The following is a 116719-nucleotide window of genomic DNA, read 5'->3' as shown; positions in this document are numbered from 1 at the left end:
TCCGGTGAATGTTTGCACGGTGCTGTTTTTGCTACGGCTTCCAGTGACCTAATAAAAGAGTAAGTATCACATGTTCACCCTCATCTTCAGAATCACTTTAGCTCATTTTACTTTGGAGAAATGGCTGCATTATAGCAAGTAATCTCTTGAATGTGTATCAGCATCACTGGTAAGTCTCTTGCTATTAGACTTGGCCTGTTAAAAAACCAAAAACCAACCATCTAGTGGCTTAAGCTTGACAATACTTCTGCAAAGGGTGGAGGTAAGGCTTGAATATTTAAAAAATCAAAAAGCCATTTACACATGGTGTCTAAGAGTCAACAACTTTGACATTTCAGAAATACTGCAAGCTGTTTTGGAGGGCTGAGAAAGCACTGTAAGCTATGGTGACAGCCATGTGCTGTGTCACTGAGCTTCCTGGACTGGCAGTGAGAGCAATAAAAAATGACAGAACAATGTCCAAATCAATGGTCTTGCCATCTTGCTAGTTCGATTGAATCCAAGCCTGTTGGAAATTTCATGAAATTGCTTTTGCAAACTATCCTGTTTGATTTTCAGTGTAATTTGATGGCTTCTGTTGATGGACAGAGATACCTAAATTCTTGAGTATTGTTCTTCCTTTATACTAAAACTAGGGAAGTGTTATTGTAATTAATGATTGGATGCAAAATGGCAGAAGGCAGTATTGGCATGGCACAGATAAATGAGTAGTTAGGAAAGTAAATTCTGAAGGCAAAAAAAACGTACACTTGAGACTTGTTTTGATACTTTTGGAAGATGGGACACTAAAATGACTGTGTTCTCTTTACTGTACTATAGTGGTTTGGGCTATTGTGTGCTGTGGAAAAGAGAGTATAATATATGTGTGAAAATGTTCTTGCGTTAAACATAGTGATTTAAGTACTTTTTTTTTCCATCTGTTTGTTTTTACAGTAGGAGACTGATGTGATCAGTATGGCAATGTAAGGGACATACTAATGGAGTGGATTAACTGGACTCCCTCCCACTGAGTGAAATATTATTTATTGTATAATGTTGTATCTTTGTGAAAAATTATAAAAGCTGAGAAACTAAAGCACAGTTGTTGTTCAATACTTAGTCCTTTTCTGCAACAGAGCATGAAATAATAGTTTAGATGTTAGAAATGAACATCAATGACATTGTATGCAAACTGTATCCATTTAAAGGGATTTCTTGCAAGGACTCTTCATGAGACTATCCACATAATCATCACAGCCGCTCTGTGTGCAAATAATACCTGTGTATTTCTAGGCAGCAAAACTGAATGGGGGCTGTAGGGTATGGAGAAGGGCTTGATTTATTTTATTTTTTTATTTATATATTTTTACATCCTCTTGAGAAGAGAAAGATGGGGAGGCTCAGTGAAACCTTCTTGTATGGGGAAATGTTTTATTTCGGTGCTTTTATTTTGGAATCAAGCCCTGGTTCTTCTCTTCCTCAATAATTTTCTCCATTTTTATTTCTCAGATAGAACTTGCCACAATGTTGTAAACGGACAGATGTGTTTTGAAATGTTGATTTATTTTTTAATTTTCTTTTTTCTCCCCCCTTTATTTGCCTTTCTTGGTGTTCTGTAATGAACTGGCTGTATAGCAAAGATAGACTTGCCTCTGACTTTTCTGAACAGACCTATAGAGTGGTGCATGTGGACTCCTCCAGCTTCTCTCTCCATAGCACAGCTCTCTTCACCTCTGCATATGGGGGCTGGCATCACTGCCAGGATCCCCATGCCTCTTAGCTGCACAGGGATTCTATGCTCGTAAGGTTCAGTGGCTTCTGGGCAAGGCCCTTTCCATACTGGAAAGCCCAGATGCAGCAGTAGAGCACTTTGTGAGCAGCAAACTGATTAATGAAGTTCATTTTCTGCTTTAGCTCTCAGACATCAGATACTGGGCAGAGCACAGGAGACATCTGCAGTTGCTATGCTAATGGTGTTCTTTTTTTACACGTAATCTCTAAGAAAGCTGTGACCAAAGAAATATCATACCCAAGGCTGTGTACAGTTGTTTCTCTGGTTTCTTTCAGCCATGAAGCAGGCAGAGAGGCCTTTTTTAAGATGATAATGCTGTTTCTAGCAATAGTGATCAGCAGGGCATCCTAAAAGCCTTCATGCTGATCAAGATTGTTGAATATACCAAGCAGGACTGTTCCATAGTGTGCCTGACCTCTGCAGTTGAGGCATGAAAGTGTCTTGGTTCGCTTCCAGGTACAGGCATGCCTTTCTGCTGTGGTCAGACCTCTGAACTGGTGACCCACAGGTAAACATTCAGGGTTTTTTGCTTTTAATTTTCTTTTTCATCTTCCCTTTTACCTTTCTGTCTCCTAATTTTCATAAGGTTGCTGTTCATCATACATTACAGGAAAGCAATTCAATGAGAGTAAAGCTGTGGGTCAATGGTCTGTAACACTCTATGAAAAAACTTCCAAGTGAAGGAGTAATATCTGGTGGCCAGTGGTTCTGAGATATCCAGTCATAACAAGTTAGCAGCTATACCAGTAAATGATCTTTTAACTGCTGATGTAATGTAACTTTCCTGACATGAAAAGATCATGGAACTTGTAATGATAAAATCCAGTTTTTAATCTGGTGCATATTTGTGAGGAATTGGGTCAAAAAAAAGAAGACAATAACTTCTTTTAAACGCAACAACAAGTTGAATAATGATACCAGGGAAAAGGAGAATGTTCAGATTAATGTACAGCAAACGTGGGAAGGTAAAGGATAAAATTATCAATTTCTCTATTTTCAGTCCCTGTAACAGAAGCCTGAGACTTCTGTCAGATTTTGCCAGCTATAAAGCAGAAAATGATGAAATCAGAAGCCGTGCGTTGAGAATAGTCCACTTCCACTCAATTTGATTCATATAATCATTATTTTGAGCTCTGTTTAACTCATTTTAGTGTTGATTTTGGTCTCTTACAGTTTACCCACTTATAATTCCAAATTCCACACTCATGTGCTTTTTACAGTGTGACTACTGCATGTTACCACTTTTGCTAAGCTTTTCATTCAAAACCACAGAAAATACCGACATGTCACCAGGAAGCTCTCAGATGAGTGAATTGATCTAGTAGCTTATTCAATAAATGTTGTGTAACATTTATTCATGTACATGCTTGCAAGCAAGGAATGAATTGCAGGTGCAAATACCATTGCAAAATATTCAGCTAAATATTTTTGCAATGTGCTATCTCAAGCAGATATTATAATGTCAGATCAGTAATATGTTTGGCCTACTGAACTGGTCAATGCTTGAAAATTGGCATTTTATATTTATAAAATCATTATGAAAAGATCTGATGTTTGGGTACAGTTGACATATAATGCTTGCTATTGGGCACTTGGTGTGCATGTTTGTGTTAGACTGCAAACTAAATTTGGAGTAGAGTGTTTTATCAAATTTCTCCTGCCTCTGAATTGAGTCACTGCAAGGAACAAAAGAAATTAATTCAGATAGCATGAGGTGGTAAAATGTTGATAGCTGTGCATCCCAGTGCAAAACGCATGGCTAAAGAAAATGGCTACTTTCTGTGGCCAACCATTGTTTGTAATCTGAACTTGGACATAAGGGTGAGGGTGTAATGGGGATTTACAATAGGTGATCACATAATGAGGCTGATGAGTGAACTGCTTAGCAAAGTAACTGCAAGTTGTAATACATAAAAGCATCTCTAAATAGGCCTTTTCTTTCCTTTTAAGATGAGTATAGGCATATTACCAGTAGAGGAAAGATAGGACAGACGGGAGAGAGAAAAATCCATTTTGTTGCTGCTTGATTCAAAGGTCAGCTGAAGAGAGAAAGAGACAATGTCACTGACCTAGGTAGCTCAGAGACCACTGATGTTAGAGAGCTGTTGTGAGGTTGCTGAAAAAGTGACCAAATGCATGTGGATGGTTGTTATCATGTCTAGTTATGCCTATAACTTGTGATATCTAAAGTAAAACTAATTGATTTTCAGCAATCTCATGTGACCTGTATATTTGCTTGCTTTCCCTAAAGACTGCAGTTGAAGAAGCAAACTCTTGACCCAAAACGTGCACTTAGCTGGAAAACTTTGACCTATTTCAAAACACTGAAAGTAATGGGGCTGTGAGATCCCACCTCTGCAAAGTGTGTTCCCAAGGGTAGGAGAGCCCTGGCCACCTGTTCCTGTCAAGAGCATGTGGCACCGCTGTGGCAAAGTCCAAATCCACCAGAGTTTGCAAAATGTCCAACTGAGGGGGTGCTACCCAGGGCTGTGGCAGAAATACAGAGTGCTTAAGTGGGTGCCCTATGTTTAGAAGTTTATCAGCACAGATTTCAACTTTACTGACCTTTGTGCAGTGAATTTTCCTTTTATTCCCATCTTTAGACTGCGTTCATATCGAGGTCACTATACCAGCTACATAGTCTATCCATCATCCGCACAGCCTTCTGTGTAAGCTGTGCAAGTCAGCTCACTGAGTTTCCTGTAAAATAAGTAAATCTGTCTCTCATTGATTCGTTAAAGCAGAATGAAGCACCCAAGTCTGAGTTCCCCTCCCCTGGAAACCATTACATGAGTGCAGCTGGGGGCTGAATGTGCCATGGGATAGTGACTGTTGAAAGGGTTCAGTCAGCTTTAATGGTCTGCAAGTGGGTCACTGTACTGGGTCTGCCTGAAATTGGGTCAGTTTACTTCACAGCAGCTGTATAGTGCTATGCTTTGGATTTGTGAACAAAACAGTGTTGATACCACACGGACATTTTCATTATTGCTGAACAGTGCTTACACAGCATCAAGGCTTTCTCTATTTCTCACTTTGCCTCTGCAGTGTATGGGCTGGGGTTGGGCAAGAGCCTGGGATGGGCTCAGCCAGGACAGCTGATCCCAACTGACCGAAAAGATATTCCATACTGTACAATATCATGTTCAACAATAAGTCTGGGGGGAATTTTCCAGGGGTTTCTGTTGCTTGGGGACTGGCTGGGTGTTGGTGTAGCTGGTGGTGAGTGACTGCTTTCACGTTACTTGTTTTTCTTTGTTTTTCTCCCTCCCTATTAAACTGTTTTTATCTCAAGCCACACATTTTCTCACTTTTGCACTTCCAGTTCTCTCCCCCATCCCACTGTAGGGGAAGTGAAGGAGTGTCTGTGTGGGGCTTAGTTGCCTACTGGTGTTAACCACAACCAGTCTCTTTTCCTTATCCTGTCTCCACTGGGCAGTATCCTGGTGCTCTATTTTGGCTGTTCCAACCCAGGGCTTTTGGTAACTCCTGCTCTGCTGTGGATTTCTTGGCAGCAATGGGAGATTTGCCTCACTTTATGAGATTTGTTGTTTTTTTTTCTCTGGCACCACTATCAGTTCTTATGTAGCCAAGAACTTTTATTGCCACTTCTGCAAAGGAGATTAATCCAGCAGATAACCCTGCTCCCTGAAACAGGGCCTGAGAAGCTAAGCCAAGCTTGCTTTCTCATCTGTGAATGTACGCAGCTCCACTGCCTTATATTACTGTGAAGTCCATGATTCATTGTCTCCTATGCATTTAACACATGTACTCTCTTAAATGCGGTGTTTGTATAATTCCTTATGAATGTAAGTCATTTATGAAGCTGTGTTCTGCTTTTCTTTTCTTCTTGTTTATTGCCCATCTTTGCACTATATCCAGATTATCAGTACAAGACCTGCATCTGGTCCATGTGTCCTGCTCCACAGCCACTGTGCTGGCATCGCTCACTTTCATGACAGTGTTATGACTTCTCTTCATCTTTACAATAACCCTGATATCTGCACACTGAAGCCTGACTACCAGCCCTACAGATGTCTAAAACTCAGATTATTCTGACTGAGATAGGATGAGTTACCCCATAGCAGTTCACAGATGCCCAAACTTAATCCATGTTGGAAGCTAATATAAACTAGAAAAAGGTACTCTGAAGCCCAGCCAAGCAACACTCTAGGATGAGAACTGTGATACCTTTGTGTATTGGTAGAAAATCTGATCCTTGCATTTTCAGAAATGTCCAGCCACAGGGCACTCGGCACAAGTTTTGCTGACACCTGAAAAGTAAGCACTTTTTAATGGCATAGTTTATTTCATTAAATGGATTCAGTGCTGGACATTTTGTTATGTGTCATATGCAGAGAGACTTCAGAAAGTTGTCTTGTTTTTCAGGGATACTAGGTGACAATGGCATCATTTAATGTGACAGAATTCTCTCTTACCCTGAGTCTGTTCCTGATGCAGAAGATAGATCATATCTCTAAAGCATAGGACAGTGGCAGAAATGTGTCTTCAAAACTACCAAGATGTTACCCCTTGCCTCCCCAGTTTGTGCCCAGCCTCAGCTCTTACTGTAGCCACTGCTGTGTACCTTGGTTCACCGTGTTTAAATCTCCCACAGTTGCTCCGTAGTCGCTGCTGTGCTTGTTGCTCACCACTGACTCAAATGATTCTACAATGCCAGGATTTTACTACCAAAGCATAAGAGGTGGCAAATGAATAACATGTATTAATTTCCATCCCTATGTAATTCCCAACTGCTTTAGAAGCTCTCACTGCAGAAGCCAGCAGGGAAGGGGGCAGGGCAACTGAGAAATGCCATGAAAAATGAAAGCTATCTTGATACCGAACATTAATGTATAATTGAAAGCAGCCACGCTTTTTAATTTAATGCCTATCCTAGGTACAAAATGAAAATAGTAGCTACATTTCCAATAAAATAAAGCCTTAAACCAGTCCTATCTAAGAGTGTGACGTCGGCTATCATTACAGACTTGGTCTTCTGCTGCCTTCTGAAGAAAGGTACCATGGCCACTCAGCAAGTGCCCAGCTAAGTCATATCCCGACATTTCTAAGTCTGGTACTATAAAGCTTAACACTAAAATAGCCACGAAAAGCTGCCTGAAAATGTTGTTATGAATGACTCAAAAGCTAGAGACCTCAGGACAGTCTCAGTGACACGGATGTGTAGACAAAATAAGTACCTTAAAAAATGAAGTTAAATTAAATAAAATTCAAAATCAGATAAGAGATTGCAGTAAAACACACACTCCCCTCCACTGTCCCAGCCAGCTCTGCTGCCAAAAATGTCAGAAACCCATTCACTGAAAAAAAACCCTCTGTCCTCTAAGGCAAGGCGACAAGCTAAACATGGAAGAGTATGTCAATGAAGACAGTGCATCCATAATTTAAGTGTTTTCATGACTGAAGATGAAAGTCCTTTCCTGGCTCTGAGCGCTATCTGGGCGGGCCCCAGAGTCTGAGTCCATTCCAGAGGCTGGTTTTTGGGGGTTGGTTGGTTGTAGAGCTAGAGTGGTATTGGTGCAGTTGTTTTTAGAGCAGGTATGAATTCTGGAGCTGTTTGTTTTGGTGGGAGTGGGTGTGTGTCTAGATAAGGTTCTAGCTCACTTGAGGTTTACAGAGTGTGTTCTAGTTTGGGTTCTGGAACGCTTGAAGGTTCTAGAGCATGTTCTTGGTCACTTGAGGGTTCTAGATGGTGTTCTAACTCACTTGAAGGTTCTAAACTGGATTCCAGAGTCAACATACAGTTCTGGAGAGGGATTGTGTTCTGAGAGGGAGAGGTCCTAGCATCTCGTTCAGGAGGTACTCGTGTTTTGTTATCTTGTGAGGATTTGTGGTACTTCCTGATGAAAGAAGTCTTTCTAGGGGGTTTTGTTTCCTATTTTTGTTTTTATGTTTTATTTTGTTTTCACATGTGCTTTTTTTTTTCTTATTTGTGCCTTTTTTTGAGTTGAAGGCCCACAGGATGGAGATCCTAGCATCCCATAAAATACAGGTCTCCCAAGTTTTAGAACACTGACTCATACTCTTCCTGAGTTCCCAGTTATCAAGCAATGTTAAAAGATAAATAAGAAGCCTTTTTACACCAGCATTATAGTCCTGATCTCTCAGGACAGCCAAAACCTCAGTTTTCTTTCTGACTTTCTTTTTTCAACCTGTTTGTAGAATATATTTTGTTCTACAATATCCTGATGTAGCAACGGCTAATCTGAAAGACACTTATTCATCAGGCATTGCCTTTCGCTGGTAAGTATGTCTTATTAGAGCTGTAGTGTTTCTATCTGGTTGTTGATTGCCTGTCTGTGAAAGCTAGTAGCTGGTCCACTCAGCCTGAACAAGGAGAAAGCTGACAGGAGAGACCCTTCGAGACCCTGTTCTTCTGCTGGCTTGCAATCTAGCTCTGAGCTAGTAATTCTCCCACAAATAATGACTTTTATTTTGTTTCATCACTACAGTGGTTCAAGAAGGAAAAGAATCCAGAGGGCATCTAGCTGTGTCAGTGAAGAAATATCTCTGTGATTAGCAAGTAATTTGTTTATTAATTCCCAGTACAAACCTATGTTTTCATTACCCTGTTTTGGTTCTGCAGCCACAACTAGCTTGAGAAAGATTGAGCTGTTTATTTACAACTTAAAATGGATGTCCAAGACACTGCTTTTTAAAATTATTGTTTTGTATTTCTGACTGATTTTTTACTAAACAAGCACAGTTACTTAAACGATGCTGTGACATTCACATTTTGTCTTCTATTCAGTTCCAGGAAATTTGTCTCACGGGGATTAGACATACTGCCATTTGCAATACAGACAATTCTATCAGCAGATATGACCAGGAAAACCTACTATTTGTGAGTAGTTTCTTCTAAAAATAAGCATCTTCTAGTTAGTAGCAGAAAATAACCCAAATATGTGACTATTTTGTAAGGCAAATACTGTGGGCATGGAGCAGGATGCTAATCCCCTCCCAGCCCAAATGCAGCTTTTGAACATCTGTCCCCCAACAGTGCTGGGGCCTCTGGCTAGAACCATCGATTTGGATCATCCTTCAGATTTGAGGGTTTCCAGCCAATGGTCCCAGCTCCATTCACATCTGAGGGAGGGTGAACCTCTCTTTTGTTCAAACGGTGGAGAGGAGCTGCAGTAGCAAGGGGCAGGAGAATGGCATGGACACCTAAGCTGCTGAGATAGGGAAGGGAAAGCTAGCATGGGTCAGATTAAGGGGCAGGATCAGACCTTATCCCCTAGGACCAACCTGGACACGTACCAAAGCCTCCGTACATCCTCTGAATGGCACAGCAGACCTTCTTTTGCAAATTGCTAAACAAAGGAGTAAATCAGAGCTTATCATCAGCAAAGTAACATATGGCAGCTTTTATTGTCTTTCTCTTAGCACTGGGTCTTTTGTGCCACCAAGAGACAACGAAATTGACACCAACTTCTTAATATACTTCTATAATGACAGGACTTTCATGACTTCTAACTGCACCCTGCTTTAGCTTCAGAGAATGCTGTTACCTTTGTAAATGCCACTTGGGCAGTAATGCATTAGGCACAAACAGTAACTGCCAGTTATCATCCTTTCCCACCAACCCACAAGGGAAGGAGACTTTTGTTAGAGACAGGCCATAAAAAGATTGCTGATTCAGTTTCTGGCAAAAATGAGAGGGCAGACACCTGTGGCCAGGAGGCAGGGGGCAGAAGCGGGGCAAGAACCTCTTAGAAAGGCAATAAAAAGGTCAACTAGCTGTAGTTTGTGAAAATGATAACCAGTAAAGAGTTCAGCATTTAATCTCCTATTTCTATTGTTGTACTTGGTCATTAAGTCTCAGAATGATGAATTAAACCCTTCATTTGCAGAAGTACCAAGTTTCTGGTCTGCCTGATGCGAATGAGAGGTTTGTGGGTTTTTAAAGGCTCCTGTTTGGTTTTAAGGCAGGACCAACTTTGTCTCTAAAAGCAACCCTCATCTTGCACGTCAGAGCATTTTTATTTGCAACATGGAACATGCTAGTTAACAGTGTGATGCTTTATTGCTCAAATTCTGAGACACATTCCATAGTCTTTGTCTGTAGTTGTGCCACTTACTACAGTGCATTACATCTCTTGAAATATACATGAACAGTATGTGTGCAGAATACAATGGGCACTTTGTATATTGGAGCTAATCCTTTGGGTTATGAGCAGTGAGCTCCAAAGTTAGGAAAAGGCCCTCTTAGAACCTTGTATCCCTGCCCCATGGTTCACACCAAGCCTCTAAGACACATTAAAAATGCTTGTTGCATTTTTAATTGTGTCATATGCTATTGGCAGAAAGTCCTTCTAGTAACCTCCATAAAAGATGGAGCAAAGTCCATAACATATATAATGTATCCCCTGAAGACAGCTTTGGGAAATTCAGAGAGCTAGGATAGAAGAGGATTCTCCAAACTCAAGACAGTGCTTGGGCTATCTTAAAATGACTCTTTGCTGCTGTTGTTATTTTTTACATACTTAGCCTTCTCTGTCCCCTTTGTTTCCTTGTATTTTCTCCCTATTTGAATTTACTTGTTTCAGTTACTCTTATTAAATATTTTTGTTCTCCGGATGCTCTCTGTGCATATGTGGTACTTGCTATTTGAGCTGTACCTGGGCAGTGCAAAGTCATGCCACTGGCTCTACTCCCTGCCTGGGTGAGAAACTTCAAGGTCCTAGTTCAGAAAAACACTGCTGATTTTGGTGGACCTTTAGGAAGCAATTAGCGAGCCCTTACTGAATACAGCTGTGTTTCCAAACAGGAACACTGCTAGGAAGACAGCTTCAAGGAATAAAGCCAGATGTGAGAAGTAAAAAGGCCTCACTGGTGGCAGGCAGAAAAGGTGGAAAGCAGGGCCCCATTTAAGACAAGCATCTGGTAGAAAAGAATAGACTGGAATGAAGAGTAGAAACCTGGCGTTTTTTCCTTGTTATAAACAGACACAGGTGGTCTCTGCTTCCCAGAGATGCAGCTCAGCTCCTTCCTTACTCCGAAGGCAGTTGTTTGATTAGAACCTGTCAGATGCTGAACCTCGATTCCTTCCTGCACAAAGAAAACCACAGCTCACCTGCCCTTTCACTAAGGGTCAGTTGCTGTTAACTGCCTCTGCATCAGCATGCTTGTTGCTTCCTGATCTGCAGGGCTTCTCAGCTGTGAAATCCCTTAGCCCAAAGAAAACCTGCTGTTCAAAGATGAGTTAGGGAGTCAGCCCTTTCTATGCAGCTACTTTCAAATACAAAGGCATCTTCTCCACTTCTGTGAGCTGGAGCTAGAGTGTGTGTACTCTGACTCATAATACACATATTAACGCTTTTCATCCAAACAATGGCATTAAGTGTCTTATTTAACATTTTTTAAACATTTTTGTCATATAATCACTAAGGCATTTCCATGTGCTGTTAAGCACCACCACATTCTAACCTGAACTACCCATATGGGATTATTTCTGAAAGGTATTGCAGGTTACAACATTCAAAACATACAGAATGAAAATAAAATCTAACTTAGTTTTTAAATACAGGTTTCTAATTTACAAACAAGTGCTGTCATGGCAGTGTACTAATTAGTGCAATGAGTAATTAAGCCTGTATCCTTATTTTGCCAGTGTAACATTTCTGTCACAAGCATCAGCCTTCACAGTGCAACTGAAAAAATAGGCAGTTACCGAAGAAGGATACAAACACATCATAAGTAACTGAACAGGATTATATCATGAGTTTATTGCTCTTATTCTTAGACACAGCATGGCAGTTCTGCACTATGGAATAAGTACATTATTATCAGAAAGGCAGCACCCTTGCTGCTGGAGGCTGCAGAGTACAGCCCACTTAGTTCCCCAAAAAGCACTTACTGAAGAGATTTATTATTATTTTCTTTTATCTAAGTTTCTTGGAAACTGCATTACATCATGTCACTCATTCACTGTGCTTTGTTCAGCACTTGTGCTATGCAAAATCATCAAGAATTGATAAACAGCCAACACTGCCCCGTGGCGTTTTTCTGTCACCACAGTGGCACAAGCAGTCCCTTGTTCTGGGCTGTTGTTGACCACAGTCATGGTTCAGATGAACCCTGATGTGCTCAGCTGGACAGAAGAAAACTGGCAGCTGTGAGATGAACACATGCAATTAGCCAGCACCTGCCATGCAGAGCACTCGCAACCCTCATTCCTAACATCAAGCTATCTGATAGATAAGAAAGATACTGAAGACAGAATAACCACAATGGAGATAACATTATAAATTAGACAAGCAACTGTTGCAGTGTCTAGGTATTATTAGTTAAGCACACTAAAACCCAGAAAATAAATGTAAATCTGTGCTCACCAGGGGAGGAGTGAGTGGGTGGCTGTGTGGTGCATAGTTGCTGGCTGGGGTTAAACTGTGACAGAATGTTACTAAGGGAAAATCTATCTTTCCTCACAGGTAAAGAGATAATTAATTGCAGAGATGCTGTGGGTTTCCATTGCAGGTATTTGGCAGGAGAAGACAGAGGGGGTTTGGAGAAGTAGTAAGTGGCACAACTACAGACAAAGACTATGGAATGTGTCTCAGAATTTGAGCAATAAAGCATCACACTGTTAACTAGCATGTTCCATGTTGTAAATAAAAATGCTTTGACACTCAAGATGAGGGAGGGCTGTGAAAGCTTGACTGTAAATTTTGCTTAAGCAAATACTGCAGTTTACCTTGTATGAATATTTCCTGTGCATAGCTTATGCAGTATTGAGAATAGGGAAGTCCTACAGTTTTGCATTCAGTGGGCAAACTGTTATGAGTCTCCTTTCTGTCATTTCCTGCCATCTGGAATGGGCTCACTATGTCACCTTTCCTTAATTCTCCGATTTATTTTTTAACACCCTCCTTGCCTTTCTGCCATAATTCTGTTTAACTTTGGTCTGATAAATATTTGCAGAAGTGCACTTTTTCAGCAAGCTGCTGCAAAACCCAGAACTGTGAGTCAGAGACAGAAGAAGAACACTTAGTACAGTGGAGTTTTATCCTGCTGTTGTATCCGTTATGTAGGATATCCACAAATAAACTAAGACTGCCCATTTAATTATCTGATAAAGATGTTGAGAAAACATTTCCATAACATACGTCAATGACCCATTTAACAATTCTTAGTATCTCCTTTCTCTACTATGCCATGCAATTTGGAGTCTCTAGGTCTTTGCAACTATCATGAGTTAACGCTTCCCCTGCATTTAGGTCTGGAATCAGTGCAGTGCTGGTAGTCTTCATGGTCTGGGGGAAAGTCCCATCTATTCCAGATCTTCCTATTAAAATGAGCAGGAGACACAGGCAATTCCTAGTTCAGCAGGTGCTGAGGCAGAGCCTGAGAGACAGACAGGAGAGAAGGTAATGGAAAACAATTGCCTTGTAAAGAGCTCGGTGTGACTCTGGTGGGTTTGGAGGAAGAGAAGGAGCAGGAAGGCAGCATCTGGCTTTCTGTTGAGGCAAATGTAGTAGTTTGGCTATGTGAGTGCTGGCATGGAAGAAGGCTTGTTGCTCTTAGAGCAGGGCTCTTGGCAAAGAGAGGAGGGAGAGCATCTGGTGCTTTGCTTATCTGCAGTGAGAGGTCGAATGAGTCAAGGGCTCAGGAAGGCTGAACAAATGTCTTTGATTTTTATTAACCTCATGGAAATTGCCCATTACCTAATTAGCTGGTAGCTCTGTCAGGGAGAGGAAAATGGACGTTTATCAGGGTAGCGGAAGTGGAAATCACTTTGTTGTGGGTGCTTGTTGCCATGACATCTTCCCCCAATGCTGCTGCTGTTGTTGTTTCCGCGCCCCCCCCTTTCCTGCCCATGCCAGCTCCCAGCCATAGGTAACAGAAGGGTCAGGTTTGTATTTTACAGCAGGGTTAAAACGTAAAAGCTGTGGTTATTCTGTCAGATTTTAGGGCCCTGGAGGAAGATAAGGAGCTACTTTGCAGACTGCATCTGGCAAATGAACATGTGGGTCTCTGTAACTTCAGTACAGATATAGAAAAATGTTTAGGAGGGGGAAAGAAACCTGTCATCTTAGGACAGGATTTGTGCTTGGACATCCCTCTTGTGGCCCCTCCTTAAAACCTGGTGACTCCATTTCTACCCAGGTGTGTGGGTAGTGCCTAGGCAGCGCACAGGCAGGGAATGCTTGCAGCTAGCCATTTGTCTGATAAAAGGAAAACATTCTTTTTAGGATTCATAGACCTCAGAGGAACAAAAAAAACAAGAACAGTTATCTCTGAGTAACTTCCTGTGTATAGGTTGCGATGCATTTTGTTTCCCTTGCTACAAGTGAAGATAAGTAATCTTTATCTAACAAGCAGCATATGCAGTAAGATGAAAAAGAAGGATGAGACATTCTAAGAGGGGCTGGCAGTCAGAATAGTGCAGCAGCTTTGTGCGATGCATTTCGGGCCATCTGATCCTGAAGGGCTGTACTTTCATCATTTGTGACATGCTTCACCAGGAGTAAGTTTGGCTCTTCTAGTCAGTATGATTGCAGAGAGGCCATTATGAATGCTTGCTAGGTTACTGTTCACTGAAGGGCCTTCTAAGTGGAGGATGTTAAAGGAATAAAATAAAAGGTGAATGAAGAACTGAGAGTACATGTAGCAGAGCAAAGGTAAGACATAAGGAGCAGGAAATGGCATGTAAAGAGAAGGATTTTGGAGATTATTGCTTGAGTTTTTCAGTATTCACAGAATATATGGCCCTTTCTTTCTCTCTCTTTCCCCCAAGTGGATAGCAGTAGGTGGCAAATACATCTAGTGACAAATATCTAATAGGGGTGTAAAATAAGCAAAATAAGTTTCAAATCCTTGTTTTCAAGTTTGTAATTGAATCAGATGTTGAGATGCATGTGACTGTGTGTCACACTGAATTAATTCTATCAACTATTGCATTCTTCTCTCCCCATCTTCTACTTCCACTCACAGCACAGTCTAATTTAGGAAATTGTGAAATCTTGCATGAAATCCTCTTGTGTAACACTGCTCAGCAATAGCATCTCAAGTAAGCTCTGGATTATACATGACTATTTGTATCTAGTTTTAAGAACACTTAGCCAGTGGAAAGAAATAGTAGGCTGACCTTAGTAACTAGGAAGTAGATTAGATAATGCAGTTGGATATCCACTATTGCTGGTTGTCTGCTGGTAGAAAGCAGCTTTGAACCAGAACTTGTTCTTCCAAGAGATGCTGACATAAGGACGTAGATGGTACCTACACAAGGCTTTTCCCATTAAATGCATTGAAGCACAGCTAGAAACTGGAGAATGAAAGATTAACTCACAGGTACTGCAAACCCCAGCTTTAAGGAACATTATCTTCTATAGCATGTGCTACTGCAGGTATGAGACCTGGAGCTCAGAGTTTGTTTAAGGAGCAACTGAAAACTTTGGCCAAAGTTGCAGAATTTTGATAAAACAAGAGTGCTCAGCTGGCAGTGCTGTGACAGGCCGGGCAGCAAGCCCATTCATGGCCCAGGCAGTGTGCTGTTGCAGAGGCCCAGAATGGCTGCTGGAGGCACATGAGGGGAATTGCTGGAAAGCACAGTGTGCTTGAAAAGCATTAGCAGTACCTGGAGAAAGGCCAGTGTCTACAGAAATAGGTGAATAAAGTAGCCAGTCATGATTGCAGTAAGGCCTGGCTGAAGACTGTGCTTGCCAAAGGCTTTAAAGTATGGAAATCCTGCCCCTCCAGTCAAAGGGCTTTGTAATGTGTTTTCCCTGTGTTTAATACACTATGCAGTTTAGTCTAATGCTGGCATTGCAGAACTGTAGCAGGCATTCTGAGCTCTCTGAATGCTTTGGAAGCGGTACCCATGGCATGGGGAAGGGGTGCTTTTCAATCTCTGCCAGGTTTCTTTCTTTCTCATGGATCAGAAGAGATGGGTGGTGCAGCTCATCCCCATGCGAGTATCAGTTCTCCAAGAGTATTAGTCTATACATCTCCACCACTTCTGACTCAGTGCAATGAAATTGTACACCAAACCCATTGTCTAATTGTTTATCCACTCCTTGTTTCTAAAGCTGAGACACTGAATAGAGGCAGTTCTTTTAGCTCTGGCTTCATGCCTCATAGCAAGCATATAATTCCTGCCATTTGCTTCAGTTTTACTCTTGGCTAAAAGTGGAACATACAGCACAGCTTTTCTTTTTCACATTTCTTTTTCTCCCATGGGCCAGTCTCATTATGTAGGATCATATTCACCACTGGATTAACATCTGGTAATCTTTTGTTGTGCTGAATTTTGGAAGTGTGCTAGTCAGTTGCACTTATGATGCTTACATCTCATGTATGTATGAGCTATAAACAATGGAAATCGTTACCTGTTAATAAAGGCTGAATTGTCAGCTTGGGGCTGCTTCTGTTACATGAGACTTTGGATGAGTGGAGGAGCATACTACTGTATTGTACTTCACAAACTTTATTTCCCACTGCAGAAATTTGTTTCTTCTGTTCCAGCCACTACAATACAATAGTGATTTTAGGGAAGCTGACCCCTGAAAACATGGTGGGGAGGGAGAATGTTCATGAACATTTTCTCATCCAGAAGGGATCTGGGATTTAAATTGTGGGTAGTATTTGGGACATGATTCTTCTCCCCAATCTGCAATGTAGAGCCACAACTGAAAGAAGACATGCTCAACCCATGACGTGTTTTCTTCCTTTTTTATTGCCAAAAGCTAGATCTGCTGGTGAATCTCATTCTTACCATCTCATTCTATAGCTTGAGGGAAAGACAATATTAACCTCTGAAATGCTTGCGTAATACTCATGTGGAAGTAAGTTCCTGGGATGCTCTTTTGTTATATTTGCTGTTTATTTCCAGTTCCGAATTTCAAACAGAAATGTTCTGAGGCACTGTCACACATTTGCTGTAAGTCCAGTGTTTCTGCAAATTGTCACATATGGTTCATGGATCATTCATCTACATGTGGCAGATGAGATCCTTTCATGATGTTTCAGGTGATTCTTTCAAGATTATTCACCAAGTTCAAACTGAAAAGATAAACTGAACCCAACCCTTGAAAAATAATCAGGGCAAAGAGAGATTCTGTTGATTTCTGGCCATCTCCACTCCCCTTGAGCCAACACCATGTATCCTCCAGCATAACATTCTAATAGTAATAGATATTAACTGGTAGAAGACTTCGTGGTTTTCTCTGAGAAAACATTTCAAAATTCTTCATCAGAGTTTTCTAAATTGATTCCAGCTGCATTCCATTTTGGGCCACACACTTGTATCTACCAGGCTCATGAACCCAAATATTAGAATAAGCAGTTATTTCAGCTTGACTCTGATGAGATCATACACATATTTTAAGACTCATTGGGTTAGACTAACTTTCTCATCCAACTGACTAAATATCAGAGTGTAAAATGGGCAGTGATCACTTGGTGACTGTAAATATAGTCTGCACAAGAAGCTCTTTAGTTAGTGCGGAGGTAGCAACTGTAATGGAGAGCAGGCTGAATTAACCTGCTTCTTGAAAAGTAAACTAGCCTGCAAAGTCAGATGCAGCTTCATTCATGAAGGGGACTAGGCACCAGTAGCACAGTAATTCAACCTTTGCATGTGCATGTCCTAGTACATGACACAAACAGGGGCATGTGGAGGAAGACCATCTCTCGTAATAGATTTCCTCCTCTCCTTCCTTGTCCAAAATGTGCAAGAAGTGATTCCTTTGCTTGAGGACAAGTAACTTATGCTGTACCTCATGTCTTCATCAGCCAGGATCATGGCTAAACTTGCAGTTTAGTAGAAAAGTAGAAAAGGTTTTGAGAGAAAACATCTTGTTTTGCCAGTAGCCGAACTTTTTGGAGGGGTGAGGATTATGGGGTGAAAGTGAGTCTTGAACTGCAAGCTTTATATAGTTACAAGAAAGTTACTTAAATATCAGGTAGACCCTCAGGTGACTTTTAATCCTTTTATTTCAGTAGTCAGAGACTAGTGCTGTGGAAGGAAGACACCGGCTTCAGTAACACTTGTTTTTCTGTTTTTGTGGTTACTCTTCAGGGTTAGGCAATGTTCATTTCCCAGCACAACTACTCAACAGCCTTCCTTTCAGCAGTGTCAACACGTGCAACTATGTGTTTGAGGAATTACTGCTACAGTAACTAATGGTTACAGTTTGTGGGGTTTTTTTTAAGTTCAGTCACTTGTAGGTAAAAGAGCCTGAAGAATTTAACTGCAAAATGTATGCAAATTCAGCTGAAGTATTTAGTCTTGTTGTTCTTTGTGTCTAAGCATGCATTGTACTTACTACCTTAGCCCTTAAGCAGTCAGCTGCAGTGTTGCATTAAGACTAAAGATATGTAAAGTAATAGCTTTCATGGTTTCAAACCTAGTGAGACTTCCTCCAGCCTTGCTTTTCCTTAAAAACACAAGGGGGAGAGAATCATACCCATGCAGAATGAAAGTATATCTTGTTCTAATATTTTTATTTTAAAGCTGTCAGACTTGCTCGCATAAAGGCAGACTTGAAGACAAACTGTGTCTTTCAAGGGCCACTGCATTCTGCACTCCACATAAACAGTGAAATGTTTGTGATTGTGACTGTCACTGTCTCCTACTACACTGGCTTTTAATTCACTTGATAATCAAATCCAAGGTTGATCTCTCTAGATGAAGTACTGCCTCAGTAAAAGGGCAATGGCAAAACCCATACTGACTTAAATGAGGTAAAGAATCTCAAGTTTTGTTTTTTTCAAAGCCCTCCATGGTCTTGTTGCAGCCTGTCTCAGAGACCTCTTCCTGTATCTTTGCCTCCTGGATTGCTCATCTATTTTTAAGTCTCGTGCTCTTTCCTGTGCCTATTTTAACTCTGTTACTTTACCATTTAACCCCTGTGGGATATGGAGTTTGTGGGAAAGAAGCGGCATATTACAAAAAATATGTTGGTTGATCTACATACTCCTCCAAGGGTTTCATAGCACAGGACACGCAGAAACCCTAATTAGGATCACATCTTGGTAATATGCATTGCTGTAATATGAACTGATTAAGGAATCTTTAGTAAGAGTGTCATATGTGTCTGTCTGATCTCTCTACCTATACTATGCCTAGGCAAAATACATAACTTGAGTTAATGCTGATGATTCAGGATTTGCCCACAACTCCAAAGCATTTTCCTCACAGGACAGGTATGGGTTTGGGCTTGTTATGGGAATTCTTTCCCTCAGTAGTATCAGTCTGTGCAATGTCCCTGTACAGTGCAAAAGTAAACAATTTTCAGGCCTTGGATTGCTTGAATATGTTTGGTGCTACAGATCCCCTGGGGATTCCTATGAACCAAACTACTTGAACTCGTCATATTACTGTGTAGTTCACCTTGGTTCACTTTGTCCCAAATTCCAAAGAATGCTGGAGAGGTATTTAATAAGACTTAAATCAGACATTTGAGGTACAAGACTGGAAACAAAAAGTTGCAAGTAAAACAATCCAATTCTATTTAAATTTAGCAACTATATAGCTCTCTAGTGGCTCAACCTCTGCTATGCAGAATCCTAACAGCGTATCTCATCTGTGGGAGCTGGGAATTAGCATTCATGGCAAAAATGTCTTCTAAGTGTTTTCAATAGCTCCAAGTGACATTTTACTTTTCTTTGGGATTCAGTTTTGGGGCGCAAGTATGAATTTGGTTGATGCGTTGCTTCCTGTGTTGCAAACAGTGATTTCTTCCTAGCCCACACCTATCTAGCCAGGCAGCGTGTTAATACAGTGAGAGGTTTGTTTATAAGTTGTTCTGCTCAGATATTTCCATGAGGATAAGTGTTCCGATTCCAGGTGGTAGTTGCTGGAGGCTTGATTGTGCATATCCTCACTGCAGGCTTTGTCAGCAGCCTGTCTGCAGGATCACTTCCTTGTTGCTTTGGTGTAGTTCAGGAAGAAGTGGCCAACCCTCCTGCCTGGCATGAAAGCTGTGACAGCACTGTCGGAACAGTAAGGAAATTGCAAGTTTGGTTTTGGATGTTCAATTTCTATTTTAAATGACCTTAACACTGGAAGATCAACAGACTGCTTTGGTATGAAACTGGAGAAGTTGAAAGCTGTGAAACTCTTGCATTCAGCAGCATGCCCTTATGGTGCCTCACGGATGTTTTTAGGATTGTAAAAACTATTTCCTTCTTAAGAAACATTCTTAAAAGCATGTAAGCTTAAAAGATTATTTCCATTCATCTTTTTGCTTATAGACATATCTTGTCCATTATGTTATTTGAATCTAGGAAATGCACCACTGAAACAGTTAAGTCCCACTGAAGATTACGCCTGCTGTATGTGCTTTTCCCAGTAAGGTGGTAGTAAAACCAGTAGATGCCAAATCTCCTGTTTGGCCTTTGCCAAGTCATTAATCTCAACCATTTCAAAACTTTTAATTCATTTTTGACTTTTAACTTTGGGTGGCCAGTTGGAGACTGCTAAATGAAGTACAAAACTTTAATAGCTTCCACCTGGGCTTGAGGTGGTCTGTATATCCTATGTTTAGCATTCCCAAAATTGTGAAATCTAGAACTAAAGAGCACTCTGGTAAATGTTGGGCTTTTCATCCCAACTGCCACAGCCTCACCTACAACAAGATGGTAATGTCACCATTTCTAACCATGCTGCCACATAATGCCATGCTGTATTGAGTACTAGTCCTTATTAGATGGAGAGGTATTTGAATTTGGTGTTACTGCAGTTCAAGCTACTATTTATATATATCAAAACCAAGAAGAACAAAGAATGTTGTGTACATTCTTTAATACTTTATGGAGTTAAGTTCTCTTGCTGGATTTCCATTCAGTGTCAGCCATTTCTTATCAGTTTGACAGACTCCAAAAAGCTCACGCGTTTGCCAGAGTTGTCTAGATCCTAAAGCAAAATGTGTGTATATTACCTCCCAGAGTATCCCGGACCAAAGCTGAGGTGTGGTCTGCCTTCCTGAGTCTTGGCTAGAATGATGAATGTGGTGCTGCCAGGCACAACCTTCTGTTTCTGAATGGGACAACACTGAGTGAAGTATGTTTAAACCCCCATGTAAAGAATGTTCAGTGTGTAGACTGACTCAGCTTGCTTGTCTGCAGCCCTGTAACGGTCCAGGTAGCACTGTAATCTGGACAGCTCTTGCCAGACCCGGACATCTGGGAAGTCTAGCAGTACGTGGTGGCAAGTGGCCATCAGCAGCCATGTGAAAGGACAGGCCTTGGTATCACCTGTCTCTGTACTGTCCCAATCCTCCTCTGGTCACATTCTGTCTCACGATCTCATAGAATTTAGCCCATTTTGCTTCCCATTTAAGGACTCTTCCCCTCTTTTTCTGTTACCTACCCATTCATACACACATGGCTAAATAAGTTTACTAATCAAAAAATCATGTTATCCCAAAGTAGGGGCTTAGTTTACCTCTGAATTTGTTTGGGCTCCAGCCAAGTGGAAATTTCCACTGATGTATATACCTCACTACAAGTGGTACTCAGGCCTAACTCTAGGCAAGTTTTTGCAGAAGTACTGGTATAGAAAAGATCAAACCACAGAAACTTTTGCTTCTTGGTCTTCAGATACATTCCTTTTTACATTTGTCACTGCTAGAAATGAGGGAGTATGTGAATTGTGGGTGCTTTTGATATCCATTTCCAGTATAACCTTGTTTACTAGGCTCAGTCTTACCAGATTGCCTGGAATATATTTAACGTTAAAGCAATTAAAACACGAGGACTCAAGGGGGAAGCAATGTGGGAGTCTAGCAGAAGCAGCCCAGCCTCAGCGGCAGGGGAGGGGAGGACGTGCGGGAGAACACCCCAAAACCCCCCGCCAGCAGCAGCGCCGGGGAGGCTCCCAAAGCGCCGGAGCTCGCGGCGGCGAGGCGGCCTCCCCGGCCAGAGGGGAGCGCGGTGCCCACACCGCCGCAGCCAGAGGGGCCCGCAGTGGGCGTGCGTCTCGGCTGAGGGCCGGAGCGGGTGCGGCCGGCGGGCAGGCGCGAGGAGGTGGCCCGGGGCGGCGAGGCGCCGTTGCCCGTTTAAGCGGGCGCCGCCGCTGTCCTCGGGTGCCCCGCGCGCCCCGCCCGCCGCCGCCAGGGCGCTATTAATAGAGGGGCGGGGGCGGAGCGTGCTCTGACACGCGATGGGCGCTCCTGGCGCGGGCGCGCCTGCAGCCGCCGGGACACGCGTGGCCGTGTCCGGCCTCAGCGCTGCGCCCGGCTCCGCGCGGCCTTTCTCGGCTGGGACTGTGGGCGGAGGGGCGAGGGAGGAGCCCGTATGTCGGGCCAGAGCCAGGGCTCAGTCCTGCGAGCGTTTCGGTCACCTGCGTGCGTTTGGCGGGTGTGGGATCAGCCCTTGCCCAGACGGTGAGGGAGAAATGGGCCGTTCTTCCACTCGTGAAGTTCCCGCTGGTGGTGGGGGGGAGGAAACAGTACTGCTCTGCCCTGTCCCTTCTCCCCTGAAGGGAAAACATTGTCTTCCTCCCTTTCCCCGTGTTTCTCCTCCCACGGGTTTAGGGATAGACACCAAAATCTCCACCTGCTCTAACTGCAAAGGCAAGATTTTTCCCTTCGTTCTGGTAAATGGGAAACGTGCAAGAAAAACGCCGACGTGTGTTCTCTCAGCAGTCCACCCACGCCCTGATCTGGGGAGAAAGGAATGGAACGCTTTCCTTCCATAGAGGGCTATCATTTACTACACATAAGCTGTACTTTGTAAAAGGAGTGAAGAGCCTTTGTCTCGCTGTAAAGGCTGTATAACAGTGTAGTGTATTTGTATATCCTCTGTAATCAGAGAGAAAAAAGAGTCTGTGCTGCTTGCAAAACGGGAATTGCCACACTGGATTGGAGCCATCTGCTTCAGTATGCTGTATGAACCTAGCCAGAAAAAGACCTTGCAGAGAAAGGGAATGTGTATATTTTCTTTTCCTTTGCTTCCTTCAAAAATACTGCTGTATGTTACTGCATATTGTAAGTGTTCCTTCAATAGTTAGCCTACACCTTGGAACGTTAATGTCTATATGCTTTTTATTTCAATACAGTGAGAAATATTCCTGTTAGTCAGAAAAAAGTGACATTCTTTATTTCAGTCCAAGTCCACTGGAGTGTGGCAACAGTTCCTCTTCCCCCAAGTTATTTACATATCGTGAGTCTTTTTTGACATAGTATGAATCTAGTAAGCAATGCCCCATCTCTGACATAAGTAGAAGCGATGGGGAGAGCAGTTATTCACATCTGATGCTTTAAATTTTTCAACTCTCCTACAGTCTTCATGCAAAAAGTAGCAGGTTGTTTCTACTATGCAGGACAGCTTCTCTCCTCCTTTATCCTGGAGCACAATTGTACTCTGCCACCCAACTGCTTTTGGCACTAGTGATATCTCTGATCAGCAACTGCCTGAGTGTGACGTACATTGCAAATAAGGCCAGTTGCTTTAATGCCTCTGCCAGCAAAGCTGTGTTACAGCAAATGAGCATGAGTCACTGAGTGTGAGTGAGTTGGGAGTGTCTTTGAGACATTCATTTTATAGCTTTCTTGGGTATTAGGGGGTTTGCTCGCCTTTCAGGATCAACACTGTGTTCATCCCCATATGCTTTGTTGCCAGGCTCTGTAATATATAACAAATCAGCCAGTGGCAGAGGGAGTTTACCTTGGGGGTGTCTGGGGTGAAGAGAGCAAAAGTAATCTCTTAAGTGCAGGAACGCCCTCAGCACTTAAACCACAGCATTAGAACAGGAGTCTCAAGTGTGCATTAGTAATGCTTTTGCCCTTTGCTCTTTGGAGGGGTGATTTGCTCTACAAATACTTTATGAGCCTCTTGAGACTCTGGCACCATGTTTTTCTTCAAAAGTGTCTGCTAGTAAATTCCCACTGCATTACAACATGGGCTTCTGTCACAACATGTGAAATAATAATAGACAAATGGTGTCTCGTGACAGGATTTCTTCCAATAAATACATGTCCCTAGAATCATACAAACAAAAAAAGTTACATGGTTCTTAGACCAGATAAAAAGATCAACATTATTTGAAAATGGTGAGAGGGCTGAGTGCCCCATACTTTCTTAAATGAATAGACAAAATGAGGAAGTCATTCAAGGGTAGCCTTTTTTGTATGCGTGTATCCTAGAGTGTCATTTTTTCTTAGAGTAGTTGGCAAATTGAATGCAGCTGAGCCAGATAAATTGAGGGCTACATATCCACAAACCTTTATTTTGCTATGCGATATCAGTCGCTCTTCTGAGATTTGCCATTTCAGCGTGTTGCCAGAGGGGATTTATCTGCTGAATTTGTTTTGAAGCATGGGCAATTTTGGTCTGAATTTTATGGTCTGTCTGTTGTAAGGTGAGATACGAAACTGTATTTCTGACTGTAAAACGAATTTAACTGCTTAGTTCAGCTTCATGTGGTAATATGATTACCTGTGTTGCAGGTCTGATTGATCTGCCAGAATTCATCTCTTTGCATACCCACATTCTGACTTTGATTTCAGCATAATAGTTACTTTATCTTTCACTCAGCCTCCCCAAAAATCATACAGTTGGAGGCTACTAAAGCCAACAGATCTTCTCTTTCCCCTTGACTTTTGCTTACTGTTTGCAGCATATTATTTTGGGTTTATCCTAGCTGTCTGTTGGTGCTACGCTGTAAGGGAGGTTGGTAGTACTTTTTGCTCGGTCACAACATTTTGGCTGATAGACAGAAACATATTTACTCTTCATAATGTGTTGTGTTTCAAGTTTACAATCTAGAAGCTTTAGGGACTCAGAGTCATGGATGAAAATATTTAATGGAAAACAACATAAAGAGAAGATTATAGTTAGGAGAAAACAATGAAAGGTCAGAATTTCACAGCTGATGGTAAAATGGGCCACATGTCCTTTCACTTTAAATTCCACTCTGGAGAAAGCTGAAGATTGGTCCTGGACTCCTTTTCAAACATGTTTAGTACCACAGGAAGAAGGGATACATTTTAACAGTATCTGTCAGAATATGCCTGTTTTACGTAGACAAGAGGGATATGACAAAGAACGCATTTTTCTCATATTTTTTTATTTAAAAGCTAGTTATACAAGTTTGGAAAGGTTGGCTTCATACTGTGGGTTGTTTTTGTTTTTAGTATAGCTGAAACAGTCATTAGTTTTAGACGGTTTTGTGAAGGTGGTTTTGCACCCATATAACTGTACCGTGACTAGAAGTGTGATCTTTCATTTGTGGGTTCTCTATGATGATATAATTAAATGAAAGGGATATTGCATTCATTTAAGTATTAGTGACAGAGTAATAGAATGTGTGAGGTTATCAATGATGTTGGCTTTAAAAAGCCTAAGTCATGTCCCTGGCATTCATCAGTGTATTGAACAATGCAGCTGTAAGACATGGTGATAATAAGTATAGCTAAGTGTAGTTAAAGCTCCTTTTTGAGCTTGGCAAAATTTCTGTTCTTAATTTAGCTCTGATTGTAGTCTGTAACTCTTCCTTCACTTTTGCTAATGTAAATCAGGGAATCAGGACTATTTTTTTTAAACTGAGGTCTTATATTGTTGCAAGGGTCTGATGTAAAGTAACTGAAAAGGCTTCTGCTGTTTTCAGTGGGTAATGAACGAGTAGTTATGTAATGAGGAAGTGAAAGATCAAGCTTGCAAGTTGTGACAAACAGGATTTTCCAAGTATGAGCTTTAATAATGTAAGGTTCCCATGAAGCCATTAAATAAGTGGCTTTTTATGTACCAGATTTGTTCAAGAAAAACGTAAGCAGTTTTATTGAGACCCTCAAAAAAAAAACCAAACACCTGATGAAAGTGAATATGTGGGCTAGAAAATATGTGCCCACATGTGCTTCAAATTACCTGTCAAATATGCTCAGTTTTCTGCTCTTGAAGATGTAATAATAATAATAATGTTTAGTTCACTCTGGCCACTTCCATGTTCAAAATTCTGTAGATAACAAATAATTTTTGAAAAATAAAAATACATTGCAGGAAATGATGGTACATACTATTGCCTCATTTAACAAGGAAATTATGACAAAGAAGTGAAATGATTTTACCCAGGTCTAAAATAATTTAGTAGCAGTCCTAGCTTTGTAAGTGGGCATGTCTTAGACAATTGACTGTTTGTTCTTTTCTGTTCTTATCCTCTCCCTGACTTTTTTTTTTTTTTTTAAAGGTGTGGATGGAAACAGCCAAAAGGAAGATGGGTGAATTTTGTGAATGCGAAAATTTCATCACTCTACTGTGTCTTCCAATGAAGCAAGTTGCTTTTGTTCGTGCTATGTTGAGGAAACACAGGCTGCCCCAGTAACTGAGGTCAGAACTGTTAAATATTAACTTTCCAAATAAATGGGTAGGCCTGTTTGTGCTTGGGAATTCAGGCTTTGGGACCGTTCTCTGGAAGTGACTCAGGCAATGTTCTGTTGGCACTAGGCAGTATTAGATCCAGCAAAACCTATATTTTCCTAGGCTGACTGCAGTTTGGCCTGCAGAAAAGAATTTAGTCTGATTTCTGTATACAGAGAGTAAAAACAGACACACTCAGAATTTCAAGAATTTAATCTTCCTGATCTTTCCTAACAGTAGAGTAGTTTAACAATAGCTGTTCAGATATATTATTTTTAGCCTAGATTCCTAAAGCAGGGAAACCTAATGCAACCTTACTGTTTGTCTGTCTACTGCAGATTCCCCTGGCTAATTTTGGCTGGGTTTAACGGGGAAGCAGTGTCTAAAACTAGGTTAAGCAGGTTAATAGGATGAAAGAGACCAAATACTTGTATGAGAGGGAGACTGTATCATGAGCTCGTGTATTATCATGCAGCAATGAGACCATAAGATACAAATCCATAGAAAACTGAATTCATTAGTGTCTGTGCTCATGGAATTTATTGATTTCTTTAGTTGCTAATTGGTGGCAGTCATCTGGAGCACAGTGCTTTCTTGGATATGCTGAGTGCTGCAGGAACTAAGAAGCTCTTCCTCCATAAAAAAGAGAGATCTTCTTGTGTAATTTGAAGTGTACTTGAACTACTCTTAGAAAAGCAACATTTTGTGTCTATGAGTTAAAATTTAAACTTGACTGTTGGCCTAATTGCCCTCAGTGAGCCCAACAAACTGCACTCAGTGACTAACAACTCATTCCAATTAGTGATAAGGCACATGGGCAGGACTCTGTGTTGCCAGCCCTTGCGAACCATACAGTCCTTGTAGTCTCTGGAAAGCTTGCATATGAGGGGAATCTCCTTTGGCATTGTGGGGCTTCCAGGAACATAATTTTGGCCGGAGTCTGCGAGGAGTTGCTGTTTGCTGTACACAGCCTCTCTCTGTACTGTGATCTGTTGTATTAGTCTTGCCTATTGGAGTTACATTCTAGCATCTGAGTTTTGACACTAATTGATAACATGGCGTGTGCAGCTCTAAAGAGTATGATCAGGATGAGATTTCCTGCTCATTACATCACAAGGCCTCAGGATACCTCAGCTCCCAACAGAGTGGTAAAATCCTCTTCTGGTCCCAACACAGGGTGGATTTCATGCATGAATGCATTTCTTCAAAGATATTTATGCTCCTAGAAATTCAGACAATTTTTAGTGGGATTTTCAGGAGCTGCAGATATCACTCATCTTCAGCAAAACAAATGGGATTAAGGTATACAGTGACATTTTTTAAAGTATTGTCTGTGTTGTAAGGCATCTATTGAAAAAATGCATGAATCAATCCAGCTCCAAGTCTCCATTTACACTTCTCTTGGAAGTTTGCCTTTGATTTTAGTGAGAAAGGACTGTAAAAAGAGTCAATAATTTGCATCTGACTCGATTATCACACAATGTTATTTTGTGATTTATTGAACAGTTGTCTACAATAAGTGGCCTGTATAGTTTGTTTATTTGGTATTAAGAAAAACATTTATATAATTCTGTTGTGAACTGTGGAATATTCCTGTGGTGAAGGGATGTGTTTGTCCCCCCCTGCAGGCCTTCCTTGTCTGGGGTGTTCAGACTACACTTTCTGAGAAACTATCATGGGAAGAAAAATCTCATCTCCCTTCTCCTCCTCCTCTCCTATCCCTGGCAAGAATGTTCTATTGTTTATGAAAGGTAAGTGCTTTGTGTAACAACTGCAATCAACAGCATCATAGATGCTGAATATTAACAGTGGTATTTTAGAGCACAAGCCAAATTCTAACCATTTGAAAGTGAAATTAGAGCTCTGTCAGGCCTCACACTGTCCCAGTGCTGACCAATGAGGATTTGCTAAGCCATCTTTGGTAGCATGTCCGATAAGCTTTTGGTGGAGGCAGCAGAGTAAACCTCAGAATGATCCCATGTAGTAGTTTCCTCCTAGTCCCAGCATGGACTTTCAGATGTATCTCAGTCCTGAGTGAAATGGCTTCTATTTCAGGCAAGGCACTAGGGCTGAGGAGTGCAGCTTTGGGTGTCACTGTGTTTATGTACCCAGATTACTGAGAAACCAAGTAAGAATGCAGCTGTGAGCCTTTAAGCAGCATGCTATGGAAAAATAAAACACAAGTTGTGTATGTGCATGAGGGTAATGTACCCAGTGTTTTGCACATTCCAGCAGAGGCCTCAGTAAAGACTGGAATTTTAATTCTCATCTGACAACATTCCACAAAGACAACTTAGATTCCTTTCCTGCTTCCCTCTCCCAAGAGATTAATTTAAAAAAATAATTTTGGCTTATTATTTATTCTGCCTTGGCAATCAAATAACTGTTGGAGTGCCAGCACTCAGAAGAGATTAGCTGGGGTACTTTAGTTTAGTTCCTAATTTGGATTCTCTGAGATTCATTGGTATTATCTGTTTTCCTTCTTATCGTTGTTATTAGCAATGCAACTTGTTATGTATTGTCATTCTAAATCAAGATCAGAAATATCACCAGCTGCATTGATATCTCTGTGGGGACTCTTCGAGTTTCTTTTTACTACACTGCAGTCCCCTCACACACACTGCCTGCTGGTTTAGTACAAGGCCGTTAGAAAGGCAGGAAAGAGGAGAGGCTGTGACTCATGTTAACTTCTTAACAGCACAATTAAAGTACAAAACCCCACCTATTCCAGTAGGAGCAAAGATCTTGATCTGCACAAGACCTGCTGTATGGTATTTCTATGTTTATTCCAGTGTCTTAGTTCTGAATACAAATATGAAAAGTAGGCCAGTGTTTAAGGAATTCAAATGAAGGAAATGTTGGGTTTGGAGCTGACATCAGTGTGAGATCAGGAGACCCAGACTTCGCACACAGTCGCCTGTTCATTGGATTACAAGCTATATACAAAAAGGTGCAAAAGTCTGTTTCCTCTAAGTGGGCCTGCCAGCGTTGGTAATACCCCATTTAAGCCACAGCTGATGGCCAAAATCATCAGTTAGCTAGCTGTGTAGCTGAAATCATAAAACAATGAAACTAACCACTTCAAATGAGGATGCTTTTTTTCCTCTTGTTCTAATTTTAGTAATTCCAGTAATAGCCACAGTAAAACTTTTTATTGCAATAACTTCTGTTTAGCCCTGTTGAACAAATGTGCCAGCTTGGGAATCCAACTGGCAGTATTTTCTTTCTTTCACTTTTTTATTAAGAGTCAGCTTGCCTTTTAATTCAGAGTCATGTTTTTTTAGAACGTCAGTTTTGGCCCATACTGTGACATTGCCGTAAGAAGCAGAGCACAAGACCCACAGCCTAGCAAGGGGGAAGGCGACTTAAATTACTTTTCCACTTTTATGATTCTAGACAGCTTCAGCAGCTGGGAAGATTTACAGCATGTAGACAGTATCTCACATCTGACATAGGTCAGCAACATTGTGCCCTGTGGTCCTGTCCCTGGCAGACCTCTTATACCTGAACTGCCACTGGGGTCTTCAGAAGCTGCCAGCATATTGTGCTGTACCTGACTTCAGGCTTCTCAGGCCCCTTTACCTTGGGTAAATGTGCTAAAGTATGGGTGAGAATCTTTCCTCATAACTTTAGTTCCTAACATAGATTAATGGGCCAGGGTGGGAACTAGAATGTTCTGAATTGCTTTACTGGGAAATGGCAAATGCTCTGGGAGAAGTCTGAGGGTCTGGGCATCTTAACCTACTTAATTACCTTTCTGTCCAGCATGCTGAGCAGTGGCTGGGCATTCTCTGAATCTGAGAATCTTTGAACACTAAGCAAAATCAAAAATGAACATTCATATCTTTCTCTTCTTTTTTTTTTTTTAATTGAGTGGTTAAAAGCAGAACCTCAGTCAAAATCTTGAGTTTCTTAGGTTAGTTCTAGTTCAACATTCTTTAATGCCCAGGTTTCATACTGCTTACATCTTTTATTTTAGCTATAAATCTCCTTATATGTTTTCCAGAAGTTAATGTAATAATAGTTTTAAGAGTCTTTATTACGAACTGTAAGTCTAATTTTCTAACAAGATACTGCTGGTGAAATTATTCTGGTTTCAGTAATTTTCTTTGTCTCAGTCACTTAGAGGGACAGTGGTTTCTTAGCCAGAATTCTTGTTTTGGTCCTGTAAAATGTAGTCGTCTTGTAACAGTAGCTTGTTCTTATTAATATTTATCTGCCTTCTTAATTTATTATTGTCTAGATTTTGCTATTACTGTTTCTTTGTGACTTATGGCACTGTTAGCCAGCATCCTAAGGAAATGGTTACTGTGGCTGAGGATGCACCCAAGGAACAAGAGCTGTCAGAGAACATATTACTTCCTCTTCAGTACTGGAAACTTTGTCTCATTCTGGAATAGAAAGGTCAGGATCCCCCAGCAAACTGAGTTTATTAATATTCTCTCTCGAATCATCTTCCTCTCCTTCATAAGTCTTGTTCTAGGGTGCCAGCAAGACACCTATGTGTTCTGACCTATTTCTTTTGCTTGAGCTGCTGCCAGAGTCGTCTAAATGAACCATGTTGCTTCATCTTCCTTTTAGGTGAAGATAGATCCATGTTTTTGCAGCTTAGTAACATCTGGGACTGGTAATTGCTTGAGTAGGGAATTCATATCCCTGGTAAACTGTGACTTTGACCATGAAAAGAAAAGTGCAGAGCCACCTTGCCTTCTCCACGTCTGCCTTTATCTTTCATACTTCTGTGAGAAGGGATGAGCAAAGTGCTGATATGAGATCAATTGTTTGAAGTAGGAGAGTAGAGAAGAAGCTGCTCATCATTTTGCTGCAGGAGAAACAAATCACAGAGGAATATTTGATTTGCACGAGAGAAGTTCTTATGAGCTAGTGCTGTCAATAGCGGTATAGTCTAATGACTAGATGCTTATTTTTCCCTTGTATTAATATCTAAGCCAAAGAAATGACTGGCTAGCTCCATCTGCTGGAGCCTGATGGTGTGAATGACATAGGGACACAGGGAAGCTGTTCAAAAAAAGAAATGCACTTAAACCAGGACTCGGTGTGTGTCATCGAGACTGTGAGAAACCAGATGGGGAACAGCCATCTCCAGAAAACATAAAATGTAAAGAATAATTAAAGGTTTGGTTGCATTAGTTATGACTTCTGTCGTTGCTTTAGGACACACAAAACAACTGAAACCAATTATGTTTAGAACAGTGTAACACTGTCTTTTACTTCGCGTGTGCTGCTGTGCAGAAAATGGGACTCTGAAGGTTGGTTATTCAAGGCTGATAATTACAAAGTAGATTAATTTAAATGGCTTCCCAGTTACGGAAACCAAAGCATTGTTTCAAAAGTAGCAGACCACAGAGTAATTTCAGTTATAGGAAGTGTGCTATTCTGTGCATTTCAGACAAGAAGTCAATGGCAACTGACAGAGTAACAGCTGGTAGACTTTGAGAACTTTTCCTACAACTGTATTGACATCTCTGTGGAAACTCATTTGCCCATTAAATTCCTCTCTCTTTTTTTTTACCCCTCACAAAAAAAGCAAAACGAAAGGTTTATTCACAAGGAAGCTTCTTATCTGGCAAGTCTGTCCTGCAAAGATTGCTTTGTTTAAGCCACATACCTGCAGCTAAGAATGTGATTTTACTGGTGCAGGTGCTCAATATGTTTAAGGAAGTTCCTGTTTTGTACTAAACTCTCCTGAGCCATCCTTTGGGGGAAAAGAAGCAAAAAAAGGGGAATGTGGCTCATGGGCATGGTGGCACTTCCCACCAAAAAAGAGCCTTGGCTGCTGTTATAACACAGATGTCTCTATATCTGAGAGCTCGTTGGTGTTCTGAAACCAGAAAGGAGGAAGTGAGAAGCCATGGAAAGAGTGGCTGAGAACAGATTTTCTTTCCTTTCTCTCTCTTTTGTTATGGTTGCACAGATTCCTGCTTGGAGTAGCTGCAGGAAAACTTCTGAATGATTTATTAATGATTCCAAGTTTCTCCATGGTGCACATCGTATGCTGTAATGGAAGCATAAGGAATTAGAATGTCAGGGGAGTGCCTAAAGATTAACATCAGTACATATAATTGCTGCACAATGTAATAGTTTTAACTTTGTAAAGTTGAATGCTAAAGACTGACTGAGGATGGTTAATTGCAAGTTACAGGTTTTACTGTGTGGGGTTTCATGATCTTTTAATTTTCTGCAATATGTTGATACACTGAACTTACTGAAGTTAAGGAGAAATTTAAGGTGGATCAAAATGGCATTACTAGTTAATGTATGTGTTTTCTAAAATAGAATTATTTGTCTGCAGTCTGTGATGTGATTATGTCCAGTTGCAATATTTTAATTATTACTTCTCATTTGTAATGAGATATTAGCCAAAAGCATCAGGCAGGTCTAGTATCATGGGTAACTCCTGTCACTTTGTGTTCTTATGGCTTCCAGAAGGTATCCTATCAATTCAGCCAAATGACATACTATATTATATTATACTATATTGTATTATATTCTGTAGATTTTTGCCAAAATTTACATAAAATACAATATTTTACTTATAGAAATACAAACAAGTTGTGACACACAATTCTTGTTAAATTCCATGTCTGTACTCACGTATGCCTTGGAGAACGCCATACTGAATAATGACAATTTCAGCTGTTTCATGAGAGTTTCATTTTGATTGCAGCTAGGTTGCTCTGTATTTGTTTCTTTTCAAAGTAGCAAGGAACATCGAACAACATGTCTCCAATCAATACCATTATCCTTGTTCCTGCTGTAGGTGGCACTTAGGGTGTTAAACCCTCCTAGGATTCGTTCTATTATTTGGTAATCAGCCTGATTCTAAGTTACACAATTAGAAAAGATAAATGGGCCTACACCCAAAATTGAAAAATGAACACAAACGTTCCTTGTTCTGACATGGCTTGACCTTCCTCTGTTTTATAATTGCTGTCATCTGAGTAGTATCAGCCTCCCCCAAGCTGCTGTCATTGATTCTTCGAGTGACAGTTTGGCTTGTGAATGGAAAGGGTATGTGACTGTATTGCATATAAGCTAATATTAGAAAAGTAAAACGTAACCACCTGCTTGTTTTTTAGGCTTAAAAGGCTACAGACTTTGTACTTTGATCTTTTTACTCACAGCTAAATTTTTAGAAACCCTTTACCATATCACTTTCACGATTACCTGTGACACAGCACTGTCACCTTGGGCAACCAATAAGTCTCTAATAGGAATAAAGCCTGTAGTAGTCCATAGCAGCCGGCAGGCTTAGTCGAGGGAATTAGGAATTAGCCTTTTCTAATACTCTGAGTAGACATTTGCACATCTTTTAGCACAGCTAAAAGAACCTCTGCATGCTAAAGGCTATGTGGAATACTTTGATTTTAAACTAAACATTGTCTTACTATGTCTAACTAATATACATCCCAAGGATATGATGTTTTCTTCAAGTCTGACAAGGTATGTGATTCTCATTTTTCTATTTTAAGGAAAACAGTAGGGTAAATTAACAGATTGGGTGCAACTGAGAAATGTGGTCTTCTTTTCTACCATTGTTTAAGTGGCCATTTACTTGGGTCAAAGGTCTTTTGGAAAGCAGGATGCTAAAAAGGCTCATTCTACCTTTAGTGAGATGAGAGCTGCCTCCCAAGTGGTAGTTATCTCTTCTGGTGTGCCTTCTGACATTTGAACTTGAATTCATTTTAAGTAGTTTAAATCTGAGCTGTTCTTTTAATACAATAACATTTTTATATGCCTGGGATATGTTATCTAATTAAAGACATTAATTTTCTTGTATTTAAAAGAAGACAGGAATTCTTTTTTGTATCTTCAAAATGAATAATGAAACATGCTTGAGGAAAAAGTATAGAGTATATATATAGTATATATAGTATAGTATATATAGTATATAGTATATATAGAGAGAGTATATATATAGAGTATAGAGTTACATAAATATCTTTTGATATGTACTTATTAAATGCTTTGTCAAAGTTCAGATTTCTTTAATACTCGTTGAAGAAAACATTGCTGATACACAGAACAGTAAAAGAAATAGATGACGAGTGAAAAGTGGCTGATGCTGTAAGATGCAAGGCAAAGGTTTTACATTAACTAATTTTATGTAATTGGTGTTATTTTTGTTGCACTGTCATGATTATCTTTTCAGTCCTGCTTGACCTGAAGCAAAGGAATAGATTTCTGAACTTTTGCAGTTCATCTAATTTTACCAGCCACACTGGAGTCTAATAGGGTCACACTTCTTTTGAGATGAACACATAACAGAAAATCAAATTAGATTGATACAGTAGCTTTTCTTGTGTCTATGTTGCTTGTGTGGCTGCAAAAATGGCTTGGCAGTGGGTGTAGTCACCAGCTGGGCCTTGAGTGGCTTGAATGAGAAACTGCACCGCGTTGTTCCTGAGATGAGAGCTTGAGGGTTTGGCAGAGCTGAATCAGTGCCCAGCAGCCAGGAAGCACTAGTGAATGTGGATGGAGCAGCTCCCTATTTGTCAGCCAAACCAAAGAGATCTCAATGGCAGCAATAAAACCTCAGTCTGTCATGCTTATGTCTGTTTTAGTTTGTGAGGACTCACTCTTTTTTCTAGGTATTTATGCAACCATGTATGTCATAAGTCTAAACACACAGCTCAGGCATTCTCTTTGGAGCCCTACCTACCAGTTCCAGAGGTGTCAATGGGAAATTCTTAAAGTGCTTTTCTACTTGAAACTTCCTCTTAATTTTGCTGCAGGAATCTTGCTTGATATAGCGTTTTCTGCTACTAATACCCATTTGAATGACATTGACATGTGCCTTCACCCTTTCCTCAGACCACACAATTTGGAAATGAAAAGCTCAAAAGTAAGTTGTGAGTAAACGTGGTTCTTTCAATAATCCATCTTGCAGCGACATCTCAGATAAAATGTGGGTTAAGCTAAGGAAGCAAGAGTCATGCATCGTCAGGATAAGTGTCTGAAAATGAAGTCAGTCAGGACTTTAGTCATCAGGTGTAGTTGCTTATGGATGTGTTCAGAACTACAAATGGTTGCTTTAAGTCTTGTTTCCATTTCAAGCCTTCCATCACAACTAATTTAAAACCTTTTGCATCAAGTCGAGGCCAGGCTTTCATCTTAAAAATACTAATGGTTCAAGTTGCCGTATCACTATGTATTTCCTTGTTCAGTTTGGGATTTTTTTTTCATTCACAGTTACAACTAGATGTCCCCTGACAAAACAGGCCTTTGGTGTTCTGTTTCCTGAATCTTATTAGGGAATAATAATCCTGTTAATGAATGCAAAAATATTACTGCCTTGAGTGTGCTTTTTCCTTGTAATACTAGTATTTTTAGCAGAATCTCGTAGGAGTAATGGAGAGTGAGAAGGTAATGTACACTTACTTTTCTAATGGATTTGATTAACAACAAAAACCTTAAGCATGTGGTGGTACTGATTTAATTATTTTTCGTACAATCCCAGAAAGCTAAGGCGTGGACCCCACTGAGCTATTCCCTACTAAAGCATCTATCAAAATTCTGATTAAAATGTGTATATGCTGAGAATGACTTGGCTGCAGTGAAACAATGTAACAAGTTTTCTCCTTTAACAGTAGGCCCAGTCCTGCAGATCCTGGAAAATGCTAATTTGTACTGACTTCATTAAAGGTGGAATTCAGCCTACTGCTGAGGGCCGGCATAAAGCCAGTCCATGCTTAAATCTCTCCTAAGTCTTCAAATATGCACTGCTTTTGTTTCTGAAGTTTGGTACATTTTATGTGGGGAATTAAACACGTGTAAGATATGTAGGACTGGGCCCAGAAAGCTATAGTAATTGATAAGGAAAAAATTTTAAAAAGCAACATGTTCTGTTGTAAAGCATGAAACACAGTAGTACTTCTTGCTGAACTAAAATTTCTTGTGCTAGTCAATAAGTTGTTTTCATCTTCTCTTAAACTTTTGCACTTCTGTCTCTGTTGAGCCAGGAGCTCTTTAAAAAATGTCAAAGTAGATTGGCTTGGTAAGTTAAACAAGCAGTAGGAAAATGATGGTGACACCGAGGCCGTTACTCTCCCATGCGAGGACCTCACTGTTCTGGTGCTTCTGCAGTGGTAATTATCCTGAGTTTTTCACAGCCTGATTTTGGTTCCATGTCATCTGGAGATGTTGGTCTGTGATTGTTGCCATGAGTAGAAAACCAAAGGCCTGTGAGGAAATACTACCAAAACAAGTTTTATTTCCGTGTTAATTCCCCCAACTCCCCCCTTTCAGTCAGATATTGATATTTTAATGAAAATTCAAAACAGAGATCTTGGAATACATTTTAATTAATAGAGGTGAAGCTGAGAAGGAAATGTACAAAAGGATTATGAGCAGTCTGGACTGAGATGGCAGAATGCACAGCTTCTGAAGGTCTGCAGACTGGTAAATACATTTTCTAGAGAAAAAGTTTGATGTATGCACTAGAAAGGAACTTTCTATGAGGAAGAAAATGCCCCAGATGTACCTTATTGCCCAGATGCAGATGGACAAATGCCACTACTGATGGGGCAAGTAGCAGTTTGATGGTACTCAGCAGGGAACACGCTTGTTGTAGTGTGGTGCTCTGGTGGTCACTGTGCAAAGGGATTGATGGCAGGACAGGAGTGGGTTTGCAGTTAAGCAGAGTCACCAGCTGCTGTGTTCATGGGCAGAGGAGCACAGTGGTTGTGCTGCTCCTTCTCATAGTTGCCACAGCTCAGAGCTCCCTGCAGACTGCTCTGCCAGCCGAGGGAAGGCAGTCTCACTGCTTGCAAGGCATCTTGGTGCCGACGTGCAGAATTTCGCTCTTCTGGAAGCTGTCTGTGGTGCTTTGCTCAGGCAAAAAGTTGGCTGCCAAAATGTGAATTAGTACAGCCTCTAAGAGCTCTACTGACTTGAATATATATATTTTTTTTCCATCAATCACACTGTATAGTTTAAACACCTTTTAAAGAACTTTTCCTTTCTGAAGTCACCTTAAGGTCAGTGGTGCAGCAATAAGTACACTAAACATTCACTTAGCTTCAGTCTATATGGTCTGTTCCAGCAGGTATGCATTTTATACTCCCAAGTTTTCCCAGCTTAAAGAGTAAACATATAGTCTTAGCTGACTGCAGAAAGATTAGTTTACTTCAGTGGGCTTAATCTCTGACATAGACTAATCTTGATGTGATCCTATTACTGCAAGGTCAGGTGGGATTGTGGGTTTTGATTGTCTTGCTTTGCTCATTTGACTCTTGCATGTGTGTTTTGGACCAGTTTTTGTCTTTATTGGTGTCTCTGAGACTTTGTAGTCAGGAGATAAAAATGGCTAAGTCATATGATGCTAACAATGAAACTGCTAGGAGATAGATTATGAAAGAGGAAAAAAGATAAGTCCTCGCCCCATTGTATATCCCTTTATCAGTGTCACATTGTAATTTAGGAAGTAGCAAAGAAAATCTACCATCTTCTCTCAGATCTCTGCAGATCAGTGTGACATGAGTTAGTCAGCTGGAGTATATTACTGTGGTAAATGTTTCTAGCAGAAACAGAGAATCTGTAACTGAAGGAGCTGATAAAGGTGGAAATTCTCGGTACAGTTGCTTCTGGGCAGAGACCTGGGTAACAGGCCTGACACAGCCAGCTCTTGTTTGCCCATCACCAAAAGAGGGCATGGCAGGCTGGTGACTGCCGTGTCTAGATGGTGCTGGTAGTGATCTGTAGCTGCCCAGAAGCTTTTTTGTTTCTAATGATTAACTTGGCACATCTCACCACTGGGCATGAACTCGAGCTAAGTTCATAATCAAGAGATAAAATGGATGAGGTGCTCCTGACGGTCTGTGAGTGAGCGTGTGTGGACAAAGAGCCCGGCTTTCTCTAGCATGAGCATTACAGTAACTCTTGCTGGCAGTACCCAATGCATCAATAAAAACCTTATGGGTTTTGCCCTATTCTTCTACATAGATTGTCAGCAAAAAGCACACTTGCATTTTTATCTAGTGCTTGGGAGATGACAGCAATGAATTTTTCTCCTTATTTGCTTCTTAAAATCTCCCTCAATTTAATTAAGTTTCACTACTTTCATGCACGTTTCTTAAAAAATATCTGTCAACAGAGGGTAAAACACTGCAATCAGAAAACATCCAGTATAATGTTATAACTCACTGGAGTGTCACAGGACTCAGTGAGTTAAGCAGTGAGAATATATAGGACCAACAATACACTGAGAGGTGATAAGCTGTGCCAGACAAGGCCATCTAGGAGATGCTGATTCATTGCTTGCTGATGTGTGATAGATTACAGAGCTGTCTTTCCTGACTGCATATGATAGGTAAATGTAGCTGAAATAAAGAGACTTTTAAGTGCTAGAGTTAAAATGCAGAAAAGGGGGATCAATGCTATTATATTTGTGTTTATTCTCTTTTGGTTTTGTTACTTCTGGTGATATGTGAACTCTGAAATGAGATGTTCAGTTTGTGTAGCTAACCCTTTTAAATGAATACCCTCGGAGGTTCAGCTGATATTTTCCTTTCTTTCTCTTTTGGTAAGTTTCTGTAATGTTGGTAAAGTACTTTGAACATCTTGCAAAATTTTTGGACTTACTACTGTGAAGAACTGTGGGTTTGTCAATAAGTTGAGAATGTTCTTGTAACAATGTAGGGATTATTTGCTCAAGCACTTGGCAAAGAATAATCATACTTGCATCTACCCAAGGACACGGAATGATTTTACAAATATCAGGAAATTAAGAGTCTTTGCACAGCTATATATGATTGCTACATTTTTTTTTTTTTTAATAGAGAAACCAAGGTATTAAATATATGGAGTAACTTGTGCCTGGTCCCTTAGAAGATCAGGGCCAAAGCCAGGGAGATATCTGATTCTGAGTTCCTTATTTTACTTCTAAACCTATTCTACACCTTATGTTTACTTTTATTTTGCAGCTAATTCATACTTCATTATTGTCTTGCTCTACTTGCATCAAAATGTATTGCATATGCACATTTCCAGGTCTTCTCTAGATTACAGTTGCCATTATTCCTAACTGTTCCAAATTTACCTATGTATTTTATTTATTTTTCTCATTTGCAAAGCAATTTTACCAATTAGAGCAAACCTGATTGTGTACAATATCAGTATGTTATGGTTTAGGAAAGATCATTGGCCAATTAAATTAATTTTCTTACAGAGAGGTTTTCATACCTCTCCTGGACAATTAATTGCTAATGAAGATTAACATTTCAGCATATTTGACCTTTCCCACATGGTAATATAATGTAAAAAATATTAGACATTTTAATGCTTATGTTTCTAAGGGGAGGATAAACAAAACTTAGGAAATGCTATCAGTTCCCTTTAAGAAAATACATTCTGCAGAATATCCACCAGGTGGGGCTGGTGATACTAAAAAAAAAAAAGTGTTATTTGTAAGTGAGAATCAAGTTGTCAAATCATGGAGGTATTTACCATTCAGGATACCAAATGGATGTTGTGCTAGGAATGATGTATTTGGAATTTCACAATGTAACTCAATGCTATGAATAAGCAAACTGATACATTAACAAAGCATCTAGTGGAAGTCTGTTCTTCCCCCTTTATAGAACTGATAGCAATTCAATTATCTCCCAACAAGAAGCAGTTGCTTTCTCTGTCTTGGGAATGATGGACCGCAGTAGGAAGCCTTACTTCATTATTTAGTGTGTTGAATATGAGCAGAGTTCCAGCACACCTGCCACTCACATGGTCCGTGTTTGCCCAAGCAGGCAGTGGGCTTCTGGCACTAGTTGTAGGTGTTGTCTGTGGTGGGGAGCAGAAATAAAGCTACTTCCTTCCAGAGTTACAGGCTCATTCTTTCCATTCTGATATCAGTGGAGTTTTGTGGGCTAATATCTAGAGGTGGCGACTCAAGGCTTCAAGGCTTACTTGTATTTCAATTATTCATTTTGCTTATGATTTAATTCATCAGCTCTCTCTTTTTCTTCACGTCCCTTTCCAGTTCTCTGTTATTAGCTAATAGACATTCTTTCTTTCAGCCTTTATTTTAGTTGCTAGTAGTAAGGAAATGTTCTGGATTTATTTAACTAGCTTTGTTTGAGACCACAGTATTGCATTGAAAACACTGGTGCACTGAATACTGAAATGATGACAATTTTTTGCTCAGCTGAAATGAAAACTTGTTACTGTCATGAGATCCTATCCTCATTGAAACTTACGTCAAAACCCCCTTTGCTTTTAAGATGATGAGACTGAAGCTGATTGCTCCTTATGTTTGCACAATATACATTAAATTCACCTGGCATGAACCTCATTTTCAGTAGATGACCACCACCAGTGGCAAAGGTTCTGCTTCTGAAATAAGTTTTTATGCATTTTGAATCTAGGGGCACCCTGTTGACATGCACAAGGGCCCCAGCATTTTTCCAGTCTGCCCAGCACAACAGACTCTTGGTGTTCAAGTTTGTTGTTGCACAGACAGAGCTGGCATTCTGTTTTTTTTCACAGGGCAAAAGTAACTGTATTAATGTACAGACAGTTTCATCCATGTTTTAGGCATAGGCGAAAACCATTTCAAACTGTATTTAATAGGAAATATTTAAAGGCATTTTATTTACTACATCTAATTGTTTGGGTATAAATAGAGTACTTGGAAAATAATGAAAATATGGGGAAAATGAAGACAAATCTTGACCTGATTATTCCGGCAAACTGATGGTAATGGTCATCCAGGGGTAAATACTTTGTTAGTACTGTTTATCATTTGTCAGTCTAGGCTGATAACTACACAGAAGTGCTTTGTCACATACGCAAATCTGGGCCCAGTGAGAAGTCGTCCTCAGGGCTTATGATGCACAGAAAATTGAGAAAGTTGGTCTGTAAAATAATCACATAAAGTGCAGTGTAATCCTTTCTGTCATCTAATTTATTGTATTACTATGACTGTGAGACCTGGGAAGAGTTCTGTTCTTCTGTCTATCTAAAAGGAAAGTTATTTATGAGTATGGTGAGACTGAATTAACGTAATTGTAATTAATTTGTTGTCATTATCCGTAAAGTAGATGTGAAATGCTAGAATGTTTTTAAAGACTCAGCTTTTTATCTGGAGTAACACAGGACAATATGACTGAGCTGCTGGCACACTTCTATTGTTCATACCAGTTACTGAGGATCTCCAGCTCTGCATGGCCTGTATTCTCTGAACTGCTGAACTGAATTCAGGTTTTTCTAATTCTCTTACAAGCTTCTTCTCTTTAATTCTTTGCATACCACTAAAGGCAATGAGGCTAGAAGTTCATCTGGTCCAAGGATGACAGGTGCTACCTGTGCTTATTTCAAAGTAACCAGGCAGATACAGGTTCTAAATTCATCAATTCCAGAGGTTAATTCTACACATAAGGAGGGGGAAGAGGTTTTTACTCCTGTTATAGCGATTCAGTAATTTCCAATTGTAATTCATGCTGTATGATTTAACACATTAGGATGCTGTCCAAGACGTGGTGACGTTTCTCACCTGTTTCCATCAGTATCTGCTACAGACAACTTAATATTGTGTCGAATTGGGCTTTGAAGACAAATAAATAGCAAATGGCTTTGCTGCTTATAATGAATGAGAGCCCTAGTTGTTGTTCACCTAGATGAGTTTTTAACCCACTAGTTATGTCATTGGCTAAAGAAATATTGTTCAAAAGTACAAGTTTTTTTCTCCACAGAAGTAGCTTCCATATTTTTTGAAACCTTTTTTTAGCAACATTCTCATTTTTCTCACAAAACTAAAACTCAATAGTTTTACTGAAAATGTTGCTTTTATGGAAACTCAAATTTTGTGTTATTTTTTTTTCTGCACAGTAATACCAGTGCTCCTGCATTCTCAAGTTCATGAGAAGCTAAGAAACTAACTGTGCCTGGGTTTATTTCTACTAATACTTGCATTAAGCTCCCCCAAGTTAAGTCCATCCAACCACAGGCTGCTCTGCTGTTTGTACTACTGATCCTATAGGCACATGGAAAACAGCTGAACACTAGCCCTGTCTATGGCAGAAGTCTTCAACTGGCTCAGCCTGCAGTTAAATGGATTTCTACCTGTTGTAAAACTGTCCTTTTGATGTCTCTAAGGATGCTCTATTAAGGCAGCAAGATTTAAGACACCTCCCCACCAGCCTCCAAGTTATCCTGCTGTGCTTCAGTTCAGCACAATAATTCTAAACTGCTGAGATGAACACATTTTTTTAATTTTTAATTTTCAGATTGAATATATCTCTTTAGTTATAATATTGTGATACAGAAGGGACTAATACAGTCTAACACCTTGAAAGTCCTGGAAAAGGACATAGAGTGTGCCCATAGGAAATTTATGGCAATACCAAGGCGGATGGCGGGGGGGAGTTTCCTCCAACAAGCTAGAGGAGTCTACTGAAACAAAGTTAAAAAATTCAACTGAGGCATATTCAAAGCCCATGGATTAGTTGGACCTGGAATCCCAATGAAAAGCAAGTTGCAGATGAGTCATCAGTGTGCCCTTGTAGCAATGAGGGCTGTGTGTTGTGCTGTGTTAGGAAGAGGGATATATTTATTCCCTCTGTTTGGCACTCATGAGATGGCATCTGGAGTATGGTCTTCATCTTGGGAGCCCCTTAGTACAGGAGAGAGATTGCAAAATGTCTCGGGCGGGACCATGAGGAAGATTAGAGTATGGAAGCACCTGATGTAAAGATAGGCTGGAAGAGCTGGACTTGTTCAGCCTGGAGAGGAGAAGGCTGAAGAGGAATTTAGTTGCAGTCTTCCAATACATAAAGGGACATTTCATAAGAGATGGAGCCAGATTCTTTTCAGAGATGCAGAAGGAAGAAACAGTGGCTGTAAGTTGCAGGAAGGGAAATTCCAAAGGGACATACAGAAAAAATTCCTTGCAGTGGGAGATGATTGAGCACTGGAGCAGGTTGCCCAGAGTGACTGGAAACACCATCCTTGAAGGTTTTCACCATTCAGGTTATGGAATTAAGACTACAGGAGTGCATTTCGTTGTTTATATGATCAGTACATGCTGTTTCTAATATGTGAGGATGGTAACACAGGTACTGATTTACAGGCCCAGTGGCACAAACAGAGGTTCTTTATCTTTTCTGACCATGTCTCATAATCTGCCTAATTTCACTTGAAACCTGCTTTTCTTCTTGCAAGAGAAGGAGAGAGGGAGCAGGCAGTTGCTAAATAACTAAATAACTCTTGGAATGGCTAAACAGACAATGCTGAAGTAAAAGTACCATAAATTGGCCTACAGTCTTCCTTTGAGTTTTTAAAGTGTGGAATTGACTAAATTGAACTTATTTTCTATAGATGTCACCTGCCAGTTACATGCTGTCTGAGTTTTGTAGTGTAAACTGTGACATTTTTAATCCAAATATGCTTTTGCCTAGGTTACTGCAGGATTGCTTTGAGGATATGTGGTTTACAGAAAAAGAAGTCAACTTTCTTTGCCCAGCAGACAGCAGTCCCCAGTGACCTCCAGTGTGCTCATTCTCATGGTAGGTAACCAGCACTGAACAATATTCTGTCTACACTTCATTTCAGGCATAGAAACTAAAGAATCAAGAGCTGTTGAAGTACCTAATGGCTAATACCTGTAACTGAGAAAAAACCAATAATCTACTGCAGTGTATAACTGAAGTGCCAAAGGGAATTGAAGACATGGTGCTGTCACTATCAGTTTTGCTGTGCACAAGATCTTTTAAATAGAGTTCTGTAAAAATGGTGTAAAATTTTCTAGATGCTTTTTGTTATTTGAGTTGCAGCTATTCAGACCTAAGAAAGATGCCAAGTTCTGTATTGAAAAATTAGAAACTATTTTTTTCAAATAAGAAATGCACTTTGCCTGGAAAATTATCATACTGCCAAGGAAAAACATTGTGATTTCATGAAGTGGGTTCAAGCTTCTTCAGAATTTGAAAATGTAAAACTTTTTCATTTTTCCCTTGTCTTTAGTGAGACAGAGATTTAGAATGGCTGAAATGTATCTCTAGTTTCTCTCTGCTCTCATCCGTCTTCTTTTCCAAACCAGGCTCTCTAACAGATTCTTGGCTCATGTCTGAGAAGGCAAGTCTTCTGGAGCCAACTAGCTATTTCCTAGTCAATAATAATTGCATTGTTCTTTTAAAGCACCTTGTCTCTTCCTCATTTCTTGTTTATTCTCTCCTAACTGCCCCTCCTTTTGTTTTCATTCTGCATATTTAGGCAGAATAGTAAAAAACAGATGAATTGAGATGTTGACAAGAATTCAGGAGGATAATACACAGCAGACCTTATTTGCCACAACCCATATTCCCTAATTAATTAGAATCTAACTTGTGATCTCATGGACTGTTTGCTTTTAAAACCTCGTCTTTCTCATCTCAAGACCTGCTGTAGCCACACTTGCCATCAGCATTTATGCTTCAGAATTCCACCAAGCCTCTAACCTGTAGTCTGCTGAGGACCATCTGCTCTTTTCATGTGCCTTTCTACTGATACCGAAATAATTTCCATCTGACTGCCCAGTGCTTTGCACAAATAAAAACCTTTCAGGCTGCTGCTTCTAAAGTAGATTTACCTTCAATCACCATTTATTAAATCTCTGTCCATTAAAAACCGTAGCTTGCAAAAGATGTGTGCATTAAGCCTGATTATAGAGTCAGTAGAGAAGAGGGAGGAGGACAGCAGTTTGTATCAGTGTATTGCCTTGTTTTTCCAGCTGGCTGGTAACACTTGTGACAGGGTGCATATCAGAACAGGAGTCTCATTATTTGGATTTCATTTTGTTCTATGCATCTGTCTTTTTATTTAATCTGTAACCTAATGATTGTTGGCTTTGGGAAAAAACTGCTCAGACTACATGACTGAAATCAGAGGTTTTTTTGGTGCTGGAGTAGTAGGTCACTTATGGAGGGTAAGGGCCAAGGGACTAAGAAAGGAAAAGGAGGAAAGTTCACAGGTTCCTTACGGAGGATGAGTGGCTCCTTCAAACGCACTTCATTTAAGGGCTCAGCATCTGGATCACAAAAGGTAAGTCTGCAATTACCCAAGTAGTACAGTCTGAGGGAAACACACCCAGATACACTGCCTTTTTTTTTTTTAATAGCTAGTACCATTATAAATGAGAACAATTATCTTCCCTTCTGTGTTCTTTTAAGTCTCAGAGGTATCAGTCATGTTCATTGCAATGGTTCTGGCAATGAATCTTATTCCTCTTAAGTGAGTTCTTCCACGAGTGCACTGTCTTAAGTATCTTTGGGTTAAATATCACTGAACAGAGCTAGCCTCTAATTATTCCTATGCATAGTCAAAATCCTGTTTTGATGACTATTGATACTTAGTGTTCATGCCAAATTTAGATACAATCAGTGAGAATACTGCTAGGGTGTATAAAGGCTTTTGATGTGATTCACTGAACATCTATGTCAGATTCTATGAGAAATGGGGTTTGTGGTTAGATCATGTGCTGTGCAGTACATGAATGAGAAGGACGAGGGGGGAGAAAGAAGACATGAGGTGATTGCTTTGTAATGTATATGCTCACTGTTGTCATAAGCTTGCATGTGTGGATGACTATTAAGAATTTGTTTCTTAATTTAGTTTTCAGCTTTGAAGGGAATTTAACTACATCTTTTGTCCATGGATTGATAGATTCATTTGAAACAAATGTAGACTGACTTCAGCTGAGGATTACTTAGATTCCAGCTCTGCTGACCTTTTACAAACTGACTCAATTCAAATAATGAGCAATAGTTTTTGTCTTTTCTTCCAACCCCTCCAACACTCTTACCTCTAATTTCTTCTGATCATCACAGTGTTAGAGTCAGATTCTAATGCAGGGGGTGAATGGAAGTCTGAAGGAACGTAAATGAGAGAAAAATGTCTGGCAGCATCTTAGAGGAAATTAGTCACTGACACACAAGCAACTAAGTGTTATATGTATTAGAATGGTTCCCTCTTAAAAAAAGTTGTTCTCTATGTTGTGAAATACTGGCTATGGTCATCTGTGAAGACAAGGAACAATATGTCTAGGTTTGGGGGACTTCTTCAGCAGAGATGGATGGTCATGGGCCATCACCAGGTGAATTGCAAGCACTATCTATGGATAAAGTCATTTACAGCAATGTTTCTTATGTACTAGCTGGGGGCCTTCCCCCTTTTCTCTGCTAAAGAGTCTGTCAAGTTGCATGTAATCCCCATATTACAGGCTGTATTACAGTCATTGAGTGCTAGGGGAAAAAACAAAAAAAAGAATACTTCAGCTATGATGTCCTCTTGTCACCAGAGCCAAGCCTAAACAGAAGAAAAACTGAAGGCTCTAAAGCAGTGGTAGTGGGTTCATTTTTGTTCTCCTCTGATAGATATAAAGCAAAGTGGTGTATTGAAATGTCAGCTAATACTTCACAACAGTGTCACTTCCTTTAAATTTGCCCATTACTTGCACAGTTGCTTCTCAGGTGCCTGATGGCTGTGCACAAATAGTGTGAGAAAACAGGTTGTCCTGCAAGACGCTTCCATTTCATGAACAACTGTATATTGCTTGCTTTATCGACCAAATGACTTTACAAAGATAAGCAGTGGTTTCATAGTCTGTTGTATTAACTTTATTTATTGAATAATACAGAGAAACAAAGATAAATGAAGTTAAAGAGAATGATTTCCCCTTTGAAATGTTGGTTTATATGTCTAGGCTCACTTAAACGTGACAAATCCAAGTAGAAAATACATAATGTGGGCCTAGTGCCCCAGGTGCAGTCAGTTGGTTTTTTTTAATGTCTCCAAGCCTATTTTGATACTGCAAAGCATACAGAATTTTACTTCCTTAATGGAATAAAGTCAGAGTAAAATACCCAGATAAAAATGATTTAATCTTGCCAGACTAATCAATTGTAAGGTAGAAGGAGCACAGTACAGATTTTGGTTTTTTTAACAAGTTTTGTCTTCTGATTATAAAAAATCTGTCTTTTAAAAGCTGTAAGTTCCCTTCATGGCTTGCTTGTTTTAGTCTTCCTCATTCTTTCGGTGTTATTTGCTTTAATGTTAATTTTGGGAACAAAAATATTTAACGAGAAAAACTCTTTCTAGAGTTGATTAAAAAAATAGATGTTTAGGCTTATGTGGTAGACTGGGAATGTTACTTCTGCTGAGAAATTCTGTTAGTTGGCTCTTTGTGGTGAATAGCACACTGTCAGCATACGGGCAAGTGGAAGTGATTATCCCTGGGAGTCAGGACATCTCGGGGCAGGAAATCTGGGTACTATTGCGCTTGAGAATGTTTTGTAGGAAACATAAACTTAGGCTAATGATAGAGCTGAAGACAAGGATTGAAACTGGTCTTGAATGTGTGTGTTTTGTAGGCGTGTAGTGCTTTGGGATACATCTGGAAAACCTGGGCAGGGAATGGCTAAAGCCATGTGAGGTAGCTAAGTGTAGAGATTTATAATGAACCTGCCACTCTAAGCATTTTCCGTTTTACCACTGTCACAGCCCAGTTCTCGAGCAATATGTAACAATGTGTGGTCCTGGTCCATGATTTTAACTCCCAATTTTTACTGCAGTAGTGCTGAGTAGCAAGAGTAATTCAAATGGCCAGGTATCTCTGCTCGGTTCTGTACTCTGCTTACCTTTCCCATATGTTCCTCTGCTTTTGACAGCAGTGCTCTAGAGGACGATGACATTTTACTTCTCGAGCAGTTTTACAAAAGTGCCTGTTGTTACCTGCTCTGCAATTAGAGGCATAACTCTGCCTCAACAGAGAATGCTGTAAATGAAATGTGAAACTGGTAGCGTTTAAGAAAAGGAGTATGCTTGTGTGCGTGCATGCTTACATCTCTGTCTTTGTAAACATCTCAGTTTATTAAAAAGGATGCAGCTTATCTAGGTGTACATCACTTGTCTGTCATTCTCACTAATGGGAGTTACTTTTGTAGTACTAAATAATGCTTTCATCTCTGCTTACTATCTCCATTGACTCGATCTAAATATCTTTTAAGATGTGCCTACTATGACTCATTTTCTGTCCCTCTGAAGAGAAAACCGTTTTATTGAAACAATTTCTCTCTTCATGTTATTTCTGTTTGCCAATAATTCTTCCATGTTTGCAAATTCTCTGTGTCTGTATAAGGATATACTCAGTAAAAGCCATCCAGATGCTCAGATTTCAGCTTTTGTAGAGACACTAATAGGTTTAATTGCATTATTTCTCACATCACTGTGTTCTTCCTGGCTATCAAATGTAGTATAAGAAATAACAGTGATGTCTAGAAGAATATTTTTATAATATTAAAACCATTTCTATTTTATCTAAATACATTAGACAACTTTGAAAATCTCAACAGCACTACTATATTAAACTTCAAATAGGAAATAAAGTATTAACAGGATTAATTTACTTTCTGCTCCTAAACTATTTGTCAAGAAGCTGTGATTTCCTTCAAATTACCGTACCTTTTGATGGTTTATAAAAGATGAGCTCATGGGTTAATATGGAACACTTATCTGCAAGTGGTTAATATTACAGTTGTGATTAGATAAATCACTAGGTAACAATGAAATTATTTTCATATACATTCCTTTTGAGAGTTTCAAATATATTTTTTCCTACAATTTCTGCTGTAAGAAATTCTCCTTGTGCAAACATTTTGGCCATTTTCTCAGTGGCTCAAGAGATCACACTGCCATGTTTTTTCCAGTTTAGAGAGTCAGTTGAGTGATGAAAGTGAGAAAATAGCTTAGGTATAATAATTTATTTCTCCCTAGGTAGAGCAGAGCTTTACTGAATCAGTTTAATGTGGATTTGGTATCTTAACATCCTTCAACAAACTAGATAAGAGCGTTGTGAAAAACAGCCCATAACAGAATATGTGTTAGTACCAGCTGATCAGAATAGGAATGGGAAATGAATCCTTTAACGCTCTAAGCAGGATGCACAATTGGCCAAGTGAATTTTAAGTTTTTGTCTTGCTGTGACACACCAAAAGAAACAGTGTAGTGGAGGATTTATCCAATTTGAAATGTAGAACTCGGTGGTTCTCCTTGGCATGTCCATAACATTCTTCTTGACAATCCTGCAAGTTTCTTCCCAAGACAAACATTTTAAGGTATGGCTTTTAGGAATCTCTTTGTTGTCAGGAATGGTTCATAAGGACTTGAGTCTATATTCTGCAGATGTGAGTCACCTAGCATAGCTGGGCATGCAGCATTGCACTGAGCTCCTTCTCTACAAGTTGATACACTGCAGACATCCAGCAGGAGCAGATGATATGTGCATACAGCAAAACCTCACACAAAACCCACAACAAAACCCCGTTAATTTAAATAAAAAGTAAGCAATGAGATAAACTGCTTGAAGGCTTACATTTGGACCCCAGTTTTACCTCCTAATATGTACATTATCTTTTGTGTTGGGAGTACCTTTGTCTGCCCTGTACTTTTTCCCAGTTTGTAGCAGGCAAATTATTGACACTAGGAAGCAGAAGTGTCACTGTAGGGCTGGCCACCAATCCAGTCTGGAAATGGGAGAAGTCCTGTAGACCAGCATTAGCAGGGAGGAATGGGAAAGGCAGTTTATCCCAGGCAGTGGAATGAAGAGGAGAGTGAAATAGCAGAATTTTAATGTTCTTCTTTGAGAAGAGAAGAAAAGGCATCAGAACCAATGTTATATATAATAAATAACAGCTGGTTCATCAGCAGATGAAGATGAGGGTGGAAAGGATTAAAGCCAGGTATCAAAGACTGTGAAAGGCAGTTGTACGTGCCAGGTTGTCAATGCCAGAGGCAGGTTCAGGCAGCGCTGTGGAGGGGGCAGCTGACCAGCTGAAGCAGATCAGGCTGTGCAGACAGAATATGGGCAGACTGAGAAAAGGGAGCCACTAAAGGGATTCTGCAAACTGGGAAGAGTCAAAGGGTGGTGGCTGGTGAGGAGATACTGTCTGAATTGCAAGGAAGAGTGGGAGAACAGTGAATGGTTCGACTCAAGACTAAAGAACTTCATCCTCACCATTTAGGCCATGCTATAAAACTAATATGCATGTAATCTATAAAATCAATCTGAAGTCCAAATGAGTAAAAACCAAAGGTACTCTGGTGAATAATTGCAACATAATTAGAGAAGAATTTTGCATTTAACAAAATGAGGAGACTGCAGGTATAGAGTGTGTAGATTTTCTGTAACTATGACAACTGATTTTCCTCATGTAGCTTGTACAGTCTCATCCAAAACTCAAGAAACGGATTAGAAGCTTATTTTTAATGGTAATCTCATAATCTTTAATGGATAACACTGGCCTTTTCTGCCAGTAGTTTTACTTTTTCGAACAGTGTGATACTTTTTGTGATTTTAATAGCATTCCACCAAGATGCAATCCAATAGGAGTTTGTCTAGAGTCTGCAGATGCAGTCATCTGTGAACTGTATCCAACAGTGTGATACTTTTTGTGATTTTAATAGCATTCCACCAAGATGCGATCCAATAGGAGTTTGTCTAGAGTCTGCAGATGCAGTCATCTGTGAACTGTATCCAACAGTAAAAGCACTTGTTCCTCTAAAACCTTCTCTTACCTAACAGGGGTTTTATATTTCTTTAGGAAATGTTATGCTCACAGTGTTGATTCTATTTTGTTAAAATTGTGTTACAATCTGAAGTATCCCTCATTAAGGCTCTATCAACTAGGTCATATTAGGTGTTTTTGAGCATGTTCATTCCCTGCCACTGAAGATGGGCAGTTACATGGCCTTGAACTTTCTATAAGGGAACATTCCGTATCACTAAGAGAACATCCCTTTTCTTTTTTCTTTTGATGTAAATAGAATTACCGTAAAAGCAATTTTTACAGTCACAATAAAATTAACTAATCAACTGATCACAATGACAGTGTCTCTTCCAAAAGTAACTGCCTTAGATTTGAAGGATGAAGTTGAATGTCATTTCACCATGTAGTCATTATCTCCTACTTTCTTCATCCCCTTTATGAAGATGTGTTGTAAAACAGTATCAGCTTGTATGATGTCCTCTTGGAAATGACATGAAAAGGCAGCCTTGTTCTATAAAGATTAATCTCTAATAATAGCACAGTAAAAGATGTAACAGCTGGTATGGATTAATATTCCTTAATATCTGCTTTCATGTGATTAATAGCTGAATGGCTTAAGCCTCTACCAGCGGGAAGCAAGCAGTGGTTACTAAGCTCTACTAAGTGTACTGTTTGGGATTTTTTTTAACAGAATAGACATTTAAATGTTTTTCCTTTTTTTATTTCCAGAGTTCCTAGCTGATTTTTATTTATCTCCTTCCCAATTTTTCTGTTGCAGGTCATGTATTACAAATGTTATTTTCACAAAAAACAGGAGAAATAAGTTTTTCAGGGGTTCATCCTCTCTTGTTTCTGATACACAGTACCCAAGACTATTCCTAATACAATTCAGCAGTAAATCATTAACTTCTATGTTGGTTTATTAATGTACTTTACAGAGATTGATAAGCGAAGAGAAATGCATTTGGTTTTTGTCTTGACATTCACATTAATTAAATGTCTTTGTCCAGTTCTGTGTTGTTGGTCGTGATTTTTATAGTTTGGAACTGAAGAGCAAAGGGTAAATTCCAAAGATTTTTAAAAGATTTAATCACCATGTGATTAGCTGGATGGGTGCTCATAGCCCAGGGTGTGCTGTTTTGAAATTACATCTTAATCACTTAATATTTTACCTAGGTTTTATTGAAGCCCCCAAATATTTTTCAGTTATAGAGATGAATTTGCTCATAAAGCAGAAGACTGAAAATACAGGTAGGAATTGGGCTAACTGCATATGAGCTGACGAGATTTTTCTGTTTGATGTCCTATTAAACTCAGAGGTAAGGCATGAGAATATATATGAGAGTAGCTGTGCTGGGTCAGACCAGAAATCTACGTTGCCCGGCACTGTAGGAACAGGGGGCACATGTAGTTATTCTCCTGCAGAGTTTACACCTGTCCAGCAATACTTAAGGTAGGGATTGACTGGACAGGAGGTAATGTTGGAGGGGTTTGATGTGAAGTCAGGTTGTTGCCTTTTAGTCTCCACAGCATCCTTCACCAAGGAGTTCTATAGCTTAGCTGCAAGTTGTATGGAAAGCCTTCAAGCCAGCTTGAGCTTATTAGTTTTGGAAAACAGTCTTTTATGTTTGGGTAAGATTTATTTAACCTGATACTTAGTAGCCAAATTTGAGAACCTTTTAATTTTGCTGCTGAATTTTGTACCAGTGTTGGTATTTGGTTCTAATTTCACTTCACAATTTGTTGAGCTTTCCTGACAAAATCCTTATTCTTCACTTTCTCTGAAGTGTATCAGGCATGGTTTTGTCTGTCTGTGTCAGGCCTAGGTTTGAACAGAGGGCTTAAAAAGTGTGTTTTCCTAAGTTACAAGCTCTGAGTGTTGAAACACCGGCTGTTGAGCAGTGTCTTTCATCCTAGAGAATCCCGAACTCTTGTATCAGCCATCTTCCTTTGGAATAGTTAATTTACCAGAGAAATGCCTCCACCTTCTCAGAAGTCATTTGGCATAAAGTGTCACTACTTTTCAGTCTGTTTTAATGGTAGCTCTGCTGTTAACTGGTTGATGCATGTTGACCTCCTGGTAAACCAAAAGGCTGGGAGAAGAGGGATCTGTGTAGGACCAGGGGCAGCCAGGCTCTGTATCACACTAATCTCATCTGAAGAATTTTTTGGTTTTGGTTTCTGCTCCTCCCCACCTCCCCCCGCCCCATCCCAGTGGCTCAGAATGCCTTATCTCTATGTCTTGGCACTTTGTCTTGCCTCTTGTTGTCTGCTTGACTGCTGAGAGATGTGAGCAGCCAAGGCAGGGTCTGAATGGAGATTTAGCTGTAAGTGTATATGCATCCTGATCTGTTTGGGCCTGTGGACACATGAAGCCATGCTGAGAGCCAGTCTGAGGAGCAGAGCCGGGGGAATGGCTGTCTTCCAGAAGCTCTGCGTTAGTGTTGCTGTTGTGTACCATGTTCAGGAAATCATAGGAAGGGAAATAAAAATTAAAAATGGGTAGTCCAATACATTCTTGATTAGTGTCCAATCTGTGGCCTAGTTAATTTTAAGCATTACTTGCCTCTCCCATTAAAAAATCATATGACATTAAGATGTTCCTGTTGATAAAGTTTTAGTAGTTGGAATAAATAAAAACACTAATGCAATCTCTGACATTTCTGACATTCACCTATCTGTGTCAGTAGGATTTGTAAATATTTTTTAATTTAAGTTACGGTGTTCTGAAATTATTTTTGCTAGCACTGAGGGAGAGACACATTATCTTTATTTTCTGTAACGGAGCATTATTAGGAGGAATGCACAAGGACACAACTGAGATACCTGCACTTAAGCAGTTAGTGGCACTTCCCATCCCCTCAGGCCTGTAGCTGCAGAGAGGTCTTCATGAGAGCCTGCGGAATGCCGGTTCTGGGAGGATGTCTTTGATACACCATGCATCTGGATTGGTGCGGGGTACTTGTGTTCAGGCACCTGACTGAGCATTTAGGAAACATTTTACTACTACTTCATTCGGTAGAAAATAATGTGAAGCGGTCCACACTAACCTCTGTTAATCTTATGGCCCTAGTTCATTAGCAAACTGCTTGAATCAAGAACAAGAGCAAGTCAGTAAATCTGGCTGTCAACTTGATTTTGTTTGCTCTGCAAGGAGAACAGAAGCTATAAAATTTTAATGGAATGAATACTGGGGGATATATTTAGCTTGGTCAAATCACTTTGCATTGATTGTCAAATAATTGTCATGTTGATAAGGTAAAATATTCTACTAATATTACATTTTCATGAGTTTACATGTGTCAGTTTGAAACTTCTCATTACTGCTCTTCAAAGTGTTGAAATGGATAAGTGGTTTTGTTTTCTATGGACAGGCACACAAAACATCAAATCTATTTTACTGTTTTGCTAGAATACAAGTTAATTTAGAGCAGATTTGAATTATTTACAATGAAAACATAGCTAGTGAAACTTCTGTTTCACCTGTGTCATCTCATTGCAGAAATGCTAGATAAAACATGAGTTGGAAAGGACATGAAAACTGGGCTGTACACTTATTTAATTCCTGTGCACAAAATAATGAAGCTATGTTCAAGTTGCTTTCTGGAACAATATGTGGAGAAACAGATGCAGCTTGAATGAGGATTGGACCCCTTGTTTTTTTCCCTGCAAATTGTATTGGAAAAAGTGTTCATTACAAGGAGAACTCTCCATTAAATTACATCCATCAATGTATATAAAGATAGGATTTAGCTAGTAGTACAACCTTTACTGGTGTATTTCCAGACTTAGGCAAGGTGGATGACAGTAGATCAGAGTAAGGAAGTGTCACCTTCCTATGACCTTCCTGGCCTTCATCAAATCCATGATTGTCTTCTTTAAACAGTCAGATGCACTTGGATGTATCAACCACTAGATAGAGCTATGCTATTTAGAAAGGACCTCACTATGAAGTCTTACACCAAAATTCACGTTTTCTCTAGTAGTGAAACAAAATAAGGACCAATTGTTGCACAAGACAGATATGACAGGAAGAGTTCCTTCTCCAAGATACAGTGAAATCCCTCTCCCTGCCTTTAATAATACAATGAAGATCATGGATCTTTTTCTGAGTATACCTTATAATAAGACTTCAGTGAGTAGTCTGATATTAATCTCCATACATTAATTATTAAATAAGGCATATATTTAAATTACTACAGCAATTAATTTTTAATCAAGCAGTCATCATATAGCTATTTTATCACGACTGTGGACAGAAACTGAAAGCAAAGGTTGTATTGCCTTTTCTTTTTTCATTCCCTGCGCTCTTTCCCTCTCTCCCTTTACCCTCCCAGAGCTGAGAAATGCTCACATATTGATCGAAGGGTCATAAGCATGAGAAAAAAGGAATTGCCTATACTATTATCTAATATAACCTGAACCAGCTCAAGATGGCACTATTTTATGGCTTCTGTAATTTTTTTCCAGTTTATATCATTTCTAGTACTAAAGTTACTTTTGACTTTTGAGATGTGTTTATTGTAAAAGGTCATTAGCAAAACAAGTGATGCATTTAGTCTATTTTCATGTTTTCATTTTCTGTGGCTGAATTAAGCAATGAGTCCTTAATACGTACTTTATCAGACCCAGGCCGAATTCTTAATAGCCAGTATTTTGAGTATGTATTTGATTCTATTTTGTTCTTGATTCTTGCCAATAAAATGGCACTCAGCCTGCTGGTTGAGTGGATTTGTGATTCCTTCCAAGGATCAGCCGTGGATTAGTGAAGTACAGCTGGTATGTTTCTCATGCCAAGTGGTTTTGGCACATTTTTTTATTTTTAATATCCTTCGCTGAATAAATCCTGCCTCTCTTTTTCCCCCTTTTTCTGGGGATTTGTTCTCATTCAGTAGAAAACTTCATCCTTCACCAAACTGTATGTTAATGAGACTGAGCAAACAGGCTTTGCTCAGATAACTCTACCAAAAAGGACATTTAAAGAAATGTTCTTAGTTTAGTTTGACAAGTAAAAATCTGTTCCTTGTTTAAGAAGTCTAACTCAGTAGTGAGCGAAGCAAGGTTTTTAAACTCCTGGTCTAAAATGCCAATGATCTCTGCATGAAGGTGGTATACACCAGTGGGTTCTTGAAATGTGGAATTCATGAGACTTCTGGCTAATAAAGCTGTCTTCAGTTACAGTGCCACTCCGGTAGCAACTACAGCTCTAGTACTTTTAGTCCTATTTAGCACCTGTGTTCCATATCCACCTTTCATTTAAAATTGCAGACTAGAAAGTTTAATATTTCTATCATCATGTAGAAAGCTACGAGAGTTTCTGAGCATCTTGTAATATAACTTTTAAGTATTTAAGGTTTTGATGTGGTTTTGTTGTTATGATTTTTTTTTAGTACCTCCCATAGTTAGAAGCTGATCCACCTTTCCCTTTGTCAATGATTGTACCAACCAGAGAAAATTCCAAGACTTGCCCTCTGGCCTGGCCATTAAAGCTTAACCCAACAAGCCCTGTGATGTTTGGCACATGCCAAATCCCTTTTCACCCAGCAGTACAAAGTGTTCAAGGTAGAAGATTTAAATAGAGGTGTATATTCATGGCTTTATTTTTCCTTGGAACTTTAGAAATCCTATTCAGTTCACTCGCTTTTGTATCTGTGGTAGATACAAATTCATCCTGAGACATGAAGCAATGCTTCTAATATTTTCTGTTACAATATTTCTTCTTATCCCTGTTGACTGTAACTACACAACTAGGTTGTGCTTTTAGTGATTTATAGCTTCTAACACCAACATTTTTCACAATGAGTGTTTGCCACTAGGCTTTTAAGTCCATGTAGAGGAACCTGTTAAAAAAATCTTGGTTTTGGAAGCTGTGAATACGTTGTATCTCCCACTGAGTAGTGAGTAGTAGTTTTAAAAGCTTTGTGGTTCTGATTTAGATACTTACAACTTTTTCTATTAAAACCCATGTCCCACATCTTCTTAGAATTGGTTTGATTTTCTGTTATTTCAAGGTTCATTTTTCCATGTATCAGGAATTTGTAATAATGAATTTAGCAAAGGATTTGATTTCATAGCACATCCTTAAATACAGTAACTTCTATTTCAGCCTTTTATGTCTGTTAGTTTTGCCTAGTTTCATCACAGCAGCTGTCAATGGTTGATGCATCAAATGTTAATTATCTTGCTCCCCGTGTAAAAAATATGACTGAAGAATAAAGGCAACCCCAACTTGTCAGCAAAGAATTGCACTTCAGCCATCAAAGCATGCAAATTCATCATCTTTATTTGCAGAATTTTCAGTTATGGTGCTGTTGTTACAGGTAATCCTAGAAACTTTTGGAAACAAGCTGGACAGACAGAACCATTTTAGAATTCCCCAGTCATGGATTTGTTCTGTTCAGTCAGTGCTGGTGCTGGCAGGATGATAGGCTTCATGGCTACGTTCCTCCACCAGCTGTGATCTCTGCGAGTGACACCAAAGGAATCCGAACGTCAGTTTTAATACAGAATTGAGATGATGATTGCTCCATGTGTGTAAAAGCAGCCCACAGCTGCAGCAATGAGCACATTAGCAAATTTCTGCGGCAGCAATTGTCATCAGCATTCTCTGTTCTCTGAAGGACGAGTATTTGTAGGAATGACCATTTTGGCACTTAAAAGTAATAAACAGATTGGATGGATGATGAAAAATTCTGGTAACTGCTAGCAAGTAACTGCTGGAATGTCTAGTAAGTATATTAGAAGGTAATCTAAACCTGGTTCTCTGTGTAGATAAGTGTGCTCCATGAGAATCTCAATACAATGCTTAAGTGACTTGTTTAAATCTTGGCTCCCATCTGGATTCATTTACAATGAAAAGAATATGCATTTACTTTCAAGAAGTTCTCAAGTGACATTTTTACAGCTATTGCTATTTCTGCTAAACAGCTATTGCTGTTTCTGATACAAACCAGCTCGTTCTTGGAGAATCACGTAATAGTTTAGATATTTAAAGATATTCACAAGTAAACACTGAAGAGAAATGTTACAAGTCCCTCCTTTCTGTGTTGGAAACGTGAAGGAGATGTTTGGTCTCTGTAATTCAGCTGTGTGGCGGAGCATGTTGAATGACAATGCATTTTCATCAGCTCCTGCTTGTGGCTTTGCATTCTGCTTCTGTTTTGTTTGGTCTTGTATTTCAGTGCTTGAATGCATTGATCATAATCCTTTCCTTTTTGAAGGACTCATTTAACCTGCAGCCTGTAGCTGTAAATCAAGCATATTGCTTTCTTGGAGTATTTTGTTTTGTTTTGTTTTAAAAATAAAAGTCTTGAATGTTTCATTGGTCCTTTCCCTGACAAAACAGACCCATGCCATTGTGCACAGGTTTGTTCACTGATAAGCCTGAAATAGCACTATGATAAAATAAAGTGAAGATTGTTTGCATTATTTTAAATAATGTGTGTCTATTTGCTATATGACACTTGTTTTAGAATGCCATTTTTCCCTCAGTACACTTACTGAATGACTACTGAGGGGAAAAAAGGTAAAATCTCATGCTAATGCTTTATGGCAGCAAGCTGTAATTCTGTAGTAATCGGAGTTTCATGGAACTGCACATTCAGCAAAGTCAAACAGTGCTGACAGCACATCCTGAGAGCATCCAGCTTCGCTTGAGCTTTGCAGCTAAAAGGCAAAAATCATCTTGCCTAATCTTCCATGGGAACTTCCAGCCTGCAAAGCCAGTAAAATAGGCACACTGATGCTTGCTACCACTGCCTGGAAAGGCATTTTTTTTCGTCTCTTGGCATAATTTAAACATACCTATACAATTTATATAGATGACTCTATGAGATGTGTGAACAAAGTAATAAATGTGTTGTGTATACCTCTCTTTACTACAAGGAAGAATCTGAATTAGTCTTCCAATAAAAAGCATCTTCCATTGAGAATAATTGAATTTACTGCAAACTATACGTTCGTTCAGTATCAGTTTAAGTTAGTAAATGGCCATTAAAAAATTACAGCTATAATTAATTGCTTAATCCTAAGCAATTCAAGATGTAGGTTTTAGGGCAATAAGAGAAAAACTTTTAACAGGGGGTTCTCTGAGTGTGTTTTCATGCAAAGTGAATATATTACCTGAAGAACTACCTGAGTAGAACCCCATGACTGGGTAACAGTCTTCTCTTTGAAAAAGTTGTTCTGATTTGACTAAAACCAGCTCAGAAACAAAACAAACACTCCTTAGTGTGAATAGTTCTATTCTATTACAGGTGTGTTTATCAATTCAGTTTTACAGCATGAAGTTCAAGCTTCATGGCGGCAATATTAATTTGCTTTTACTGCTATCCATGTTATTTAAATGACAAGTATGTAAGAAAACGTGTGTAAGAAAACTAAGTAAAATAAGTAAATTTTCTTTCATTCTAAAAAAAGAGAATTGTGGTGTTCCCCACCCCCCTTTTTTTCTTCTTCTTAAACCATGGGAGCAATTTGGGTAGCTGAGCACAAACATCACACTTGTTTTAGTGCAGAGCAAGAGGATGTCTGTGAACCAAATCCCCCACACATTGCTGCTTCCCTTGCTTTGGCTCACAGCGTGGAATGGTCTAACAGGCATGAACCGACTCCTTGTAGGTGAAATGAAACCAGAAGGTTCAGCCTGCAGCACACCAGTGCACACTGGTTGTGCTGCTGGGTATTCAGTGCATAGGGACTAGAGTTAATCCAAGAAAAATCCTCTGAAATATGTTCAGATAGCCTGAGAGTAATGAGGAGTGCTGAGGCTCATATAACTAAAAGCACCTCTTTCTTGTTCGAAGGGTATTATTCGTGAGGGTAATTCCCCATAGAGCAACCTCTGCAGTGCTGGTCTTGCCTAAGCTTGGCTCTAGGTAACTCCTATTCATCCAGCTATATGTTTTGTCCCGGCAGGATGTTCAATCTGAGAGACAAATGGGCCTGGTTTGGTTTTTGGTTTTGTTTTGGTTTGGTTGGTTGTTTGTTTTTCCTTCTGGCAGTCTCCTTTTGGCTTTCCCAATGGCTTAATTAAACATTCTCCATAATTATGAGTAAAGACTGGTTTTTACTTTGACCTTAATTTTCAGTTGTTCGTCCTGTGGCTTACTGGACCATCACAGACGTTTCTGCTTCTCAGATGTATTAAGAACTGCAGAGATATTTAGAAATATAAGTATGGAGTAATATGACTGCTGATCTCAATATGGCTTTTTAATGAGTCATATGAAAAAGTAAGCATTCACAGTTGCCTTTCAATGTTGAGTCAAAAGGATGAGACTTAAAATGGAGCTGGGCTGCAGCCCTGTAGTCAGAGAGGTGTGATGCTTATGAGAGTCCTGCTGCTGCAGAAATCACTGTGCAGGAAGAGTCATTATTGGTGATGATGGTGAGGGAATAAAGAGGTACTGAGAAGCCATATCTGAAGGATGCAACTTCATTGGCTTCCTTCTTCTATGTGTTGGCTCTTGATCATCACAAAACAAACACTTAGGTACTACGTGTTTTTCATTAAGCTGGACGTACTAGCAAGCAATTGGGTTTTTCAGTTCCTGTGAAGAAATAGATGTTGCCCTTCTCCATCTGCCAATCCATGGCAATTTTTCTTTCTGTAGAGGTGTCCTTTATCATTTCTGAAGGCTAAAATATTCTGTTGTGTTTCGTACTTAAAGACACTGTACAGGTTCCTAGCGCTACTTTTTCTAACCACAGAAACATGCCTAGTAAGCTGCAGCCAGTGAAAATGTCAGAAATTTGAAAGTTACTGTATTTGTACTGAAACTGAGCTGGGAGGGTGGAGCAGGGGAGTACACTTACTGCTTCTGGTATTAAAAGATCATCTCTGATGTTAGAGAGAGAGATGCTTTACAAGATGAGAGCTCTTCCTCTGCTGGAAAGCAGTTCAGTTGCCATATCACTCTCAGTTGCTGTTCCAGTTCCAATACTTTTAGATTTGCACGTTTCAAGAAAATTACTGTTGTACTGTGCCTGTACAGCAGGTAAATCTATTAGTAGGTTCTGTGATGTTACGTAACTGCCAAATCGGAAATGAAAAAGTAATCCACAGTTCCTATCCTAGAGCGTTAGTGAGGCACAGGTTATCTTCCAGCAAACCTCAGTTGATTGGACTCTATCCTTTGTAAATATTTTGCAGTTAGAGCTGTGTGCTGAAGCACCTTGGAGCTTACGCTGCTGCTCTGTTTGCCACCAGCTACAGCTCCTCTCTAGCCACCTCTGTGCACAGGGGCTGTATATTTCTCCTGCACAGCTCTCCAGCAGACTGGTCGTAAAGCTCAGCATATTAACATGTTCTTAGAATGGCAGTAAGGGTTAAGCTTAGGTTGTTACTCTGTGCTCAGGTACCTGTTGATGGTGTACTGAATCACCAGGTACATTAAGTTACCACAGTGTTTATCGAAGGAGATAGTAAAGCTTGGGGCTGTCATATTTGCAACATGCTTTCCTCTGTCAAAGAGAACTTGGTAAGAATATATTGAATAGAAAGACAGAAGATTGTTTATATATATTTTCACACTGACTTGCAAACTCTATAACTTCTTCCTCAGCCCCAGGAATTCTTAGAAGAATTACTAACTTCAAAATCTCTCTAACAAGTGTATTTGCTGCTTGCTGGCATTTCTGTTTTCATTACTAGGGGGAACATAATGCACTTGACGAAGCTGAAAGCTGCAGTGCCTCATACTGTTTCAGCAACTTACTGTGGTTTTAATTTATCTTAACCCATGTATTGATCAGCAGGACCTGCATTTATTATAGCAGATTTCTATTCAAGTGTTCCATGATTTCGGAACACCTACAAGCTCTTCGTCTTGGGAGTAACACTAACTTCACAAAATTTTATGAGCAGGTAAATAGTTGTTTACTGTGTAAGGCTAAAGAAGACAATCCGTGTTTGTGCATTAAACTGTTCAGATGAATGCTGGTAGTGAAGCACAAAGTATCTTTATTTTAGAAGACACTGTTTTATGCCATTGTAAAACTCTTGATCCTGTGCATACTTAGACGCAGCCTTAGCTTTGAGCTCCTGAATTGTCCCATCGACTCTGTTTGAACATCTTTCTATGTATGGTGTAGTTTCATGGAAATCAGGGGAGCTATTCATGGCTGCAAAATCAAGCATGTGTGTAAGCGTTTACAGAATCCAGAGTCAAGCCAGATGCTTTGGTGTTAAAACCTGGATGTGAGCAGTCCAGCTAGGAGAGGAACTGAAGCGCTCAGTCCCCTGTGTAGGGGACGGTGTGGGTGCTGTTGGCATGTTGCTGCCCTGAGTGATCAGCAGTTTTTGCTGCTTTGCTACAGCTCATCTTTGATGTCAGTTGTGCTTAAGCAGAACATGCAGTTCCTTGCTGTTTTTTCTGTGTAAAGCCCCGTCAAACACAAAGAAAATGGGGAGGGAGGGAAAATTGTGGAACATCTACAATTGCCACTGTTGCTATGTGAAGCTTAAAAGCATATCCAGGAGGGAGGAGTAGTACTTATGGCACTTGGCTGAATTACAAAAACATTTATCAGTGGGTGAAGTCTTGCCAAAAAGAACTAATTTCCCTCGTACTTCTAACAGGATGGGGCAGCCCTTCTGGTGTTAGTACCAGATTTAAAAAGCTGCGTCAATTTTCCTCTATTCTGCTTTAAAAGTACTCTTTCAAATTTTAACCACTGGAGGAATGAGACGAGTTCAGAGATGAACCTGGGCAGTAAAGATGGCAATTATTTTACTTAGTTACTTACACATGTATGTCATCCAGAGAAGAATTGCAGTGATAATATATCAAAGTTGAAAGAAACCATCAAATTTATTTTACAATCCTGTCCCCCTAAAGGCATTCATTCCCTGCATAATAGGCAATATATGTTTTTACAGGAATTCGGTGTTTTCAGTGGATTGCAGTTTGGGAACTTACACAAAGGAGGGAGTGAGCAGAACATATTTTTTACTGCTGCTGCACTGCATGATTTCATCAGATCCCGCTTAAGGTCATAATAAATTTGCTGGGGATAACAGACTGTACTTCAAACTAGGCAGATAATTCCATTGCACATCCAAACCCATTTTAGGCAGAGATTATCACATTTCAATAGATGCAGCTTGCTTTATAGGAATCAGATTGGGAACTAAGCTATTTCTCACCACTTCTGCTTGTGAGTAATACTGCTATATATTGAGATATATATATACTGTTTTATATATATGTAATTTATTGTACTTTAAGGCTTCTGAGTTGTTGTTTGTATTAGCTGTTTAACACCCAGAATGCCCAGGTAGTTTGTCTCTGGCATTAAGAGGATTTATGATCATTTTGTTATCAAACTATTTCTTCTTTGGGGTTGCTTTTTGGGTTTTATGAACTCAGGTTTTCTAGGAGCTCTAGTGGCTATGGTCAGTGCTTTGTTTTAGCCCACGATTCAGCAAGGTAGGTGACTGCCATGGCTTCTCTGTACCACAGCCACTTCACCGGCATGTTCTGTGTTGCAGTGAGACCTTGGGCTCCAAAGGAGAAAAGACTCTTTAGCAAAAATTATTGTCTCTTTCGGCAAGAATGTTGTTCTGCCTTGGGTGTTCTGTCACTGACTTCACTGTTGCTTTGAGCTTACTAGATCATTTCATGTAAGCCTTTCATTTGTGCTCAAGTAGCGTATATCTGGACGAAATACTGTTGCCTCCAAGCGAAAAAGCGAATAAAGGGAACCAGAGGCACTTTGGATAAAGTTCACCCATTCAGTCTTGCACAGTGATCATAGCCCAAGACACTAAGATACTCTTCTCTTCCAATGTTTCATCTTTGAGTTTTTCAGAAAGTCCATTTAGTTGCAGATTTGATAGTAGCATCAGGTCATATGTGTTGTTCCAGAATCTTCTAATTGAATAATTAAGAGACCTGTAGTTCAAGGATTGCTTTTGTTTTTTAATTCGTGCAGCTGCTTCATAATATGAGTTCTTTGTGGCCAATCAAAGCATTGCAGTGAGTGGTCATGAATTTTGTTGCTGCAAAAGTCTTACTAGGATGGTTATGACTAAATAAACCGTACTCCTTTTTCACGTGAACCAACTTGTCATGAGCAATCCAGCCTTTCATTTTGTCCGTTCCTGACTGAGTCTCAGCTCGCTTATTTTTCCACACAGGCAGATTGCTATCGTGTCATTTCTCAGATATTCTGACATCCAAATCTGTGACATTTTTATTAATGCTCATCACAAGTTTCAATAGTTCGGTAGTGTTGCATTCTGTGAAATTCTAGTCATTGGTTCAAGATTTAATTCAGCCATGAAAAAATATGGGATTCCTTGAGCTGCAGTTTGTCTTGGTTATGATAACGGGCCTGGCTTGTAAGTAGCATTTGGTTCCTCTCAAATGTTGAAACTCAAATCCCAAGGGGATTTTGGTACTGTTTTTTTGGTTTTTTGTTTTTTCAAATTTGGATTGGGTCTGATAATGACTACGAGGAAGATTACAGTATGTTTTTAGGTGTTTTGCATGTAGTCTAGCTCAGTTCATACTCATACAATTTTGTATTTAGTTTTGCAGAAAAAATCTAAAACATTGTATCTTTTTACACTGGGTTTTGTTATTTTGAAGTTTAGCTCCTACATTTGCTATCCATAAATGCACTACTCCCTACATGACATGGCTTGTTAGATCTCAGGGAATGCTACATAAACAGCACAGAAGAAGAAAATGAGGGGAAAAATATTTCCTTTGTACTATGTGAATTAATTTGCTTTTATTAGAGGAATAGTTTCAAGAACATTAAGTATCTGAAAGGAAATTACATGTTGTCTGTCTTTGTTTTGATGCGATTGGTGTAGACACATTTGAGAGAGACCAGCAAATGCATCAGATCAGGGAAGAGTGTATTTTATCTTTTTGTAAAGAAAATGCTATTAGATGTATTCAGTGAGTGAGCTATCAGACATGCCAGCTGAAACTTATCACTTGGAAAAAGTCACATTTACTAAGCTTTCAATTATCCATACATAAATATAACTCATTACCCAGGCATTAGATTTGCAGCAGTGGTAAGTAAACCATAACAACTTTTTAATTTTGAAGAGAAGTTGTTTGCTATCAGTGAAGCAAGCATTTTTATTTTGGTGGCGGGGGTAATAAGGGCATGTGTTCACAGGGAGGGAAGTGAATAAAGTTTTTTTTTGGCATGGACTAATGCCTCTGTATTGTATGTGAAGGCATTGTTTAAATGGATAAAACCAAATTCATCAGTCTTTCATTCCTGCTTACTCCCTGCAAGCATGTGGGTACTGAGTATCATCCAAAAGGAAGGGTATGGGTTTTTTTTGAGACAGTCACAGTGAGGGCAGCAGAGATGCATATCTTTATCCCTTTCCTTCACAGTGCATTTATATTAAGCCATGTCACAAAACAAACTCTAAGTGCTGTGAGCCTTCTCATAGTATGAGTGCAGGCATCCATGAAACCTGTCTTTTGTGTAGTGGCATTTTCTCTGAGAATGTAATTTTTTTCACTCATGTGTGTTATTCCTTTGAACTTTGAATGAGCACTTTGGCTGAACTTGACAGAATCATATATTTGGAATTAAATGCTAGTGATTTCTTCCTCTTACCATGCAGAATTTTATCATAGGCATTTCAGATGGTAAGCACAGCAGACAGAATGCTGTTTGCCCTTGACAACAGAAGCGCACATTTGTTTGGTTTTTAGCCAGCTTGGTTAAGGTTTATTTTACACACACTGTGTCTGAGTCCCTTTGCTTTTCATTGCTGCTCCCTGCCCCATCCCACCCTTGAAACATGCGAGTTAATTCCTATTATATTATATAATTATTATATATATTATTGATATATTTTAATACGTATAGAATTATACCTTGAGTTATTCGAACTACTATTTAGAAAATTCTCATTAGAGTGTAGGCATGCTGAAAAGATTTGGCTTTCCTTAAAACAGCCAGTGGGAAATTTGTGTTTTTCAAAATATTCAAAACTTGTTCTTTATTTGCAATAGCAAGTGAGGAAAATGCTCTTATTGCTTGTAGAAGGGGTGCTTTGGTCTCATTCACCTTAAACTAAACACTTCAACAGCTACAATATTTGTCCTTTTTGGTAGCAGACATGGCTTGGTTATCTTTCATCAGTCTCATTATTAAACTGAGGTGCCAGAGCAGTTACAGGAGGGATACACAGGCAGGGCTTGCATGCCTCTCCAAGTTCTGTTAGGGGAAGGGTCAGCAAAACCTGCATTTGATTTTTAAAAAGACACTACTTTCTCAGGTGTACATTTCTGTTGTTGCAGCTTGAGCTAACAAATGGAAGAACACAGCTCACAAGTGTGATGTTTCCAGTATTGATTCTTAAAATGTGTCCTGTGTTCCAAATGCAGGTACTGTAGACACAACCTGCATTCTCACATAATGGCTGGCCAAGGAAAACTCCTTCATGGGCAAAAAGGAATTGACTTTTTTAAACTTCTGTTACTATGGAGAATCTAGCCAAAGAAACATACCACGCTGCTTGTCTCAGTTGCATTTTCAGAAGGGAGTTAGGTGCCCAGATCACCTTTTTGGTGTAGATTTTCTGCCTTATCTTGATAATCTTATCTTTGATAATATTTGTTGCAGTTTATGCAGGAGGTCAGCTTTCCTTAGCTCACAGAGTACACCGCATTCCAGATAGAAGAGACATACATAAAGGCCATTATGTATGAAATCTGGATTTCACTGGAAAAATAAACATCTGTTGACTTTATTGTATGTCCTCCATTTCTATGCTCAGCATTCAAGAATGGTGGGTAGTGGCTTTGAGACAATCCCTTTGTTCGAACAGGATATCAGGCAGCTTCAGTAACAGCCAGAACTTATGCTTGATGTGATTTCAGAGGTCAGAACTAGAAACATTTTAAAAGCACAGAAAAAGAAATTCATACAATTGTGGAGTATACCTGTGCTACGCCACGTTTCAGTGTCTGTTGACTACATTGATAGAAAGTCTCTCATTAAATTTACTTGAAGCCTTCATCTAAAGTTCACTAAAAATGCCCTAAATGAAGGAATGCTCTGTGTTTCTGTTACTAATGGAGCACTGTGCCCCACAATGAACGTAGTTGCTTACTTTCTTAGACTATGTGTTCTCTTACTAGTGTCTTGCTTTCTTGAAAGTCTACCACTTCCTCTAACAGAACTGAAATCCTAAATTTTTTTGCATTGTAGTTTTCCAGAGGCATGTCTAATTCTTCCATATCCCATAACTGTTTCTCATGAAGGCAGCAGGAACTTTGTCTCATTAGGAAGATCTGGGTCTGGTTCTAAACCAAAGCTCTTTCAGCTGCATGCTTTGGCATTTAGGGCAGGACAGAAGTTGAAACTATGTCTGTAAAATATTTATTTGCCAGTCACAAATGGGTATGTGTTCAGTACATTGGTGATTCAGCTACAGGACCAATGAAACAGGATTAGAGTCTAGCAGGAGTTGGGCTGCCTTTAGCTCTAGATAGTGTGATCCTTAGATGTGATTCTAGATGTCATCCTTATTTATTGCGTTATGTTGGCACCCAGCACAGCAAGGTAGATATTAGAAAGTTAGAGCAGAAAAAAGAACTACCTGCAACACACTGTGCCCTTAGCTGTTGTTAGTTTTAAAGTATGAGAAGATGCAAAAGCAGCCCTTTGCAGCAAAGGAATTAATTAAATTGACAAAAGCAACAGGGTATGAAAATGCATGTGATATGTAAAGTTACAAAATGAACGGCTTATTTACAACTTCAACTGTTTTAGTACAGCTTTTTGCCCAACTTCAAATTGTTCTAAAAAGGATTAGATATAATTAATGCTGTATGACCTCCTTTTTTCTGCTTTTCAAAGAATGTAGAGCTGTACATCTAATGAGGACCCCTGAAAGGACTATTATGTCCAATTGTCTCAATTATGCAAATAGCATTGATATTTTAGCAGAAGGGAGGGGATACTTCAAATTAAAAGTTTCAGCTCCTGCTTTAGCCTTTCTGCAGTGCCGGCATTTTTACAGCAAGTACATCCACTGTTTGAAGAGAGGAAAGGAGGTTTAACAAATTGGAGATCTGGGCACTATCAAAGTAGATTTGTTGTGCCTTGTTCCACCATGAGATGAAAATACCCTCTGGGCAGGGAGATGGGTCATGAGACTTCTAAAGGATTACCTTCAAAGGGAGTCATGAGATTGGTTTGAACAAAGAAGCTGCTCACATGCTTATCATATGAGATTCTCTTCTTAAAGTGGTGGAAACCCATTTCCTTGGGAATTCTCATGAACTTCAGAGAGACTGGAAGTCCTAACAGTAAGATGAATGAGAAGTCTGAACAATAAACAGAAAGATGGGAGAGAAGCTCAGTGTTAAATGCAATTTATTTATTCTAGATGTAATTCATCTTTCCAAACTCTGAAACACTTCCAGTGACAAGCAGGTAGGATATGATTTTAAATAATTTTTCTTTTCGTTCCTGATCATCTTCTGCATTGCTACCTTTTTTAGCATCGGTGTGCATAATTGAAATTTGTACTGAAAAGCTCTGTAGTGACCTACGATTGATTGGAGAAAGAGAATTCCGTTGAAATGGCAGTATTCTGATTAGACTGCTTCCTAGATTTCTCATTTATTTTGAAAGACCTGAAACCTGAAGTATGAATTGCAAGAAAAGAAAATGAGTTTCCAAGTCCAAAATAGGTGTCTCGAACCACTTCAAAATTAGAAAATTGCTTGGGTATGACTGTAATAGGATGTAGAAATGCCGGCAAAGAGAAATTAGCTGAAAATATGTCCTATATATTTTCGTGTTTTGAATGCTAGTTTAGAGCCACCTCTGCAGTAAATGGGGATGGAGTTCTGGCTTTTTTGTGTGTTTTGTAGGTTGGAACTTTGCTTTGGTTTGGGGTTGTTTTCTGTTTTCAAAATTAGGCAGTAGTATTTTCTGGAGTTAATTCTGGCAACAAGTCTTCTGATAAGCAAGCCTCTTCTTGTGTGCATTTGTTTCCAAGTGAGTTTATCAAGGTCTGATGGTAGCTCAGGTATCGTGGAAATCTTACAAATGAAAAGGGCATAATTTGTGGCAGTTTTCCTTACTCCAGTGAGGGTTGCCAGTAAAGGGGGTTTCCCAGTGAAGACTTATAACAAACAGTTGTCAGCAGCCCCATTGCATTTGTATCAACAGTGCTGCTTTTGTCATTTGAAGTCACGCGTTTCTGCCATAAACCATATTGGGCTCTGAGATGAGAAGTGCCTAGGAGAACTCCCTCACCAACATCCCTGAGTATTTACGTACCAGTGTTTCAAATGATTGAGGAGCCATGGAAGCTCAGTTTTGGCCCTTCTTACCCGCTAGTTCTTCAAATGACAACTCCAAAGAATTATGCTCCCATCCACTCTTCTGTCATTCCTGCCCCTTCTGCTGTAGTGCAACTGGGGACGTGAGGAGGGACATCGCAGAGAAACAGTAGCTCTAGGAGAGCATATCCTTGGATTCCCTGATCGAGCCAGAGACAGCCATGAACACAGCATCTGGCCTGTTCAAGTCTCCTTCAACTCCCATAATTCAGGCTCTAAAATTGTTCTTCCCCATTTTTGATAATGGATTAAGTCCAGTAAACGGAAACCTTCATCATAATTTTTCCCCACTATTGCTTTAATTCAAATAGTAGACTTCAGCTGACCTTTTAAAGCCAAATATGTTAATGAGTTATATATAACATTTGACAACTGTAAATGAGACTGTATATCAGTGCAGGCAGGGTATTTCCTGCGTTGTATTTCCCCAAATGTACTATGATCTGTTGAAGCTGGATGTATTCTCTCGCTTTAGAAAAGTACAATATGTTGCACACCCATGGAAAAAAAACTCCAGGACCATCGCTGGAGATACTGGTTTCTGGTTCTATGGCGCCTATTAATTCCATCCACTCACAGCTTTGAGGGTTTTAGATGGGTGAGGACTGAAAAGGAGATTGACCAAATTTTCTGAAAATGGTTTTAATTTATAAAGTCATTGAAATCTCCCATTGCCCTTGCCCTTTGTAATTATTTCAGTCCTGAAGTACTCAAGTTTTCAGAAAGTTCCCAATGTATGTTGGCAGCTCTCAGAAATACATAATACATATTTTAAATATACATATTTAGCATCTCCAGAAAATAATTTAGATCTTGAATTCCAATGCTTTCATAATGATTTCTAAAAGATTATAAGGAATAACTTTGTGCAAACCCTGCAAGCCAGGAGTTAAATTTGTTGGAAATTCTTTCTTTTTTGAAAATGACAGAAAGCAGCAGGGTATAAAATGCAGCTGATTGTGGCATATTCTCTTAAAGCTTACGTATTAGCTAATGCCTGGAAAATAATTGCTTTCTTGAGTGTAAAATTAGCCACAGCATGTTGCACATTTTCAAAAGCTCGAACTATCTATAACAGAATTCTACCTGGAGAAACTTGTTTTCAGGAAAACTGAATATACTGTGAACTAATGTAAATTCCTTAAGGGACAGATTGACTAACCGGTATTTTACATACAGACTTGCAAAAAGAGTGCATATTTACAGAAAGCAGAAGAGATAAGTAAATATTTTGTTACCTTTTCTCAAAATATATGTTTATTCCTCATCTCCAGTCTTTAAAGACCTCTGAGAGATACGCATATATTGTATTATATTGTGAATATAAAACCTTTTCTTTGTAGTAATTTTAAAGTGTCTTTTATTAACATGCCTAGCAGTATGCCTTAAATAGTGGTTTTATTTCACCACATTTTTAAAATGTTGGTATAATAAATTCTGCAAGCCTGCTTTTTCAGTGCGCTTTGCACTTCAAGTAGTACTAATTAGGACTGTGCATTTAGAACAAACTCTTGTAGATAAGTAACACAACACGTAGTCATTCTCCTAAAATGTTTTCCACTCGTGGTTTACCCTATTTCTTAAAGAAAAATGATTATAAGGTCTCAAACCATACTATTGCGTCATGTGCGAAAAATCAACGTTTAACTGGCTTATCGGGAGTTTTATGTAACTTACCTCTGAACTAGTAACTTGTAACCTCTTAAAACAAAGAATTGCTTATGTTTTTAAACTCTTTTCCAAATAGGACATTTTTTATCCTTTCTACTCTAACAGTCATTCCTCTCCATAATGTGGACTTGAATGACCCAGGTCTCTCTCAGATAGAAGCAATATTTTAGTCTGATTCAAGGGGATTTTTGCATCAGCATCACTGAGTGCAGGTTAGTCTTTGTTTGCATGTATAATTAACATCTATTGACACAAGTTTCTAAACCACAAATAACCAGGACAATTAAGCACGCGGGTAGTTTTCAGTTAGAACTATTTATAGCCTTCATTTTATAATGAGAGAAGTAACCTATTATGTTGATTATGATTTCATAAGTATTGATGTATTTCACAAAGGAAGAGCTTCTGTTGAGGGTGTTGAATCACATGGGGTTTCATGGTAACAGCCTTTTTCTATTTCAGATCAGAATACCCTGTATTAAAGGCTCATAGTTAAGAGTAGTTTAATAGAAATACCCCACATGCACATAATCTGGGAGCGGCCTGGCTTCCTTTAAAACTGTATCTAACAAACAGTTTTTATATTAGACAGGCAGGTAATTGTTACAGTACAAAAATAATTCCTGAGCCTTGTCAGAGCTAGATACCGGGATCATCTTATATCTTCAAATAAGTATGAGTAACAAATTATCTTACAGAACAAACAGATCTCAGAAAGGATGCTGAGTACAGAGAGATATTTGTGTTCCTCATCTCCCTGACATCTAGAACAGAGGGGCTAAAGGCAAGAGGAGGATTTAGCAAGTTAATAACAGAACTGGAGTAGGTAACAAATGGAGTGTATACATTATTGTTAACATTTATTAGAAAATGTCATCCCTGAAATTTGGTACAGGAAGGGATGGGGCTGAGCTGTTGCAGGAATGGTTTTTGCTACCTTAAAATGTGGTGGGTGTGGTGAGTAACCTGCTCAATGAGTTTCTTTCTGCAATCTATGCAAAAAAAAATTTCTCCATTTCAAAACTATGTAAGGTATGTTCTCTGCAGGTAAGCACTGAGCCAGGCTGTCCTACTATGTTCTCTAAATGGTTGTTCGGTTGCTTCATTTTAGTTGCATTAGCTGTATAGTTACTTTAATGTGGAGCTGTGCCTGAGCAGCCGTGCCAGCTTCTCGGTAGCATGTCTGAGCTCATCCAGCATGTTTTACTATTGTGCGTCCATGGACTTTGTGCCTGAGTTGGGTATATCCAGCCATGTCAGAACAAGCCATGTCTATGGTGTAGAGGCTGTAGCTGTTTTTCACATCTATAAGCCTCTAGGGAAGAGCTGTGTATCTCTAAGAGATGCAGCAGAATTGTGATAACTTTAAAAAGACAGCTTGTTACTTCCCTTTGCAAACTCTGTTCCTAAGTTAATGAATAAAGAGAGAAAACTGCTGTTCTTGTTTTAGTGGGTATTTGCTGTGTGCCTCACCAGCGGGCCAGGAACACAAAGCATAATGAAGGCATGAAAGCTCATTACAGCTGTCTCTGCAGCTCACTGCTTTCCACATCATCAGCAGGAGAGCTTTCTGGCCTCAGTTTGAAATAACAACATTGCTTAATGAAACTGCCATCCTGTTTGTCCTGTGTTAGTCTCAACCACACAGCAAATGGTTCCTTGACAAGGTGGCTACAAGAGCACGGGTTCAAATTGAACCAAATGAAAAATACAGTGGGATGAGAATAAGAATTGTCTCAAGGAAATAATCTTTTATTTGAAAGAATCTTACAACTCTTAAATATCCCTTCTTGATGCTATACTTATTAGCTAGCAGTGTAAGATCCTCTTTCTATTCAATATTGTTTGGTACTTCATATTCTAATAATTGCTAAAACTATTATCAGTTGTACAAGTAAGTATTTTTTATATAACTCATGCAAACTAGGGGTTTGGAAATTTAGTTTAGATTCACAGGACATCACTGTGTTCTATAATTGGGGACATTGTTCATGGCTCTGTCTCCCTAGAGATGTAACACAAATTTAAAATAACATTATGGGTTTGTGCTCTGTATTTCTTAGTAATCGAAAGCATTTCAGTAAATTCTTACTAGTTCATGAATGGCTACAAAATTGGCCATTAACATTTGTCTCATAGTTTGGCATATTCTTGTCCAAGCAAGAACACTGTTATTGAGAGGACAATTGTCCTGGATAGAACTGATCACCTGGAAGGTTGATTAGTTGGGCACCTGGAAAAACTCATCCTTTAAGGTGAAGGAGAGTGATGGATGGTGTAATTGGCATGTTACATTTAAAGACAGCATGAAATAGAAGTCTTTCTACTATCAGTTTTTAAGTTCCAGGTAACAGGGATTCTGCTGGTAAAATGATTCTTTTTTTCTCCCAGTTTTTTACTGGGCAGAGTCCTTATTTTTCTCTGTCATGTAACGGCAGCTGCATGTGATGAACTTCATGGCATTTACAAAGGTCTCTGGACCTGTTTACATGTGAATGGACTTGTGTGCGCACCATGCTCATGCTCACAGTACGAATTTCATTCCACCTCCAGATGAGTTCTTTCTCTCACTATCTCATCAAAACAAGCACCTCTTTGCTCAAATCCAGCATAAATGTCCCAGTTTAATTCTGTAGAGCATTCTAATTAAATAATTGAGCAACACAGTTGAGATCTGACTTCCCTGGTGATACCACCTTTTGCGGCATACTACAAGCTAAAGGAGGATTACCAATGAATGTTGGTAAGATGGTATGAACAGGGTCACAGCTGAATGTTTCCATAAATGACAATAATCAGTCCATATCTTGACAAATGTCCGTGAAAGTCATTTGTATTATTTCACAGATGTGAGCTCTGCCACCTAGCCAACGCCTTTTTTGTATTACTCTGTGCTTGATTTAGCCTGAACAGCTTTGTCAAACCGTGCATTATGCATGACACTTCATTTGGTCCCCTGCCTGCTCCTCCATTGCATCTGTGTGCCAGGCCCTGTCTGCTGTGTCTGGCCGCTGTGCAGGGCTGTGTGCACCAAGCGCTGCTGTTTGCGTGTCCGCCTGTCTGCTGAGCACCTGTGCCTGGGCCGGGCAAAGCCTCACTGGAGCACAGCAGCTGGGGAGCGGCTGCTCTTTGGGAGGGCTCCAGGTGCCAGAGCTGTCCTGCAGCCAGCGCTCTCTCATTGCAAGATAAGGCAAAAGCCCCCTCCCGTCCTGTGACCAGGTCAGGCATGCCAAGCCATCCAGCAAAGACGTGTCCCTGTTGTGTGGAGCATCTCTCTCTGGGGATCATGGCAGCTGAGAGGGCTGACTGCGCTGGCTTGAGATCTGGTTGAGTTTGGCCTTTGCATCTGCTACAACAACACCACGACTCTTATCACCACCTCCGTTCACCTCCAAAATTCATTCACTTCCTTCAGTCGTAGTTTTATCATTATGATGATTCACAGACATTAAATGTTGCTGCTGTCCTGCAGAGATATATGACAGCTGAAATTCACAGCTTTAGGTAGCACAATAGCATGTAAGAGTTTGTAGTGCTAGGTTTCCAGTGGCTTTGCTCTCTTATGTTGATTCCCACTCTGGATTTTCACCAGATGTGCATTGGTCCAGAGCCCAATGAAGCTGCAGTGAAACAGAGCTGTGGGATCTGCTTCAGTACAGCCTGAAATTCAGGCCCACTACTTGTTCATTGAATGGTTGCCTGTATATGCAGTGAAATACGTATAGTTTGATGTTAACTTAGCAGCAAAGAGGAATTGTCTGTGTGTGGTGGTGAGAGAAAATTTTTCCTTCAGTTACTGAATGTCTGCAGCCCAAGATACGCATGTTTCTCAGCAAATAGTGTAGTTCATTTGTGATAGTCAAAGAACAGCTGGTCTTTGTAGAACTAGTTCTTTTGTCTGTGAATGGTTTCTGGAAGCGGATACCTTCTTTTAATGCTACAGAGAACTAACAAAAGTGGAATAATATAAGCCCAGTATTAATCAATACTGTTTCTTGGCAGCACATGGATTTCTAGCTTGAAGACCAAGAAATAGCAGTGGTTTTGGTTTGGTTTTGTCATAATTTAGAGACCTGTTGTCAGCTTTCATAAAGGAGAACAAATATGGCACTAAACTTCTGAAATGTGGGTTTTTTTTTTCAAAATTGCATTCTGATTCAGGATTTGCTATAATAAGCTGGTGGTTTGAACGTCAGTACTATCAACAAGTTGGGATCTTGCTTTTTCCATTTTTTTTAGAGGTGAATGGACAACATGCACTTTTTTAGTGCCATAATCTTGCAGGCAGCAATTATTTGTCTGCCAGCCTAATACTCCCACTGGCTGTTGATCTGAAAACTGTAGCTGAGCTGTCATAATCATTTAACACTTCATCCATTCCAAGGAGGTTAAAAAGTGCTTATTTTTTTCAAACTCACAAGAGACAGTATAGGTACTTATATTTTTCCTCATGAAACAAAATAGATTTCAATCCAGAGAGAAAATTGTACAGAATCTGTATCAAATAAGTGAGGAAAGTGCCCATTTTCTGACAGTCCATGTTTCTGTTCAAGTATTTGCACTGGATTATAATGAAGCTTTGGTTAAGCAGATTAAATAGACAAAAGCAGTGAAACTTCAAAGACTGACCAAATGTGCTGAGGTTTTATTTCCCTGATCTGTAATGCCTGCTTTTGCCTTCCTCTCATTAGCACAGAATAATAAGCCAGTGGAGCATTATGTGTTGTCCAACTGTAGTGCCTATGGTGACTGATTTCTGATGGGGGTCTGGGGTATATGTCAGGATTTTTCCATGCAGCAGTAGATAACAGACCTCCGGGGTTTTAAGAACAACTGCGTAGCTGAGAGCTCAGCTGTATTGTAGAGCTCATTTTAGATACCAAAATGCAAAAGTTTCCTTCGAAAAACAGATATTAAGTCTGTAACTTAATCCAGTGGTTAATTAACTGTTTTCATGCGAAGCACACAAAATAACAGAGAAAACTCTGTTCTTTGGTAAGCTACAAGGAATAAGGTAAAACAGTACTCAATGACATGGTGTAAAAAATCCAAGTTGTTTTGATATTTCCAGCTTGTGTTTTCCAGTATTATCTACAGAACAGTTAAATGTGCAGCATATGTTATCATTTATATTTTGAAGGGTGTTTCCTGAACTGTGGGATTGATTTGGGTATTTGTATCAGTCAAGGAGTTATCACAGACCACATAGAAGTCTAAAATTTTATTCCAGGAAAAAGTGAATATGTTTAAAATATATAAAATAATAATAAACCCCAAATTAATTTAAAATTCATTAAAAATATATAGATAAGGTAACCTCTGCAACAGGTTCCTGTTAAGCTTGTTTTATAACATTAAAAGTCAAAAGTTTGTGTGATGTGTATAACCACAGGTAACAACATTGGACATAGTAGCAGAACAACAGTGAATTTGGATACTGTGGCTTTGGATTAATTTTGAAAAACTAGTGTAATTCCAATCAAACAGCTGGGTTTGGCTCTCTGAATAGTTTGGACAGCCTGAATACCTGTGAATTAGCAAAATCTGGTTCTGAACAGGTAAACGGCATTTGTTTGATGTAACTACCCACTTCCGCGTACCACAGAATCTCATGGATGTCCCTGTCTTGGGTGTTTCTGTAATTTTCTGGAACTGCACCTCAATAACTAACTAACGTCTGATGCTATAAAACTAAAGCATTTTCTGAGTTCTATTTCTAATAATACTGTTGCTAAAACTTATCATCCTGTAAATGCGTTGCCACAAAGTGTATTAAAAGAGCCTTTTAAATGTTTTGGGGGAATAAAGGCTTTTTAGGTTCATTTGAAGAAGGAATGTATGGAGACAGGAAAGCTGACCTAGTCACAGCTTTTAGATATTAAATTTAATACTCTTTTCCTTCAAAACTTGCTACATAATCAAGCTCTTTGTGCTAAATACTGAAATATATGCCTTGTCATTCATGAAGCAGGTAACATTGTAAATTACGTGAAGTTTTGTCTAATGAGGTCTGAACTCTTCCTTGCTCTGTGGTGCTTCGAGCACCTTTTTGAAATGAAATGAGGTGGTTCTGTCTTGCAAAATCAGTATGTCAGAGCGGGAGCAGAAGTGCAGGATCTCCCAGATCACTGACCATCAGAGCATTCTGGCTCAGAGGCGACTGAACGAGGCAAACCTTTACATACCTGGACAGGCTATGGACGGCTTCTTCATGAAGCAGAAGCTTGGGTTTGCACATTATTTGCAATTATTTGCAATGAGGGAACTTCAAGTAGTCTCCTGTTATTTCATAAATAATGAAGGAAAGTAAGAAGCCAGACAGGAACTAACAAGTCAACAAAGAAGCTTCAGAGACAGCTCTTGCCTCACAGCAGAAAAAAAGATCAACTACCACACCCTTGATTCATCCCACTATAGACTGTGCAGCACGCAGGGGGCTAGTCCAGTCTCGAAGCCATTACCACACAGGCTGACAGAGCATTCATCCAACAGAAATCTGCAGCTGACTTTCTTCAGTTAGGAAATCAGCAGGATTTTTGGTTCTTTCTCTAGGAAATTTTGTTGTTGTTGAAGGCACCCTGAAATTCTCAGGTCATCTTTAGCTTTTGTGTCTGCAAAAATCTAAGAACTAAGAAACTAAGAAACTGTGGAAAACACTGGCCTGCAGCTATTTCTGAACTCACTCCCTTCAGTGTTCCCAAACTCAACTGGACTACACTTCTGCAACAGACTTTCTAACTGCATGCACAGATCTATGATTTTGTTGTAGCTTGCCTACACGTTGTTTTAAAAATGGCTGTGAGCTTGGTCTAATTTCTGGTTTGCAAACATAGTATAATAAGCCAACACAATTTTATTTTGTCTTCAAGGTTGTTTTTCTCCTCCTGTTTCACAGACATGCTGTATCCGAAGAGTTTGTACTTTTTCTGTCAAATGTTCTTTCAGTTTTACACACATGCAAGGTTTGAATTTTATGCAAGTTGTGGAAAACTCACATCACCTACTTGCTTCACGAGACAGTGTATATGGTGTTTAAAAGTAATTTAATTAATCCAGTGCTTGTTTTTAAAAAGAGCTGAAAATAGAAGGCAAATGTTCTGTATATGCCACATAGAAGTATTTCATTATGCTTCTTATTTTTTCTCCCTCTTAAGGGTCAAAAGGCTTGGATAGAGAAGACCTTTTCAAAAAGAGAATGCATCTATGTAATTGCCAACAACAAAGACATTAGCAGGTAACATTTGAAATTCTTGTTTTGGCCAAAAGAAAAGGTTAATACTGAAGAAACTGGACTTGATTTGGATTTAGATATATGAAACTAAGACACGGTTTACTCACTGTCCTTAAGGAAGATGACAGGTGAACAATAGTGCAAGACCTGCTTGCGCTCAAAACTGTACAAAGCCATGCGACGTGTCTTATAGCGATGGTGAGGCTGGGCAGCAGGGAGGCAGTGAGGTGTTAATTCCTGGCTTTGCAAACCAGAGCTTAAATTCACACTGAATTCTGAAAGCAAGGATGCAGTAATGTGCACTGTGAAGCAAGTGGTACCGTTCTTCACCATTGATATGACACTACCAATGATATACTATATACAGGGGGACTGGAATTCTTAGTCCAAGTATTAATATTACTGCTACTGCATGGTCTAGTGAAATTGTGGTCCAGCTTTTTTGAATACCATAACAGTTTATGTCACATGGTAGCTGTCACCTTGGAGTAAGAGACAGATGGTCACTGCACCTGTTCTGCATTCTTTCTCCTTCCCTGTCCTTTAGCATAGAACAGCTTTCCAGGGTATTATGGACACAAAGTGAAGTTTTTTGTCTTTGCTTGTTAAGAAACACTGGTGGGCTGGTAATTCTGACACGTGTGTCTAGGCAAATAAAACAGATATGACCTAGAAGCGTGTTTCTATGATTCATGTAGACCAAGGCATGGGCAGTTGAAAATATAATTTCTGATTTATTCTTTTCTCCTTTTTTTTTTTTTTTTAATCACCATCCAATATTGAAGATACTGTAATCAAAGTCGCTTCAAATTTTAACTTACAGGTGCTGCTGTGGCCAACTCATTAACCAACATATTCCACCTCCTCCAAGTATAACAGCTAATAAAAATGGAGAAGAAACAAAACAAGTGGAAACTCAGCCAGAGAAATGGTCCGTCAGTAAACACACCCAAACATACCCAACTGATGCCTATGGAAACCTTGAATTCCAGGGAGGAGGACATTCAAATAAGGCCATGGTAAGGAGCATAGGCTGCTCCAAGGTATTCATCTGGTATGTTAGCTTAATAGATGTGTGTCAGGATTCTAGCTCAGTGCATAATCCATTGAAATCAAAGGAGATCTCTTTACTGTCTCTTTACTCAAAAAGGCAGAGAAAAGGCAAGAGAAAAACAATGCCTACTCAGGAAGCGTCTTATAATATCTTGCAGCAGTTTTATTGAGTTACTGTCAATAAGTATCAACCAAGGAGGTAGCTGCATGTCTTAATGCCTAAAATTCCACCTGTTTGTATTAGACTTGTGGGCCAAATAGCCCAGCATAGATAAAGATTTTTTTCTAAGGTTTGAAGTCTAATAAAATTAGAAATTGGTCTTGCCTTCCTGAAAGATGGAGGCTTGACAGAGCTGGAAAATGGATGGTTGAGTTTTCTTAGCAATGGAAGTAACAGCAAGTCAAGCTTCTGAAAAAAAACTCTCTTGCTGTTACCTCTCTTCGGAGCAAACCCAAACTTGGATTTGTTTCTTTGCCCATTTGCTTTCTTATCTCGCTGCTGACACTGCCATTTAAGACAACCACACTGCAAAAACTTGTCCAAAATGTATGGGAGAGGCTGGTGGGTTTTGTTAGTGGTGGTTTATTTGTTTGTTTTTAAAGCAGAAATAAACATTAGTTTATTTAATAGTTTTGTTTAACGGAGTGGTAGTTTGAACTGAACTGGGAAGCATGTAAATCATTACTTCAGAGCCAGAAATGTGTACATCAACAATGAATGGGATAAAACGTAACATAAGCCTCCTATTTCTTCTGAAAAGTCATTGCTTCTCTCGCAGTCAAACCAGAGGTTTTGGGAACAATACAAGACACCTTCCAGTCATTTTAAATAGGTGGTTTCCAACAATGCAGATTTGTAATAAGAGATTAGGATCATTTGATTGTTGTCAGTTTTGCAGGTGAATAGAGGAAAGTGCTGCTTTTAAAAATCATGAAGTGAATGGTAAATTCTCAATAGCAAAGTGAAAGGTTTCTACCTATTTTTTCTAAGCATTAGCAGCAATGAAATTTAATGATGTGTTGCTTGAAAATGGAAAGCTTAATATAACCATTCTTTGCTCAGCCAATAGACAATTTACAGAGCAAACAGAGTGATAATATTACACATTGCTCTTTGCAGTATATCCGTGTGTCATATGACACTAAACCAGATTCTCTGCTGCATCTCATGGTGAAAGACTGGCAACTGGAACTGCCCAAACTTTTGATCTCTGTCCATGGAGGCCTCCAGAACTTTGAAATGCAACCTAAGTTAAAGCAAGTATTTGGAAAAGGTCTGATAAAGGCTGCCATGACCACAGGAGCTTGGATTTTCACTGGAGGTGTTAGTACAGGTAAGCAATTACCAGCACTTTTAGTTTACTTAAGAAATCAGTAATGTTCATTCACTAATCTTTCCCACAGGCAGAAGATTTAAGTCTACATGAATGAGTCATTAGCCACTAGACCGAAAACAGAGCATTGTAATCATTTGTGTTAATCTCCCACCCAGCCGAGCCCATAAGATTTTCCTGGGTCAATGTCACTTTGTGTTGCTCAATGTTTCCCCTGAAAAAAAGATTCATCCTTGGTTTCAGTAGCAGGGAATCTGCCACTAGTTATAATACTTTTGTTTCAGTGGTCGGTTATCCTTGTAGTTAAGAAATCTCCTACTCCAAATTTGCCTGTCCTTAGCTTCTTACTGTTGTTTTGTACAAACATCCTTCTGTTACTAAAAGTATGTTTCCTAAGCCTGTTTTCATACACATCGTTTTTGTCAAACTGCACAGGCTGAGTTCCATAAAACTCTCACACTAAACATGTTTTCCAGTCCTTCAGTTTTTATCACACCTGTGCTTTGAACTCTCTCTAGTTTTTTAACAACTGTCTTCCATTTTGGACACTGTAATTTCTGAGACAGTGTTTGATGAAGCTTTTAATCCCTGAAGTAAAACATCCTTTCTGCTTCTATTTGACAGTTTCCTGTTCATGCAGCCAAGGACTGAGTTAACCTTCAGGCTGTGTGATCTCTCTTGAGAGTTAGTGATCAATTGATAACCCACCTTAAATGCCATGTCCCCGAGTCACTGTGTCCATGGGATCACCCACCACCATGCATGCACACCCTCTGTATTGTAATTATACAGGGTATTTGTTCTTAAATGAATGACTGTGAATTTGTAATCTTGAGGCACAAACCTGAAGTCAATTGTAAATGTCTCTACTTGAAGACATTGTGATCACATGTTTGCATTTTTCTCTGGTGTTCTGGCCACCTGAGACAGATTTATGTCTAAAACATCAATTGTACAGCAACTCCACATAACTCCACTAGGAAATTTTTGGCACTATTGCCGGATTCTCTCAGAAAAATGGGGTCTGATATGATTTCCAAAATTTGAAAGACAGTTGAAAAATAGCTGTTGTGATGATTCCCTATATATTGTTACTTTTTGAAACCAGTTGCATTTTAATTAATTTCATTTATCTTAATATAAATTCTGAGGGATCTTCAGAAAACAATTAGATGCAAACTTTCATTGTAATATTTCTATAACATTATCTTTGTTTAGCTGAAATAAATCTTGATATCAAGTTATTTCTCAGAAAACTATGTAAGATAAGAATGAATTCCTTTGATTTTCATATTACAACAAAGGTCTAATGTATTTAAGGGAAGGTGGTGATTGCTATTCAGAATAATTTTGAAGTGAAAAGGTATTTCTTAGATAACTGTAGGGTTAGCGTTTTTTGCCTGCTCAGATCCCAGTGATAGCATTCCATGTATGTTTAGCATTGTGTACAATGACTAATATAATTCCAGACAGTGGTACAGATTACACTGTGGCAAGTTAAGTGACTGGGTAAGTCTTTCAAAGAGTTCATTGAATTCAGAACAAGGATGTGAAAAGGCAATAGGATTTACATGCAACTATTACAAAATAAAAGCATGCATTTGTCTGCATTGCACATTCTTTTATAAAGCAGAGGTAACAGTGCAGTAGTAAAAGCAATCCAGAGAAGCAGGTAGCTCTGTGAGAGGAAAAAACAAAGTTCTGTTGTTTAGCGTTTTCTCAAAAATGTCAAGAATTAATTAAATTAATTGTACCTATAGGTGTCATTCGTCATGTGGGAGATGCCTTGAAAGATCATTCTTCCAAATCCAGAGGACGAATATGTGCCATAGGAATTGCACCTTGGGGCATTGTAGAAAACAAGGAAGATCTGATAGGAAAAGATGTAAGTCTTTAAGGAAACTCCTGTGTATTTTGCAATGTCAGCTGTGTAACTGTTCACCTTTTTGGAGTAGAAATATTTTCACTGTTTTTAAAGCATGCCTAAGAGCTGAAATTTAACAATTTCTTGAAGAAAATCTGTTTAACTATCTTTGTCAGGTTGGCATATATGACCTCGGAGTAAATGTGGAGCTGGTGAGGTCTCCATTGCTTTCAATAGCAGAGACCTCTCTGTGGTGACAGAGTTGTAGGCCCTAACTTCCGTGTGGCATGCTGAGAATTCTGTACGTCATGTATGTATGCCTCTGTGTATAGAAGACTGGCATTTCTCGTAGATGGGCACTCTGCAGTGGCATATTAATTACTAGGAACTCCAGATGAGAACGTGTGCAGGAAGAGGATTATGTAACACTGTGTGTGATCAAGGAGAGTACATTAATGAGCTTAGGAGAACATGCAGGAGAATGCACAGATGTGACTGTCATCCTCCAGAGAAAACACTGCTGTGAAGAGCTCAAGTTGTGAATCTGAAATCAAGCTCAATTTCTAATTCTCCTCCATTTTTGCTTGTAAAGATCTGTTTGAGTAGTTTCCTCATAACGCTTGTGCGTCTGGTGGGCAGTATGGGGGATTTTCACATTTAGTTCTTAGTTCTAATCTAAGTGCATCTATTCTTTTGACACACAGGTAACACGAATTTACCAAACAATGTCAAACCCTCTAAGTAAGCTCTCTGTGCTCAACAGTTCGCACACCCACTTCATCCTGGCCGATAATGGCACGCTAGGTAAATATGGAGCTGAAGTAAAGTTACGACGTCAGTTGGAAAAACACATTTCCCTCCAGAAAATTAACACACGTAAGTACAGTGGGGCAAACTGTACATATAACATCTTAAAGGAAGGGAGGGAAGAAGAGCTTGAAATACTTCAGGGTATTGAAATGAAATGCTTCTTCCAGCTCTTTCTAGCAGGAATTTGATCAGGACTGTGTAACTGAACTAAAACATAAGCTGTCTGATAAGGGGTGAAAGAACCCACATCTAACAGTATGGAAAACCCAGAAAAGTAAGGATTGCATGAATGGAGGAAGAAAAGCTTACAAATAACAGCAAGGAGAAGCTTCAAATCAGTAAGAATTTAAGAAAAGGGAAATATAAAGAAATTGTGCACTTTTAGTTAGAATTTAGAAGTGTCAGTAAATACACAGAATGAGATGAGTTTGTACAGTTCCTGTTTACAAGAATCCTGTGCAGCTCAGTGATTTCTGATTCCAAATGTTCATACTAACATTTCATTTTCTCATTTATATGAATTTATTTCATTTGAAATGTCACACTCAAAATTCTTTGATATTCCAGAGAAACTCAGCTGGGATTTTGACACTTAATTAAGCCATTATCAAGATAATTTCACATCAGTACTTTTGTATTTAGAGTTTTGTGCAGTTTTAAAATTTCTGTCAGTTGTTACAGCCTCTCTAAAACAACTTTGTAGAGTTCTTTTTGGCATTATGTAGAAAAAACATATTGTAAAAGGCATTTTTTCATTAACATTTTTGTGGAAAAAAGATATTGTTTTAAAGATTAAGTAAATTTAAAAAATTAGTAACTGTGGTTTTCCATTGACTTAAAAAAAAAAGCCACAACAACAACCTAATTAAAAATGGTCCAAAAAAGTTAATGTTTTTTGAATCCACACTTCAATGAAGAGCTACAGGACAGTAGACATCGGTTCTACCAGCTGCCTTTCTGCCTTGTCGCAGATGCCATTGTAACCTCTGTAGGCCTGTATAAATAAGAAAAAACCATTCAGAATGAAAAGTGCATTGAACTCTACAAAAGTTTCTAATAGCGTTTAGGTGCTCTTATGGGTAAGGCACAAAACTGAAGTAGAGCAGCAAGTAAAGCTGAAAGGCGCCGTTAGAGGTGTCAGCCACAAGGATCTAAATGTTCCATGAAGTCTTTAACTGCTGCTTTTTGCCCACGGTAAGCTTCAGAAACAGAGCTCACCAAAATGTCTCCTTGCCTTTGAGTGTGGACTCAGGCTTGTGCACCCTAACACTGAACCCTGACCGTGACTTTTTCTTAAATACCTTAGAAATCTGTTAAGGAGTAGTTTACCATCATTAGCTCTCACAGCAATAAAGGTTATTTAACAATATCCATATTAACTTCCCATGTTTTCTGCTTAGTTTGGTATTTTTCTTATAATACCACTCAAACTTAACTCATGCCTGCTCTTGCCTAATTAACATCAGTGTTTTGCTTGGACATCAATTATGCCCAAGAAGTAGTCTACATTTCTTTTAATAACTTTGAGTAGTTTAACAAAAACCTTTACAGAACTGTAATTACTTGAGATCTACTTAGGAACCAGTAATGTACATGCTTTCTTTTAACCTGTTGACAGCTACCTTCACCTATAGATATTGAAAACACTCCCTCAGATGCCTAATTCTAATTTAATTATCACTTAGAAAACTTCTTGTATAGTCCCGAGTGAGAGCTGTCAATGCCTGTAACAACTTTTTTGTTTGCTTCTGGGCATTAAAGACACCTGCTTAGCTTTGTACTTTCATTTGCTGTTTCAGTTATTATCCTGATTCTGATAGGGAAGCATTACTGCCTGTAATTTTTTTTGCAACACTCTTTGTTTGAATTGCTCTGTGAGCAATAGCTAATGTCAGCTATGCTTTTTTCATCTTTGTCTTCTGCAGAAGTGCTGGGAGAGTTTAAGACTGTAAAAGGCAGCACTGGCTTGGAAGATAAGGAAGTCAGGGCCCAGAGGCAAGATATTCTGTATCGTTTCTTTTCACACCACTGGGGCTGGGGATATTGGTTCTAATTTAAGCAGTGTTTGGTGATTTTTGTTATGAGAAAGGCAAAGTTGGGAAAACACACAGGAATTACAGAACTCTTTCTGTGAAGAGCTGTAGCACACTTCCTAGTAACAACATATAGGCAGTTGGTTTGTTTCTTTTTAATCACTTCAAGCACAGGCGCCTCTTCTGGAAATCTCAGCAGAAATCACTAAGGATTTCATGGACATCCAGGCCAGCCCATGCTCTGTGACTCCTCCTAATCAGAGCTGGGGTATAGCTGACAGGAGGATGTCAGGAAGCTTCCACTGTTCTTGTGCATGGTGCTCCTGTTCTTCAGAGAGGAATGACGGTTTAAAATACGAACTCTTTCACTCATTCTCAGCTGTATAAAAAAGTGCATCTTCTTTATAAAGCACTGATCATTTTACAGATCAAGAACTGAATTCAAATGCTTATAATAATAGGATTAGTCAGCCTTCGTGTAATGTTTTGTCCTTCATTTCCCCAAGTATCTTGTGACCAAGGCTACTGAGACCATGTGACCTGTGGGCTTCCCTTTGTCATCCTATGCCTGGAGATCACAGTGAGGCAGGGACAGCAAAGGGATGCTCAGCTGTCGTCTCTTCCATCGGCCAGCCATTTCAGCCTCATGAGAAAGACACTAATGTCATATTTTTTATTTTAGGAGAAAGCATAGCTGTATGTCACCTTACTGAAGACTTCCTGTAGGTAACCAATGAAGTTAAAACATCCAAGACATGCTAGCTGGGAGCCATCCAAGTAACAGTGAAGCTAATGAAGTACTAGGAGAATCCTGTTAGCTCTTTTATCTGTACATAGTGTCTCTCAAAAGAGATTACAAGCAGTTCAGCAACACTGATTGAATAAATTATCAGTATGGAGCTGGTGGAAAAGCACGGGCAGAGAGACATCTGTTTTCCTTTAGGGGCTATGAAACAGCATATAGACATTTTTCCTGGTGTTGGTCATGAAATCGCCATCATTTTTCCTAACCGCTGTGGTTTGAAGTGATGCTGTAGCACAGAAATCGCATCCACCTCTTAAACTAAGTTACAATGACACTTCTTTTTTTTTGTTCTTCTGTTTTTTTGCAGGGCTGGGACAAGGTGTTCCCGTAGTTGGGCTCATAGTGGAAGGGGGTCCCAACGTGATCTCCATTGTCTTAGAGTGTCTACGAGAAGAACCCCCTCTCCCTGTTGTGATATGTGATGGTAGCGGTCGAGCATCAGATATTCTGTCATTTGCACACAAGTATTCAGAAGAAGGAGGGTAAGATTTGGGGATCTTCAGCAAAGCTGTGTCTTGCTCAGGAGAATAATGTAGGACTACATGCCTTGTTTTCATTAAAGCTTCATAAAAAAACACCTCAGGGACAGAATGCTACTAACAGAGGCATTCTGCTGTCAGTCAGCTTTTGTTGCTTGTTTGATCTTAGCCCTGGCATTAATGAGTAGAAATTATTACCACTTGGAATGTATTTGATGGTCCATTGAAATAACTCTACTCTCAGTGCAGCACACTGTCATACAAGCTTCATCAGCATTTGCTGCACTGTTCTTGATGCTGGGTTGGACATGTTAGAAGCAAGGAATAAGTGGTTCCCAATAATTACTTTTTTCTCGGGCCAGGACTGAGTTTTATTAGTGTATGTATTTGCAAAATTTGTACTGTCTGATTCCAATGTGTTGTGTGATGAGGTTCATTCTCCAAGAGTGTCAGACCAGCTGAAGAAATGTTATGCTTCCTTCCATTCTTTTGCTATTTCTTGCATCTACGATGGTTCTTCAGGGCAGTGCTGCCTGATGTCATGAACAGAGCGGAGGATCGTGTCTGGAGCATTCTGCTCCATAGCCCTTCTGTCCATTGCCCAAATGAATCTCTAAAAGTCCTTCCTAATCCAGAGTTTTTTTGAATCTCTTATATTTATTTGTAATTGTGTGTCCCTTTGGTTGACAGAAAGTATGGTTAGTTTAAAGGAGATACAGAACCTATACTAGCAGCATATAGCTCATCTGCTCTGCAGAGTAAAAGATCTGCTCTGACAAATACTCCAAGTGGAAGCAGGGTATTGCATTTGTAATTTAAAATACTGCTTCTCCCAGTCAAGTAACATACATTCCCTATTGTCATTGTTAATATCAGGATTTTATCTTTAGTAGCCAGATTCAGGCAAAAACCTAGTATGTTGTCTTGATTAGGGCATGGCCTACCCATCTTGCACTGAAGAAATAGCCTATTTCCTTGACTGAAGTTGGATTAAACACTAAGCAGACAACTAGTATTGTCAAGCAGTGCAGATGTTATTTGCTGAATGAGGTGAGCAGGAGAATTTTTTTGATGTTTACACATAGTGCGTATTTAATCCTCTCAACAGTATTTATGATTCAGAAACTTTCTTTTCCTTTCTATCAACCGAGCATCCTTAGCTTAGATCAAATGACTTTTTTTTTCTTTCTCGTTCCTCCTTCCTATCAGCTCATACGTAATTGAAAGAGCTTATCAAGAACAGTCTGTCCGAGATCTGCTCACTGCATGACTTTCTCTCCCAGTGCATATGATGCAGTGTCAAATTTTCCTCTCCAATAATTATGATGAGATAAATGTGTTCATCTGGTAAGGCAGGTTTGTAATGAGAGTTTTTTGTCAGCCCTGCTGTCTAAAAGAATAATTTCCTCACAATGAACTGTGAGTTTTACTGCACTTCACAGGCTCAGCTGTCTCACTGCTTTGAATGCCCACTGGTAATGTTTGCCATCATCTGAAAATATATGTGTTTTATTAGTAAATTGATGAAGATTGAAGGGCTCTGTTTCTGATTGCTTTGAGAGATCAAACATTTCTGACCTTTCTAGAATGTTTTCAATCTAATTTTTTAGATCATCTTTTGGTTTTTTTTTTCTTTCTCAAGTGGGTGTTACGAGGTTTCGGATACACTAGCAATTTAAATCCTCTGTTTAAGAGGATAACCAAGATTACTAAGGTGACATATCAGTAGTGTGAAATATTTTTGGTTTTTTAACTATATGCAAAGGGACTTGCAACATATAGAGGCAAAGGTAGGGGCCCTGTAAGGTGTACTGCTGAAATCCTGAAGTCCAAACTTCTTAACAAAATTATGTCTATATTATATAACAGGAGTAAGAGCTAACTGCAATAGATTCCAGGGTGAAAGGACAGCTGAAGTTCCCTGCCAGTTTTAAATCAGTGCTGAGGTACTGAGTTGCATAAGAGCCAGTCTGAGTACAAATTTCCTGATTACTGTTACCTCTTTATGAACTCCTCACCTCTACTGAATGCAAAGATATATTTTCATTTATTTTTGAAATGAAGTCATTGCACTGATGGGTGAAAAATTGCTTCTCAAATAGTAGGGCTTCTGAATATATATTAATTCTGGATATGTATTTTATGTCTCATTTTTCATTTAGGATAATAAGTGAATCCCTTAGGGACCAGCTTCTAGTTACCATCCAGAAAACCTTTAACTACAACAGGAATCAAGCTCATCAGCTGTTTGTCATTCTTATGGAGTGCATGAAAAAAAAAGAACTTGTAAGTGTCCTAAAAGTAGTTCACAAAGGTAATTACTGTGACCAGGGTTACAGTTTAACCTTTTTTTTTTTCTCCTCTTTCTGTATAGCTCCATAAATATACACAATCATTCATTCATATGCATAGGCCAAGAAAGGGATTTTGTATTCTGGAAAGTTTCTAAAACCAGTTTCAGATTCTTCTCCTGTGTAAGCTGATAGGAGTCTTTTTTTCACAGACTTCACGAAGTAGATTAAGACACTGAGACAGATGCACTAAAATCAGGATCAACTGCAGAAGGTAGAGAGAAGATAATTGAAGAAAGGGTTCCTAGGAGCAATAAGCATTCAGAGTGCATCAGCACAGTTTTGGTCTTCTGATGTAGTTACTTTTTAATAGCCTTTCATTCCAGTTCAACTGGACTATTCAAGTCTTTCAAGAGAAACTGAAACATTAAGCATTCTTGAAGATCCCAGCCTTGCTTGATCCTGCTTGTTGCAGGCCTGTGCTATGTACTGTACCACTCAGTCAGGCTCCTGCCTGTCTGCCGTATGCCAGATGCAGAAAAAGGGGTGTGGTTAATAGGTCCAAGAGGTTCTCCTGCCCCTCTACTCTGCCCTGGTGAGACCACATCTGGAATGTTGTGTCCAGTTCTGGGCCCCTCAGTTCCAGAAGGACAGGGAACTGCTGGAGAGAGTCCAGCGCAGGGCAACAAAGATGATCAAGGGAATGGAGCATCTCCTTATGAGGAAAGGCTGAGGGAACTGGGGCTCTTTAGTTTGGAGGAGACTGAGGAGTCACCTCATTAATGTTTATAAATACGTAAAGGGTGAGTGTCACGAGGATGGAGCCAGGCTCTTCTCGGTGACAACCAGTGATAGGACAAACTGGAACACAAGAGGTTCCACTTAAATATGAGAAGAAACTTCTGCACAGTGAGGGTGACAGAGCCTGGACCAGGCTGCCCAGGGAGGTTGTGGAGTCTCCTTCTCTGGAGACATTCAAAACCCACCTGGACACCTTCCTGTGTAACCTCACCTGGGTGTTCCTGCTCTGGCCGGGGGATTGGACTGGATGAGCTTCCGAGGTCCCTTCCAGTCCCTGACATTCTGTGATTCTGTAACATTCTGTGATTAGGTTATTCTGCTTTTGAATTACTAATCTTTTAATATGTAGCTAAATGGCTAAGCTTTATATGAACTACTATTTTTAAAATCGGTGAACACTAATGGACTCAACTAAGCAAATGTGACAAAAAATAACTGTTTTACTTAATTAGTTGATTCTGGTTTTTTGTTTGTCAATTTGTAGCTTATCCTGCAACTAAAAAATAGATAAGTGTTATCATCAATAAAATTAATGCCATGATAATCATCTTGGCTAACGAGCATTTACATTTCCAAGCTGGCATTTCCATTACTACTGGAAAGTACGATCAGTTTGGCATAGCAGTTTTGTTACCCCTTTTCAAAATCCATGGGTTTATTGAAGAATTTCATCAAATTTGTCACATTTATCAATGCAGGAATATTTTAGGATAACTTCAGTGAAATAATTTAATTAAATGCTTTGGAGAAAATTACATTTCAAAGACAAATTTAGTGGAACTCTACTTTTTAAAAAATCCCAAGTCTTAGAAAATAAGAAAGCTTCACCATTCTGCTCTTTTTTCTAGCTACGTGTTTAGTCTCTCTCATGTACTGTAATTGTGTGTGTTTGGTTTTATGCTGTGCTTTAGATTACCGTGTTCCGCATGGGGTCTGAAGGGCAACAGGACATTGAGATGTCCATCTTAACCGCTCTCCTCAAAGGTGGGTTTTGCAAGCAATGCACAAATTGATCCTGAGAAGACAGTCCCATACATTTGTCTGAGGTTCACTCTTGATGTTTGAGTCTTTGATTTATACACTTGGATTATAAAAACCCGAACGTGTTTGATTTAAGGTTCAGAATAGCTTGAAGCATAAAATTTAGACTGAAAGTTTTGTGTGGCTTTCCTCACCTGAAAGCCTGGGATGAGAATGCTGCAACAACTATTACACTGATATTTCAATACATTTTATTGAAGTATGTTGAATTTCTAGTGTATATTAATAAAGCTAGGAAAAAAGATGGGAAGATTAAAAGACTACCTGGATTTTTCCAGGTCTCAGCCTGTGCTTTTTAAGTCTTAAGGCCAAATTTAGGATTAGTTCCTTATTTATTTGGAGTTTGTTATGTTTGCTGAAACAACTGTTTTATGTCTGCTTGTATATAGTAGTTGATACAGGCTCAATATAGGATCGCTACAGCTAAGAAATAAAGAGAAGAATTACTATACTAATATGAACAGCATCAGCCAGAGGAGCTGAGGGGAGGAGTCTTTTAGAACAGTTAGATGTCTATCTTTAGCTTCAGAGTATAAAGTCAATGTGGGAGCTTTAAGGAAAAAAGGAGAGAATCTGGTTAATCCTTTTGAAATTAGGATTATGGTGTTAAGTGGAAGATGTTATAAATTGATTTGATGAATCCGCTGCTTTGTGGTAGAATTATTCTAATGGTAGTATGATATGGAGTCAGGCTTGCTGTTTTCTAATTCTTGGAGAAGTGAATGACAGAAGGTTGTTCAATCTAGTTTCATCATGCATGAAATACTAAACATCTGTGTGTTTCTCTTTAGGTACCAATGCCTCTGCTCCAGACCAGCTCAGCTTGGCTTTGGCCTGGAATCGTGTAGATATTGCACGTAGCCAGATCTTTGTCTTCGGACACCACTGGCCCGTAAGACAAAGTTTTCCTAGTCATACTGTTTGTTAACAATTTAAAATAAGTGGTGGAATATTCACACCTTGGATTTTGTTGGCATGAGAAACAGTATTGAATTCCGTCTTATGCTGAACTGATGTAGGATATCTCATTAATTAAGAATGGCTTATTTATTTTGAAATTTCCTAATACTGCTATTTGCAAATATTTAGCAATACTTTAAACTCTGTGAAATAAAGATTTCTTATGGGATTTGAAAGAAAACAAACAAACAAACAGATGTTTACTGGAAACAATCTGTGGCTTTAATGTTATGGAGGCACCCCAAAATGACTCCAAACAACTAATAAGCTTAAACCAACTTTAATCCAAAACTGAAACTGAAGTGTCACAAAGTTGAGTAGTCTCTCTTTCCGGTTCTCTTGCACTGATTTTATTTTGCAAGAGAAATGTTCCACAGTCTGCCTACTTCATTACTTTGTCTTTCAGTGTTATTGACTAAATGAGATGTAACAGCTTTAAAAAAGTATAAAGCTGTGGCTATGCTAAAAGGTCCTTAAGGAAATTATCATTCTTAATTGACTGCATGTGAGAACTGGTCACTGGGGAGCGAGTTCAACAGGACTGTATTCAATGAAATAGTCACTGTACAATCAATTAGATTTCTAATACTTCTAATGCATTATTAAATGCAGCCTTTAGGAAGCCTTACAGCTCCTGATGGTGCAGCTCCTGAGAAGGAAAAGAAATCTCCAGCAGCTCAGACTAAAGCAGCCAGAGGGAAAGGAAAAGGGAAGAAAAAGGGAGGAAAAGGAAAAGAAGAGCCAGAAGAAGAAACAGACCCAAGAAAGCTTGAACTCCTGAACTGGGTGAGATGAAAGTATTTGTATTAAAACTGTTAAAGAATCCATTTTTTTCCATTCTGGGGGGCAAAGAGAGAAGGAAAATACATATGGGCATTCTATAAAATGCTCATTTACATATTATCACAAGATCAGCAATAGATTCTGCAGGGATGCAGTTCTGTCTTTGAGCCAGAAATCCCTCTCTCATCCCATGTGCACCACAGGCAGCCATCCCACAACCATACATGGCAGTGCTTATCTGCTGCTTCTTCCCCTGCTTCCCTTCCTTCAGAAGGAAATAAGAACACCAATGAGTATCTTAATCCTTCCTTGTACATGTTATTTATCCAGTGAAGACAGTTTAAACATCTCCATTTCCAAGTGCTTCATTTTCCAGTTGCAGTAGCTTAGATTGTTCTGTTGTCTGGCTTGAAGTTCATGTGTCAAGGGGATTGCTGCTTGAGGCGTATTCCCCTCTCCTACTGGTTTCTAACCCCTTAGATGGTATGAAGAGAAGACTCATATGAAGAGGCTTCCTGACTGAAAGCAAAGCTGAGTTGGTGAAGGAAGAGGAAGTGCTTCCTCCCAAATGATTTGAGTCTTTTGACATTATGTGTTACCTTTTTTCTGAGGCAGCAGTTTGAGTGAATGATACACATACGAGTTATCAGGATAAATAATGTCAGTCTTTCCTAATTGTATACAGTGTGTATTTCTTAAATTTTAACTTGTTCTTATCACGTTGAGCAAGTAAATCTCTTTTTCACATAATGTGTCAAGCGTGGTATGCCTTGTTTAGTTAAAAATACTAAACAAGATGATTGAAAGCTACAATTGTGTTGCTAAAGGTTTCTTTCACTGCTATTCTCTTGCCCAAAACCTCATAGGAAAACTCTACCATTTGTATTGACTTGCACATGGGTAAAGTGTCACTTTCTAAATTCCTTTTCACTTACAGATTGATCAGCATATTTGGGAATATCTTCAGTAGAGAAAATGTTTGTGCTTGTTGGCCAAACAACTCTTCTGTGCTTGCATAGTCTCACATCCTCCATTCTGCCATTCAGGTGAATTCCCTGGAGCAGGCTATGCTGGATGCCCTAGTTCTGGATCGAGTGGACTTTGTGAAGCTCCTTATTGAGAATGGAGTGAACATGCAGCACTTCCTCACTATTCCTCGACTGGAAGAACTTTATAATACCGTGAGTGAGCAGAAATAATAAAATGCCCTGTGACCCTGTGATGTCTTTGCTACTGTATGTATAACAGGGGTGTCATTTTTCTTCTTCTCCTGCTGGGATATGTTTGTTTTTCCAAAAAGCTCTGAGCCCTGACAACACACAGAAGTTAGACAGCGATAAAGGGAGCTTTGTTACCACATGTATTGTCCTCTTCTTTCCTTACATATACACATTCCTAATCAATAAGCCTACAGCAGCTTTCAGAAGCCATTGCACTTTTTCCTGTAAATATAGTGTTATATTTAAAATGCATGTTCAGAACACTTAAAAAACTAATGTAGATAGTAAAAATTTAATACCAGCCAGCAGTGATAATTTACTTTTAATCTTAAAATATACTTTATAAATATACTTTAATGTTATTGAAATAAGCCTGTAAAGTACTTACAGAGCAATTTTTATTCTTAGCATATTGCAGAAGCCAGTATCATTTTTCCTTGTGGCCCAGCAAAGCAAAATGTTTTCCCCAAAACCATAGAGCATCATGCTTTTTTATTCAAACTCTCCCTGACTCAGCCCACAGCAAATTAATCAAGAACATAACTATTTATAGACTGTTTTTCTTCCCATCATTTAAGAGGCAGGTAGTCTAGGGCAGCATTTATACAACATATAACTTCAGTCTAGTCCTCCAGTCCCTTTATGGCTCCTGCACCAAGTACAGACTCAGACAATACTACAAACTGCTGTGACTTGAATCACCACATAAAGGATTATAAGAAAGGGATTACACAGCTCATGGTAGAAATGTGTTTGTCATTGCAGCCCAGGTCCTTCTTTTCACGCCTGCACAGTGTGATGGCACATGGTTGCCTAAAATTATGTTTACAATGCCAGATCATTCATTACATTTGTGTTTGCAAAAAACCTGCAGAATTGAAGCTCTAATGGACTGTGAATGATTTTTGTTTCAGAGATTGGGTCCACCAAATACTCTGCATTTACTTGTCAGAGATGTGAAAAAGGTAAGCTTAACCAACAGCAGCGTTACATTTGCATGATTATATTAACCATGTGAGTCAACAGTAAAAGCAAACATAGCACAGGGAAAAGCAAACATCTGAAATTAGATGGTAGTTGTTAAGAAAAGTTAAATTAGTTCTTGTGACAAACAGTGATGTCAGTCCAAATTAGGTATGGCTATACTGCACTGCTAGTAATTTAAAAAGTAAGGAGAGCAAAATTAAGCTCCTAATAGTGTAATATATCATTAGGCATTTAGGTTGATAACCATTTCTTCTCTACAAGAAGCTCCCAATGCAGAAAAAAAAAAAAAGGACTGCTAGTTTAACTGGGAGCCCCACTCATGAGCACAGAATTTTCTCCCTTTTATTTGTTTCCTTCTGTGTTTTTTAGTTACCTCTCTCCCAAGCAATCCTGCCTTTACTTGGGAGAAATTCTGTTCTGTTTCTCAGTGCTACAAGTCCTAAATTTGTTATTCATTTGTTTCCATTACATGTAAATCCATTCATTAGACATGAATAGGATCATTTTAAGATTTGTTGTTGTATTTGCTCTGTTTGAGGTTTTGGAGCTTTTGTTCAGTAACATTTACTTGAAATAGCCTCTATTCCTTTTTGCAAGAAAACTGCCATTTATTCCCGCGTGGTTTAGATGTGGGAATTATGCAGTACTGGGTTAATGTATAATTCATATTGATCTGCTTCATGGTTTAACACTTTTCTCATTCAGTGTTTGTCTTTTTGAGTGTTACTAATGCTCTTCTGCATTCTGCTTTCTGTCTGTCTCCTTTTCATTGCATTTTCATGGCTCACTCATTCAGCGCCAGTCTCGGGGATTCGGTTGGGTTAACATGGAGGTGATGTGTTTGCTTAGGATATAGTTGTTTTGCCATAGAAACTGCTCAGTGGTGCTGTAGAATCAGTTACTGTTGTAGGATGTAGCTTGGAGCACAGTCCAGCAGTGTCAATACCACTATCTAGTTTTTAAGTGTGACAGTGGGAATTACTGTCTGCCTTTTTCTTTGATTATGGGCTCCACATTAATCTGAATCATGTTCTGCATTGTAGCCTTAACTGTTTAGGTAATATTATGATGAAATATAAGTTTCCATAACATGTAAAGTATGCCTGATATCCACCATGAAATTGTCATGCTTTTATACTAGATTAGTGATGATCTGTACAAAGTTATTTAATTTCATCAGTATAACCCCTTGCAAACAGCTCCAGCTTGTATGGACAGTGACATATTATACAACTAAATTGAATGAAAATTTGGCAGCTATAATTACTGCCAACAACAAAACAAAACAAAAGAATTCCCCCCCCTGCCCCCATTTCATTATGTGAATCAGTTATCATTAATTTTATACAAATATTCAGAGACTGAAACCAGTGGATGTAAATAATACCCATGTGCCAATTTACACATGGTATGTCTAGCTTGGCAATTTAATATATGTTTCCTTATCCTAAGTCCTTATTTTTTTTTTTTTTTTGATAGGGAAATCTTCCACCAGATTATCACATCAGCCTAATAGATATTGGTCTTGTGCTTGAATATCTCATGGGTGGAGCGTATCGCTGCAACTACACTCGAAAAAGTTTTCGGACTCTTTATAATAATTTATTTGGACCAAAGAGGGTAAGAATGAGTTTATTCTGGATGTGGGCATCGTGCTGATGGTAAAAAACGATACTGTGTTCTTCTGTCTTTGTGGAACACTGCATGTTAAATTTTAAAGAAATGCTGCACTCTGGTAGTGAAGTTATATAAGGAACCTGTAAAACATCTATGTTAAAGGATGGGAGGTAAATGCATTGATCTGGAGGGGTTAATTTCTCCTTATTTCAGTACTTCATTAGCTTATATATTTGCTCGGTTCAGTTTTGAAGGTCAAGTGAAGCTTCACAGCCTAACTACAGGAAACGCACTAGGAAACTAGTCCCACAAATAACCACAGGGCCATTCAAAGCCCAAGTATTCTGTACTCTATATATAATACATGTATAGTGTACTACTATCTGACAGAACAAACAAATAAACCTTTTACATAAAATGTAAAACAGAGTTGTCACAATAGAACAGAGGGATTTTTTCAACGGGAAATTGTGAGAGGCTTGAAAACCTATTCTGTTTTTTACTGTTTCCTACAGGTATCTTTACCCTGTGTGTGCTTAGAAGCACTATTTTTTTTGAGCTTTTGTGACTAATGTGGTGATTTTAATTCTTGAAGCAGTATATTATTGAATTATTCATTTAACTGTTCTATCTGAATCAAAATATTTCACTTGAGTGCAGGACAGAAAATATTATCTACCCCATTGCCTTCCTGCAAATACAATTAAGAGGGAGATTAATTGTACCATTATTGGTACAATTATTTAGAATAGTACGTTTTATAATAAATACTATACGTTTGTAAATGAAAATGTGTTTTTCCTTGGCATTGTTTGATCATTGAATTTTCCCTCTTATCTAACTGATTCTCCTTTCTATTTTTCATATTCAGCCAAAAGCTCTTAAACTACTAGGAATGGAGGTAAGTTGAATATATTGTAAAACGCTGTTTTTATCAGAGCATTTGTAGGTACAGTTCTGCCCTTGCTCTTAGCTTTTTCACTGTTACTGTGGCTTAAAGTAAATTCCAAGTAGACAGGATCTTCCATTTTGCAAAGAGCCTATGAGATACTTCTGACATTGTTTTATGGGTAGGGTCTTGAGAGCTGATTAAATCTTTGCCCAATAGTCTTCAGGCAGTTTTTAGCACTGTTATTTAATAACACATTCCATGTTGGACCATATTGTGGATTTAATCATTCAGATGTGAACATCGATGATATGGAAAAGAGAATGTGACCCAGCAATGCTACTTATGGTCAAATCCCCCTTAAACAGAAAGTAACAACTTATGCGCAAATGAGGTTTTATCATAGAAAAAAAATTTAAATGGACCGAAAAAACAATGTGGTATGACCTGTTAGATGCTGTCCTCTACTCTAAAACATCCTTTCTACCCTGGTGGCACCATGCTTTGTAAATGATGAAGATAAACCAGAATTTTGAGTCTAAGCCCTGCCTCGATTACTTGTGTGTCGATCAGAATCGAGTCTGGGATGTTGCCTAAAAATTCACTCTAAAAGAGGCACTTGTTTTTGTTTCTGAACAAAAATGTTAATGTAGACCAGGGAAGCATTTACCAAAAGAGGCTAGGTACATTTCTTCATGAAGCATGCTTTTATTAACACTATGATAGTATTCAAACACAGAAGATGTACATGTTGCTTGTGGTACATTTGATGGGAACTGTATCTACACACAACAGCCCCTTTTCCCCCAAACAGATAAGCAGCTTTCTTCTCTACAGAGAAAGTCGAGGTTATGTTCACTCTTTGATCAGCTTCCTGTTTTCGAATGGCTCAAGGCCAAAAGCTCAGCCCCTCAGCGGTGGTGATCATACACAGGTTGCTTAGTGCCTCTTCAAAAGAACATTTCTTTCAGTAAGAAATGTTTTATGTGTCACAAACTGAAGTGTTCTCTCCACTTGACAGTGGGTGTAGCCCACTCCCTTCTTCCAAGAGAAAGAAAAGGTGAAAAGAAAAAATAACATTTCTTTTGCTGGAGTGGTCAGTAAATTGATGTGACTCCAGGTGTCTGGGGTTTCTTTCATTTCCAGTGTTAGCAGCTCTAAAACAGGAAGTTTAGACTCGTTAGCTCTTTGTCTTTCCTAACCAGGGTTTTGTATTGATTTGATTTTCCTGGTGTGGAGACGACCTAATTTTTGGTCCTCCATTTGAGATTTTATGCCCTGTGCTTCAGAGATACTGAACACTTTCTTTATGTGCATGCAATTAATGACTCCTGAATTTTCCATAGGAGACAGAGGTCATCACTTGCAGTTCTTAAAACTGATGAAATAGAAATATATACTTAATTGTTGAGCTGAAGCATCATCTTCGGAAACCTGAGGTGTGAGGCTGAACCTGGAAATAGGATTTAAGTTCAAATTTTGTCAAAAAAGGTGCATATTGCTGAGCTTGCTTGAACGGGAACTAGTTTTGTAGACTGTTAATTGCTTTTACTTGCAATCCACTTCTGAGATTGCAATCAAGGTCTGCAATGATTGTGAGCTCTGTCTACACTTATATATGCAATGTTCTTCCTACATTATTTAAACCCTAATTTTCCCAATCATGGCTTTTCTCCCTTCAGGATCTTGCTTCATTGTCAGTACTTTCCTTCAGTTACTTCCATGTTGGTTCCTGTAGTAATGGCTAATCCTCTCTATCCCTTTAAGAAATTGGATACTTATACGTTCCGTTTGCACTGCATACATAAGAGGAGATTGCTTATTCAAAGGTGAAAACTCCCTTTAGTATCTTGCTGTTCTTAAGGGCACTATCTGCCTTTCTCTTCCATGTGCATGTTACCACCCTCCACCTGCATGTTAGTCTGGAACCTGCTTTGATACCTGTGAGATAAGCAGCACTGTTCTCCAGGAATAGGTGCAGACATATCAAATTGGAAATTATAGTGGAACCTATTCATAGTGAATTCAGGTTTGATAAAAGTCCATTGACACTGCAGTGGAATTCATTAAATATTAATTCATTGCAGATCAACTTTTGCAATTACATGTGCGGTAGAGATCTACTTGCAATGCAGTGTAAAGTGATGCCTTCAGTACAACAGGGTTCTACTGTACTAATCCAAGATGGGTGACTTGTAATTAAGTATGCAAGAAATGGTTCTCTGAATGAAATATTAAGCTGTGTGTGTTAACCCAGTGCATGTGCTATCATGTGTTCTTTGTAGTTTTATCACGATTGGTATTCATTGTAGCAAACAGCAAAAACAAATTAGAACTTTACCTATTAATATGTCATCTCAAAACATGTTCTGTGCATGGTGCCATTGTCAGGTAAGATGTTAAAAATTGATGGGAACATTTTTTCTTCTTCCCAGGATGATGAGCCTCCCACCAAAGGGAAGAAGAAGAAGAAGAAAAAGGAGGAAGAGATCGATATTGATGTGGATGACCCAGAAGTCAGCCGGTTTCAGTATCCCTTTCATGAACTGATGGTATGGGCCGTGCTGATGAAACGGCAAAAGATGGCACTCTTCCTTTGGCAGCGAGGGGAGGAAACCATGGCCAAGGCACTTGTGGCCTGTAAACTGTACAAGTCGATGGCCCATGAGTCTTCTGAGAGTGAGCTGGTGGATGACATCTCTCAGGATCTGGACAACAACTCAAAGTTAGTAGACCTGACTTTCTGAGAAGCTTTACTCCTAGTAAAGTACAACTTATTTCTAGAATGTAAGTCCGCAGAATGCCATTCTGAGCCTATTTATCAACAGTAAACGAGCCAAAATGTGGTCTCAGAATCTGAAGGCAACACTAGCAGGAGAAGACTTACATTTTTTCTTACAGAATGCAGTCTTTCTTCAGCTTCTCTCTCTGTAAGACTAGCTAGTTTTAATTCACAAAGTTGCTTTTGGGATTTACTCACATAAATTAAAGGGTATCTGATGATATATCTCAACTGGCCTTAAAATGTTATCAGTCTAAGCCAGTTCTCTCTGGTCAACCAAAATTTGTTTGAAACTTTCATAGACTGTCCCAAATTAAGCTTCAGACTCAATTGTTCTTGTGTGTGGAAAAACATGATCCCCTGTGAACAGAATTAAACCCCCGAAACGCAAGCAAACAATGATTTCTAAATCAAACTTCACTAGACTTATCTTGCATTTTCCAGAGATTTTGGCCAGCTGGCTGTTGAACTCTTGGATCAGTCCTATAAACACGATGAGCAGATTGCCATGAAACTACTGACCTACGAACTGAAAAACTGGAGTAATTCTACCTGCCTGAAATTGGCTGTGGCAGCTAAACACAGGGACTTCATTGCTCACACATGCAGCCAGATGCTCTTAACAGATATGTGGATGGGGCGACTACGCATGCGGAAAAACCCAGGCCTTAAGGTATTTCTGTTCTGCAGTTGTTTTCAAAGGTATAGGTTGTTGCATGTTAACACTACACTATACGTAGTGTATGCATAGAACAAATTGGCTCACTAATTATAGATGTTTTAGGAACATATCTGTTTTAAAGCTATTTTTTTTGTTTCCAAATTCAGGATATCTAAGGAACATTACCCCACAAGAAAGGAAAGTATAAATCCATAGAAGGCTTAGCATGATTGGAATCTGAGAGCAAAGTTGTGGCTTTCAAATAATAATGAAATATGTTAATTGAAAACCTAACACCTTTGATTAAAATTTAGTTGGATACAACCAAAAGGTCTCGTTTGGGGGTCCACACAATTGGAATAGAGAGAAAATGAACCAGATATGAACATTATGCAATCTATTAATGTAAACAAATATTGTCATCTGAGTTGAATTATTTCTTTTTGTACAGGTTATAATGGGGATTCTCTTCCCTCCCACCATCCTTTTCCTAGAGTTTCGGAGTTATGATGATTATTCTTACCAGACATCAAGAGAAAATGAAGAAGGCAGAGAAAAGGAGGAGGAAAATGCGGTCAGTAACGGAGATTATTGGGAAGTTCTAATATCTCAAGAGTGCTTAGTTTTCTGACTTCTCTGATTATGCTACAGGTCCCTTAGGTTAAAATCTCAACTTCCTCTGTGGGATCAAAATCAGTGAAGAGTTTTGGGAGTGTATAGGCTGCATTCTTAGGGTGTGTAAATTATCTGTGTAGTTGCACAGATTTACATAATTTGTATTTCTGTACTTCTAAAAATAGCTCTGTTGCTCAGAGCAAGCATCATGTAGTTAACAGTTGGCGGGGGCTGCAGTTGAGGAAAAGCTACTATTTGTACTATTGTATATTTCTGAAAATTGACAGCTTTGGTCTTCCAGGACGCAAATGCGGATGCAGGCTCCCGAAAAGGAGATGAAGAGAATGGAAAGAAAAAACAAAAGAGCATTCCAATTGGAACAAAGATCTATGAATTCTATAATGCACCTATTGTCAAATTTTGGTTCTACACAGTAAGTAATGACAATTAAACCGATAGTCATTGTTTTTCTTGCACCTTAACTTAAAGGATTCCCATGTAAAAATAATAACCAAGTAATAAATTAACAGTACTGACGTTCGTGGAATCTGATAAGCAAAGCACTCCCTTTATTCTGAGAAAAATGCATAGACAATGAAACAGAATGAATAACTGAAGCCTTTGCTGTCAGCCTCTAAATCTCCTACACACCTTGATGGAGGCCCTGTCTGGCTAATCATCTGTCAAATTCAGTGCAAGCTCCACAGTCCAGTCACTCAATCCAAACTAGGCTGGATTCTCTTGCTTTCTAAAGGTTTTGTCTCCTCTTCTATGTTCAAATATGCTTTAGGACCCAAGAAGTAACACCACAAGTACCAGTGCTTCCACTTGCTCTCTTGACATTTAGGCTCAGATGAGTGCAAGCTAGGTGGAAGCACAGATCCCAGTCTGCTAAGACTTAAGAGGTACTTTTATTTAAATAATTAAATCTAAACTAAAAGCTTTATTTTTGACAAGCATCTCACTTTCTCTTTAGTGCATCAAGAATTATATGGTGCTAAGCTCTGTTCTAATGAAACAGAAAAAGTATTCATGCTACTGCTCATAAATTTTGTGTGTGCCCTTTAAAAAGGATATTGAATTCAAAGTTGGAATTTCCAGTACCTAGTATGTTGTAATATTATGTAAATTTTAGTTTTAGCACACCATAATCACTTAAGACTATACTGATGCCTTTCTGCTGCCTGTATTAATAATTTAAAAGCAAAACTCATATTTCATTTCAAATAAAATATTCAACGTTGTTTAACAGTGTAAATAAATTACATTTCAGTAGATTAAAAAAGCCTTAGGTGCGAAGGGCCTGATTTAGAGTGCTTTGAAATTGTTGTTTTGCTTTTTTCAACATATGAAATAATTCAGCTGCCTGGATCATATGTTCCACAGCATCTGTCATTCTTTCCACTGGTGGAGGCCTGTGGCCTCTGCCAGTGTGCATGGCAGCTAGAGGGCAGGCATTGCAGCAGGCCCACTTCCTTCAGAGAAGAAAATCTTTCTAATGCAAGTAAGGGTCTTCAACACCTGAATATTTCCCCATAGCCTCAATATATGTGTTGATACATGTTCATATGGATGTCACAGTTAGGGTGGGCTGTGCTTTCATGCATTACACAGGCCCCTCAGCTAAAAGGATTTTACTGCCTACTGTTTGGTGTTTCTTCTCTGATACGGTGATGGCAGCCTTTTGTGCTCTGACTGAATTAGGCTGCAGCAGTAAAGTTGCTCCTGAGACTAGGGGCTACTTAAAGCAAGCAAAATATCTGCAAACCTACGGTTCACACAGATGGTTTTAAGAGACAAGTATAGGAAGAGATGTTGCAGGGACTGATACCTAAAGTCTGCATGTCTCTGGCTTCACATGAAGAGTATATTCTGCCTAGATGGTCTCAACCACATTATTGCGGAGTGAAGAACAGGTGGCCTCTGTGGCTCTTTATTTCCCCTACCCCTCCTGGCCGGTGCTGCTCACAGCCCTGCTTCCCCATCCTGCTTGACATCTGTTTTGAGACCGTGGGTAAACATTTCACATTGAATATCTTACTCTTTAGAGAACTCCATTTTTCCCCAGAAAATCTTCTGGTTTATTACTGCTTACGTATTTTTTCTGCAAAGTCATTGAATCCATTTTGGTTTCTTATTAATAATTCTGGACTTCCAAAATCTCTGAATTTTTTAATTTGGCCAGTCACCAAAGACTGCTGTGAGGCATAGAGACACCAGCATCACCTGTTTCACATTTACACTAGTAGTTACAGAAAACTGAGTGATACCTCTATTGACTTAAGCTAATAGTCCAGAACTTCCTAATGGAAATTAGTGGAGACTGATTTTTTTGGTATGTGTGTAAGTCATCTCAAGTAATTGAATACTGCCTAACTGTGGAGGGATCCCGGGATTCATCACCTAAGGTCCATAAAGGACTTTTTTTTTTTTTTTGTAGATATCATACCTCGGATACTTGATGCTATTTAATTATATCATCTTGGTGCGGATGGAACGGTGGCCATCAATCCAGGAATGGATTGTCATCTCCTACATTGTGACTCTGGCTTTAGAGAAAGTCAGAGAGGTAAAGTCTGATCATACCAACATCTCATAATCCTTAAAATGAAGCTTGCTTTTAGAGGTGATAATGACATGAATTTGTGCAGAGGGTTGAGAAGCCATATATGATAGAGAAGATTTCACAGAGTCCCAGAATGCTCATTGCTGGAGAGAGTTTAATTTATAACCCATTCCCATACATTAAAACTTCTCTTTCAATATGTAAAGGGCGCTTGTAAGAAAGACAGAGGCTTTTTACCAGGGTCTGTAGTGACAGGACAAGTGACAACCATTTTAAACTGAAAGAAGGTAGGTTTAGATTGGTCATAAGGAAGAAATTTTTATGATGAGGGTGGTGAGACAGCAGAACAGGTTGCCCAGAGAGGTTGTGGATGCCCTGTGAGTATTCAAGGTCCAGTTCAACAGGGCTTTGAGCAACCTGTGAAAGATGCCTCTGCCCATGGCAGGGTGGTTGGACTACACGACCTTTTTAGGTCCCTTCCAACACAAACCATTCTATGTTTCTATGAAAAGGAAATTTTGGCTGCTAGTAGCTAAAAATATTGCTGCTTGAGACAAATTTTACTAGAAGTGGAGGGGGTCTCAGACATCTATTGAGCATCACAATATTGGTCTTTTTTCATGACCATTACTTCAAAAATATAATTTGGGAGGGTTTTGTTTGTTTGTTTTTTAAATTCTTATTTATTTATTTATTTACTTTTTTTTTCATTTCAGATCCTGATGTCAGAGCCTGGCAAGCTGAGCCAAAAAGTGAAAGTTTGGCTCCAGGAATACTGGAATATTACTGACCTAGTGGCTATTTCAGTATTTATGATAGGAGCAATTCTTCGCCTACAGAACCAGCCTTACATGGGTTATGGAAGAGTGATTTACTGCGTGGATATTATTTTCTGGTACATTAGAGTACTGGATATCTTTGGTGTGAACAAATATCTGGGACCTTACGTCATGATGATTGGAAAGATGGTTAGTGCCTAAACTGCTGTAAACTATGTATTTCAGAACCTCATGGGAAACTAAATTCAGTTCTTATTTTTAAAAGTGGTTTTCCATCTGCATAGGACTGAATAAAGGCTGTGAAAAAGGTGCTGTGTGAATTTCACAGACACATGAGGTACAATACTCTTGCTAATAATTTCTTTATTCAAGAGGGAATCTTATATCTTTTTTTCTTTTTTTATTTTTTGAACTGCCTTGTGGAAACGTATTGACTTTGCTTGCCTTCTGCCATAGCAATAACAGATTGCTGATACACCAGGATTATCACAAAACCGTTAGTTGTGGACAGGAGATGGTACAGCAACGATTATATCATCTCTTTGCAGCCACAGAAGAGGTCTGTGTTGAAACACAGCATAGTGCGCTTGATGCAATGGAGAATAGGGATTGCAAAGATTTTATCATTTTAAGTATTTTAAAATATAAATGTAGTATTCCTTTAAATGACTGGTTTTACTGCATTTTTATGTATGCTTAATTCATGAGCAGTAGTTAAATACAAAGAATAATATCAAGAAAATTATTCTTTTGATTCTTTCTTATTTACTTTACTGCATGCTGGCAGACAGACATGCTGGTGTTACTGTTTTACCTGGTGATATAAGAGCCTCTGTGTGGTCTCTCTGTGCAGATGATTGACATGCTCTACTTTGTGGTCATCATGCTTGTGGTTCTGATGAGTTTTGGAGTAGCCCGCCAAGCTATCCTGCACCCAGATGAGGAGCCTTCTTGGAGACTAGCTCGCAACATCTTCTACATGCCCTACTGGATGATCTATGGAGAGGTGTTCGCAGACCAGATAGACCGTAAGAGTAGAATTCATAGTAAGAGTCTGTTTCCTGTTTCTGAGGCAGATGATCAGATCCAAATTAATTATTGTTTTTAATTTGGAAGTAGTGTTTTGTCCTTATGAGTGTACTGTTGTTGTTTTCTTATGACAGACTCCAGAGACTGAACAATTTTCTGTTTGAGAGTGATACAATCTGAAATAGTGTCCTATCCAAAAGTATAACTGTATTAAGTGTTCTGTTTACTTGCAGGGATCAACAGAGATCATTCTGAAACCTTCTTTTCAACCAATGTTTTACTAATAGTCAGTTCCAACAGAAGCAGAAAAAAAGAAATACCTTGCAGAGGAGATGAAATACACACATCCTTTCATCTCCAACTCACAGCACAGGCAATGAGCTAATACGTTACTCTCATTGACACATCTATCTACTTTCCAGAAATGATTCCATTTCATGAATTGCTCACGTTCTTTTCTACACCTGCGGAAAAACAAAACAAAAAAGGAAAATTCGGCTTGATTAGCTTCGAGTGTGGAAATAGCCTTTCTTATAAAAAACCTGCACAGCTTAAAAAAAGCAAGTCAGTATTTTAGAGGAGACAGAAACTGTCATGCTGCTGCTAGTTTTATGTTAATATTTGAAATTTGTACAGACAAACATGCAACTGGCCTCCTCTAGTGTGTATCACATAGTTTGTACTTTATCTGAATATAAGCTTCTGTTTCAGCATCACTTACGTGTTTGTTGTCTAGTATTGGAGTTTCAGTGCATGTGAGCCAGGATAAGCCAAGGGTATCTCAAGTGGGTTAATTCTCCTGTGGGGAGGAATAAACTGTAACAGTTCCTGACCTTTGTGCCTCATAATGTGCATTTAAATCCTACTTCACTTTGAACAACAAATGCTTGCCCATGTAGGCAGTTTGATTTCTTTAAAAATCAAAACTCACACCTTACCAACAATACTGATCTCTTCAATGTAGGTGGTGTTTCCGACTTCTCTCGTACTTCCAAGCATTTCTCAGTTATATTAGAAATCTTTCTTCAGCAGTGTGAAACATTTTTGGGGAAAAGAAAGTTTGGGCTTTCCCGTTACACAAGTTCAGTCTGGCTCCTTGCTCCACTAACCTTCCCAGGTCAGAAGCTTTTGCTGTGTCAGTAGCTTAAACATAAGCGAAGTTGAAAATGGGTGGTTTTGTTGTTGGTTTAATATTGAAATAGAAGTGGCTATGCAAGGCATTGTGCTGGCAAAATCAGACTGCATTACAATTATTCTGTACATTTCTTATGTCTAGAAGTCTATGGATTGACTTCTGAAGATCTTTTTGCTTTCAGTAAGAAATTTTCACTGTGATCTTTCTGTGGTTCTCTGTAAACACACCACAAAGGCAGCCTCAAAAGTCTTTGGGGAGTGATTGCTATGGGCAGTCTAACCTGACTCTGTGTCAGGTGCTTATGCATAGTTTTGCCAAGACCCATGAGTGCAAACAATTTATGGAAAGGGTATTACATCAGATTTTCCCTCTGAAACAAGGTAGTTGGACTTTGGTCAATAGCTTCACTGAGGACAGGCTGTCACCTAAAGATGAAGATCACAAATCACAGAATTGCTGACGTTGGAAGGGACCTTTGGAGATCATCTAGTCAAACCTCCCTGCTCTAAGCAGGGTAAATTAGAGCAGGTTGCTCAAGGACTGTCCAGTCAGGTTTTTAATATCTTCACTGGAATCTTTCCAGTATGTCCATTTCTGACTTCTATGGGGGATTCCAGGATTAGACACACAAGTCCAGATATGGTTTGCTGAGGATACTCTTGTTAGGTTCACTCAGTTTAGAAGATATCCATGAGCAAGAAGTTAGTGGCATCTAGTACTCAACAGAAACATACTCTTAAGCACTAGAGAAGCCTGACTGAGCTTCTTTCAGTAGCGTAGTTTTTCTTGCAATCACCATTTAGGGGTTGGCAAGCAAGTATCCACACTGGTAGCTAAAATGGGCTTTAGTGGTGGTGTATGCTGCAGTAACATCAGTATCATGGCTATTAAGGGAAACATAGCTATTCAACAGAAGCAGCTGGCAGACTCAAAGCCAGGGCGCTTCTTAAAAAAAAAAATAAGAGAGAGAGAAATGGAGGAAACGTTTCCGTGATAGTGATTTTGTGTGATAACTTTGAGATGTTTTGTGTTTGTGGTGACCACCAGTTTTGTTTACTTGCCTGGAATTTCGTGTATATTTAAATGATCATCTGCCAGAAGCATTTTGTGATTTATTATTAATACCATGAATTCACTGCCATATGTAATGTTTGCGGAAAACACAAAAAGGAAATTGCAGAATGCAATGCATTCCTAGCAAAGACATTCTTTCTAAGCATATGTCCCGACTGTTCTGACATTTGAGTTGCTTATCTTTTCTTGGCACCAAAACTGTATTTTCAAGAATCTTTTTAATTTTTTTCCTATATTATTCTGTTGTTTTCTTCCTTTCTCTCCCTGCCTCCTTTTCTATTCCGTTCCTTTGGAATGCTGTTCAGTCTATGCCATGGAAATTAATCGTAAGTCTGTGTGGAGAGCTGATTATCTCATTTAGTTGAATAGATTCATTAATCTTTTTCTTCACTAGATACTGACATTCTAATTATAGGCCTCATCCAATATTCAGGTGTGAATATTGTTTTTCTACTGTAATAGTTTTTCTACTGTAATAATTTGAAGCAGAGGAAAAATATTTTATTTTAATACAGATTGCAGATCAGAAGTTTTAACTGAGCTTATGTGGTTGCTATGACTTGTTTCTAGTATAATACATTGACAATAAAACAATCATTTTAAAAAAAAATATGATGCATGAGTGTCATGGTATAACTCAATCCCTTTGATTACCTAGTACAATGTTAGTACTTATTTGGCAGTACTTTCATTGGTCACTGTGAATAATATACGCTTGACTTTCCTGTTACAGTTTTCTTATGATAAACAGGAAAAATGTAGGCCTGATGTGTGAAAAGCAAGTAAAATATATTTTATTACTCATAGTATAAATGTCTCTTTCAGTTCACAGTAAATAAGATTGATCTGTTTTCAAATAATTTGAATTATTTTTCAGGTGAGGTTGAGGCATTGGGTTTTTGCAAAATGGTTTAATAAATGGTTTGTTTGTTCACTTAAACTAGATCTGTAATGAACTTATTCTCAGAGTTAGTATTTACTAAGATTTCAGCTAAAGAACCTGTGGTTGATAAACACTTTACCTGCTACTAAATGGTTCCAAAAGTTAGCCTTGTATTTGAAATCAGATACACTGGCACTGCACTTGCATTTATCCAGCTCCAAGGTAGCTCTTTCCCCAAGACAACATGTATTCTCAGGACTACTTCAGGCAGTTATTTGGTGTCTGTATTGATCTGTTTGATCAATATTCCCATTTTTTGTCTCAACAGCCTATTTTGCTGTTGCTACATGATTTTGATTTTATATCTCTTTGTTTTAAAATTTTATCTAAATTTTAGAATTATTGTGAAAAATAAGGCAAACAGAAATTGGCCTGAAAGTGGCACTAGGGCCACCTGCTGGTGACATTAACAGCCCCAGACACCACAAGTAAGAGTCTAGAGGCCATCTAGCGTGTCCAGCCAGGGGCAAAAGGAGACATGGCCAGAGACAGAAGGGTCCACCCAGGGACAGACACAGGTCCAAGGTTCCTCCAGGGCTGAGACCTGCACACTTGACAGCTCAGGCAGGGCCAGGTCTGTGCAGGTGTGTAGGTGTACACCCCAGGTGAAGCTGGTCGGGACCATTAATGTCTCAGATCCCTGATACAGGTTTAATTTCAATTTTATGCTCAGCAATCTGGGACCACTGAGTAAATCCTTTTATATCTTGGGCATGGTATGCACACAAGTTGGTTGGGGAAATTTTTTTTAAATTCCAGTATCGATACATATGTATCCACATTAAGATGTTGTCCTAGACTATTACTATGAGAAAACAACAACAACTATGACAACTCATGTGAATTTGAAGATAAAGCCACACTCAGCAGTAGACTTGGAAGTGCCTCGCTGTTCACTAGTATGGGAAATTATTTTTGTATGCTGTAGTTAGAAGCAGAATTTGAAGCAGAAATTATACATACTTGCTACTGGAAATAAACTGACAAAATTTATTGAGCTTGGCAAATTTTATGCATGTGTCATTAAATAAATGTGAATAGTGTTTTTAAGTATCAGGCAATTTGTGAAAAATAACTTTCTTGGTTTTTCTTCAGCTCCTTGTGGGGACAATCTCTACGATGATGATGGTAAACGCCTCCCTCCATGTATACCAGGGGCCTGGCTCACTCCTGCTATTATGGCCTGTTACCTCTTGGTAGCAAATATTCTGTTGGTAAACCTGCTGATTGCTGTCTTCAAGTATGTAAATCATCATGCATCATTGCTTTCTTGTTGCCAAGATAAAGTTTCTGTGAGAGCCCATCATCTGATTTTGCAAGGGTTTGCATTTGCACTCAGAATCTATTTACTCTATGAATGTGACTGACAGGTGCTGGGAATTGTGTATACACTGGGAAAGAGTGGAGGAAAGGTTGCTTTGAATTTCCAGCAATTGCAGTAATGCATATGAGAGAATCTGGCTGCTTCCAGTACTATTTAGTGGATAGTGACAGGTCTCAAGATTGCTCTGGAAAGATGAAAAACAAAATTTCTGAAACGTGCTATGTGCAGGATGGAAGCCCATGTAACCACTAGCGTACATGAGTCTGTGACAGAGGTGCAGAATGAAAATCTGGCTTATTTTGCTTTTTGTTTTCTTGTTTTGCTTTTCATTTAGAAAAAAAAAAAAAAAGGTCCTACTTATATGATGCAGAAGTCTGTATTGACTTGAACCAAAAGAAAGGATGGCTACATATTTCCAAGATCTGCGGCCAGTCCAAGCAATGAGCACTGTGCACATTCTTAATGTTATTCCTGAAATCTATATTTAGACTTCTCTGGAGTCTAAAATTTCTACTGCTTGTTCTTTCTACCCAAAGTGACATTGCATGCTTTTCCGGTAATGACCTTGGGGTAAAAAAGAAAAAAAAGAAAAACAAAATAAAAGAAAAACAAAAAACTAGAAAAACAAAATAGAATTGAAATATCTATTTTCTAGCAAGACTTCCAAACACACCCAGTGATCCACTTTTGATGCCCATAAACATGAAGTGTTGGAGGGTTTGTTGGCATAGGTAGCTGCTGTCACAACCACAAAAATAATTCATCGTGTGCCCAGAAATCCACAGCTCACAAAGCCTGTCTTTCATTTGATGTATGTAGTTTAAAAGGTCATGAATTTTCAAGTTCTTACATGCTGGTCACATCAGAGGGAACGGGAAGAGTCTTACAATGGTAGCTATTATTGGCTGAAGCACCAAGGAATCAGAAGTTTGGGAAGTAGGTCATGCTGTTAACTCCTGCCATCCCAGCATGCTTGCAAGCGGGAATTCCTGCTTTGCAGAAGACACAGAATGAAGGCAGATTGTCATTTATCGTTGGTAAATAATCTCGTGTACTTAGCTAAAAGAAGCCAAAAGCTATGTGTACTCGAGAATCCTCTGGTTTCAAAGAGATGTTTTAACTGTTTTTGTGAATGTAGATTTTCTAAAGCACAGAAAGTTAGAAAAAAAGTGGACAGAAAATATTAAAAAGGAAGTGCCAATATCATCATTATAGAAGTGGAGTGAGCTGTCTGAGCATACTTTAAGATAGCTTGAAAAGCTTTTTCTAAAACAGAACAGCAACTCTGCTTTCTGTTAGTTGGTATTTCATAACCTTGACTAGTGTTATCTCTGGATCAAATACTATCATTTATAATTACAAACCAAAACATCTTTATAATGCACATTATTTTGGTGTAGAAATGATGAGGCCATGGCTTCCAAGAACAAATTCTGTTACAAGAATATGGACTATGTTTTCAAGTCACAAGTCTGAGTGAATAAACTTTGAATTTAGGACATTTTGTGAAAACTTGAGAAGTCTGCTATGTAGGTCAAGCTGATTAGCATATTAAAGGCAAACTATGTGAAGCATCTGAGTTTAGCACACTAAATACCTTTCATTGATTTAATACTTTGTGTAACATCAAAGACTGGCATGTGTTCAAAGAAATACTTTATAAATCGTGCAAGTTTCTTTTCACTAACACCTAAGGGACTTTATACAGTAGGAGCGAACAGTCTAAGAGGAAGCTTGTTCAGAGTGGCACATAAGGGATGCAGAGCACCTTTGGCTTTTCTGCACTCAGAAGGAGCAGTGGAATCCTGAGATCAACTTAATCATCGGTTCAGGAAGTTCAGCAGCACCAACGTAAAGCTGAACCAAGCAAAGTCAATGTGGCCTCATGTTGTTATTTAGCTGCAGCTTTTTTCAACATAGTACTTACTCAATGATAAGTAGAGGCCTAATAGAAACTGTGCCTATGTTCCCTTTCAGCAATACATTCTTTGAGGTAAAATCAATATCCAACCAAGTCTGGAAGTTCCAGCGGTACCAGCTGATCATGACATTCCATGACAGACCTGTCCTTCCACCACCAATGATTATCTTCAGCCACATCTACATAATCATCAAGAGAATCTGCTGTCGCTGCAGGAAGGGTGAAGGAGACCAGGATGAGCGTGACAGGGGACTGAGTATGCAAATCATCTTCTCTAAATTGACCTCTTTGCACCATATTAGCTGAAAGTAGCAGCTTTTCCAATGCTGAACTATTTTGTTCATGTTGACAGTCAAGTGTATTTGCAGAGGACATTATGGGACAAAACTTATGTCAAGTTAACAGCTCTTGAGCTCCTTGGGTTCCAGAGGATATGCAGTGCTGTGCTGCTAATGAAGCCTTTCTTTAACCTGCTTTCTTAGAACAGTGAGATGGCATGAGCTTAATCCATTTTTACCAAGTTCTAGGTGAAGTTTGTATGTTGGGAGGCAAACATGAAACTGAGAAGAAGGAATCACAGTTTCAAATGTCATCTGTAGTTTCAGCTCTGTGATTGCGAGCACTCTGTGTCTAAGAGTATCCTCACTTTCATTTCTGCATGTTAGAGATTTATCTGCCATTTCACAGGGGAACTGTGAGGATTCTTTTAACATACTCTGTAATTGTTGATTATTTTCATTATATGACTCACTGAAATAATCAGATGCTCACAATTATCCCTGTAATTCTACATTTCACAGTAAACGTATTTTGTAAGTAATTCTATTTCTGCACAATATGGTTCTGAGTTAAAAAAACAAAAAAGGGGAAAAAAAAAAAAGTGACACTCCCTCTGAATACAAAGAGAAATATTCAAAAAAGGATGAAATGTTCCCAAGAGCTTGGGTTTTCCTTACACGATTATCAGGTTTTGAAGATGTTATCCAGAGAATGTCTGGGAAACAATCTGTTGTATTAGATTATCTATTGCCTATAACTGGCATCCTTTTAAGAACAACATTTGAATGAAGGTACAGTCAAGCTGGCAGAGATTGTCCTGTAAAATCTGGTCAGTTTGTTCAATGCATAGCACTACTGTTAAAAAGTGCAGAGGTCATTGAGAAAATACAGTCCCCGGTGGATGGTCATAGATGATGATCATAATGCATCACATTGCCTTTAGGGCTGTGGCCATCTCTGGTTAAGTACTCATTCCCTATTTACAAAATCATCTGTTCCTTTAGTGCAGGAGTAGAATCTGTGGTATCCATATGTCCAAAATAATTTGCTAAATTGGATTTAAATTGACTGCGGAAGTTCAGAAAAAGGAAACTCATATTTTGTTCTTCTGTTTTGCACAGAGTTATTTCTGAATGATGAAGAGCTAAAGAAACTGTATGAGTTTGAAGAGCAGTGTGTAGAAGAATACTTTCAGGAAAAAGAAGATGAGGAGCAATCATCTAATGATGAACGCATCAGAGTTACCTCTGAAAGGTACCTATTATAAGAAAAAAAACTCCACACCACTTATGTGGAACAATGTTTGCTTTTTTGTGTCTTCATTATAACCAAAGTTAAGTTATAGTACAAAAGATTCAGATTTTGAAGAAAACCACCACCCATTCAGAAGCTGATCTGAGTCCTGTGTAATTATCTGTGCAGGTGTATCTCTACCAAGAGCAAGTTTTGTGTTATTCCTGCTGGTATGTCACTGAGGCTGCTGGTTTGGGTAGCTCTGGTACAAGAACATTTTTGTCAATAGGGAATTTTTTCCCTCTCACCCATCTGAAGATCAGAGTTATCCTTTTTATCTGTTTGAGCAAATTACTACTTGTTGAACTTCCAACCGCTCATCTAACAATGAGAAACATATTGGAGCTGAATGACAAAAGGACTGAGGATTCTTCCCTTGGATCTATGGTTTGCACTAGGGTCCAGCACTCACAACTGCTGAATTTTAATCTCTGCCACAGATTCTCTTCAAAGCTTTTCAATATGTACTTCCCCATTTAAAAGAGAGGGAATATTCATATGTAAATCATTAAGCCATTGTGAGGACTAGGTAATGTTTGCATATTGCTGTGTAAGCACACAGTGATAATGGCAGCAGCACTTTTTTAGTAGGTCACTTGGCAAGACTGTTCCCAAAAGCTCTGCCTATTCTGTTAGTAGTTCTAAGTCAGTCAAAGGACGGGGTCTTTTGTTCACTTCCTTGAAATGATGAGAACTTCTCCCTGTAATGAAAATGTTACACGGTTTAAACATGCTTTCACCTTCAGCTACCTTAAAATATTTTTATTATTAACTACTCCATGTATGTATGTATGTATGTATGTATGTATGTATGTATGTATGTGTCTATCTATCTGTCTATCTGTCTCTCTGGATTATAACCTTCTTTTTAACATTTCTTATGAAGTAGCTCTGTGAGCCATGTAATTCTTAAATGGATAAACATCTTTCTCTTGAAGGGAGACCCTGAACATCTTGCATTATTACATGAGAAGTTTGAGAACAGAGAAGTAAATGAAATTGCAGCGTGTATTCAAGTAATTTCTGTTGCACCATTTATCCATGGCAATTTGTCAAAATCCTAGGTATTGTGGCAGAGAATAAAGCAGGGCTGGTAAGCCTCACTGATTCACTATGGTCTATGGCCACAAAGAAGATTTGGTTACTTCTCATGGCTTCTTATTTCTCATTACTTCTTGCTTCATCATCTTTCGTGTGTGAGAGCAAAATAATATGAATTTCTGCAGTTCATTTACTAGTGTTTGAGCTCTAAGTTACATTCTAATGCATTACTTTTATATGCATTCTTCTGGTACCATTGCTTCTATTATGATATAAATGATAAAACAAAATAGGAAAAAGTATAATTTTAATTGAACTAGACAATAATTTCACTCCCTTCAACTGATACATAATTGAAATATATTTCAAGAGCTAAAGTAATTGCATACACACCAGCGTATGTCCTCTCTCATCCAGCTACAAAAACTGTTTTACAACGTGCCTTGATGCTATTGTAAGTCAGCCTGTGAGCATGTCATTAGAAAGTGCTTTTCATATGATTAATTAATGCTTCACAGTGAGAGGACAACTGAATGTGAAGTGGGTGGCACACGCAGAATTGTTAATTGTAGGCTGTCCCTAAGGGCTGCAACTCTTGTTCTCACCTGCCATGTAGGTAAGAGCAAAGTTCAAATAGTCCTCTAATATAGTGTATGGAAAGCATAGATAACAAGAAAATGCACATGCTTTTGATGCTACGCACAGGAAAAAAGAATGAAGCATGATTTGTAGCACAAAATTCTGCCTTACATGAAATCAGTAGCTGGGTGCCTATAATAGGTTACTGCACCATTCCACATCTTCTGTTCTATGCTTCTTCTTTTGTACCCAACAGAGTTGAAAATATGTCTATGAGGCTAGAAGAAGTGAACGAAAGAGAACATTTTATGAAAGCTTCTCTTCAAACTGTCGACCTTCGACTCTCTCAGCTGGAAGAACTCTCTGGTCGGATGGTGAATGCTCTTGAGAAGCTGGCAGGTATTGACAAATCTGAGCTGACATACACACGTTCACGGGCTTCGTCTGAGTGTGATGCTGCATATCTCCTAAGGCAAAGCAGTGTTAACAGCTCTGATGGCTACAGCATGTACAGATACCATGTCGGTGGTGATGAGTTAATATATGATGACAGTACCACTCCTATGTCACCAGCAATGGGATTGCGTAAAAAAGCCCATTCTATTGGTACCAAAGAAGATGGAGCAGACCCAAGGATGCTGGTTCCAGAACACCACACTGGTCTCCATTATACCTCTAGTGCTAATGCAGTCACCACAGCAGATTACAGTAAATCTACATTAGAAACTGCACAGAATGTTTCCAGACCCCGTTCTGGTTCAGCTGGTTTTGGGGATGAAAAGCAGGCAATTTTCAAGAGTGATGGAACAGTTCCTCAAAGTATAAACCAGATGAATGCTGTTACCAACAGTCAGTCAGTACCAAGATCAGATTTTCAGAACACTCAATTAAAAGTAGAACGCACCAAGTTAGAAGCAACCATCTCTTATCCCTTGGACAAATCTAAAGCAATGCGCTATTTTCCCCCTGAAACATTCAGTGCTTGTCAAACCACTATGACCAAGTCAAGGAGCTTTATATTTGCACAGGGTGGGAAGCTGGTTGGAGGAGTTAACAACTGGATGGCCGAGTATAGTACTATCATGGATCAGGTGTGCCCTTCTACAATTGAACAATGGGCCACAGAGTGGAAATATGAAGTTGAGCAGCAACTTTCTCAGGAACGTCCTCCAGAATACCCTGGTTTTATCTCTGAAGCAGAAAGGCAAGCAGAGCAGAAGCAGTTACAGACAGACACCGACGACAGTGATGTTGGAGAAGCAGGTATGAGTGCCTCTTACACCTCTATGCCTGCCACTGTCAAGGCTGAGAAAGAGAATTTACTATCAGTGAAGCCAGAAAGAACTTCTGGGTTCCCATCAGTACGGTCAAAGAGTTTGCACAGCCATTCTCGGAAAGCCAAGTCTGTAAAGGACAAATTAAACAGACCAGGACATGCCAGCAGCGTAACTAATTTGGTGGTAGCATTTGGCAGTGCAACAGAGGAACAGAAAGCTAGGCAAGAAAATGCATCCACAGAAACTGAATGTTAAAGTGGCTTGTGGCCCCAATTTTATCGGCTGTCAAGAAAGCAGCGTGACTACTTGAACAAATTATGGATTTTAAAATTAACTTCTAAAGAAGAATTTTGCATATATTTGTTTCTTTTCATTTTAAATTTAATAGACATATGTTTGGTTCTTAAATAAATGCTTGCTGGGTCAGATGAAAGGAATATATTCTCTCAGGGGCAGGTAAAAAGTAGGCACAGTTCACACATGCCAACAGTATAGATCTTTCTTTGCTCCATTTCAGCCTCGCTCATAAGCTCATTTACTGACAAGGTCTTACAAAAGCGCTTGAAAGAAGGACAATATTATA

The 116719-nt window shown here is 39.0% G+C and overlaps 1 protein-coding gene across 1 annotated transcript; it reads left to right on the top strand.

The window, feature by feature from the left end:
- Positions 1-45064: 45064 nt before the first annotated feature.
- TRPM1 (transient receptor potential cation channel subfamily M member 1) lies at positions 45065-116391 on the top strand (the record flags this gene model as incomplete). The annotated part of the gene is made up of 26 exons (XM_080351233.1): positions 45065-45121; positions 77795-77874; positions 78695-78890; positions 80045-80258; positions 82019-82143; positions 82827-82998; positions 86078-86252; positions 88412-88535; positions 90253-90325; positions 91174-91274; positions 91955-92128; positions 93172-93306; positions 94260-94310; positions 95812-95952; positions 96821-96850; positions 99274-99563; positions 100065-100293; positions 100733-100855; positions 101198-101329; positions 103337-103465; positions 104179-104430; positions 105095-105269; positions 109518-109662; positions 111724-111923; positions 113068-113200; positions 115116-116391. The coding sequence occupies 26 exons, from the start codon at positions 45065-45067 to the stop codon at positions 116389-116391; spliced, it is 4932 nt and encodes a 1643-aa protein (XP_080207359.1).
- Positions 116392-116719: the final 328 nt, after the last annotated feature.

Source organism: Nesoenas mayeri, assembly GCF_963082525.1.
Source record: "Nesoenas mayeri genome assembly, chromosome: 11".
Classification (NCBI taxonomy): Eukaryota; Metazoa; Chordata; class Aves; order Columbiformes; family Columbidae; genus Nesoenas; species Nesoenas mayeri.
The sequence above is the reverse complement of the archived record's forward strand: the minus strand, read 5'-3'. Positions and strand labels throughout refer to the sequence as shown.